Source organism: Microcebus murinus, chromosome 9, assembly GCF_040939455.1.
Source record: "Microcebus murinus isolate Inina chromosome 9, M.murinus_Inina_mat1.0, whole genome shotgun sequence".
NCBI lineage: Eukaryota > Metazoa > Chordata > Mammalia > Primates > Cheirogaleidae > Microcebus > Microcebus murinus.
The window spans coordinates 82,078,459-82,200,621 of record NC_134112.1 but is presented as its reverse complement, the minus strand read 5'-3'; the positions used below and the strand labels follow the sequence as shown (position 1 = coordinate 82,200,621).

Here is a 122,163-nt window from a genome sequence, read left to right as displayed (position 1 = left end):
GCCAACACCCACAGCCGCTGGGGATCCATGTGGCCGACCAGGAGGAGGGGGTCTAGGCATGGCCACTATGTCTTGCTTCCCTTTTTATATAGTTTCATCAAAATTTGTATGTCTTCCTTAAAAGTACATATGTATAATATATATTTTTTCAGTTATTTGGAACTTTTTAGAAAGGAAATCATACTAAATTTTGTTTTGACTGTCATAATTTAGTATGTAACTATACCATACTTTATTCGCCCATTCTCCCACCGATGGTCTTTTAAGTTGTTTTTAGGTTTTCATTATTTTTTAAGTGTTGTTATGAACAGTCTCCTATGTCTCCTGTGGTATAATTGCAAGAATTTCTTGGGTTTATGCGTGGGTGGAATAGCTGAATCATAAGGTATGAAATTTTAAAGATAATGTCAAATTGTTTTCCAAAGTGGTTTTACTGATTCACCTGCCCAGCAATAATGAATCAGAGACCTAGCCACCCACATCCTCTTCAACTTTTTGATTTTTGTAAACTGAATGAGTAAATTAGCATTTCATTGCAGTCTTGATTTGCATGTTCTCAATCACTAATCATTCTTTCATATGTTTATCAGACAATCCTGCTTCCTCTTCTAAGAAATGCTTGCTCATACCTTGGCCCAATTTTCTATCAGATTTTTTGTGCTTTCCTTATTGATTTGTGGAAGTTCTTCATATATCCTTTGTCTGTTGTGTGTATTATGAATTATGAATATTGTTAATATCTTCACCTAGCCTTTAATTTGTTTCTCACTTTCTATAAGGCATCTTTTTATGAATAAAAATTCTTAATTTTCTTTTTCTTTCTTTTTTTTTTTTTTTTGAGACAAAGTCTCACTCTGTTGCCCCGGCTACAGTGCCGTGGCGTCGGCCTAACTCACAGCAACCTCAAACTCCTGGGTTCAAGTGATCCTTCTGCCTCAGCCTCCCGAGTAGCTGGGACAACAGACATGCACCACCATGCCCAGCTAATTTTTTTTATTTTGAGACAGAGTCTCACTTTGTTGCCCAGGCTAGAGTGAGTGCCGTGGTATCAGCCTAGCTCACAGCAACCTCAGACTCCTGGGCTCAAGCAATCCTGCTGCCTCAGCCTCCCAAGTAGCTGGGACTACAGGCATGCGCCACCATGCCTGGCTAATTTTTTCTACATATATTAGTTGGCCAATTAATTTCTTTCTATTTATAGTAGAGATGGGGTCTCGCTCTTGCTCAGGCTGGTTTCGAACTCCTGACCTCGAGCAATCTGCCTGCCTTGGCCTCCCAGAGTGCTAGGATTACAGGTGTGAGCCACCGCGCCCGGGCCCAGCTAATTCTTTGTATGTATTTTTAGCTGTCCAATTAATTTCTTTCTATTTTTAGTAGAGAAGGGGTCTCTCTCTTGCCCAAGCTGGTCTTGAACTCCTGAGCTCAAATGATCCACCCACCTCAGCCTCTCAGAATGCTAGGATTATAAGCATGAGCCACCTTGCCCGGCCAAATTGTTAATTTTCTTATAGTCACAGGATCAGCCTTTTTTTTTTTTTATGGATTTTTATGTCCTGTTTAAGAAATCTTCCCCTTAAGGAATGGGAAGGGTAATCTCAATGCGAGGGACCAGGTGACAGGCGAGTCACAGAGGCACGCACCGTCGTGCCCTCCGATGCCTGCCCTCTCTGCGGAGCCCTGACTAGCTGGCACAATGACCAGCTGGCTGGCTGGCAGGTGTTTTCTGTTATAGAAGTGGATATATCTGCTATTAGAGCTGGGTGTTATTAAAAATTCTAATCATAGACTTTAATTAACTTTCCTTGCACTGACGCCTGCTTGCTAAGCAACCACCTGATTATAATTTGGCTTCCCATGTATCTTGCCTACAGGGAGAGAATGTGCTGTTCAGGCCGACGTGAGGATCCAATCTACTACACAGTTACGTGCCATGATGTAAATTAATAAATTCGTATTCTGATTTTCTAGCCTCATCTGAGCTCTGTAGGCGTGAGTCAGCATCCCCAAGTCTAATCAACACAGACACTGGGAATATCAAGCTTCTAAGCTGAAAAACGAAGAACTAGCCCCACGACGAGACTGAGATCACCAGGGGAACATTGCCCCGGAGGCCCCTCGGCGTGGTGAAGGGGGCCTGCCTACGTGCCCTGCAGTACGGACAGGGATTAAAATCGACTTCTGACTTTATAAAGAGCTGCTTATTCAAAACCATGGCTTGGTTCCATGCAGGTGAAGGGGAAGAATAGGAGATGATCGTGAGACTCATACTGAATATTTATTGGCTTCTGAGTACACAACAGATGCTGCCCAAATCCTAGGCAGAAGGTGAAGATTTACAGACATGTTTGAAAAGAAAAAGCAGAAAAACCAAAAACAAAACAAAAACAAAAAACAAAAAAGGACAGATGGTGCATACAGAAGAGAAATGGAACAAGAGGCATCTGACTGATGAATTCTTGCTCCACTTAGGTGCTCATGGTCCGGGATACACAATAGAAGAGGACAACTTTAAACACACACGTGCGTGCACATGCACGCACACGCACGCATCCGCGCGCGCACACACACACACACACACACACACACACACACACGCCGGGAGAAGCAAACACCAGAGCACAAACAGGAATGTGCCGAGGCAGTGAGATTATCCAGACCAGGGGAATGATTTAGGACCTGGAGGGTGAGGGCAAGATCTTTGAAGTGAGTTCAAAAGGCAAAGAGGAGGGGTGTCCCTCAGGACAGATGGGGCTAATTTAGCCATCCTGAGACTTCGGTCACCTCTTCGTCCAGCCTTCCTTGGAGAGCAGCGCCTAGAGGGACATAGATCCCCTCCTGCCATCCCAGTGACACTGAATAATGAAGGGACAAAAAGGATAAGAACTGTGGTATCTAGAAATTCCCAGCCCGGTGGCGGAGAGTGATCCTCTACTTTGTATTCAGACTAAAAAGAAAGGGGCCAGGAGGAGAGACCTATCCTGATGACCCCACAGGATTCATTGCTCAAAGAAAACCATATTCCGAAAGGAGTGGGAGAAATTAAAGTTCTGCATCATCTTTGAGATCCACCAAAGATAAGCATTGCCTCCCACTGTGCCTCCCGTGTAGTTTGGCTACAGAACCATCTCAGCTGGTTCTGTCCTAAAAATGAGGTAGAGGCTTGCTCCCCGGGAAGGGATGGCCCTCAGTGTGGCCGCCCAGCCAGCCATGTGGACGGAGAGGCGGACAAAGGCTCAGCAGCAGCACCAAAATCCAGCAGCGGGCACAGCACCTGGCACAGGGCCAGGGCCAGGGCCAGGGCGCACGACTCCAGGGCGCGGGCTGGAGAGGGGCAGGCCTGTGAACTCTGCAGGCCCAGAGGGCTCCGGCTCACTCGGGAAGGAATGAGCGGCTTTGACGGTGGCCTCGGTGTGCGCGCGTATGGGTACAAATAGATGTAGAGGAAGCGGGGTCCTCGCCTAGTAGAGGTGGTCCCGCACGTGCTCCATGATGCTCCTCAGTCCCAGCCAGGTCTCCTCCGCGGTGGGGATGATCTGGCTGGCCGGCAGGAGGAAGCCGTAGTGCCCGGTATCTCTCAACTCAAACGTGAAGGCATACTTGATGCCGTTGTCGTATGCCCAGTCGGGGCTGCTCCCACTGGCTGGATCTGTAAGTCAGAACAGAAAACACTCTTGAAGTCCCAGTTCCCTTCAGGGTTAGAAGGAAAGACACAGGACCTCTGCCTGCCTGGGGCTCCTTAAGGATCCAGAGTTCTTTCTGCAAGTCAGCAGGTGTAGGGCACAAAAACGTCATCTCAGGCCGTCCTGCACCGTGAGGGTCTGCGCTGCCTTCAACCAAGAGACCTGAAATTCTTGTTCCCACCCTGTCACTAACTCACTGTGTCCAGTCCTGTAGGTCACTCAAAACCAGTCTCTGCAGAGACAGACTGTGGCAGGCAGCCTCCAAGATAGCCCCAATGATCCTTGGGTCCTAGAAGTCGCGTCCTTGTGTGGTCCTCTCCTACATCAAATAGGGCTGACCTCAGCAGCATAACTAACAGTATGTTGCAGAAATAGAGCTGTTGTGACCTTCAAGGCCGGGTGGTAAAAGATATGGTGGCTTCCTTGCTGTCTCTTTGATGGCTCAGTCTGAGAAAGCCAGCTGTCATGCTGCAAGGACACTCCCTGCAGTGAGGGACTGAGGCCCCTGCCAGCAATCAGCACTGGCTCTCCAGGCATCCGGGTGGGCCGCCCTGGAGCAGCCCCCCCAGCCCAGGCAGGCCTCGGGCTGACTGCAGCCCTGGAAGACGTCCTGACTGCAACCTCGTGTGCGATCGCGAGCCAGAGCCGCCCAGCTGTGCTGCTTTTGAGTCCCTGCCCCACAGGAACCATGTAGGAAAATAAATGTTTGTTGTTTTAAGCTGCTAAGTTTTAGGATTTTTTTTCACATCGCAAGTGATAACAAATACACGGAGAGAAGGAATCACGGCCCTTGGGACGTCCCTTTGCCAGAAGGCTGAAGAAAGGCAAGAGGCCTACTTATTGGCTTTTTTCCAGTCCAACTGGACCAGAGCAAAAGCTGGCTGAGAGTGCAGAGCATTGCAGCTACCATTTACTGAGCGTCTGCCGTAAGCAGTCGTGACACTAGAAACTTTACATTTATGACCTCATAATCTTTAAGAACCCAGTGAGGTAGGTTTTATCGTCCATGTTTTACAGAGGAGGAAATCTAGGCTCAGAATGGGTGTTTTATCCTACCCAGGAAGCACAGGCAGAAAATAACAGAGCCGAGATTTGAACCCAGGTCCATCTGATGACAAAGCCCAGGCCCATTCGGTTATTAACATGCCTGTTAAATGGAAATATGGGTTCTTTTATTTTTCCATTGTTCCTGAGAGGGGAAGTTTGCCCTAGGCCCTTACACGCATCTTTAGCAACTATAAACAATGCTGTCATGAACATCCTTAATGCAGGTGATGCATCCATGGCTTAGATGAGCCCAAAGAACTTGTTTCTAAGCCCTTGGTAGAGCAGAACCAGTGAGGGATGGGGAAAAGGATGCTAGAGGCAGTTTGCCTAAAACCACACGAGCTACCACTGACAGTCTGACAGGAGAAAGGAGGCATAAAAACTTTGAAAAGCAGACACAAGAATTAAAGAAACAAAACAGGCTGGGACCATTTAGCAGAGGGATGGAACAGTCCAATATGGTGGAGTAGGCCTTCAGGAGGTAATAGCCGAAGTTCGCAAGACCATTCGATCATGAAGAAAGCAGCTTACATCTTTTCTACATGCTCTAAGAAGGCAGGAGAGTGCGAAATCCATTTTAGAATTATTTTCATCTAAAACGGTTAATTTAAGAAAAGGTTGAGCACTTGGAGGAACAAACGCCAACTGTTTATGCAGCACATGCCAAAACCCTGGGGGTTAGATAGAGCGCTATTAATATTATACAAAAATTGATTGCCTCTTTGGAAAGCAAGGAGGATAGGCAATTCTATAAAGAATATAGAAGATGGGCTCTCGAAAGAGGTAGGAAATAAATTTTATGTCTCCTGGACAACCCTCAGGAGAGCCTCCCTCCTCTTCTGTTGGAGGAATCGGATGAGTATCTCTTGGTTTGGGTGCAGCTCACGCTGGGAGAAGAACACATCTGATGTGGGAGGACATGACCATTATTTAAACTGCTGTTTGACCCAAGAGCCAGGACCTTGGTGACTCACAGAGATAGATCTCTGGGGAGGACCTCCTCAGAGGGCTCCTACCAAGTCTCTTTAAACGCTCTTTGGACTCTGACTCAGCTCTGACTAATTAAGCAGAAGGTGGAGAAGCTCTGCTGATGTGTTCTCTGAAGAGTTTTCATTTAACAACACTAATAACAATAAACCATGAATAATTAATGGATTGTTGCTGTAATTAGCAGCACAAACACCAACATCATGCTAACTGCTTTATGCAGCTCAGTGGCAGCTGAAACAGAGACGGGAGCTGTTGAGGCCACAGGCCAGAGGAGAGCTCGGGGAGGTCTGGAGGGAATCAGGCAGGATAGGGGCGTGAGTTACAGTATGAAGAGGAAAGAAATACCAACAAGTTTGCAGGGGTTCTGAGGGGGGCTCAACTGTTGGAACACTATTGATAGAAGAGGCACTAGAGGGAAAAACAAGGGAATTACCTTTAAAAGAATCACAATTGTGCTTCCTATATTTATGCCCTCATGTGTTGCTTAATGAGGGGGATGTGTTCTGAGAAATGCATCCTTAGATGACTTTATGGTTGAGTGAACATCATGGAGTGGACGTACAGACACCTAGACGTTATAGCTACTACACATCTAGGCTGTATGATACAGCCCATGTCCCTAGGCTACCTGTGCAGCATGTGACTGGGCTGAATACTGTGGGCAATTAGGCAATTGCAACACAGTGTTAAGTATTTGTGCATCTAAAGATAGGTAGAAAAGGTACAATAAAAAATATGATATTATAATCTTATGAGACCACCATTGTACGTGTGGTCTGTTGTTGACCAGAATGCCATTATATGGTACATGACTGTATTTATATTTCCCATTTACAACTGGAGTCTTGGAGTATGTTTTTTGGTTTTTTTTCCAACCAGAACATTTAAAGATGGACTCACAGAATAAGGAAAGTAGAAAGTTCTTAGCAACAACTGAGCAAATGTCTCAGATGGAACATTTCCATGAAAAACCAAAACAAAGGTATTTCCTCAAAATGAGGCTGTGGGTAGTGAGCCTGAAGCCCAGGTTCAGATCTGGGGCTTGGTAGATATTGTGGCTAGCTGCTAACCATTGTGGGAGGGACCCCCTAACCCAGCTGCCCCCTCGATATGCTCCAAGGGTAATTTATCTCCCCACCTCCACTCCCAGCACCATCCTTCTGCCAACCCAAAGGTGGATTTCCTCTGAAATTGGAATGATGGGCTTAAGCAATTTTTGATAAACTATGTCAGGATCTTTAATGCAAAATAGAGAACACAGACTCTGCTGACAAGACTTAACTCATCTTGGGCACATGATAAATAGCTTGATGGCGCTGGTGATATTTAGGAAGGCGACTGCCTGCAACAGCTATCAGCACAGAGGCTGATAGCCATAAGTTCAGTCCATTACTCACCACAAAAACAATCAGACAAAACAACACAGCAAGTCTAACGTGCAGTCCCCTCCTATCCCATTTCAAGGTTCCTCTCCAAGTGCTTTCTAAAGAACAAATAAATACAGAGAGTACTTACAGATGGTGGTGGCGGTGGGACCCACTTGGTACTCAGTGCCCGACAGGGAAGCCAGAGCCTTGGCCGCATGCCTGGCCACCACGTCCTGGGAAGGGAGAATCGGTGGAATGAGAAAGAATGGATCCGGGAGCCTGACGTTCCTCAGCTGCTCTGCACTGGGATGGTTTGGAAGGTTCTCGGCCACTCCCCTGATTTCCCCCTTGGTCTCTTCTTTCTCACCCGCCCAGAGCCAAGGCACGACTGGGAACTGAGGGAGGTGACAGGGTTCCTCCAACTCCTTCTCCCACCGCATCCCCAGTTTGGGAAAAAAGGTAAGAGGGAGTCGAGAAGCCTGTTGGTTCGCATGCAGACTGGAGGGCTGGCACCCAAGCTCTCTCAGGGCCTGGACAGCTGCTCACCAAGACCCTAGGTGTCTAGGAAAGGGGCCACTGTCTTCACTCATCCCAAGGAAGGGGATGTCACATACATGGCCATGAGAGAAAGCCAAGTATGTTCAAGAGACAGCCCTCGAAGGGCTGGGTGTTCTAGAGTGTATAGGAGCCGGGACCACCACGCATGCATGTGCCCTGCAGAGTGCCTGCCCTCAGGTTGGAGGCCAGAATCCAGCCCACACCCAGCCCCCAGCCCGGGAGCAGCTGCATCTGCCTGGAGGATTATGGGCTGGCTGTGGCCAGGGCAGTGGGGTGCATTCACGCAGATGAGCACAGAGGCAGCGGTCTGCAGTCACCCTGCAGATGTGGCCCGGCTCCTGCCAGGGTGCCCCTAAGTGCCACCAGACGTGACACGGAGCACCCGTGGGCTGTGGCCTACACCTTATGTAAACTCTTCCTTAATTAGAGCCAGGAGCACCTCCCTTGCACACAGCAGTGCCAACCGCTGTCCTCGGCAAGCAGTGGGTCCGCAACATGCTTCAGTCAGAAGGACAGAAGAGAAGAGACAGGGTCGGGTGTGGTCCTGGGAGCTCACGGTAGGCACAGAAACAAGAGGCACTGTCTTCTTCCTGTCCCCAGCGCAACCCAAAGGGCAGGGAGAGAAGACTGGGCCCTTAATGAAACCCACCAGATCCCCAGACTTTCCCTACAAAGCCACGGAACGACCACCGGGGCAGTGCCAAGGGTGCAGCAGGGCCAGGTGGGGCTGGCGGGGCGGCTGCCTGTCACTCACCAGCTCGTCAGCATCCGGGGCATTTTTGACTGTGTACCCGTACGGATACAGCAGCAGCTGCGAGTAGCTGTGCAGGTCGATGAAGCATTTGAAATTCCCATGCTTTTGGATGAAATCTACCACCGATTTCACCTCCACTTCCGAATTGGGGTGGGGTCCATGGTACACTTCGGAGCAAGGGTTGTCACTGGCTCCTTTTCCTGTTGGGGACAGGCCAAGAAAACAGAAATGTAGGACACTCGACCCCAAGGGGGTGCTGAAGGCATTGGCAAGGGGCGGGCCCCTGCCGGGGGCCCCTGGGGACCCGGTGTGTGGGGATAGCTGGGAGGGTGCGGGCGCGAGGCGGAGGTGTTGATCTGCCACAGCTGAGGAGGAAAGTCATTAGGACGCCTTTAAATGGACAACTGTATCATACCAGTGGCAGTTGTCATAAGTAATTAATGTCATACTTGAGAATGAGCTGTAATTAATAAGTGTTCTAGATAATTAATAGGAATACCAATAAATAATGAAAATGACTCCATTTATCCTGGTGTCAACTTATTCTCTCGGTTCAGATCGTAATGGCCAAGTGCTGCCAAAAATAATCTATTGTTGTGGCTAAAATCTCTCTATTATTTATTTGGCAGGTATTTAGAAATATTGCCTTCTGTATTACTTTGCAATATAACACCCTGAGGTGTCCGGGGTGCGTCACGAGTGTGTGTGTGTCAGTAAAACCACCCCAGTGTGACACTATCTAACTCAGCTTTGATGCTCTAAGTTCTCATATTGGTATCAGCTCCTTTCCCATATTCATTGTTTTTCCCTAATGGTTTTTGTGGTATTTCTATGCAAGTAAAAGGAGTGCATTAAAATCAAAACATCAGTACAGCTGTGGAATAGTGAAAGAACACCATCTGGATTTGGAATAGGAAGGTGAGTATAGATTTGAACTCTTAGCAGCTATATGATCTTTTTTTTTTTTTTTTTTTTTTTTTGAGACAGAGTCTTGCTTTGTTGCCCAGGCTAGAGTGAGTGCCGTGGCGTCAGCCTAGCTCACAGCAACCTCAAACTCCTTGGCTCAAGCAATCCTGCTGCCTCAGCCTCTCGAGTAGCTGGGACTACAGGCATGCGCCACCATGCCCGGCTAATTTTTTCTATTTATATTAGTTAGCCAATTAATTTCTTTCTATTTATAGTAGAGACGGTGTCTCGCTCTTGCTCAGGCTGGTTTCGAACTCCTGAGCTCGAGCAATCCGCCCGCCTTGGCCTCCCAGAGTGCTAGGATTACAAGCGTGAGCCACCGCGCCCGGCCGGCTATATGATCTTGAGATTGTCTCTGAGTTTCCATTCTCTCATTTCAGGCCATGAAATTCACCACAAGGTGAGAAGAATAAGTATGATATATATGAGAAAGTACTTGGCACATAGTTGGCACTTTTTTGAAGGATGGCTTTTTAATATCTGGAACTCAGAACCCAGGTCGCCCAATTCTCGTTCTCTTTCTGTGACAGCAAGCTGCTGAGGTTCATGTTACACATCTAAGAGTAAACTGCTGGAGTTTAATTTTCACAGCATGATCTTGCCTATTTGGGTAACAGTGCTAATTGCTCTCTTCTGAGCTGCCAGGAGAAGTCCTTCTACCTGCTCATAACTAGCCCAGGCAGAGCTGGTATGGCCAGAGATAAGGAGAGCCCTTGGATTTGTACATGTAAGACAAGGTTGGTTTTTAAAAATATTAGTGTATTCTTGCCACATAAACAGACGCGAAAAAAAGAAAAAAAAATATTAATGTCGATTTTAATCTCAATGTAAAGATGCTTTGTCCTATCATTCTCTCAGGAGGAGAGGAATTACTGAATCATTCCCTTTCAAAATTATAAAAATAAAATTTAGAAACCAAAATAGCCAGGCACAGTGGCTAACACCTGTAATCCTAGCACTCTTGGAGGCTGAGGTGGGAAGATCACTTAAGGTCAGGAGTTCGAGACCAGCCTGAGCAAGAGCGAGACCTCTTTGTCTCTACAAAAAATAGAAAAATTAGCTGCGCGTGGTGGCGATGCCTGTAGTCCCAGCTACTCGGGCGGCTGAGGCGGGAGGATCACTTCAGCCCAGGAGTTTAAGGTTGTGGTGAGCTATGATGATGCCACTGCACTCTAGCTAGGTTGACAGAGTGACAGTCTATCTCAAAAAAAAAAAAAAAAAAAAATAGAACATGGAGGCAGAGAGAGCATAAGGGATGCACCTCGGTCGCTCAGTGAATCAGCAATGGAAGCAGAGAGAGACTGGCCCCATCCTGGCCAGCGCAGAGCACTGGTAGACCAGGTTATACCAGGGGGAGCAGGCTTTGCAAAGCGTCTCCCCTACCTACCTGCAAAACTGGCGTTCCAGTTCCTATTCGCGTCGGTGCCAACGCAGGGGCTTCCAGGATTTAGGGACCGTGTCTTCCTCCAGAATCGGTTCTGAAAATGCCACCAAGGAAGGAACAAACATCCAGAAGCAGGTCAGGGCACAAGAGAGGCCTAAGACACCACAGGTGGGACTGCTTGGGGCTCTGCCTGAAGGGTCCTCTGGGCTCCAGTCCTCACTGACAGAGCAGTGACCTCTCCTCCCAAGGAGATAGGACAGTTTTCCCTTCTGGCTCTAAAAGGGGGGCTCCCTTAAAACACACTGATGAGGAATTTGTATGCTAGAACCAGCCTGATCCCACCTGAACCCATCAAATAAGTTTTGGCTTTGGCAGAAGTGGGACAAATGGACACTATGTGCCTCGGTGATCAATGATGCAATTGCAAATGTACACCCTCTGTTTCATTCTTACCTGAAAATTTCACCTAAATCCAATCAAGCTCTAGATCTGCCCATCGGGGAGTAGAAAATATGGGGCAATAAGGGAACAAACTAAGTGGCACAACAAAGAGGCCGTCAGGCAAATTCAGAATGTGAGACATTACACAGGACAGATTATTTGGTTTCTCCAACAAATGAATGACATTTTTTAAAGGCGGGGGGTGGGGTGGGCGCTGCTGTACACTAAAAGAGACACTGCAGCAGATGCAGTGTGCAGACCTCGTTGGATCCTAACTTGAACAAATTGACTCTTCAAAGACATTTTTTAAAACAATTGGGGGTGTTAGATGATATGAAAGAGCTTCTGCTAATTTTTTAAAGGAAATGGTAGTATCATGGGGTTTTTGCTGTTTTTTTCATCATCAGCTAGAGATACATGCCAAAGTGGTTTTGGGTGAAATAACATGATGTCTGGGATTTGCTTAAAATATGTCAGGAAAAAAATGTGTGGGAGAGAGAGCGATGAAAAAAATTGGTAAAATGTTGATAATTGTTAAGACCCATGATAAAGAGTTCATTCAATTATTCTCGCTAAGAAAAAAAATATTCCCTGGTGGTTCCTAGCTCTGAAGATGACTGGAAAATGAAATCCCAAGGGAGCTTATAACACGCACATTTGTGGAAGTTCTCTCCAAGCTTAGACAATTAGGTTCATAGCAAAGCAAGGCATCCAACAAAGTCTTAACTCCAAGTGCAGCCCATTTGGGATTACTCACTTTAGTTTGAGTGTACACATATCCATCAGGATTGGCCACAGGCAACAGGAAAATATCCATTCTCTCCAAGATGGAGGTGATAGCTGGATCCTTCTGGTAATCAGATACAATCTAAGCAGAGACAACGTGCTTGTCAGCGACCCCACCCCAGGCTAGTCTAGGGGGTCACTGGTCTAGGCCGTGTGTCTTCCTGAGAGGCCCAGCCAACCAGAACAGCACCCACCCTCAGGAGCCTCCCTGCCACTCTCACAGGCTCAGCCTCGGAGCCCTTCAAAACCTGGGGGCACGGCAGCAACTGCAGTGAGTCCTGGGGTGCCCCTTGATTCATTCTAGGAAGAGGGGGCCACATATCATAAGTTTTTAGGAATCTGAACCCCTAGTGAAGGGATAGGGAAGATGTATCCCCCACACGCACCAGCAGACTTTCTAGAAGGAGGTGGAGACAGCATGAGGTCCCCAGGGGCCCACGGGGCCTCGCCTGAGCTTTGCTCCGTGCGTAGACTGCAGGTGAAGGTCTCAGGCCCGCCTCTGCTGCTCACTAGCTTGCTCGCCACCAGGAGCATGTACTCTGTCCCTTAGCCACAGTGGGCTGGCCGAGGGGCTCTGACCGTTGGCTCCTGCAGCCCGAGAAGCACCCCGCCCCCAGCCTCTTGGGGCTGGGCAGAACACCTTTCCACCTCATGCCCTGGGCCCAGCCACACGACGCTACAGGGGCACCCCGGGCCCACCAGAATTCTTGACTAATACCAGGCGACATGACCTTCCTCGCCGTCCAGATCGCGGTGGCCTGGGAGATCCACTCTCGGGAATGAATGCCCGCGTTCAGCCAGATGGCCGGCCGCCGGCCTTCCCCGGTGCTGAACTGCAAGAGGGAGCAGAGGCCAAAAAGTGACCCTCCTGCCCGCATCCCCCTCACCTCTCCTCTCCCCAGCTCACTCCCATTCATTTAATTCATTTAAGATAATTCAGAGACCAAATGTTCCTGAGGGCACCATCCATTTATCGAGCTTATCTGTGACCAGGGAGCTTAATTGGTTGGCTGTGGGGCCAAGCTGCAGCCCTGGGCAGCCTGAACCTCTCCAGCACTCAGAGCAAATGGGAAGGGGAAACAATTGTTATTGTGGAGTATAATGCCAGAGCGATTAGAGATAATAAATACTATGTCTCTTTAAAGACCTCAAGTGGTATCCCAACAGAGAGAGACAGAAGGGTTCACGAACCAGTCTGTTCCAGTTGATGCAATAAATGAATTCGGTTTTAAATTAGGAAGAAGGGAGTTGCACTATAGCTCTTTGTAAATGGCAGTAATGAATTCTGGCTCCTGCCTTTGCCATAGTGTTGAGCCCCCTTGGGTCAGAGCTTGGTGCTTAATGAAGCCAGGGTCTCCATCAAGATTGGCAAATAATTTAAATGTAATTAATTTTAGAGCAACCAGCTCAGTGGCAGGTCTCCCCTCCTGCTGGTAATTTGCCCAGTACTATAAACCTGAGTTCTTTGGGGCTTATATGAAGCTAAAGGTTTGGCAAATTCTTAGCACCATCAGTTGTTCCGTGGTTTATTTGCCCAAATTCCTTTTTATTCATTCGGCTGATTTATGTAATTTATGTCATTGTCATAGTTCTCTGCCTCCTTTGCCAGTATACACCTGAATCTGTTAGAAATATCTGTATCTGGAAATGAGGCTTTGTGTAGCCAAGGATCAGAGGCCGGGCTTAAAATTACATCAACCCTAAAATTAGCTTCCTAGGTCGCTTTTCCAATAAAGTACCCCTAAAAGCGGAAGTCCGTGGGCCTATCCCAACTTGTCCTGCTATTTACAGAAGATGACAATGAGGGCAAAAGACCATCTGAGAACTTTCTGGAATACTAATTGCCTCCCCTCTCCAATCCCGTCTTTTAGTCAAAACTTGGAATGGGATGTGCTCCTTCCAGCTCCCCCGACATTAGGCAGAAGCAGGGGACTCTGTCAGACTAAGTTCCAGCCCAGGTACAATGTGTCCCGACTTCACTTCCTCCCTGAAGTCACGGAGTCCAAACAGCTGACCTGGGTCCCGGACATGAGTCCAGCCAGGACCCTTCCAAGTGCACGCGCCTCACCTTCAGGACATATAGCGGCCGGTTTTCAAATGAATGTCCAATCTTCACCCTGCTTGCCAAGGCAGGAAAGTCTGCGGCAATGCTGTCCATCTCGCGGTAAATCTGAAGCATGAAAAGGTGAACCCACGGGCATTGTTAGAATTTGTTCAGCATTGGCTGGGTCTCTGTGAACTTAACCTTGTTGGTCTTAATGATTTCTTCTGGGCCCCTAACCTCAGAGTTAACCATATTATTGGCATGGAACGCTTATTACGAGTAACTGCCCGAAGAGTCCTTTTCTAAAGTTTTCTAGAGAATAGCACATTTTATTTGTGCACAAAATTAAAGTCCACTAGAGCAGAGAGACTTTTGCCCCTTGTGCCATACTGGACTAGACAGTCAGCAAACGCCCCGGTTAGCCCAGGCTCTTAAAAGCAACTTTCTCTGAACCCCTGTGGTCACTTTTTATATCAACAACAATAAATTAAATTAGCGTAAATATATATATATATATGTGTGTGTGTATATATATATATATATATACACACATACTACCATATATATATTATGTACATTATTTCAAAAAGGTTGCATTAACAATAAACATAAATATGTGTCAAAATCTACAGAGAAGTTGTAATGGTTTCTTCCTCCATCCCAGTGGACCACCTTGCTTAGACCCTGAGATTCAGGTACCCCACGTTAGAGAAATCATCTCTAACGGCCTGGTGAGAACAAGTAAAGGACTCTAAACAGTGGCTATGAATATTCCCGTTTGCTTTCAGAAAAAAACACACAAAAAATTGATTTAACTAGAATGTATCCATCTCAGTTCCTCAAACCATTTGAGGGCCAACAGAAGAAAATAAACAAATTTATCTGTTTAGTCCTTAAGATTAGAAGAAGGAGCTAGACAGAGGAGGAAAGTGTGTAATCAATATAGAACAAAATCAGGCTTCAGGGTTTCTCAGACTTGCAATCAATACGGCAGATGGAACAGAGGCCAGAAACCGCCCCAAACACACAGGCAAACCAGATAAAATACAAGACAAATGATTCACAGCCAAGTTTAAAAGCCAGAAAAGGGGAAATTGTAGCTGCCAGAAATGAAGATGGAACTAACCACCGGGTGGAGGAGATGAAACCACAGGACCACACATCTGCCTTAGGTGCTGCATGTTTACCCAAACCCCGACAGAGGAGGAGCAGAGGGCGTGGGGCAAGGACCTGGAACTTTGAGAGCTAGGAATTGGCAATTTGGGACACAAAAAGGGGCCCGGAAACTCCACCCACTGATCCTAGAGAGTGGAGAAAAAGCAAGATGGCTACCCCGAGCCATGAGGACAAAGTGAGTCACCCAGGAAAAGTTAAATCACCAAGCTGTGTCCAGACATGGGGTGCAAATTCACACTGCCAGCCACCACCATGACAGGTACAAAGGATCTGGAACCAGAAACCCTGGCAGAGGCAAACATGAAATTCCCACTAGAGACCCAAAAAAGCCTACGTGGTTGTAGGATATGAGCTCTTAAAGGCTGTTTTTAGAAAGAACTGAAAATGATCAAGCTGGGAGAGAGATAGCTGCCCATCCACAGCATAGGGCCTCACGGAGAGCAAGAGACAGCTGCAAGCCAGACTGCAAAGGGCACCTACAGCCAGAGAAACCAAAGGTGAGTGGTCACCAGAAGTGAGGCTCCCACTACCCGCAGGTGAGGGGGTGGCCCCTCCAGGGTCGTGGGTAACATTTGCAACTGGTTAGCTCAGCTGGGGACAGCTCCATGTTAATGAGGCTGATGTCATGGGCTCAATCCCTGTCTGGGCCCTGAGCTCTGCTTTTGTCCCTGGCCTGAGACTGAACTCCTAACTTTATCCAGCTGTTTTGCAGATGTATGTCACTGGTCACAAGAAGGATCAAGGGGCAATTTGGTTGGAAGTGTACCTAGTAAACAAAGCTAGCGACAATCATGGGAAAGAAGTGGAAATAGTCAGTCAACCTTTGAAATAATCCCTCGTCAAGAAGAAAAACAACTCAAAATATATGCCTCATGAAAAGCATGCCAGGAACACTGCATTTGCATCTGAAGAACAACATGTATTAAGGTATACGAGGGCAAATACCAGTTTAGATTTGGGGGTGTGTTCCTGAGCTAGTAGAGTTTGCAGACTAATGAAGAAGGCACCGAGGGACATAAGAGAACTGTATTGTGCACGATGCAGGCCTTTCTCTAGTCCCTCTTGATTTCTTAGGTTCCGGTATCCTAGGCAATTATTCTGCTCCAAGTTTTTCCTCTGAAGGTCTGGCTTACCTTGAAAGTCAGTCATCTATATAAAGTGGTTTCTAACTAAACATAGCACCAAAATGCATTATGGAACAAATATGCATTATACATAATCATGATAAATGAGTGCAAATATTTGGTTAACCTTGGAAATAACCACTTGTCTACTTGCTTGGAATAACTAACATTTTATTCTGGGTGAATAAAATAGAGGGATTATGGTAGGGTACAAGAAGGTTGAATTACAAGGACTGGAAATGATTGCAATTATTTCATGGATTTCTGGAAGGGGGTGCTTACAGAAAGAAGGATGGATGTGGGAGAAAACGCCCAGTGTGTGTTTCACTATGCTGTCAGCTGCTGGTGGAAGTTAAACAACCCAAGATAGGAATTGAAGTGTATGCATTTTAGGCCCTCAGCAGAGTGGTAGTGTGGGGAAAACTGATTCCTCCTGGAAGGAGGGAAAGAGGTTACAAAATTCAGGAAGCAGAGAACTTTGATCTTAACCCACACCAAAACACTTACAGCTTCCAGAGAATGGTAAGCCCCATAGTTGAAGTTATTGCCACTCCGTTCTTGCCCTTCATTGTGTTGCATTTCTTCATCTTCATTATCTAAAAGGGCCTAAAACAGACAGAGCAATGATGTTGTGAAGTGATCCACTGGAGATGTAGGTTCGTGGGGTTTTTTCCACCGTGTTTGGTATATGGACCAGCCAAGATGGCAGCCCCCTCAGCATGACAAGCAGTGCAAACATCAAGGTTTAAAAGGGGGTCAGATTTCTTTATTTCTTCTTTTTTTTTGAGACAGAGTCCCACTCTGTTGCCTGGGCTAGAGTGCCGTGGCATCAGCCTACCTCACAGCAACCTCAAACTCCTGGGCTCAAGCAATCCTGCTGCCTCAGCCTCCCAAGTAGCTGGGACTACAGGCATGCGCCACCATGCCCGGCTAATTTTTGGGTTTTTTTTTGTTTGTTTGTTTTTGTAATTATTTTTTTTTATTTTGGCATATTATGGGGGTACAGATTTTAAGGTTTCAATAAATGCCCATTTCTCCCCCTCCCCCCAAAAGTCTGAGTCTCCATCATGACCATCCCCCAGATGGTGCCGGCTAATTTTTTCTATATATATTTTCAGTTGGCCAATTAATTTCTTTCTATTTTTAGTCTTTTTAGACTTAAAAGAGACGGGGTCTCTCTCTTGCTCAGGCTAGTTTCAAACTCCTGACCTTGAGCGATATGTCCACCTCGGCCTCCCAGAGTGCTAGGATTACAGGCATGAGCCACCGTGCCCGGCCTCAGATTTCTTTCATATCTTTTTATAAAATTTTACTTCTTGGTGCCCAATTTACATCACCCCATTGAAAACCCACTTACTCCCTGGAAGCAGCATCTGTGCTATTTGGCTATTCTAGAGTATGAATTCTCTAGACGGCAGCCTGCATCTGGTATCCAGTGCCTCTGAAACACACAGCTTGGGAAACCATACAGAAACAAAGAAATTCTTACAACCACTCATACTTTGAAGGTTCCTGGCAGATGTCTGTGACATGTGAGGATGATTAATAAGCTCACAGCTGCTCACGCCATCAGGAAACTCCCAGGCCAAATCACCAATTAGTCCATAACCCACCTCAGTGGAGGAGAGAGCACGAGCCAGACACTGTCCTGATGTTCGGGTCCAGGTCGTGAGGCTGGACAATGATGTCGCCTCTGCTGGGGGATATTGGTGACATTCCCCCTTTCTCAAAGGGTGTCTCTATGGCTGGTCTCCAACCCGCTCCCCCCAACTCTGCTCTTGCCCCCTGACTTAAAAGAAGAAAAGGGAGAGGGACTTATTACTTAATGGGACATCTATGATGTGCCAGGCACTGTGAGACACTTTACATATATATAATCACTGAATCTTCTCAATACATCCCATGACATAGGTGTCACTATTGCCATTCTACAGATGAAGAAACAGAGATGCAAGGGGTTAATAGCGTGTGGAGAGATACAGCACACAGAACTAGTAGTTAGAAAAATCAGGATTTGGATCCAGATCTGTGTGGTTCCTTGAGATCAATGTGTGCCCTTTCCCACTACATGTTATTTCTCTAACAAGTTCTGCACTTTACTTCCAGGTGCCTCAATTGCTCCATCTATGCAATGGAAAAGATAAGACCAGAACTTAAAAAGCTCTCCAGCCCACTCCAGACTGGCTGCTTGGTCCTATGCAACACCAGTGAGGGGCCATGGCCCACCCACCTGCAGGTCTTCAATTGTCACTGAGTATTCCAGGCCCTGGGACGCCAGGAAGGATTTGACCAGCTGCAGACTGACAGACGGGACCAGGACATCCACAGGCCGACCGAAGGTGGAGGGAGATTGCCAGACATGGAGCTGAAGGGAGCAGAAGTAAAACCAGGTTAAAGGACAGTTCAGGTAAAAGGCACAATGAGCTCATTCTTCTAGAACACTGCTAAAAGCTAGGGTGATCCCTGAGGGGTTGGGCTCTGCCCAAGGGTAAAATTTGCCTCTTTCACCAACTGTGTCTGGTCAGACCTGCCCGGCAAGCAGCATCTGGCAGAGTCCAGGCAGGAATAAGGCAAAGGCAGCTAGAAGGAGGGGGCCCACTGCTCACACGCCCACCTCCCAGGACAGCACTGCTGTGACCCGCAGCGCCGCTTCTCCCCTACCAACCTTCCCAATTGTGTAAACCGTAGTTTGACTAATACAGGATTATACCCAGAGAATCTTCGGGAATAAAAATAATAACGCATGTAGTGCAAGAGTCTTCTCCCACCAAAGTTAGAAAACATTCAAGAGGACTAAGAAAAACCAGGTACCTTAAAATTGTCCGAATTCACTAGCTGACTCAGTTTGCTGATCTCGTCTCCATTTCTGACATTAATCCTAAAAACTTGGTCCCTGGAGAAGAAGGCAAAAAAAGAAAAAAGAAAAAAAAATGGCAAAAGATCACGGTGAGCTTTCAGCTGGCATATAAACCCCAAGCCCACTCTCCCAGACGCAACTGGGCCGAAAGGGAGGAAATGGTCTAGTCTTTGGTTATAATGTATAGCCATTAAAAATAAGACTACGTGGCAAATATGAAAAAGTGCTTATGGTATAACTTTAAGGGAAATATTAAGTAAAAGAGCAGGACACAAAATTGTATGTATGCCATGATTACAAGGATGGAAAAAGCAGATGCATTGGAAGAAAAACAGACAACGGAAATATACCAAATGCTGACAGCCCTTATGTTCGGGTCGTGGGATTATGGATGACTTACTTTTTTTTCCCCCTTGTATCTGTTTTCTGTAATGCGGTCATATTACTTTATAATGAAAAACATATATATTTTACAAGAAGGAATGTTCCTGAGTTACATGCAAAGCTAACTCAAGACATAAAGAAGCACTTCTTCACTGTCAGGAGTAAGTCCCGAGACGCTGGCGGAACCTCCATGCTGGGAAGGCTGGAAAGGGGACCTGTATCTGTGTTCTAGGAGGGGTAGCTGTTGTCCTCGTAGGAAAGAGGGGAGAGGCCGGGCGCTCTCGGAACCCCTCCCGGCTCCACAACCCAGACAAGCACACATTACGGTGGAAACCGAACATGGCCCAGGGTGCCGAGGCTGAACTTGGGATCTAGTCCTCCCCACGGGCAGAGAGGGGCCCTCCCAGGCCCCCAAAGGGCCCACCAGTCCCAGTCCCCTTGTCGTTTGTCCTGCACTTGCTTCATGTACATTACTGGACTTCCGGCCAGGGGTGCTGGGTGCCCCCAAAGTCCTGTGTGTGGGTGGGAGAAAGCGGGCCTGAAAAGCTGCCTTTGTGCTCTCAGCTGGCTGAGGGAGCCAGGGGAGCCATTAGACCGTTGCTAGGTGACAGCCCGAATGAATCCGCACTCGACGCTGTCACATGCGTCATCCCTTTGACATCAGTGAATGTGGGGAGAGCTGCTGTGGGCTGAAGGACCTGTTGACAAAATGAATGCTCTGTCACAGGGAGCTAAACGTGCAGCCTCACGTGGCAGCTCCTCATCAGAAAACCAGTTCCATCCGGATGGACCGTCAGAGTTTCACCGGGTTCTGGAAAGTTCTGGGGGCTCTCCAGGGAGTCTAGGCCAGCCCCAAGGAGGCAAGGTCTTCTGCAGAGCTGCTCCTGCTACAGGGGACCTGTCTGGAGGAAGTGCCAGTGCTAAAGGCTCACTTTCTGCCAACCCACCTGGTCCCTGCAGGGTCCTGGAGGTGGGCAGGTAACTGCATCCCATGAGAGCTGATGAGGGCCTAGATGACAAGCCACAGGCTGGGCAGGTGGCCGTCTGAACCTGATATGTTTGCCAAGAGTTGGACTGCAGCCCTGGGAAAATGGGGAGTCAAACCACCATTTCCCTGACCCAGTCAAGCAACCTTGCCGAAAAGGGACAGGTTCCAAACAGAAGGGAAGCCCTTACTCCTGAGGACTAGGACCTGCCTGCTGAACCCATGCTGTGTCATAACCTAACTCCAACACTCCAGAAAAAGAGGCATCTTAAAAATGGGTTCTAGAAAGAGCCTGTATGTTGCCATCTCTTTTGGCAAGAGGTGGCATTTGTAAAACACAGCACTGGCTAGAGCAATCACAACGAAGGAGGGGAGGGAGAAGGAATAGGAAGAGAAAAAAAGAAGACCTATGGCCATACCACCCTGAATGTGCCCATCTCATCTGATCTGGGAAGCTAAGCAGGGTTGGTCCTGGTTAGTACTTGGAAGGGAGACTGCCTGGGAATACCAATTGCTGTAGGCTTATTTTTTTAAAAAATAAAAATTTTTAAAAGAAAAAAAGAGGGACATAAGAATAAGAAGCTCTTTAGAATACGAAAATCTCATTAAGCATTCATCTAGCACATACATTTTATTTTTTCCAAAGTGGTGACTTCTGCTCAGGAGTTTGAGACCAGCCTGAGCAAAAGTGAGACCCCGTCTCTATTAAAAATAGAAAAAATTAGCTGGGCATGGTGACGCACGCCTATAGTCCCAGCTACTTGGGGGCTGAGGCAGGAGGATCACTTGAGCCCAGGAGTTCAAGGTTGCTGTGAGCTAGGCTGACGCCACAGCACTCTAGCCCCTATGAAAGAGAGACTATCTCAAAAATAAAAAACAAAAAAAAAAAACAAACAAAGAGGTGACTTCACAATAGAACTTGTGCATACTCCTGGGCAAAGCACACAACAACGGAACACAGTGACTCAGACTGCTTTGACGATGAATAAATCCATAGTCCATTTCATCATGCTTTAATCAGCCAAGCTACAGAGGTTAAAGAAACATCTGTGGCGTGCAGAGCAGCAGGGAGGAAGGCCTGGTGCGAGTAGAGCCCGCCCCCATCTCTCTCCCCTTCACCTCTCCCCCTCCACGTCTCAGCCCCAGCCCCACAGACACCCCAGATTCACTGTGTACTTTTGCTCTTGTATGCCTTTGCACATGTTTCCTCTGCTTGCAGTCCCAGTCCTTTGCCCCCTCTGTCTGGCAATCTCCCACCAAGTCTTTAGGACCAACTCCTGTCACCTAAGAAGCTTTCCCTAATTAGAGGAGGCAAAGTTAGCTGCAGTCTTCAGAGACTGCTGAAAATCAGCAGTGGTGGTAGGGGCTAGCATCATCCTTACGAATATAAACCCCGCAACCCTGAAAGCAGGGAAGCATTCATGGGGTGCCATGCAAAGGGCCACCTTTTTCTTGCCCTTACTGTCCTTGTCTCTGTTTGGAAAATGCCCTCTCCAGGTCATGAGAGGTTAGGTGGTTGAGTACATCCTATCTCTGCTATCTGGAAACTCATTCAAAGACCTCTAGCTCTTTCTGAAGACGGAAGATTGGCCCGTGGGAAGACATGTTGGGATTTGCAGGTGGCTGTGTCTACCACACGGTGTTTCTGCACCTCCTCATAACTCTGGCCCTCTTCAGTTGCCAGGGCTGTCCAACTGCCACCACTGCAATCACTGATGACCCCTCTCCATCACCCTCACACTTGTCCTGTGTTCCGGACAGTCAATAATCATCTTAGTGACGGAGCTTTTACTCCTCCCCCGTTTTCCATGCCTACAGCCATGCGCCTTTTCTTGGTGCCTTTCTCACCTGCCTCCCCAGCCAGGCTTAGCAGCCACCATGAAGAGTATTAAGAGATGGTCTCACGAGACTCACAGATGCCCACCCACTTCTGCTGATGCTGCAGCCAGTTATGCAACTACTTCCTGTTCTCTGCCTGCCCAGCACCTCCAGCCATCTGGGCCATCATCTCCTCCTTAAGATGTCTGAAGACCAAGGCAGAAGACACCAGCAGAGCAGGGGAGACTGGGGAGGTGGGTGAGGCAGGTGGAAAAAAGGGAGACTGGGAGACAGGAAACCATTATCCTCATCTTCATTAGCCAGTCTGATGGCTTCCTGACCACTTGAATGCTCAGAGGCCAGCTTCCCTCGTTGTCAATATTCCCTGAGCTGGGTGCCTGGGACATTGTCTACAGACCCTGGGAAGAACTCCACCACCCTTACTGGGTTCCCTGTTATGGGATGAGAACAGATTTTGGGGTGAGGATGACACTATTGGCTAAAAGCATCTGCAGTCAGCTCAGGTACACAGCCCTTTCTGTGCAAACTTCCTGCCGTGGGCGCTCCAGGGCCCAGCCCAGCTGTCTCAGCCCAGGTGCCCACTCCATGATAACAGGGGTCTGTATCCTGAGAACTAGAGATTTTTCGGCCACACAAATAGCTGCAGTGAGAGCCTGACATTTCCGTGCATCGGCCCACACGGCAGCAAGTGTAGTTATTACAAACCTCCTGCCGAGCTGCCTGTGGAAAAACCTCCTTCCCTGGCCACCTGCTATGCCTAACCTCTCTGAGCTATTCAGCAGCAGAGACACAGGTGTGAACAGAAGTCATCACCATAAAAATTACTCAATCTCATATAAGTAATTACCCCAATAAACAACCCGAAAGTTCCTTTAGCCAGATAGTGCAATAAATAGAGAGTAAACTAATAGATAGAGATAAATTTGGGAGATAGAGGATTCTGTCTGGAGACCAACTTATGTCATAGCAAAAGGCTATCAGTTTTGCATTAAGAGTTCCGGCTCCCCTGCTTACCAGCTAAGTGGCCTTGGCATGTTCCTTAACCTTTCTAAGGCTGTTTTTTTTGCAGGTTTAAATTGAGCAAAATAACAGCCTTGCCTGGCAAAGTTGTTGTGTGATCCAAAAGATAATGCACATGAAAGCTCTTTGTAAATGGCAAAGCATTATTCAGTAATGAGCTATTATAATTCATTCTTCTAGCAGGGCACCGTGGCGTCCCTTTCATCTCTCCTGTTTCCCAAATGTCCTCTCCTTTGCAAGCTTCAAAGCATTCTGTGAGTAATGTGTGCGCATGTGCAAGCACACACACACACACACACACACACACACACACACACACACTGTACAAGTGTGTCCCTGCGTGTCAATTTTCATAGCTATGGCTAGGCAAGACCTATTTAATCTTCATGTCCCAGAAGCTACTGACAAAGTACCAGCTCTGCAAAGCCTTCACCGTTAACAGAGAGGTGAAACCAAAAAGGCTGAGACCCAAGTTTTCCCTTTAAGCATGACAGAAATTAGAAACAATTTCTGATAACTCTTAGTAATTAATTAACGTAGGAGTAAGAAAATAGGAGATGCCTGGGACTGATGTTACAAATAAGAACCAGGAAGAAAAAGAATTGGCAGGAGATTAAGATGCTGAGGAAATCCTAGCACTCTGAGAGGCCAAGGCGGGCGGATCACTCAAGGTAAGGAGTTCAAAACCAACCTGAGCAAGAGCGAGACCCCGTCTCTACTAAAAAAATAGAAATGAATTGGCCAACTAAAAATATATAGAAGATGAAACAGATGTTTGGTATGTAAAAAAACAAAAAAGAAAGAAAATAAAAATATGTAGAAGAAATTAGCTGGACATGGTGGCGCATGCCTATAGTCCCAGCTACTCGGGAGGCTGAGGCAGGAGGATGGCTTGAGTCCAAGAGTTGGAGGTCGCTGTGAACTAGGCTGACGCCACAGCACTCTAGCACAGGCAACAGAGTGAGACTCTGTCTCAGAAAAAAAAAAAAAAAGATGCTGAGGAAGGACTGTGGCGACCTTCAGTCCTGATTTCACAGGTGAAATTGGGTGTCCGGGATGACACAGGGGCAAAGCTGGGACAAGAGCCCAGGTCTTCTTCCACCACGACCATCCCACTTGAGCTATAATCAGCCACTCATTTTCAATTCCATTTGACTCTCATATTTCTGAAATAACCTAATAATAATGATAATAAAGTCTAAAAGTAACTTACCCCCAAAATTTTTCTCGGCCACAGAGGCTGGTCCCAATAAGGGCCCCAAAGAACAGGATCCACCTCATGTCCCAAGGGTGTCAGTCACATAGTGCCTGAGTCAAGCTGTATTTATAAGGTGTCTGAGCAGACTCATATCCTCAAAAATGATAATGTGGTTCCCAAGCACCCTTGCAACTCTGACAGGGTGACAGGCCAGTCCCTACCGATGCCTCTTCCATTCCTTTCAGGTGATAAAGGCTGAGCCTCTCCATTTACAAGGTCAGGAACTCGCTCTACAGGCTGGAAAAGTCTGTGCCAAAGGTACCGTATTGCTCACCACTTGGCATTTAAATAGTGTTTTTCGAGTGAATAAGAAAGTCCCACGGTGCTGGGTGGAATTTATACTGATAGTAGAGGCCAGATCGTAAACCTGGTGTGAAGTTACCTCTAGAGTAGTAAAACAGTGGAGACTATCAAAGCAACCCTAAGTCAGCTCCAAGACCACACACTTGATCAGCCCTGCCAGAGAATTTCACCACCCTAGGTCATAATGACCAGAGTTTGTGGCCTCTTTTATGTATCTGAGGCCTGATTCTTATGACTCCACTAAAAAAAATAGAAATATATCAGGTAAATGGTATAGAAGGGATGTGTTAGTCTGAATGAATTATCAGTGCTCCTTTGGGTCTGAACTACAGGGAAGTCTTAATGGTATTATTAACAGCAAGACTTTCTTACGTCTGCTAGACTCCGAGCCCAGTGGCTGTTCCGCCAAGTCACAGCTGAATAAATGGAAGAAATTCATGATCTCCAGGACTTCTCCAGGGGCTCTGGGGCTTTGAGTCTATCCTGGGAGCCCCAATTCCCACAATCCTTCCCTATACCACCTTCCCTACAGTCTACATGCTTTGCAAGAGGAGTGGACACAGCCAAGGGTCATTATTGGCAGTGTTAAATACAACTTAACTCTGACACTTATTAAAATGGTAAGGAAGATGTTAAATAGATGATTGTCATATAGGTCATAACCATTACAATAGGGGAGACTAATTGTGCTCCACTCTGAATACAGCAAGGACGGCTGAGCAAGGACACAGGTGGGATGGAAAATTACGAAGAGGAGACGTCAAGGTAGTGGGATTCTTGCTAAGCCAAGGCAAGCCATGGACTTATACGTCAAAGGTGGGGGATGAGGAACTTGATCAGATATCAAAATAGGGGGATGACTTCGTAGAACCTTTGTGCAGACTGGCTTAGCGCCAAGAACCAGCCTAGCCAATAGGAGGGCACAGAGATGCAAGTGTGGTCCAGGAGCGAGCTGTCAGGAGCTGAGGGCTCTCTGTCCTCCCAAATTTACACTGCATTCCTAACCCGCCCTGTCCACCACAAAGCCTGGGCTCTACCAGCTTTGAAGTTAGGAACGAGAGAAACTGAGACCTGAATCTCTAAGAGATGTGAAGCAAAATAATCAAGTCCCCAGAATAGCTAGGCAAGCTGGAATTTAGTCCTTACCTTTTCTCTCAGAGAAAACCATCAACACATGAAGAAAACCTAAATTCCTCATGGAAGTAAATGTCCAAAGAGAAATCACATGGAGAAATCACATGAGAACCAGACTCAATGGGGCAACCAGAAAGGAGTGTCGCTGGTGTGGACTCCACTAGTCTTTATATGGCAGCATACTGGAAATGGAAAAGCCAAAGGCAACAACGGGACCAGACACAATGCCTGGCACATTGTAGTTGCTTCCTTAGCATTTATTGAATAAACAAACTCAAAAGTCCACTGCTTGCTCTAAAATGCTACACTATTTAACATTTAGGTGAAGGGGCTGACATTTGCTACAACACAATGAGCCTTGGAAACATTACGCCAACTGAAAAAAGCCAGACACAAAAGGGCAAATACTGTATGATTCCACTTATACAAAGTAGCCAGCACAGGCACATTCATAGAGACAGAAAGTAGAATGATGGTTGCCACGGGCTGAGGAAAATAAGGAGCTATTGTCTAATGGGTACAGAGTTTCAGTTTGGGATAAAGAAAAAGTCTGCAGATGGATAGTGGTGACCGTGGCAAAACACCGTGAATGTACTTAATGCCACTGAATTGCACACTTAAAGATAATCAAAATGGTAAATGCCAGGTAATATATATAATTTTTTGAGTCAGATGTGGATTATATGTAATGTATAATTTATCACAATTTTTAAAAAATCTTTTAAAGGATGTTGGGAACATTCTGCTCAGGGTGGCTATTTTTTAAAAGGACATAGGGTGCAGTGCAGTAAATTGCTGCATTTTAGGGCAGCAGAAACTGAAGAACTGGTACTCCCAGATCAGGGTTAGAAAAAGGAATAATCACAACCCAACTTTGCTTCAAATCAAAGATATTTAATGGTGTTTGTTTCCTCCCTAGGACCCTAGTAGGGATGGTCTCGCACATGCTCCAGGATCGTCTTCAAGCCAAGCCAGGTCTCTTCGGCCGTGGGCAAGATCTGACTGGCCGGCAGGAGGAAGCCATAGCGCCCTGTGTCTCTCAGTTCAAAGGCAAAGGAGTATTTGATGCCGTAATCGTAGGCCCAGTCAATGCTTCCCCCACTGGCTTGGTCTGAAGGGCAAAAGAGAATAAAGTTTGGTTACACTCTTCCCACTGGTCTCTCACAGCAATATAAACCTCTCTACTAAATTCTACCATTATCAAAGATAAGTCAGACCCCTGCATGCATGAACTGTGAGAGGAAGGATAGTTCAGTAGAGGGTCATACTTATGAAAAAAACACATGATAATTCAGAAAGCAAATGGCATTATTCAAATGGACACTATACTTAGACTTCCTTTGGTGTTCTTAGGAATCTCTAGCTCTACCCAGCACCCACTTGGAATCCCACCTGTTGTCCTAACTGGCATCTTCTCCACCTTAGGGAAGCTACACCACTTCCTTCTTTAGAAGGCACAGATAGTTTTCTCTAGCAGGACAGGAGGGATTACAAATGGTGTAAGAGACTTGGTTCCTGCCTTCAAGGGACTTTCAGCATTAGGGGTGGAGCAGGTTCCGCTCTGCTATCAAACAGGCCGCCCGGCACCCCTGCCCGATGGGTTTAGCCAATACAGTAATGAGCACCTGAAATATGACGTGACAGATGATGAAGGAAGGTGGCATGAGCCTACGAGGCAACCGTGACTCAGAAGAGCTGAGCAATGAATGGCCCTGAGGGCCCTCCTGGGAAGGGCAGGTAGAGGTCACATGGAGGACATGGCTGGAACAGAGATGGCGGAAGCCACCTACTCCCTATGAACAGGGCTGGGAGGACCAGGGAGGATGTGTCAGGAAAGGGTAGGACTAGAGGTTAATACTGTGAATTAATGCTGTGAACCCCATGACTTGTGTCTTTGCCTTCACCCAGAGCAGCCATGCGAGCGCCTGGTAAATAACAAATCCTAAATGGTTGCTGACTTGAACTGAATCTTCCCCGGTACCAAAGTTACTAACGCATCCCTCTGGTGTGGCTAAACGGCACAGCCGATCACACCAGGAGTCCACAGAGGACCAAACACTGGCTTCAAATGGAATCCTGTCCATGCAAATAATTACCTGGGTGACACGAGGCAAGTCCCTTATCTCTCTGAGGCCCAGATGACTCACCTGCCGGATAGGATGATACTGCTGTGCATTTCACAGGGCAGTGAGACGCAATGGTTACGATTAGAACACTAGTTGAGCGCTTTCTAAATGTGTTCGGCACCATGTTAGATCGGTTCATTTAATCTGTAGGAGGTTGTAGCATTATCCCCATTTTCAGAAGAGGAAAGTGAGCTTCTGAGAGTTTAAGTGAAGGAGCTAGGATAATGTATGTAGAAAGGGCATTCAGTAAATATCAGTTATGATTACGACTATCATTATCAACAAATGCCCAGGATCCTGTCAAAAAAGTAAGACTACAGTACGGACCAGAAGTATGTGGAGGAGGGTTCACTGGGAAACTAACAATCAGCATTTATACAGTGCTTTAGAGTTGGTAACACTTGTATTCCATATACTAGCTTGTGAGTCTCTCAACAACCCATTTCACAGATGGAGACACCAAGGGAGGATGAGTAACCAGCCCATCTGTGGTGTCTCACAGATGGAGACACCAAGGGAGGATGAGTAACCAGCCCATCTGTGGTGTCTCACAGATGGAGACACCAAGGGAGGATGAGTAACCAGCCCAAGTTACTTTGTGGCTGTGCTGTAACTTAAACCCAGGCCTCTGTCACCAAGCTCTGTGTTTTTTTTTTCCAATACACCTCCCTGAGAAAGAACTCAAGGAAAAACCTCTCCTGGATCAATACCTATGGTAGTGTAGCTCCTCAAAGCCCTTTCCAGATGGAAAGCTGCCCAGGAAGTGTCTCACCCACCACAGGCACACAGCAACCTCTTGGGTGGAGTGAGCAGGTGTGCAGCCCAGAGCCGCATACCAAGCTGGGGCAGCAGGCAAAAAGGACTTAATTAGGACTGGTCCTTAGAGGCAGTGCTTGTCCAAGCTGGAATGAGGCCAGGATAACAGAGTCAGCTCTGGGCAATGATGCAACCAGAACTTGCTTGGCCATCAATGGTCACGTTTCGAAAGATCATACAGCAAGCACTACACTTGTCTGATATTTGCTCAATAGGAATATCTTCAATATCTGTGACGTCAACAAGGAAAACATACTCGACCTCAGCCTTCCAAGGTCTACCTTATTTGCAAATACCTCCAGATAAGGCAAGTGAAAAACCAGATTTCTCATAATAGAATCGCTGAGATCCACGTGGGGGTCTCAGGGGTATAGGATGCCATTCTGCTGACACTCTGAACTCCAGCCTCCACTCAGAGCTGCCAGCCAGATAAAGGCATGCATTCCTCGATCTTGAGTTGTTGTCACGGTCTCAAGCTAGGTCCACCCCTCTGCCACCATTCAGAGGGCCCTCCTCCCTGGAGGTTTCCCTGATGAAGGCGAGAACAATCCCATGTGGAACATGGTATAAAAAGGTCTCAGCAACTGTGAGCAGATCAGTCTTCCCAGAGAACAGCCTAAAAAATATGTAACAGGAGCTCCAAAGCTGTTCATTCCATTTCATTTGGTAATCTTGCCTTGGGAATATACTACAAAAAGAGCATCTAACAGAAAAAGGACTTTGTACAAACATGTTCAAAATAGTACTATTTAGCAAAAATGTTGAAACAATCCAAAGACTCAATAACTGGGTTATAGCAATACAATGGAATAACAAGTATCTAGAATATAAATACAGAAAACTATACAGAACTTTAAAAAGCTGAGCACAAAATATATGGTTACAACTACATAAATATATTTGTATTCACTGACAAAAATCATTAATGAACTTGAAAATGATAATAAGACATGATAATTGGATTTTTATAAAGTTTTTTAAATGTATCATAAACAGCAAAAAGAACAAAAAAAAACATAACCTGGGAAAAAAGAAACTTTGGGACATGTAATATAATTATCAGGTAAGTAGTATTTGCATTTCCATGAAGCGTTCTGGATATGGCGAGTAAAATATCACTCCCATTAAGACTCTCAGTAAGAAGACCATGACTAACAAGCGTGCATTCCTGCAAATTCCCACGACCGCCCCTCCTATGGCTGTAGCTATATCCATGCCCACAGCACACCCGAAGACACGCTCCTCGTGTCCCAGCCTGACTGGCCACCTCTGTCTGCCCGTGCTTGTCCCTTTCTTTCCTCTCTTTTCCCCTACTCTGGCACCATGCCCTGCACTGGTCATTTCTTCTCTCTCCTGTATCTTGCATGGCTCCCTCTCTAGTGGTTCTTTTCCCACAGTTAGTAAATGTATCTCTTCTCTCAAAAAAAAAAAAAAAAAGCTTTCCATTCCTCTCTCCTTCCTTTCTCATCCATTTTTCTGAAACTGCTCTGGTTAAGGTCACCAATAAACTTGGAGTAAAAATCCAATGGAAAATGTTCTGTCCTTACCTTAGTTGAAGGGAAGATTAATAAAAGAATATAACTTAGGACAAGGTCTTGAATAGAGAGGTCCATTTTTAGGCAAAGAGATTATACATAACAAGAGTAAGCTGTAAGAATCTGGACAAGCACAGAGGAGAGCAAAAAACTCACATATTTAGGAAGTTCTTTGTACGAGATATCACACAGCAAGTGTCTCTTGAAGGAGACGAGACTTACTGAGGGAGACTGGGTAAGGCTGGGTTCCATGCATGAAGGTCTATCCCTTTCACATCAAGGTATTTAAAAGCTTTGGCCCAAACTCACATGATGCCTGCCAACTTAGTGGCTCATTTGTAAAAACTTCCAGCACATTAGATACTTACAGATAACTGAGCAGATTGGTCCCACTGTGTACTTGGTACCATGCAAGCTTTGCACAGACTGGGCAGCCTTTTGGGCCACTTCATTCTGGAGTGAGAGAACCAAAGAAAGGTGGATAGATAACATTTGTCTCTTGGGAGATCAGTTGCCCAACAGCAGAATGTAGAATGGGAAAGTCTGGTTATAAAGACTGTCTGGTTAATTGAGCTGGAAGCACAATACCGTTTTGTTTTAACCATTTTCACTGGGAAGTAAGCACGAGTTCACTTCTGTTGGCTTTGAAAACACAACGTGAAGTCCCTCAGTGTTTATTTGACCATTGTGGTGTTTGCAGCACTCCAAGGTTCGTAATTTTGCCACCAGCTCTCCTTGTTCAGGAGTGAGGATAGACATGGAGTGGGTGTAAGGGGCCTAAAGAGATCATGTACTGACGCCAGGACATACCCGGGAAGTTGATTTTTTTTTTTTAAGCTAAATCCCTACATTGGCTTATTTCCCTGTGATTGTCTCTTTTTCCAAGAAGTACAGCTCAGAAAAATATTTTCTGTTATTTGACAGTTCCAATTTTGACTGATTGAGGCTTTACCGTCCTTGTTAGGGATAAACGTAAGGTCTTGAACTTGGGTCCAGGAAAACAACTATACAACTACCAGATGGGGGAACCTGGCTCAGTAGAATCCTTGGAGAGCCTGGGGGTTTCTGTTGTCAGTGAGCCCAACATAAATCAATGGCAAGGTGCCACTGCCAAAAAACTAACATGACCCTCAACTGCATTAGCAGAAGTGCACTGTCTGGATGAGCACGGCTATGATCACGCTCTGCTCTGTGCTGGTTAACCCACAGCACAAGTTTTACAGTCACTGCTGGGAGCCACCCTTGAAGAACACAGACAAACCAAAGTATGCTCAGTGAACAGCTACCAGAATGAGGAGGGAAACTGATCCCATAATCTGAGTGCTTGAAAAAACTGGAGTTATTTGGGAGAAATAAGACCTAGGAGAAGCAGGTTGTGGTCTTCAAGTAATTAATGGATTTGCCTCTCAAAGGGAAAGAAACTTGCTCAATAGAGCCAGATGGTAAACCAGGACCAATAGGTGACAGCCATGGGGAGGAGGTTTGGCTCTATAAAGAAGAGTTCTAACAATCAAACCTGCCCCAGCACAGACAGGCTCCCATGGAGGCAGGAAGCCATCCAATCATAGGCTAGATGACTACAGGTAGAGATTTGAGAGCTAGGTTTGGATAATTTAAGGTCATCTAGCTCTCTTAAAGTATATTTTAGGTTCTTTCCAACCATGATATTCATTTTCCTTGATTTGAAATTGAATAATAATACCATCAAAACCCTGAAAACTGCTTTACAGAGTTAAAATCCAACTGATGAGATGAAAAATACACCTGAATCAGAACAATCTATACCATTGCTGCCTGGGGCTACTGACAATAATATATGTGAAGGTACATTGATAAAAGGTCACAATGCAGGGCTTATCCCTAATATATGGGTTTCAAACCAAGCTTAAGAGCCAGATTAGAAATATCTGCACATTCTTTTCAGCTGAGGGTATCTCTTGCTCAATTAGGAACAGCCTTCTGAGATGTCACTGTCAGACCAAAGGCTGCCACCAGTTTGCTTATTCCTGAAACAGGAAGATGACAGAAAGTATTAAGTTAGGGAATTGAGTGTTTCACCCCCAACAGCACACACCAGTGTGTCATCGTGGCAGGTCACAGAGCCAAACACCCCAGGAAAGAATGAGGCAAATTCTTGCGAAGCAGCACTGATTAGTGCAGAGTATCTGACCACCCACCCAAGAGCTCAGATCCAAATCCAAGAGTTTTTTTCCCCTGTAAGCAAAGAAAAGCACATCCTGGGAATTTATGGTCAAATCCATCTCCTGCTCATCTAGATTAAGGTAACAATAATTTTGTGAATTTACTTCCCAAAGAAACTCAATTCAGAAAAGTTAGTAACCAGCCTTTCAAACTTTTGGCTGCATCACAATCTTCTCAGTGGTTGAACTTATGTCACATTCATCTTTGATTTTTTTTGTTTGTCTATTTTATTTTATTTTTTTGAGACAGAGTCTCACTTTGTTGCCCAGGCTAGAGTGAGTGCCGTGGCGTCAGCCTAGCTCACAGCAACCTCAATCTCCTGGGCTCAAGCAATCCTCCTGCCTCAGCCTCCCGAGTAGCTGGGACTACAGGCATGTGCCACCATGCCCGGCTAATTTTTGTTTCTATATATATTAGTTGGTCAATTAATTTATTTCTATTTTTAGTAGAGACGGGGTCTAGCTCTTGCTCAGACTGGTTTCAAACTCCTGACCTCAAGCAATCCGCCCGCCTCGGCCTCCCAGAGTGCTAGGATTACAGGCATGAGCCACCGCGCCCGGCCCTTTTTAATTGTTTAGAAATGGGATCTCACTATGTTGCCCAGGCTGGACTCAAACCCCTGGGCTCAAGCCCTCCTCCCGGCTCAGCCTCCTGATTAGCTATAGGAGCATGCCACTGTGCCCAGCTCATTCATCTTTGTTACCTATCACGAGTACACCTACACCTCAGTGCCTAACTTTATGACTGAAACTTCTTGTCTACACAATGGATGCTTGTTGCTGAGCTGAAATTAAGCTTCAGAAACTCACCAGCTCATCAAAGGTAGCTGACTTGGTACACGTATACCCATAGGGGAACATCAGCAGCTGGGAATAGCTGTGGAGGGTAATGAAGGCCTTGATTTTTCCATGGCTCTTGATGAAGTCCACTATGGATTTCACTTCAACCTCAGAGTTGGCACTGCTTCCATGGTAAGAATCAGAGCAAGGGTTGTTACTGGCTCCAGGTCCTGAGGAGATGCAGAAGAAGCCCAGTGAGGACAATTAGATTTAAGAAGACACTGTAGGGTGGAGGCTCCCATGAATCACTGTTTCTCCTCTGGAAATCAGAGCAAGATTGTCATTGTGGTAGATCAAGTCTCTTCATAAGGAAATAGAAAGCCTAACCAAAGTGATTCTGGATACATCTATCCTTTAAAAAATTGGTTCTTTCTGCCATGTAGAATGGCAGAAAGAGCCATCAAATTATATCATCTTCTCTCCATGGGAGTTGTTGGAAGAAAAGCTAGATTTACTATTACAGATGGGAATCCTGCATTGGGTGGGAGTTTAGCAAGTTCATATTCTGGTATCTCGTCCAATTCTTAGAGTCCGAGAGTAGAAGATTCTATGCATCTATACTCCCAAATAACAAAGCCACAAATGCAAGGAAACTCTGACACCCTTTCTACAGTGAAGTAATCACAACTACGTTTGACAAGAAGGCCACCTTTGGCCTCGATTCTCTCAGCAACTAGCGTGGCTCAAGACCACTGAAGTGGGTGTATGGCAGGCGTAGCCGGGCCTCTGAATGCTAGAGAACCTCTGAGGGGACGGGGAGGGCTAGAATTCCCCAAGCTATCTAAGTGATACAGTCAGAATGTCATCTTATTTTAAAATTATTTAATAAAAATAACATTTCAAGAAAAAAATATGACATTGCATTGCAGGGCATTGTTCAATATCTGAGATCTGGTGCTTTGATTTTTTTTTCCCCTAAGCAAAAAAAAAAAAAAAAGAAAAGAAATTGTAAAAGCAATGAATGATGTTGCCACTCATCCATAGCCTGTCACAATTCCCTAGGGTGTCCTGTCTCGGTTTCATAACTCTCGTTAATTCATTTGTTTTACAAATATTTACTGATTGCCTTTTATGTTGCAGCCTCTGTGCTAGGTGCTAGGAACGCAGCCGTGCAAAAGGCACAGCTCCCAACCTCACCCTTACTGTCACCTACTGAGGGGGGAAAAAATCAAAGAAATTTCCATTCTATGATTACTGAAACATAAGTGGTTTTAACCGGTGGCTGAAAACATAAAGGAGCCCCCTAACTAGCATGCCGCTTAACTCCAAATCATAACAGCTGCAAGTCAACAAAACCAGAGCAGCAAGCTAATATTTCACCTTTGAATCTGTTTTGAAAATCAATTTCTTAATCCTATTTGTACTGCGTTTTAGTTTTCTTTCTCGAAGCATCCATAGATGATGTAATGCTCCTCCTCGGAATAGATCCTAACCCCCTCTAGCGGTCGGTTCAGGGCTTCCTGAGGCCTCACGCCACTGCAAGCCCAACCGGCTTGTGGGAAAACCAAGATGTGAGACAGAACATATTAAACGCTGCTCAGAGCGCTGTGACAGCACTGTGCCCCTGTGAAGGGAATTTAGTTAAGTGTTTCTCAAATAGGTTTTTAAATGGCTTGAATCCGGAATGGGTAGAGCAGGCTGACGCACTATAGAGCCATGCAAACCAGCTAGTTAGCCAGACAACTAGGGGCAAGTCCCTGTCCTCACCTCCAAAACCTGCATCCCAGTTCCGGTTAGGATCCACACCTACACAGAAGCGTCCAGATACCTTGGACCGGGTCTTCCGCCACATACGATTCTTCAAAATCCCACACAAAATGAATGTGAAAAAAAGAAAGATGGTCATTCAGTCTGATAAGTCCCTTTAAAATTCCATTAATTTGGGGTAGGGGGAAGGGCATTATTCGAAACCTTAAAATTTGTACTCCCATAATATGCTGAAATAAAAAAAAATTCTGTTAATTTCCCTTGCTCCCTCCCGGGAAGGCCCCCTTGGAATTGCACTCATTTCCCTTGCCCCCAGAGGTGTGGACTAGTCCCTCCTCAAATGCAGGGCTGCCTGCCGTGCTCACAACAAAAAGCCGGCAGAGAGAGGGTTCTGTGATAGAATATTTTGGAAAATATAGGGCTAAGTTGGTAAACTTACTTCAGATCTTTGAAGGATTTTTTAATGCTTTAATGTTTTTACCAACCTCTAAGAAAGGGATATAGTGGGTGGTATTTCCTAGACTTGACTGCAGAACCCTTTATTCATTTGGTATCTCATGAGATACTGTAGTTAGCTCTCAAAAAATAAACTTGAAGCTCCAATTCATTTTCAATATACGTGGGGTCACGGTTGCCACAATAGTGTTTTGTAATGAGATTTTAAAGGGGAACAAACCTACATAACCCCTTTCAGTGATATTACAGGGGCTTTCTTCCACAGATTCTAAGCACAATGCCAGACGCATTGTACTCCTACCCAAATCCTACTGCAATCTAATTGTCAGCAGGTAACATCCGCCTCCTCTTTTCTATCAATCCTACCACAAAAAAAAAAAAAAAAAAAAACGCAGAGATAATTGGAACAAACCTCTTAGGTGACTCACAGCGAACACTGAGCTCTAATAGCCCAGCCTAACAGCTGAAATGGGCTCTGGCGGAGACAACATGCAAAGACATCATGTACCAGAATAAGAAATGATTATAAACACCTCTCTGTGCCTCATTTCCGGGCACTACTGAAAGATGAGGCATTCCATTTAGCAAAAATCAACAAAAGAAAGATTACTTTTATTTTGTTTTTGATGTTCCTACACTTCTCCTTAGGTCCTTGTTGAAGAATTGAAAAAGTACAGGCTTACTTGGGTTTGAGAGAACACGTATCCATCGGGGTTTGTGACCGGCAGCAGGAAGATGTCCAAAGTGTCCAGGATTGAAGTGATGGATGGATCGTTTCCATAATCAGAAGCAATCTGAGCAGGGACATTATACATGTCAACCTCATGCTCCCCTCTCACCGGGGAACACAGGACAAAACATTAACGCAGTGTGTTTTTTTCAAATGTGAATTAGGGATCACTGTTCGTCAGTGAGTCTTCCAGATACACTCCAGCCCAGCCTCCTGCAGCGTTAATGTGTTTAATATGCCAATGTCTATACTTTTATTTCTTGTCAGAATAATTTATTTATATTAACTAAAAATCAGATATCACATATCCATCTCTCTCAAGAGCAGTAGCATTCTTCCTATTCATTCTGGTGAGGCATTTTGCAACGGTGGGCAATAGTATATGTGGCTTATGTAGATCTATGAACCAAAGAAATTTTTTTAGCAATCCTTAATTCCTACACTGGGTTAGTTTTCCATAAGAACTCATGACCAACATCAGATTACTTAAATATGTGGAGACTTTGCTAAAGATATAGAGAACTGGTTAAATTCCATTTGGGGAATTACATTTTTACTTGCCATCAATAGCAGTAGAGTTGAAGTTTCTGCTGGATTAAAATTTATTCATTTCCTGTGCTCAGCCATCCTAACGCATTATTATTCAACTGTTAAATATCCATTTAATAATACCCTAAAGGTAACCGCATTTTAATTGAAGGGAAAAATGTATCAGTCGGTATGCACGTGGTTGCACATGCTTGAATGATCTGATGTGGATTGATTTCCTTTGCTCATGAATTAACATTCTGATTTATAGCATGTCATTTTTGAATTACTTAAGAAATACCAGACTAGGTCACACCCAGCCCCATGTCCTGACTCTAATGCCAACAAACGTGTGGAAAAGAAGTATTGCTACACCCTGACTTCAATATCAGATTTGGGACATTTTCAGAACAACCCAAAGCCCCTTAAATAATTCCACTTTGGATCTGTACGTCAAAGTAAACTCTTCTTGCACCTGTTCATATTTTCTCTCTCAGCCCCTTTAATGATTTTATAAATTTCTAGCACATCATGCCACAGCCCGTAGAATTCCAGGCAGCAAAGCAATTTTTCTCATCAGTTCTTAGGCTGAAATCTGACACCCACGGACCTTGCTTGCCACACTTTCGATCTCTTCTAGCTTGCTGCGTCGTGTAACAGAGCATGCAGCAGCCAGCCCGAGGGGAGAGGGCCAGGGTGCGGGATGGGGCGATGCCAAAAAGGCTGGATGGGTCTGTTTCCTGCCGCTGCGACAAGAGAAGGGCTTGGGCTGAGAGCACGGGCCGTCGGGACCACAGAGACTGTTGTGTGTTTAGGTGGGCTTGACTCCAGAAAGACAAAATAAGCAAGGCATTTTGGGCAAAAGACCTTATTTGCTGTCCACAGTGCAGTAGCTTGTGTAACCCACTCTCGAGCATGGATCCCGGCATCCAGCCAGACAGCCGGCTTGTCTCCTCCGGTGCTGAACTGCAAAACAAACGTGGCAATGTGAACCGCTCCACCGCGGTGGCATCTCCGCCCCTCCTTTCCCCCCACCTCGGGTCCTTCTCTGTCTCCCTTTCTGTTCCTGATGTGATTGAAAGAGGAGAGGCAGACAATGACGCTGTCAATTAACTATTCTCATTTAAGGTGGATTTTCTTTTGTCCCTTTTTTAAAATGTAAGCTTAAATGCAGGCTAACAAGCTGGACATGGGCTTTTTCTCCTTTGATGTTTATAAAAAATCGTTGCAGATAACATAATGACATGAAAATATGTTCATATGTTGTAAATTGGAAAAAAAACAGGTTACAGAAATGTATGCCATTTTTTAAAAAGACTGTTCATCAGATTTTGTTCTGGAGACCAAAAAAAAAAAAAGACTTCATATATTAATATATATACACACACATACATATGAGAAATAGGGAGAGGAGAAAGAAGAAAGGAAAAAGAGAGAAGTAGAAAAATACACAACATTGTTAATACCTGTTATCACATAGTTGTAGAATTAGAATTACTAGGATTTTTTTCCTTTTTTTTTTTTTTTGGTTTGTTTCTCTACTTTCCAAATTTATGCAATAATAATGTTATTTTTGTTATAAAAATGCTCATAACCTTTTGAGACCTTCATAAAAACAGGATGGTAGGCTCTAGAGGTGCTTTCCAGAGTTTAAGTTTTATGATCTAAGTGAGTTTTACTTGGAACAGTGGCTTTGCCAATTGGATCAGTAAATGGGGAGGAAAAGATTATTTTTGCACCATCAACTTCTATCTCCGTTCAGCATTCTAAACATAGCAGATAAGGTAAATGAGAAATGCAAATCCTTGCTAAAAATTACATTTTATGAGTTTTGAGAGTTTTAGTTGAATGTTGAATGTTTAGTTGAATGTTTTGTGCCTTTTCCTCTAAAGGGCTCAAATGTAAAAAGCAGGGAACTTTCAAAAACACTTAACATCCTCAACTACCAAACCACCCTGGAAAATGGAAGGCCAGGAGAATCTGGGGTTTCCTGATCTAGTTGGGGGGCAGGTGGAGAAAATAAAAAGAAAGAGTAGTAAACATTAGCAAATGTACCCCAGTGTTATAAAGTAAGCAAACCACTCCTTTCAGGCTTGCTTTGGGAAAAAAATGCTCTGGAGAAATCCATCTGTCCCAGTTAGTTGGTTCCCAGCCATAAGGTTTCCCAATTTAGCAAGGAGTTGTGACATTACCTCTTCTTTATTTATTTATTTTTCTTAACAAACTCTTTCTAGGAAATCTGGGGAAATAATTTTCACTCTTTTTCAGGGCAAAGCGCAAAAGCTTGAAATTATCAGTACTAAGACAGAGATTACAATTAGAGCTAAAGCCTAAACTAAAAAACTATCACCTAAAAGAAAAAAAGGCTTCGTTCAGGGCATTTGCCTTTGCGGTTTAGCTGTCAGTCATCCTTCTGCACGCTACGGGAACTCTTCTTTTTTTTAAACTGCAGCTCAGGCAATTACTCGGTGCCTTTTCTAACTGTTTTTTTTTTTTTTTAAAAAGAGTAAAGAAAAGAGAAGATGAAGGGGGGAAAGGGCAGAGAACTCCCACCTTGATTAATTACAGAAGACTCCCCCGCCCCCACTCCCCCTGCTCGGTTCCCATTGGCGCCCTCGCCCCGACCCCCGCGCGCGTCCGTCGGACGTGAGCACTAACTCACTCCTGCAGACCTGCGTCAGCCTGCGCAGGAAGAGGGGAAAAGGAAGGGGTGGGGGTGGATGCTCAGAACCAGCGAGGACCGGTTAGGAAGGGGATGGGGAAAAAAAAAAAAAAAGAAAGAAAAGAAAGAACCGCTCTGCAAGCTGAGACCAGCCTGGGGGAAGGGAGATTCTAGAAGCATCGGGAGGAAAAACCGCCGCTGCGGCCGTGTACCTTGAGCACGTTCATAGGCCGATTCTCAAAAGAAGAGCCAATATTCACTTTGCTCACTAGATCAGGGTGCTCAGCCACGAGGTTATCAATTTGTTGAGAAATCTAAAATGTTTCAAATGAATACGTAAGACATTTGCACGTGAACGACCTGATGGGGTGCATTCGTTAGTGATTTTACCCCTCGCCTCCATGCCCAGGGTCCTGGGGTGCGGTGAGGGGGGGGCGGTGCTGGAGGGTCGGGGACGTCCCAGCTAAGAGGTAAAGAGCCGGCCGGCATCTGCAGGGGCTGGAAAGGAGCAGCCGTTCTGCTGCGGCAGTGCCGGCTCTCTGCAGTTTTGCGCAGAGCAAAATGGCACTGCTCTGGCTTGCTTGTGGCTTCCTCGACCCTAGCCCTGCGGCCGGGCTTCTCCAGCTTTAAAGCTTCCCGGCTTCGCTAGCACAGGAACACAAACATTAGTGGCCCCCCCAAAGGACGGCTGTAGAGGAAGGCACTACAAAACGCAGCGGGGCCAAACTTGGGCCTGGGGACAATGAGGTGCCTGCGGGGAACGCACTAAAGCCACCAGCTACTCTGGCTCCCGTTTTCCAAGGCCGATTGAAATTCTGCGCTTCTGGGGCGCCCAAGCTGTGTCCACTGCTGGAACTGAAACATGTCTGGGCGAGTCTGGAGAGTTAATGGGGTGAAAACAGCCCCTCCAGCTGTTGCCAGCATTTGCACTCTGCGGGAGGACACCAGTTTGTGTGGCCGGCAAGGGGGAGAGAGAGAGGGCATCTTGTTTTCTCCACTCCCTTTCTTCTTTACTGTCTGTATTGCTCCACAGCCTCTTATCTGAAATCCTTGGGGCCATATATATTTCAAATTAAAAAATTCTTTTGAAGAGGGAGATTTAACAAAGGTAATAGGAAATATGTATTATATATTACACATGGGACATTGCTCCATATTCAAGCACATTAATATTTCTGGCAGTGAAACAAATGAGTAGCGAGTCAGTTCAGGTCAGATTTTGCTCCCAAATGAGTTTAGGTCAGATCAGGTTTTGCCACCAGATAAATTAAAGGGAAAAATGTTTCCGAGGTCTTTGCATTTTTAAATTGCCGATTTGGAGGCTTGGTGCCAGAAGCCTCCATTTTGGCTCTTCCCTACTCCCAGTCTCATGCCTGAAGCCCACAACAGCTCTCTTCTCCTGCCCCCTTCCACCCCCTACTCCTAAGTCATTTAGTACAGATGACCCCTGTGCACCCCAATAACAACTCTGTCACAAACACGCAATGCAGCACTGCCCGGGAGCCGCGTAGCAGCGTGGAGCACCGGCTGCAGGAAGGGGGGCATTCTTCACAGGAACCACATCGCCAAGGACAGCACAGACTACATGAAGCTTTGCTGCCATAAGGCCTTGGAGCCCTGGGCAGGTTGCAAGGCCCCCCGTCCCTGGCGGAAGGGCAGAGGCATCAAGGCAGCCCCTGATTCTGTCGTCAGTGGCAGCCAGGAAGCAGAGCTCTCCCACGGCTCTGCAGACGGCACAGGTCAAAGGCAGCAAGGGGGCTGAGAGGAAGCGCAGCAGAGGGCTGTTTCTAGGCTCACTTTAGACGCTTCCGGACACTTCCAAATAGCTGGGTGGCCGGTGGGCTTCAGGTCCTGCATTAAGCAGGAGGAGGTGTGGAGCCATAACACTGATCCTGGCTATGAAATCCTCGGGAAACTTGGAGAAGTTAGGAAATAGGAGAATCATTTCTAGGTCACTTAATCACCCTGTGTAAGTATAGGCCCTGTCATCAGAGGAGAGAATGGCCCATTTCTCTGATGTTCATTTGGAAACACCTACCTCTTCCAAGGTATGGTAGGCCCCAAAGTTGAAGTTCCCATTCCGTTCTCTTCTCTGATTAAATAGCATTTCTTCCCTCTCTTTGTCCAACAGAACCTAAGATGAACCAGTTATATCTATGATTAGTTTATAGCAATGCATTTCAGTCTACAATTGCGAAAGAAATGGTGACACTCAGGTCCCCAGTACCAAGCTTTCCTCTTCCTGATTGGTAGGCTTTGAGGTCATGGCTTTCCCTTGCTCTGGCAGTACTCCGAAAGGGGACGGGGCATTAATGGCACTTCCTGCCAGCCAGATCCTGCGGATGCCATGGTGGAATGAGAGACACAGTCTCATGGCTCATACCACCTTTCTGGGAACCCAGGGCCTGAGTTAACCTCTAATCAAAAACTAAATCAGGCCGGGCATGGTGGCTCATGCCTATAATCCTAGCACTCTGGGAGGCCGAGGCGGGCGGATCATTTTAGCTCAGGAGTTCAAGACCAGCCTGAGCAAGAGTGAGACCCTGTCTCTACTAAAACAATATAGAAAGAAATTAGCTGGACAACTAAAAATACATATAGAAAAAATTAGCTGGGCATGGTGGCTTATGCCTGTAGCCCCAGCTACACAGAAGGCTGAGGCAGGAGGATTGCTTGAACCCAGGAGTTTGAGGTTGTTGTGAGCTAGGCTGATGCCATGGCACTCTAGCCAGGCAACAGAGTGAGACTCTGCTTCAAAAAAAAAAAAAAAAAAAACTAAATCAATAACAGCTTGCTTTTCTCTATTTTGACTACATACCCTTCAGGTTTGCACTTTATATTTCGTGTTGTAGCCTCTGTTTTGCCCTTTCCCTTAAATTGTTTGTTACCATATTCTACTTGTGCCAAACGCAAAAGGAAGAGAGACACTGCCTCCCCACCCACTCTGCAGGGGTAGACCAGGCTGCTGCAAGTTCCTGGGGACACCCACAAGTACCTTCCTTGGCAGAGGGTACTTAAGGATAAAAGAGGATGGACACGAACTGAAGTCATGTGGACCAGCAAGCATCTGGAAGGCTGGTCTGTGGCATAATTACCTGCACATCTGCAATCATGGTGGAGTAAGAAATTCCCTGGGACTCCAAGAAAACTTTGACTGCCTGGAGGTTCACAAAGGGAACTCGGACATGAGCTGTCTCCCCTGGGGTGGTGGGAGATTTCCAAAAGTCAAGCTGAAAGGGATAAAAGGCCAAGCCAAGACAATGAGTGGATTTTTCTGGGGATATAAACAGTTCAGCATTGATAGATTTCAAGAAATCAACTTGTATATATTTTGTCTTGAACCCGCAAGCCCAGAATCGTTGTGGAGTCACTATGACATTGCAAGAAAGGTTTTTAAACATCTAAGCATCAGCAAATGTGTTATATTGCTCACTGCTTCCTCCCTCCTCCGCCATGGCTAGATATTAAAACTGGCAGAAGGGAAGGATTATTTAAAACTTTGACAGGTTTTTATTAAAAAAAAAAAAAGCTGGCGTTCAAGTGATCCAATTCATTTTATATTAGGATATAAATACTATAAATTATTTTAGAAGGAAAATATGAATTAAAGGTGTCCAACAATTTTTCAAAGTAACTTTCATATTCTATATCTCTTTGCATTCTTATAATAAACCTATGAGATACAAGAATGAGATATTTATTGCCATTATTCTGAATAGGGAAATGTGACACAGGGAAGGTAGGTGACTTGCCTGGTGTCCTGTAGTTAGGACTAGAGCCCAGTTTTTTGGAATCCCAGCTCCATGAGTTAGTTAGTGTTCCACACTACATCAGAGACATCATAATATCTAACTGCAGTATCCACTCTGGGAAACAGAAATACCACCCCAACCCCACAGGACAGATACCTGGAGATGTTCTTCAGTCTCCAATTCTAGCAAATTTTTAATTTGTTCTTCATTGCTTGGTACAATCTCAAGAACCTGGTCTCTAAAGAAAATGAATCACAGACATGACCTTAAAAGCAAAACCTGGGCACTTTCCTATTGCTTTCTGCTCCTGTTAGTTTCTGCATGTAACAAATTAACTCGACAGTCAATAATCTCTTTGACAATCCAGAAGCTAATAAGTAGCATACTGACCCACATCCCCAGAATGAGGAGGTGATAGAATGGCTTTATTTCCTCTAAGGAAATGTTATCTAAATAATAATTAAGAGGTGTACCTGCTCCTGGCAGGAAGCTTGCCATTAAAGCTACCTTTCCTTTAGCTAATGAGTACTTGTCAAATAACACCTGCTGCTCATAAAGTGCTAGCTTTTAAAACTTGTCTGTTCCTGTTTTTCAGAAATAAGTTTTTAAAAAGTGGAATAATTAACTTGGTGCTTATAAGGGGAATCAATTTCACATGTGAGTAGACATAGGGTTTTTTGGTTTGGGGTTTTTTTGTTTTCAGGGTTTTTTTTTGTTTTCTGTCAAATGAAAATGTATCAGGGTTCCATCTCCAAACCCCATTCATGTGGCCCAAACTTGGCACATAGCCAGGGACAATTGGGACCCAGACAGGTCATGATATACCTCTCTTCACACACACACACACACACACACACACACACACACACACACCCCACACACTTACAATGGGAATAAAGGATTGGCAGGAAAGAGAAATCTTAAAGCAAGCAAACACCTATCTTTCAAGAAGAGTTTCGGTCTGTCAGTAGTGCCATGGAAAAATTTAAAAAATATAAAAAAAAGAAGAGTTTCAGGCCGGCACGGTGGCTCACGCCTGTAATCCTAGCACTCTGGGAGGCCGAGGCGGGTGGATTGCTCAAGGTCAGGAGTTCGAAACCAGCCTGAGCAAGAGCGAGACCCCATCTCTACTATAAATAGAAAGAAATTAATTGGCCAACTAATACATATAGAAAAAATTAGCCAGGCATGGTGGCGCATGCCTATAGTCCCAGCTACTTGGGAGGCTGAGGCAGCAGGATCGCTTGAGCCCAGGAGTTTGAGGTTGCTGTGAGCTAGGCTGATGCCACGGCACTCACTCTAGCCTGGGCAACAAAGTGAGACTCTGTCTCAAAAAAAAAAAAAAAAAGAAGAGTTTCAGTGGAAGAGCTGGATTCCTTGGTGACAGAGTTCTGCCTGTATCCCTTTCTCCAAGCAGGCAGACTTCCCGAATCATTGCCCCACCCATTTGCACCGTGGGGAAGGAATCGGCACAGTGAGCATACATATATGGGGACCAGCACCCAGATCTTTGAAACCAAGCCCCATGCAATTTCCAGCGAACTCTAGTGGCAGGCATAAATGATAGAATGTGAGCTCTTCAAGGCTCTTCTGCCCCAAGTATCCATCTGCCACAAATAATCTGAAAATTCTTCCATTTGAGTCTTATTACTTTTGGTTAATGCATGGACTCCCTGGAATTCTCCTTTAAAATGGGAAGATGCTAGGGAAAGTAAATACATTAGGCTAATAGTTCCTGGTGTTTATTCTAAGGAATAGTAGCTCTCTGAGTTGCTCAACAAATAAAAGGGGGACAATTAGCAATTTTAAAAATTTGGGTACATACATGCTGCAACCTAGATCCCCTCTTATAGATTTATAATGCACACTAATTTAGTCAAAGTCCTTAGAAATCCTATAGTTTGTTTAAACCTTTCATTCCCAAATTTATTTGACCACTCACTTTTTTGGACCAAATTGATTTGACTGCTTCGTTAGTTCCCTGGAACACTCTCCAAAAAATGCTGCTGAAAGCCCCACATAAAAGTTTGGAGCCAAAGTACTTGGGAGCAAAAATGAGTCCTACAAAGCCATGAGAGCAAGAGTTCAGCTAGAGTCTCCAGCCTTGCCCCCGGATTCCATGCAGTTCCTCTGCCGACATGCTGAATATGAAGCTGGGCTAGACAGGGACTGAGGGGTAGGTGAACCCCAGAGAGGTGGGAAAGAGCTGGGAGCGTCACCTGGACGCCTCCTGCAATGACCTGAGACAAGTGGCCACGCAGCTTTATTTCGCCTGGTGTCTGTCATCCCACACTCTGATCACTGGGGGGGAAATGAGTAAGAAAATCGGGTTGTGTGTGTTCAGTTTTCACCTTCATTTTTTCCTTTAAATGCCATTCATCTCTTTTTTGATCACCCACTCCTATTTTTCCCACTACTGAACCACCCACAAATCTAAGAGAACTTCTTTGGAGACACTGAACACTTAACACCATTTACTCTGTAACTGTCAAGGGAGAGGCTCAGTAAAATCAGGTCAATAAAATTCAAGCAAGCACCAGAAAGTGTAACTTACCCCACAAATGTTTCCTGACAGTAGATGTGCCCCAGAAGGGCACCAAAAAGCAGGATCAACCTCATGGTTAGGAGTTTTGCCGGAGTCCAGAATTCAAGAGTCTTTCCTGAATTTTATTTATAGGGACTGTAGCTGAGGCTGATCCACTGACCTAAGAGCTCAAGTGAATTTCCCACATGGTAAAATTCCCACCTGCATGTGAAATTCTCAAGGTTATAGATACTCACCTGTGTGATATCACCAATCTGTCCATTTTCCATTCCTGTGATGAGATAACAAACTTCAGTGGAAAGAAAACAAAATTGCTAGAGCATATCAAGGGCAAATCATATATTTATAATTTAGAACATAAAATGTCACTAGCTCTGCCCAGTGATAGAAAACAGATTAATAGACCTAGAGGTTAAAGTCCTTTCTGGGTCTCTAACAAAAAAAAGGACAGAGCATTTATAGCAATTACTCAGGCATCCTGTCTATCACATTCCATTAGTTTGCTCATTTGTTTGTTTTTATAATGTTTACCCTGAACCACTGAAATTACCTAGTTCACATCTGCTGAATGTCCCTGTAGATGTGGCCCACTCCAGTCCTCACTCTATATTAAAACAAAACAGAAGGCCTTTTAATATTCAATTTCACACTGTCTCTAAAGTGATCCATCTGCATTTGCAACAAACATATCCCTGTTTCTGTGTTTTTTCCCAAAATGAAAATGTCTTTCTGATTATAACAATGAAGTTAACTGTTATGGAAAGTTTGGATTGAAATGAAGTATTTTATTTAATCACCAGTAATTCTTCCACCCAAAGAAAACCATTTAGTATACCTTCCAAATGTCTTTCTATGCTTTAGATTTTTTTCTTAAAGATTAGATCAGATAGCATATACTGTTTTTTAGACAAAGTTTTTTTTAACAAAGGTGATTTTTTCCTTTTTTATAAACATAGATCTACATTAATATGACTTTGTTCTTCATTGCATAAAAAGAAATCACACCTGTTTATTTTTAGGAATCATATTTTATTGCATTTTAGTCATTCATATACATTGTATTCAGCCTGGCAAGAATCAGTCACAAAAAGCTGCAAGACAGTTTTTATCTGTCCTCTCTATCTGTCAAATTCTTTGTCTACACACACTTTAAATTCTTGGGTTCATCAAGTACCTGCTAAAAGGAGAAAGGTATATCTATCTATACAGTGTTTCTGATTTAAGAAGTTTCTGGATTAACTTGGTTTTTAATTCTCTTGGGAGTCAGAGAGAAGAAAAAAACCAAGAGGCAGAGGCCAAATTCATCCTCATGTCCCCAACACCTATCAAACAAACAATAGTCCAATACATTGAAAGACATGAACTGGTTGAATGAATGAAATCTCCCTGGAAAAGAGAGAGCTTGAGCTGAGTCTTTAGGCAGATAGGATTTGCTGAGGCAAATGTGAAAAGAACCTGGATTTCTGGTGGTACTGTTAGTGAAAGTTTGGTGCCTGTCCCCGAGGCCAAATCAGAGAGAACAAAGAATAAGGACGAGCAGTTTGAGGAAAAGGAAAGAGAAGTTTATTACTTTGCCAACAAATGAGGAGGGTGGCAGACTAGCTTCTCAAAAGACCACCATCCTGCCTTTAGGGAGTTGAGCTTGGTGTTTGAACCTGGGCCTATGTGATCAGGGTCACATGTTGTGGCTTCAGGTTATTGTTCAACTATAGTTGGTGGTTTCAGTCGACCTTATTTCTGGTGAGGAGGATCTCATGACTTTTGTCCAGACAATTCTGTTGAGCCATCTCTTGTGCTTTAAGATGCTAGAAAACAAACAGCAAAGAACATTTTTCTGCCCCTTTAATTACTGGCCTTAGGCAGGAATGCAGGTTTTAATTCCCAAAAAGGGCTGGGAGGTTTTAAAGAGATAATTCGTAAAACATTTTGCCCTTTTTCAGAGCTTTCCTCTGTTACAGTAGGAAAACATGAAATGGCCAGAGACCTGGGAACACCCCCTGCACACAGCCGGGTTAAGGAAGAAACTGGCCCCGCTGGAGCAGAGACTTGACCCTGGGAGTAGTGGGAAAGGTAAAATATGAGAAGGTGGGGCTGGAGGTGGGGAGTGTCTCGCGATCCAAGCAGGGTTTACACCTGATGAAATGGAGAGCCTCAGAAGGCTTCTGAGCAGGTAAGCGGTTGATGAGGGCGGCACCGAGAAGGGTGAAGCTTGCACGATGCTTGCCCAGCAGAGCTCCTCTAAGCAGGGAGCCAAGTAGGAGCCTTCTGGAGAAACCTAGATTTAAGATGACACATCTGGACTCAGTGATGGCAGAGGGAATATATATGATTGCCTCCAAAAGGTATTTCAGCAGCAGAATTATGAGTTTGTGGAGAGTAACTGGTGCCTGAATGGGTATAGAAGAAGTTGGAAGGGTACTTTCCAGTGGGTGTTAAAGGAGGGGCAGACAGACACCTCCATGGCACCCCCCCCAACCAACATCTCCCCACCCAATTGTCACACTGTGTGAGGTCCCACTGGAAGAATTTTTTATCATCTCCACTACTGGATAGCCTTTCAAAGAGGAATTTTTGCTGAGAAGTACTACCAATGAATCGAACCCACTGTGTTACGAACATGGTGGCTCTCTCTCCCTCTTGGAAAGAATAGCGGGTCTGAGCTCAGAGCTGCACTAGGGGGTCCAAGAGAGGCCTTGTCCCCCACCTCACTCCTGCATCCAAAGGCAACAGAGGACTGGAGGATGATGCCTGAGTGAGAAAAATGAACATTCCCTGGATGAATTTGTTAAATAAAAATTACAGGAGGCTGTTGTTTTGGACTAAGCTTCTGTGCTTAGTCCTAACAGACTAGGCTAAAAATAAAAATGGAGTCACCCATACTAAAGTTCCACATCACCAAACACAAACTGAGTTCAGAAGTTCATCTGAACTTCTGAGAAATCAAGAGAAAGAGATAACAGCCAATTTCCCAAAGAGTGGAGTTAAACATCTTCAAAAGGCTTGATAATGAGGTTCCCTCTGTTTTAATCCTTACACAATAAGGTGACCTGCAGTAACCTGATGTTAACTAGTTAGTTATGTCTCTATTGTTCTGTCTGCCTGTCCCCATATCTTATAAGAAAAGCACCTTTGAAAAGAGTGACACACTGTCCTTTTCTTCTGCTTTCTTCAGCCCTTCTCTGTCTCTTTAGGCCAACCCCTGCTGCTGAGCACATCACAACACTATTTTGTGGAATGAAGTGCTGCCCCATTCTAGAATGACAAAGCCAGTTGAGGTCTTTAAACTACATTTGCTGCAATTTTGTTTTTTGACGATGAAAATAGTAATTTATAAAAATAAATACAAGAAAGTGGAGGAGGAGAAAGCACAAGCCTCAGTAGGAGGTTGTAGGGAAAACTCCAGAAAGCACTGTTGTTTCCCCGACACTATAAACTGATCCATATCAGGAGTAGAGCATCAGCCCTTCTACCTCCTGCTCGTTCTAGAAGCTGGGTAAAATCTATTTTTTAACAGTCATATTGAAGGATTATGACATATAATAAACTTCATGTATTTAAAATATGCAATTGTTGGCCGGGCACGATGGCTCACGCCTATAATCCTAGCACTCTGGGAGGCCGAGTCAGGAGGATCGCTCAAGGTCAGGAGTTCGAAACCAGCCTGAGCAAGAGTGAGACCCTGTCTCTACTAAAAATTGAAAGATATTAATTGGCCAACTAAAAATATATAGAAAAAATTAGCCGGGCATGGTGGTGCATGCTTATAGTCCCAGCTACTCGGGAGGCTGAGGCAGGAGGATCACTTGAGCCCAGGAGTTTGAGGTTGCTGTGAGCTCGGCTGATGCCACGGCACTCTAGCCCGGGCAACAGAGTGAGACTCTGTCTCAAAAATAAATAAGTAAATAAATAAATAAATAAATAAATAAATATAAAATATGCAATTGTTGCATGTATCTGAAATATGCAATTTGATAAGTTTTGACATAGGTATACACCCATGATGAAATCATCACCACAATCAATATCACATATCACATATTCATCATCTCCAATCAACTCTGTTTTTGAGAATGAATAAGAAAATCTCCAGCCGGAAAGAGATCATTGAAGCTCCCTTGCTTTGCAGATGAGGAAATGAGGCCCCAAGCAGGGAAGTGGCTTACACAAAGCCCCAGGGACGGTCTGGGGTACAGCAGGCACTAGGAGCTCCATGCTCAGACTCTGGTTCACTGATCTGACGCTGCACCTTCCAATTATCCGAGGTAATTCTACTCGGCTCTAGGAAAAGACCATTTTAGACCAAATGCTTCTTTATCAACCTATCCCTGGGGAAGAAGCTGTAATTCAGAAAGAGAAAGATGATAGTTCTCTTCAGAAAAATGCTCTAATGGCATGTTACTCCCTATAACTCCCTATAAGGATGATGTTAGGCACACTTCTCATTTTTGCCCTTTAACCCCAAAAGGTGACTAGCCTAGCAGCAGGGTGAGTAGGACATGGAGTCATTAAATCCTTCTGTAGCATTAGCAGCCTCCAAAGCACATCAAACTCAAAACTCCGAATGCCTTTGCATGTAGAAACATGCTTATTGTAGTCAAATGAGTTCGATAGCACTGTTAATAAACTGTTAATGGTATGTTTCAAAATATTATGGATTAAATAAATTTTAGTGCCCTGATTGGGAAACACACAAAGTCATACTGGGGTGGGAGGGGTGGGGGGGATTGGGGATGTGCTCCAAATTTCAGTCGACCAAACTAGAAACAAAATTTTTCATCACAGGAATATGAAGATTATATCAGAGTTTCTTGATTCTCTGGAGCACACGAACAGGTATCTTTAAAATCTTATGGGATATCGCCCAGGCGCGGCGGCTCACGCCTGTAATCCTAGCACTCTGGGAGGCCGAGGCAGGCAGATTGCTCGAGGTCAGGAGTTTGAAACCAGCCTGAGCAAGAGCAAGACCCTGTCTCTACTATAAATAGAAAGAAATTAATTGGCCAACTAATATATATAGAAAAAATTAGCCAGGCATAGTGGCGTATGCCTATAGGCCCAGCTACTCGGGAGGCTGAGGCAGGAGGATTGCTTGAGCCCAGGAGTTTGAGGTTGCTGTGAGCTAGGCTGACACCAAGGCACTCACTCTAGCCTGGGCAACAAAGTGAGACTCTGTCTCAAAAAAAAAAAAAAAATCTTATGGAATATCTTTGTTTTGACAGGTGTGCCATGGTTATGGAAAACGTTAGCATTCGGGGAAGCTGGTGTACAGGAACTCTCTGTACCGTCTTGGTAACTTTTCTGTAAACCTAAAATAATTCCAAAATAGAAAGTTTATTTGTAAAAACAAAACCTGAGAAACCACATACAAAAACAATGAAAAGGCAAACAAAGGAGAGGACATATTTGCAGCATATATTATAAAGGGTTATTATCCCTACTATGTAGAGAGTACTTACAAAAGGCTACAAGATTTGTTCACATGTAAGTAAAAAAAAAAAAAAAAAAACGCTACAAGAAAATACCTTGTAGAAAATGGACAATGACAAAAATAGGCAGGTCTTTTACACACACACATACACACAGATATGACCAAACATTTAAAAAGGAAAAAAGATCAACATCTCTCGTAATCAAAGAAATACTATTTTAAAAAGTGAGAGCATTTTTTTCACCAATCAGATTAACAAGGTTTTTAGCTTTGTTTCTGTGGTAGATTGCTGCAGGGTTTTTTTTTTAATTTTTTGTTTTTTGTTTTTTTGGTTTTTTTTTTTTAATATTACCCAAAGTTGGTGAGGGTTTCAGGAAATGAGCATGGAAGGTAGAGTGTACACTGTTACAGCTCTTCCTAGAGTGGGATTTGGCAATTCAAATCCCCAAACTTATAGATATGGACTTTTGTGCCTATCAAAAGTCATACATAGGTATACAACCATGATGAAATCATCACCACAATCAATATCACATATCCAACATCTCCAATCAACTCTTGTTTTTGAGAATCACTAAGAAAATCTCCAGATGGAAAGAGATCATTGAATTACTTGTAGGACTTTATTCTAAGGAAATCATCATGGATACATACAAAGATGTACCTAGCATTTATATTGTTTAAAATGATGCAGAAGTAGAAAAATCCTAGTGTTTTCTAATTGGCAGTTGGTTGAATCAAGCAGAGCAAATCCACACCAACCACAGATAAGGAGATCATTAAAGATGATGAGTGTAAGAGCAGGACATGGTTGCTCACGCCTGCAACCCCCCCCCCAGCTGAGGTGGGAGAATCCCTTGAGCTCAGGAGTACGAGCATAGCCTGGACAGCAAAGTGAGACCCCATCTCTAATTATATGTAATATATATATAATCTTATATATATTATATATATATAAATGTAGATAAAAGAATATTGGCTGGGTGCAGTGGCTCATGCCTGTAATCCTAGCACTCTAGCACTCAGGGAGGCCAAGGCAGGAGGATTGCTTGAGGTCAGGAGTTCAAAACCAGCCTGAGCAAGAGTGAGACCCTGTCTCTGCAAAAAATAGAAAAAACTAGCTGGGTGTGGTGGTGTGCACCTGTAGTCCCAACTACTCAGGAGGCTGAGGCTGGAGGATCACCTGAGCCCAGGAGTTTGAGGTTGCAGTGAGCTATGATGATGGCTCAAAAAAAAAAAAAAAAAAAAAGAAAAAATACTAAAAAATTTCAAAGACGTAGAAAGATGTTTGCGGAATATTAAGCTGGTTTTGTTTGTTTGTTTGTTTGTTTGTTTTTTAGAGACAGAGTCTGGCTCTGTTGCCTGGGCTAGAGTGCCATGGTGTCAGCCTAGCTCACAGCAACCTCAAACTCCTGGGCTCAAGCAATCCTCCTGCCTCAGCCTCCCGAGTAGCTGGGACTACAGGCATGTGCCACCACACCCGGCTAGCTTTTTCTATATATTTTTAGTTGGCCAATTAATTTGTTTCCATTTTGAGTAGAGATGGGGTCTTGCTCTTGTTCGGGCTGCTTTCAAACTCCTGACCTTGAGCCATCCTTCTGCCTCGGTCTCCTAGAGTGCTAGGATTATAGGCGTGAGCCACCACGCCCGGCCATTAAGCTGTTTTTTTAAAGCAGCTTATAAAACAAAATATGCACTTAAAATGACAGTTATATTGGAAGGAAAGACACCAAAAAGCTAATCTAATTTTCTCCATTTCTTTTGGAGAATGGTATTATAGTTAAAAAAAAAATTCTTCATTTTGCTTATAATTTAAGTAAAAAGGAGAAAAAGACCAAATCTCCTACTGACGTGACTGAGGAAAACCACAGATTCCCAGCACCTTTCCTTATACTTTGGTCCCATCCTGGTTTGGCTTCTCTCCTGAACTGTACTTTCTAGCCTGGGCTTCCTTTTGATCTATGAGTTCCGGATTGGAGTTCATCCTAATAATCCATTTTCCCGCCTACCCATCCTTTGGGGTTCCCCAGAGCTTACCACCCTGGAGGATCTCTGCTGCCCTCTCCTGCCACCACCAGACAACCACGGTGTCAGTCAGGCTGGTGCCACCTTACCCTGGGCTCCTCCCTTCTTCCAAAAAACAGGCTTTGTACTTGGTTGGGTCCAACGGTCTATTACACAGATTCTGTTTTGTATTGTTGGTTGGGAAGAACCAACAGACTCCACAAATCATCTGTTGTTTGCAACACCAAGCTGAAAAGACCTCAAAGTATTGAACAATAGCTCTTAATATCTGTCCTGCTCAGGAGCAGGTGGACAGGGCCACCCATCGCCATGTCATGAAGATCCTCTTCTCGCTCTTCACCAGTTTCCCATCTGTGATGACCCAGTTTGGGGACCATGAGTGGACTCCTCATTTATGGAGTTCCTACTGTGTGGCAGCACTGCTAGGCCACAGAGCTCCAAAGATGAATAAGAGATTTTATCTTCCTAGAGCTCGATGTCCAGGCCAGAGCTATCCCGTGGAATGTTCTATACCTGTACTGCATGGCTGTAGCTGCCACCCATGCATGCCTATTAAGCACTTGAAAAGTCATTAGTGTGACTAGGGAACTAAATGTCTTATTTTATTTAAATTAATTTTAACTTAAACTTAAAAACTGAAGCAATGTAAAATGTTTTTTCTTTAAACTTACTTTATTGTCTTGGTAGGACAACATTGTAAGTGTTCAAAATTTAGCATCAAGTTGAGGTATGCTATAAGTGTAAAACACGAACTAGATTTCAAAGACTTAGTATGAAAGTTAGAATGTAAAATAGCTCATTAATAATTTTTATATCCATTACATGCTACAATGACAATAATTTGGATATATTGGGTTAATAAAGTACATTATTAAAATTAAGTGCACCTGTTTCTTTTACTTCCTTTCTTTTTTTTTTTTGAAACAGAATCTCACTCTGTCACCCAGGCTAGAGTGTAGCGGAGTCACCATAGTTCACTGCAACCTCAGACTCCTGGGCTCAAGCAATCCTCCTGCCTCAGCCTCCCGAGTAATTGGGACTACAGGCCTGTGCCATCACACCCAGGTTATTTCTCTTATCTTTTAAAATGTAGTTACTAGGTGTTGGGCGCAGTGGCTCACATCTGTAATCCTAGCACTCTGGAAGGCCAAGGCAGGTGGATAGTTTGAGCTCAGGAGTTTGAAACCAGCCTGAGCAAGAACGAGACCCTGTCTCTACTAAAAATAGAAAGAAATTAGCTGGACAACTAAAAATATATATAGAAAAAATTAGCTGGGCGTGGTGGCGCATGCCTGTAATCCCAGCTATTCGGGAGGCTGAGGCAGAGGATTGCTTGAGCCCAGGGGTTTGGGTTGCTGTGAGCTAGGCTAACACCACAGCACTCTAGCCTGGGCAACAGAAGAGACTCTGTCTCAAAATATATATATATATAGTTACTAGAAAAATTAAAATTACATATTGTGACTTACAGTAAATTTCTATTGGATGGCAATGGTCTAGAGGGGAAAAAAATGATATCTAAATAGTCTCCTAGTATCATACATATTAGCTTCCTGGAAGCATGTCTGGTGCATAAAAATTAAACATAGACTTACTCTGATAGGGTAGTCAATCCTCAAGTGCTAAAAAAAATTATAAAATTCCTAATTTCAACTGACATTAAATAATGACATTAGATGGGCACAGCGGCTCAGGCCTGTAATCTAAGCACTTTGGGAGGCTGAGGCAGGAGGATCACTTGAGGCCAGGAGTTCAAGACCAGCCTGGGCAACATAGTGAGACCCTGTCTCAAAAAAAAAAAGCAAAAATCGGCCAGATGTGGTAGTGCACTTGTAGTCCCAGCTATTCCAGAGGCTGAGGCAGGAGAAGCGCTTGAGCTCAGGAGTTCAAGGCTGCAGTGAGCTATGATCATGCCACTGCACTCCAGCCTGGGTGACAGAGTGAGACCTTGTCTCTAATAATAATAATAACCTTTTATCTTGATTGCAAAAGTAATTCATGCTGCTTATTAATAATTACAATAATTATCTTCCTTAACTAACTACTTGACCTTTTTGAGTTGTTTCCCAGAAATGGTGGATTTTCTGAGAAATGAGGAACCTGAGATTCTGAAGGCCCCTGGGAAGACTTCCTGATGCCAAGACTCACTGTCTGCCACAGTCTGCCCCCAATATGCGTAGCCCCTAGTCAGTTCCACCACGACCTGCACCAAAGCACATGGCCCCTCCTTTAAAAGGATCTCTGTTAATTCGGAGAGACTGATTTGAGGCAGTTTCTCCCATTCTCTGACAAGACAAGACATCTGTTGTATTAAAAAACTCCTTTCTTCCTTGGAATCCACATTGTCTCAATAATTGGATATTTGTGTGATGAGCAACTAGACCTGGGCCAAAATCCCCTTGCAGTTTCGACAACAGGGAGAGTTGAATTGTATTCCACAATGTGGAGATACTATAATTTGTTTAACCAATCCCTTATTTATAGCATATAATATTTCACTATTTCAAAGTATATTACAAAGAACATTTGTGTACAAACTGTTGTTATAAAATTTGTGGGAGGCCATTGTTTTGGATTTAGCTCCTGGGCGAGCCTCCAACAGACCAGACAAGTCCAGAATGGAATCGCTCATGCTAGGTGCAGCGTAATCAAACTAAACTTAGAAATGGGCCAGTTTCCAAAAAAACAGGAGCTTCTCAGCATCCTATCCAAAGAAGACCAGTTAACCTGAGCCAGCATAAGAAGAAAGTCCCCTCTGATTTAATGTGATAAGGAAAGTAATTTTGAAACAACCAATCTACTTTTTATTCCTTGTTTTTGCTCTTTTTAGCCTTTTTCTGCCTAAGAAGGCAACCTTCTCTGCTCAGCTCATCAAACCACCTTTATATTTTGTAGAGGGGATGCTGCCCAATTCGTGAATCATTAATAAAAACCAATTAGGGAGGGCACAGTGGCTCACGCCTGTAATCCCAGCACTTTGGGAGCCTAAGGTGGAAGGATTGCTTGCCCAGTTTGAGACCAGCCTGGGCAGTATAGTGAGACCCTGTTTCTACAAAAGGAAAAAGCCAAGCATGGTGGGACACACCTGTGGTCCCAGCTGCTTGGAATGCTGAGGCAGGAGGATCACTTCAGCCAGGAGTTCGAGACCAGCCTGAACAACATAGCAAGACTCCATCTCTATAAAAAATAAGAAAAATTAACTGGGCATAGTGGTGCATACCTATAATCTCAGCAACTTGGGAGGCTGAAGCAGGAGGATCCCTTGAGCCCAGGAGTTGTAGGCTGTAGTGAGCTATGATGGTGCCACTGTACTCCAGCCTAGGGCAACAAAGTGAGACCCTGTCTCAAAAAGAAAGACAAAAGAACAACAACAAAACAAAACAAAAGTTAATTAGATCTTTAAACTCATTTCGTGTAAATATTGTTCTTTGACACTACCTTTATGTACTTTTTATACTCATTTTTTCTGCTTCCAAGATAATATTCTCATAGTAAAAACAGCCAAACATTAATGAAAATATAACACAAAAAATTACTATTGTCCCCTACCCTGTCCCAGTCTGTACCTCTGGTGATGGTTAACAGTTGGGTGTACATTCTACCAGATTTTTTTTTTTAATGTATTTATTAACCAGCTATTAACCAGATTTTTTTTCTTTTTTTCTTTCTTTTTTTTTTTTTTACAAACTTTTAGGTAGACTATACATACTGTCCAACTTACTTTTTAACTTAAAAATATTAGGTTACCGATAAATGCTCATCAATAAGAAATTAGTTAAATAAGTTATGATATAACTATATAATGGAATACTACACAGAAATTTAAAAATGAGCTAGATCTTCATGAACTAACATGGAATGATGTCTAAAATATATTTATAAAGAAAAAGGCAAGTAGTTGAATAGTGTATGTTACATTTTAACTTTTGTAAGAGAAAACAATATTTTCCCAATTACCCCTGACTCTTCAAATCTATTTATTTCTAAACTGAGATAGCAAGAGTTAAAGTTTTGGTAATGGATTCTGGTAGTGAAGGATATTAAGTTTTCCCAATGTATTCAGCTCATAAGTTTCAGAGAGCAAATAGCAAGAGTTTGGATGAGGAGAAATATTATATATCTCAAATATTTATCTGAATCTATTTGGTTCTAAAGTTTGGAAATTAAAAGTCCTGATTATGACATGTGTTTATGCACAAAAATGGTCTGGAAATAATATGCACTGAACTGTTAGTAGTAATTATCTTTGGGGGTGGTATTTTCTTTCTACTTTAATACAATTGCATTATTTGGATTTCTTATGCACATGGGTGCTTCTAATCAGAAAACAACACAATAAAAATGTCATTTTGAAAAGCAGATTCTGGGAACTTGAAAACCTAAGCACAGACAATATTTTAGTGAATACCCTTAGGTATGTATCTATATTGTTTTGTGCATCTGAAAGGATATTGTTGGACAAATTCTTTATAATGGAATTGCTGGGTCACAGAGCATGAATGTCTTTAGTATTCCCAGCGTGATGTCCAAAGAAATTATAACAACTTTCTTTCCTAGCAACCTTAGTATTGAAAGGGCCTGCATCCCACATCTTCTCAATACTGGTAGCATCAAAAATTGGATTCACACCAATCTAAAATAAGAAAAATATTTAATTGTTTTATTTATATTTATTTGTAAAGTTGAATGTCTTTTTATGCAATTTATTAGTCATTTGGAATTGCCCTTCTGTGAACTATATATATTCTGATCATTTTCCTACTAAGTTTTTGGCTTTATCTTATTTAAAAATTTTTAAAAAGCTTTTTATATATTAGGGAAATTATGGCTTGCCCTAATTTTGTGTTCCAAAATTTTTCCTAGTTTGTCTTTTTACTTTATTTGCTGAGTTGTTTTTTTTTCTCTCCCTATGGGAATTTAAGTATTTTTATGCAGTCCAAATATCAGTCTTTCCCTTGAAAGCTTCTGGATTTTATTTATATTATGCTTAGAGAAGTCTTCCATACTTTTGCGTAAGATTAGAAAACATTTTACGAGTGCTTTTTTTCTGTTCTTTTATGGTTTTTGTGTTTTATCTCTCAATTTTGTTCCATCTGGAATTAATGTTTATATGAGGAATTAGTTCACATCACCTTTCAGATACACTCTTTAGGAATATATTTTTTAGCATTTTATATGTATTCTTTAATTTTCATTTTTTTTCCACAAATGAATAGAGTCAACAGGCTTAAGTCCAAATATGTGACTGATGTTAAAACGCACCCCTTCCAGCATGTCTAATGATTTCCAGCTTTGTTTCAACCAAACTAAGTTTATAAGATTTACTCCTCTTATCACTAACATCAACACATTTATTTTTCTATATATAAATGTCAAGGACGAAATATTCAAGCAGACGTACAAACACCAATGCACACAGATATTGATGCTGCTGAAAGCAAGCAATGCAGTCATTTGAAATGTTCATTCATGAGTTTAAGAACAAAAATCTAAACCCTGGGAGTTTAGCAATGTCGACGTATAATGGCCAAAACCTCCAGAAATGTGACCAGTGCTACAATAGGGGCGGACTGTGGGAACCCAGCTATCCTGGGAGAGCCATAGAAAGTGTCAGAGGTTGCTCACAGAGCCCAGCCTTTCACATTGGCCTTCAATCTGAGGAGGGCTTTGAAGAATTCATTCGAAGACTTGGCAACTCGCTTTTCAGGCAGAGGAGCCAAGCGTGTGAAGGTGGCCGTGCTGGAAGTGGCTCCTTGAGGCCCGGAAACCATCTTCCTCTACCTGTCCCAACGTCCCCTTGCCACAGGGAAGGATCTGCTGCCAGCCACTGACTTTTGCTGGCTGATTATTTGTCCTCATTCATAATAAAGAAGGATTCCCAACCCCAACCCTGTATGTGTTCTATACACCTTAGCTTATCTCTGATTGTGTAATAATTTTCCCTCCTTAGAGGAACTTCAGATAAAGCAAAGCAGATCAGAAGATTTTACACGAGATGGCCAAGTGACCTAAGTTAGTCCTTTGCTGGTGTTGGCGTGGTGACCTGGGGTACCAAGGAGCCCAGAATGCTCCTCCTATTCCCAAGACATACAAAAGCATTATTATACCAAAAACTGGATTTTTTTCAGCATGATTTAAAGGCTTAATCCTACTTCCTCTACTCCCTGAGCCCGGATACTCTGCACATTTGAAACTAATTAAAAGATTTGTATACCAGAATTCCTAATTTAGCAGCCAGCAGCATATGTCCTTGAAACTCCTATATGACTGAGGAGTGTGTGTCAAAAGACAGAATTACAACACTGGTTTAAAGATCTCAGTTGGCTTTATTTGAGATTCTAGATAGCTAAAGAAAGCAGAAGCAAAGAACAAAGAGTGTATTAGTTACTTTTAGACAGAACAATAGAAAAATGACTGATTTGTTAACTTCAGTTTACTTTAGGCTACTTTTTTTGTGTAAAGATTAAAGCACAGAGAACTTCACGATCAAGGCTATTGAAGATTTTTCACTAGACTGTTTGGGAAATTGGCTGTTGTCTCTTTCTCTTGATTTCTCAGAAGCTCAGGGAACAACTTAGTTTGGGTTTGGTGACCTGGTTAGCATGAACAACTCCATTTTGATTTTTAGTCTGGTCCGTTGGGGCCTAGTGCAGAAACTTAGTCCAAAACGGTAGCCTCCTGTAAGTTTTATTTAACATGTGTTTTGTGTTGTATTCCTTAGGCAGTGGCGTGCCGTAGCCAACTCAGACAAGCTCACCAAAGCCAGTGTGCTCACCTCTTCCCAACTCCACGTGCAGTGATGCCACTTTGGTAGCTGGAGATAAGCCATAGTGGGAGAATTTCTAATGTGGAAATCAGCAAGTGCCACAAAATCAGGGCCATTAACAATCAGAGTTGATTGTTATACACTTACCAGCACACTATTGCTTTTGGTTTCCAGTAACAGAAACTCACTTGAGCTAGCATAAGCAAAAAGGGGAATTTATTGTAAGAATCTGCTGGTGAAGTGTCATGGCGCCTGTGAGTGGGCAAACAGACGGGCTTTAGTAATGAACTGGAATCAGGAACTGGAAAACCTTCAGAACTTTCCATCCCATCTCTCATCTCTCTGCCCATCTCTGATTCATTCATTCTTCTTTTTTTTTTTTAAGACAGGGTCTCCCTCTAGCCTCCCCTCAGGCTACAATGCAGTGGCCTCATCACAGCTCACAGCAACCTCAAACTTCAGGGCTCAAGTGATCCTCCTGGCCTCAGCCTCCCAAGTAGCTGGGACTACACATGTGGGCCACCACATCTGGCTAATTTTTCTATTTTTTGTAGAGATGGGGTCTCACTCTTGCTCAGGCTGGTCTCGAACTCCCAGCCTCAAGTGATCCTCCTGCCTCAACTCCCAAAGTGCTAGGAGTCACCATGCCCAGCCAGATTCATTCCCTTCTTTCAGGAACAACCTGTTTTCTCTATTTCCGAGTCTACACGGAGGGAATGTGAACCTTGAAAACCAGCTCTAGGTGCAGTCACCCAGAGACAGACTGATCCCTTTCCTGTCCCAATTCCAAATTTTCAGGCAGGGACTTGGATTGGAAGAGAGGCCAGCTGCAGTCAACGCCTGGTCAAGCAAGGTGAAGGAGGCAGGAGCAGGCAGAATCACACTGCACCAGACATTCCTGAGAATGGGGGGAAGAAGAGGTTCCTGGATAAGAAAAGGGGTGAGGCAGTCAACACAGAGAGGTCTGAAGTGTTTATAAAGGTGTATCCTCAGGTATTAATAGCTCCCCCCATCATCACCACCACACGCAAACCCACGGGCTCCCATCAAGGAAGTACCTATGTCAGGTCACAGTCTGAAATGTCAGCTTTTGGCACGCCACAGCTGAAGAATGACCAGATGCACCAAAGTAAGGCAAGCACAAAAATGAGGTTTATTGAAGAGAGAAAGATAGGATTATAGAGAAAGAGCAAGATATAGGTTTACAGAGCAATATACATATGCCACAGATGACAACCGGACCCAATATTGTTGCAAAAGAGGACAAAAAAAAAAAAAGAGAGAGAGAGAGAGAGCTTGGTTATGGTCTCAGTCTTGTTTTATAGTGACTGGATTGGGACCTCCCTCGTGGCTCAGATGTCACCATGAAACCACTTTGATTGGACAGTTGGGAGCTCTGTGACCTGAGTCTTACTATGCATGCAGATCTCCCATGAGTCTCTCTGAAAGCTGGCTGTTCTAGGTGAAGTTCCAGACTCCATCGGACCTATGCTGCTTGGTCCATGGGCTAGAGAGTCCTCTGCATTCTTTTGTAGTTGGCACACTAAGTTCTGATTGGCAGATTTTCAGGGTGCTCCCTCCTCCTCCAGGTATGGCGGTCACTGGGGACAGGAGTAAGGTGGGGGGACACCAGGATGGGGGCCCACTTGCATCCCTAGGAAACCTGGAATCCCTCGCTATCTACCTAACACCTACACGATTTCTTTAACAATTTAGGCATTACAGAGCACTTTCTAGGTAAAAGAAGCCGCTCTAGAGATAATAGAGCATAGGAAGATGACTAAGACCCTGTATCTGCGGCAAATAACAGAAAAACTATGGGGTATAGCTCAGCGGTAGAGCATTCGACTACAGAAACACCAACTTAGAATGCTTAGACAGTAAGAATTGTCTCGCCTAGCAAGAAATCCAAAAGTAATCCAAAATCCTGGTTCCAGGATTTGTTAATTAAGCAGCTCAAGACCTAGTCTCTTCTCTGTTTCCACTGTGTCACACTCGGAGAGACGCCCTCCTGGACACAGCCTGGCTGTCACAGTTCCAGTCATCGCATGCAAATTTGCTGACATTTACCAAAGGACAGGGACTGTTTCTTTTCTCCGCTTGTCTTTTTTAAGACTGAAGAAACTTCTCAGAATGCCCCCACCGGCAAAATCCCTCCCCAGAGTCCGGTTAGGATGCGCTTGCTTGAGCTGCTCACTGACCGGTGGAGGGTACGACCATATCAAGCTTAGACCAGATCTGATTGGGACCTAAGTCAGTCACAGAAGAGAAGAGAGGGGGAGCCTCGGAACAGAGTGGAAGAAAGGAAAGCCATCCGTAGAGGCTACTGCAGACCCTTTTTGTACCTGCAGGCATGCAAGCAAAGCAGAGACAAAAGTATGCCGGCCCTACGTGGCATTTCTCCAAGCCCTTTGGTCTCTTCCTCAACTCTCTGGCCTGCGGGTTGGTCTCCCTAACCCCAGCTGTAGACCGACCTTCCACGAGGACCTGGTTTTTATCTCCCCCATTTCCCCATTTTGATTTATACTAATGAGTAGCAGAGTTGGCTCCTGGCCTGGCCTTCTCACTGCTAAATCAAGATTTTGAGCACATGAAACTTCATGGTGACAGAGAGCCCTAATAAACACAGACAATTATACACAACAGGCCCCTGTAATCAGCCGCTGGAGCAGCCGCCTGCGAAGGAAGCCAAACTCAGGAGATTAAAGATAAGAACTAGAAAACAGTGTTGCTGAGGATTATAAACCTTTTTTTTTTCTTTCACTTCTATAGTTCCAGAAGCTGATATAAAATTTTCTTTTAACAAAAACATATTTCATGAATTTCCTTTTGGGCACCAAATGGAAATCTGCAATGAGAAAGAAATCATTCAAAAAAGGACAAGTATGATTTTAACGCCTAGTGTATCTTTCCCTCTCTAACTTCCCTAGGCCTCTTCAATCACTTCCAGTCTACGTACAAAAAAAGGTCAGTTTTCTGTTTTTGTCTGTAGTTTTGTTACATTTAGATATTAAGTGCAACTCTTCTTTACACCAAAAAGTGCCTATAATTTAATATTCAGCTGGTATGTAATAGAGACTTCAAGAGAAAAAAGCATGTTCTCCCTCTTATCTCCCTTCCCCCCTTGAGTGTCTGTGGCTGATTTGTGTTTCCTCTCCCCTCCCCGCCACCTTTTGACCACATGTTCCCGACAGATAGAGAATGTCCAGGTGGCCTGGTACTTGCAAACTTGTCAGATGTTATTCAAAGCAATAAAGAACACATCATGTGAGTCTTTGGCATATTGTTACGGGGAAACCCTGTTTAGAATTCACTAATTGGGAATTTGTGATAATTTGAGGAAGGGCCGGCTGAAGTTAACCTTTGTACTATCTATGAAAAAAAGAGTTCGCTGAGGTTCTGAATAGTAGTATAAACAAGATTGGAAGGAGAATAATTATCTACTTAAAAGAACTAGTTGTTTTGAAAAGCTTTAGAAGTATTCTTTTACATACAAACAGGGTAATTATGATTTAAACAAAGGCTGGGCTGTTTCTTAGGCTTCTTTGAAATGTCAATTATAAATTACTCTTGTCTATTCAGCCAAGCAAAACCCACCCCCTGTGTACCAGGCAACAGTTGGTTAGTTTGCTTCCATTTACTGTATTTGAAAATAATAAACCTGGAAGGTCTTTTAAAGTAGTATAATTTAATTCACGCTTTTCACTCATCTAGACAGTTGGTCCATCCTATAGTGTGGGTGAGATTTACTAATTACTAGGACACAACAATTGGGAATGCATGGAGTGACTATCACCTTCGCTAAGCTGGTGGCATAGCTGGAAAATAAGGGAAAACTCTGCAAAGAAAACTACTCTAGAGCAGTGACTTTTGTTTTCTATGTTAGCATAGTAAGAAATACATTTTGCGTTGCAACTCAATGCACGCACCCTTAAACAAAAACAATACTTACCCTTGTTGTGTGCAATACTTGTTATATTCGATTTATTTAATAAATGCTAGTCACAGCCCACTCTATTGATTTCACAGTCTACTAATGGTTCACCATTTTGAAAATACTCCTTGGCTGGGTGCGTTGGCTCACAGCTAGCCCTTTGGGAAGTTGAGGTGGAAGGACCACTTGAGCCCAAGAGATTGAAAGCAGCTTGGGCAACATGGCAAAACCCCCATCTCTATAAGAAATTTAAAATTAGCTGAGTGTGGTGGTGTGTGCCCGGAATCCTAGCTACTCAGGAGGCTGAGGCGGGAGGATCACTTGAGCCTGGTAGTTGGAGGCTGCAGTGAGCTATAATGGCACCACTGCACTCCAGCCTGGGCCACAGAGCGAATCCTGTCTCGCCAAGAAAAAAAAGAGAGAGAGAGAGAGAGAGAGAGAAAGAAAAGAAAAGAGCCCTAGAGAGTAAGTATGTCTGGAGATAGTACCCCTTTGTGAGAGAAAGGGGTGGCAGTGGGCAAGAGCTGTCGCTGCTATCTGGTGTTCTTGACGGTGTGCAGCTTGGTGCCTGCACACCGCCCTTCCTTCCCAGGGATGTGGTGGGCGGGTAGCCACTCACACGAGCCTGCTCCCCCTTCCTTTCCCTTTCTGGAACAGATTCCCTCCCCCTTCTCCTTCTTTCAAACCCTTGGCCGCCTGTGGACCTTACTGCTCTGGTCAAGTCTCCATTTCCCCCTTTTTTCTTGAGCCGGCCAGGCTCAGCCCCTGCCACGGAGGCAGGCTGGTGCTATAAGCCTCTCCCCGCTTGTGCACCCCTCTGGCTCTCTTCTCACTGCTCCCAGCGCTGCTCTGTTTCTCACTCTTGGCTCTGTTTTTCGTTAACAGTCCTTCTCTGGTCTCTCAAGATGCAGTTTGGTATTTGGTATTTGGTGTCCCAAGTTTTTATCTAGTTGCTCTCTGTTAAGAATGTGGATTATGTATTATCATGGAAAAAAATCTTCGTGGTCAGACGAGACGCAAGGCCCTGACATATACCAGCTATATAATCTTGGGCTTGTTATTTAATTTCCCCAAGCCTCAGTTGCATCTTCTATAAAACTGAGATAATACCTATCTTGCAGGCTTGTAAAGGATAATCTTTATAAAATATTTGTTTTGTGTCTGGCATGTAGCAAGCACTCTCTAAATGTCACCTATTTTCTTTCACGGCTCACTGTAGCCTCCAACTCCTGGGCTCAAGTGATCCTCCCATCTCAGCCTCCGAAGTAGCTGGGACTATAGGTGCATGCCACTATGCCCAGCTAATTTTTAAATTATTTGTAGAAACGGGGCTCTTGCTATGTTGCCCAGGCTGGCCTTGAACTCCTGGGCTCAAGTGATCCTCCCACCTCGGCCTTCTAACATGCTGGAATTATAGGCATGAGCCACTGTGCCAAGCCACTTATTTTCAATATTGCTGTTATTGTTGCTGTAATTATTGGTTAGATTTAACCTATTGGCTCATCTCTCCGTCCATCCAAACCACCTCACCCAATCCTAGAGGGCAGATACCAGGTCAGACTTTGAGACTGTCTACCCTGTAGTCCACAGTTCTCAGTTCCCCTGCTCCCCAACCCTTCTCCAAACACCTCCTATGTGTACGCTCATTCTTCCCCATATCCGTCTCAGCTGGACTCTTCCCTGCACCCCATAGTTCCCTGCATCTCAGTTCCTGATAAGAATTGTGATACTCTATGTATGTGGACATTGCCACAGAGGTCAGTCTGATGCTTGCTGCATGGATGGCCCACAGAGAGGAGGCAAGCCAGAGAATCCCACATCTCGCCTCAAGCAACCCACCCAAACAGATTATAGGCTTCAACAATAAAAATCAGAGGGGGGGCCAGGCAAGGTGGCTCACACCTGTAATCCCAGCACTTTGGGAGGCCAAGGCAAGAGGATCACTTGAGCCCAGGATTTCAAAACCAGCTTGGGCAACATAACAAGACCTTATCTCTTAAATTTTTTTTTTAAATTAGCCAGGCATGGTGGCATATGCCTGTAGTCCCAGCTACTTGGGAGGCTGAGGCAGGAGGTTACCTTGAGGCCAGGAATTCAGGGTTACAGTGAGCAATCTTGCCACTGCATTCTAGCCTGGGTGCTCTCAAGACCCTCTCTCTAAAAACAAAAAACAAAACAGAGAAGACCTGGTCTATCCCATCCAGCAAGGAGGGACTGAAGAACTGAGGGGATTGTTTTGCAATACAGGGGTCCCACCGTAAAAGCCCACACCAGACTCTGCACAAAAGCAACGTCCAGCGTGACTAGTGCCTGCAGACCTGGTTTCATGAGCCATCTGCCACCTCACCCATTGATCCAGTCCCAGTACACCTGGCCGTGCTTTGCTCCTCATCTTACCATGTCCTTGCCTTCTCCCCTTGATTTGGTGCAATTCTGCCCTTGGTTTTGAATATCTTCCCAGCTATATGCAGCCCTTGTTTCTGGTTTCATGTTCTCACAGATTATCTTGGTTAATCTCATATTTATAGGATTTATAATCCCCTCATACTCAACCCTGGTTTCTTCTTCCTATAGGCAGAGTTCTACCCCAAACTCTTGTCTCTTCAAGCTCCATGGTTGAGACCAGCAAAAGTAGCAGTCTTTGATATAAATGACTCTTTGGGTAATAGTGTCATTGGATTATATTCTAGATCTACAAGCAAAACATTTGGAGACTTACTCCGTCATCTGGAAAACAGCCATGGTCCTTTTCCAATAGACTCTGGTGAGTTTGTATCTGCTTGGACATCACTTATGCCTGTGTGGGAAGTGATGATTAACTTACCTTTTAGTTAGTAGCTTCTATCTGCAGAGAATAATTGTAACTGGCCGATAAACAAATTTCAATGACCCCTATGGTTTTTTTTATAATCATCTCCTTTAACTAACTACATCAACTTGTGAGTTATTTCCCAGAGATGGTGGATTTTCTACAGGAAAAAGGAACTGAGATCCTGAAGGCCCCTGGGTAGACTTCCTGATGCCAAGACTCACCATCCCCCACAACATGCTCCCAACCCATGTAGCCCCTTGTTAGTTACCACGCCCTGCCCCAGGGCACATCTCCACTCCTTTAAAAGCCCATGAACTCTGTTATTGGTAGAGATGGATTGCTGTTCTCCCTACAAGATGTCTGTTGTAGGCCGGGCGTGGTGGCTCACGCCTGTAATCCTAGCACTCTGGGAGGCCGAGGCGGATGGATTGCTCAAGGTCAGGAGTTCAAAACCAGCCTGAGCGAGACCCTGTCTCTACTATAAAAAAATAGAAAGAAATTAATTGGCCAACTAATATATATATATAAAATTAGCTGGGCATGGTGGCGCGTGCCTGTAGTCCCAGCTACTCGGGAGGCTGAGGCAGAAGGATTGCTTGAGCCCAGGAGTTTGAGGTTGCTGTGAGCTAGGCTGACGCCACGGCACTCACTCTAGCCTGGGCAACAAAGCGAGACTCTTGTCTCAAAAAAAAAAAAAAAAAAGATGTCTGTTGTATTAAAAAAATTCCTTCCTTCCTTGGCAATACTTGGATCTTTGTGTGACCAGCAACTGTCCCTAGACTGAAACCCCCTTGCAGTTTCAACAACAGAATGATTAAGATCATAGCAATTAAGAGCCCACACTCTGAAGCCAGATGAATTGGTTCTAAGTCCTGCCCCTGCAATTTACTACCATGTTTTGAATTTGGTTCTTTTGTTTTGTTTTGCGAGGGAGGGTACTACTTGGATAAACAGAATGATTTAAGCATCTTGATCCTATCAAGCTGGAAATATCAGAATTATTCACTAAGTTGTGGATAGCGGCCCCTGCCCTGATTCCTCTGCCTGTTTCCCCAGCTCTCTCCCACTTTTGCATTCACGAATCCCTTTGTGAGTGGATTCAGCTGCATTATTTATGTCATGTTGTCTGGCAATGTGCGAGGCTACAGAGACACAAAGATGACAGATCATAGGCTCTACCTTTAAGGGTGGATAAATATATACAGCGGACAGAGAATTGTAAACAAACACATTCATCACATTGTTATCGGTGCTGAGATAGAGAACTTTTCAGGGTACACTGCAGCACAAAGGAGGGAAGGTGAGTTCTGCCTGAGAAAACAAAGTGGAGGAGGTTGTCAGAGTAAGGAAAAGTCTTTGTGGAAAGTTGATGCCTGAGCTGAATCTTCAAGTGGTCCTGCTTTTCACCTGTGCTTTCAGACCTATTCTAACCCTGGGGCAATGGGAACAAGACAGAGTTTCCACAGACAGGCTCAGAAATGTTACCACATGTCCTAGACCCTACTGGATTTGTCCCAGTGGTTGGGGCTCCCACAGTGCCTCCCAGGTCTCTTAGTGGCAATCAGTTAAGGCATCTGCTCTTACCAGGAATGACCCTGGCCCAAAGTCACAAGCCTCTGGTCTCTGTTCCCATCCCCTTCCTGTCTCCCATGAAAGGCTCTGTCCTTAATATTAGGTTGTTGTCTTAACCACATATAGTACCCAAACCCTGACCCAAGACTTAAGCCCTTCTTTGAACTCTAGCTCTGTGACCATGATCCCTGCTGCTTATCTTGTCCTTGCCATCCCTTTCCTTTGGGATCTGGATTTTGTTTTATATCCCAGCTGTAACAGAGTAGTCACCCCTCCTCCCATAGATATGGAAGGGTAATATTGACAGTGGGAAACATGGCCAGAGGGGGAAAAATACAGCAAAAATATTTTCTGTCTCTTTAAAACATCTCCCACTCTTTACTGGGGACCAAAACCTGCATCCCTGTCTCAGGCCAGTGGTCAGCAGAGGAAGGGTAATGTCTTTTGTTCTTTGTGCTACAGGAGATGGCTCAACCCCACCCAGACTGGGCAGGCAGAAGTTCCAGGCCGGGCGCAGGTGGCTCATGCCTGTAATCTTAGCACTCTGGGGGCGGAGGCAGGAGGATCGCTCAAGGTCAGGAGTTCAAAACCAGCCTGGGCAAGAGCGAGACCCCATCTCTACTAAAAATAGAAAGAAATTAATTGGCCAACTAAAAATATATAGAGAAAAAATTAGCCGGGCATGGTGGCACATGCCTGTAGTCCCAGCTACTTGGGAGGCTGAGGCAGGAAGATTCCTTGAGCCCAGGAGTTTGAGGTTGCTGTGAGGCTGATGCCATGGCACTCTAACCCAGGCAACAGAGTGAGACTCTGTCTCAAAAAAAAAAAAAGAGGAAAAAAAAAATTTTAGAGGTCCAGCTGGGCCTCCCAGGTAGTTAGAGGTCACAGAGGTCTGGGGAGAGGAGGGTTAGGAGATTGTCTTCCCCAGAAATGGGATGGACTACACTTGAACAGCAATTGCCTGAAGCTAAGTGGCACCCCTTTAAAAGCTTTGTATTTCTGCTTATTAGTAGGACAAGGGCATTTTCCAGACAGAAGTCTCTATCCTCCTCATTTGCTGGCAAATTAATAAATTCCTCTTTCCTTCTCCTCAAACCACTTGTTCTCGTAGCCTCAAGGACAAGTGCCAAATTTTCGGTAACACTGCCATCCGACAAAAGAATGATCTCCAGAATGGCCAACCATCTATCTAGGTCTGCTTGAATTCCCCACATCTGGTGTTCCCACTTACCTGTAAGACCCAGCCCTAATTGTGCCTGGATTATGGCTAATGTGACAAAGCTAACTTGCTAATTTGACAAAGACTCTCTCTTTGACCAAACTTCAATCAGGCTCCCCCAAGCCCTCTTTTCAATTAGGCCTCTACCCTGGCCTTGTCCTTTCTTTGGCCCAGTTTTAGCAAGAATCCTACTTTTAGTAATTTTCCATCCTCAGATGCCTTCATCCTGCTCCCTGGCTATAAATTCCCACTTGCCCCCGTTGTATTTGGGGGTTGAGCTGGATTAATATTCCCTATTGCAGTAGAGTTGACCTCTATTACAATATCCTTGAATAAAGTCTTCCCTTATTGGGTTAACATGTGTCAGAATAATTTTGTCTTTAACATGTGCCATGCCCTTTGGACAACAACTATGGACAGCCCACAACCCAGGTGCCCTTCAGGGTCCTGTTGCCTCCCCTCCCTACTCTAGGAATGAGGTCTTATTCCAGGCTCTTGAGCTCCTCTTCCTCGCCAGCCCCTAGCTGACACATGTAGCAATACTGCTCTGGTAGAGTCACCTGAAAACAGAAACCTAGAGAGGATAGCATAATTCTATTCCAACCAGCTTCACCTGGTTCATTCAGTCAGATAATCAAAACATATGAATAAATTTAAATAGTTTTTCAACACAAATAATATATTTTCAAAGAGCCTTCTTATTTGTTTTACAGATATAAGCAAAATACATACACTCAAGGCATAAACTGTCTTGTGCTCTTTCGAATAAAAAAACAGTCACAGTAGATACAGATCTTCAGTGTTCCAGTGGTGCCATACACAAATTTGCTGGCCTTTTTTTGGACAAAGAATTGTCTGAAATTTTACCTCTTGGGTTCCAAGTATGTTTTTGTTGTTAGTAGAAAGACTTTATCATAAAAGTCTCCTCACCTAGAGCTCTGGTGATTTTTCGTGTTTTATTCATCTCTTTCATTTGGCTTCAAGTACAGTAAGGACTTGATAAAATTCAAAATTTACTGAATTTTGTGTTAATGTCAGGTATGGGATTTTCTTCTTGAGGCTCCCCCTTCATTGGGGGTGTTTGTAGGAAATGGCGGGTCAACCATTCATTGGTCCTCAGGGCTTTGCAGTGGAGGCAGGGCCTTTCTCTGATTTGGTAATTTCCAAGATTCCTTTGCCTCTGAGCTGTTTTTCTCCTCTTCATACAGTCTGGTGATGGGTGGTGTTCACTCTCACTCTCTTTCCACGAGGAAGCCCCCGAGTTAGAATCTTCACTGTCACACTCAGTAGTGTCACTGTCTTGTGGATTTTGATTGACCTGGTTTAACTGAGACTGGCGCCTGGCTCGTCTCTGTTCCAGATAGGCATTGACCAAGGCCACTTCTGAGTCAGTTACAGGGGTGAATTGGCTCTGCTTTGGTTTCTTCATCATTTGTGAACTGTCCCAGGCAGCATCTTTGCTTTGCCGTTTATGGGAAGTATTTTTGCTTGCTAACAACCAACAAAACAAATTGACAAGTTAGGTACAAGTTGTAGATTACTGGAACCTCATATTACTCCATGCATCCCATGTGTGCAGGCTCACTCTTAGTGGCCAGTCGTCCAGCCCCTACTTTTCTCCAGTCATTTGCAAGTGCTGGCAGCTGACTGCGTTTCCCAGCACCACACCCCATCTCCTACAGCCCAGAGAGCTTAGAGGCTTGACATATCACTTTTGAAGCTTTGTGGAACCCTGGATATAAGATCAAAGGAAAAGATCTCTAAAGTTTTCCAGAGAAGGATGTTTTTTCCTTTGAAGTCTTAAAGATTCAAGTGTGTATATGAATGTGATTTGGATAGCAGGAAGGCAAATCTTTTCTTAAGCTAGTGATGTGCTGGAGTTGGCTCACAAGAGCTAATACATTTTGAGAAATTTTGTGAGATGATTAAACATCGCTAGTATCAAAAATTAAATTATACAAACTTACAATAAAATCAATTTGCTAAATATAAAGATAATAAATACTCGAAACCCATCACTTCCTAATTATCTTGCTCCATTTTATTATGCTGTATGCCCTTGAAGTTTTTTCAGCCCATTGTATCTGGATGTTTGAAACACTATGTAGGAGTGTGCAGCTTCTCACCTCTTCCCAACTCCACGTCCAGTGATATAATGTTCCTGGCTTAAAACCAGCTTTAAGGCCGGGCGCGGTGGCTCACGCCTGTAATCCTAGCACTCTGGGAGGCCGAGGCGGGCGGATTGCTCAAGGTCAGGAGTTCAAAACCAGCCTGAGCGAGACCCCGTCTCTACCATAAAAATAGAAAGAAATTAATTGGCCAACTAATATATATATATAAAAATCAGCCGGGCATGGTGGCTTGTGCCTGTAATCCCAGCTACTCGGGAGGCTGAGGCAAGAGGATCGCTTGAGCCCAGGAGTTTGAGGTTGCTGTGAGCTAGGCTGACGCCATGGCACTCACTCTAGCCTAGGCAAGAAAGCGAGACTCTGTCTCAAAAAAAAAAAAAAAAAAAAAAACCAGCTTTAAGCCTGAGCAACATGGCAAGACCCTGTCTCTACAAAAAATAAAAAAATTAACTAGGCTTGGCGGCCTATGTCTGTAGTCCCAGCTACTCAGGAGGCTGAGACACGAGGATCACTTAAGTCCAGGAGTTTGAGGTTACAGTGAGCTATGATGACACCACTGCACTCTAGCCTGAGCAATTGAGTGAGACCCTGTCTCAAAAAAACAAAAAACCCCACAGCTTTAGTAAGGGTATTATATCATGAAAATTAGTAAACACTAAAGATCAGGGCTTGATGTATGGTTTTGTTGACTGCCTACCTAGGCTTAAGAAAATGATGGAGAACATGTTACTAATGCAGATTACATTTCAGTGCCATGCCTGTAGCCACTACCTTGTGACTACCTCAAAAATGAGGAAACATTCTTCCAGTATTCTAAAACTATTATGCATTTCAGGAAAGAAGTCACTCACATCATTGACAACCAAATTAAGTTCCACCATACATCTTCTGTTTCACTTTGATCCTACTCCTTAACTTAGAGGAAAATAACATTCATGCTGGAACCACACTTGTTCATTAAGTGCAACCATGGTTGGCTAAGGATGCAAGGGTCTGGCAAAAATCAAGGAGAGTATTTTGTGAGAATCAGTTTGCTATATGGAATTTGCCATAAAGAGTATTGTATATTTTATTATTTATAAATCATGTGATACATATCATTTATATCAGTAAAATTTTTAAGAAATATATGTAAACACATAATTTTGGAAAGCCAGTTGTTAAACATCTACCAGCACACCACTGCTGCAGGTTCTTGAAAAAGATGTTGTATAGAACCTATAAGCCTGTAAAAGCACTAATAATGAAAGTTGTTACATGAAAATGATTTTATGTAGAAAGTCAACCTTCCTTTGGGTCGAAAAGTGCCACACGTGGGTATTTGTAACTGCAATCTAAGATCTTTAACTCATTCTTTTCTTAATAGCTGATCTCAACAATGGTAGGCAAGTATCTCTAATGAGGTACCTCTTTGCTTTTTGGGTTATAGCAACCCTTCTCTGAAAACCTTGAGAGTGGAGTTCTCTTTCAAGATATCTCTTTTTAAAAAATGCATTGGGGGTGGAGGACCTAAATATTTTAAATTTAATGGAGGAAGGACAAGCCATGTGAAAGGAGAGTGCTGAGGAATGCAAGGAGAGCTTGAGCTCTACCTACCAGTAATTCATAGCTTCTAGGGCCTCTGCTAAGGCAGCTAAGGCATTCCTCTGCACTAGGGAGTCAAAAAGCAACCAGCTCACCGAACGGGCCTTCACTGGTGTGAAGAGACCTCACAACATTTATTTTTTTTCTTTCTTTCTTTTTTTTAAACATCCGTGCTGTAAAGAGCTTATGACACTCTTGACTGTTACTCTGTTGTTCATGTTCCACATTCAGCACATATTTCTCTCCTCCCAGTCCAATACTAAATATGCACTGGCTCTCACCTTTACTTACTGAAGTGCTTGTCCCACTGTCTTCATCCTTTTTATTCTCAGACATCTGTTTTGGAAATATAGATTAGTAAGAGTGATCTCAGTTGTTTTTCACTAATATCTATTTACTTGTTAAGAAATACTATTGCTTAGGCCCTTTGACAATGTTTAATTTTAAACATTGAGTTTAAATGAGTGCTTATTGAGTTAAATAATAAGTTGAATAAGTACTAATTGAGTTTCTGTTTATAGTGATTCTACTTCTGCTGCCCAATAAAACCATGCTTTGATAGCAGAATCTATCAAAATGTTTTGAACCAAGAAAAATGGAACAAAGACTAGAGAGAAAGTCATACTGATAAGGAGCTACAGGCTATAAAGTTTCCCTGTACCCATTTAAATTCCAGAGAAATAGCATTTAAAAACAGATTTATAGTACTCAGATTAGCTTAAAATTAATTTTTAAGGACATTTGATCAGGTCACATTATTGACAGTTCTTTAAGTAAGATGTCTACTATGTGACATATACATACACTAAGATCTTTAACTGAATTCATGGACTTAATATCTCCTTACTCCTTCAGAAAGTTTCCTTCAAAATGCAACCATAACATGTTATTTGTGAATATGGCATCCAGAAGAAATGAATTTCTTCAAATAGTTCCAATTTCAAATATGCTGCCCCATTACTCCATAAATATATTTGTCCCATTTTTCAGATTAGCATCCCACTTTCTGATGCTGAAATGGTTCTGCCAAAAGGTACATATATATAAGTCTTTCAGAATGTATCAAAAATTTTAGAAATTTTCATTAACACCTTTGACACATAATTCTTCCTTTGGGAATCTATTACAAGGAAGTAACCTCCAAAAGAGAGAAAGATTTGTGCACAGAAATATTCATTACAGTGTAATTAGGATGACATTCAAAATTCAAAATTCAAAACTAGACAATGATTAAGTAAATTATGGTACAATCATATGATACATAGCAGTAAAAATTATAATACAATTATGTCATGAGGAAATATGTGACACTGGATTAAACATCAAGATGCAGATTTTTATATACAGCATAATCACAAGTTAGCTAAAAATATGAAGAAAAAAACCCTTACAAAAATGTATAAAATTTTCTTTTTTTAAACATATAAAAGTAGCAACAGTTGGCTTTAAGGTATAAAACTGATTTTTTTCCTTCTAATTTTTTTAAATTGTCTACAATTAGAAAAAAATGATTTTATGTAGAAAGTCAAACTTCCTTTGGGTTGAAAAGTGTCATACTTGGGTATTTATAACTGCAATCTAAGATCCTTAACTCATTCTTAATATCTGATCTCAACAATGGTAGGCAAGTATCTCTAATAAGGTACCTCTTCACTTTTTGGTTATAATAAGCCTTCTCTGAAAACCTTGCAAGCAGAGTTTTCTTTTAAAATGTCTCTTTTGTAAAAATCATGGGGTGGGGCTTAAATATTTAAAATTTAATATGTAGAAGGAAGATTATTAAAAGATTGGATGTTTATAAACCTAAAAGTAGTTGATTATTTCTATATAATCTGGAGTGATTTTTATTTCATTTTGTATACTTTCCTATAATTTCCACATTTTCTATAATGTGTCTTTTGTAATGGAGGGGGGAAAGTGTTAAAAACACTTATTAGGCTTATATCATTTCCACAGAAAGCTTCCACAGTTGATGTCAAATCAAAACATAACCACAAAATCAAAAGAAAGATTTTGCATTAAGCTAAGTGGAGTCATATGAACTGTGGTTGCAAAAAGCATTTTATTAACTGACTTTGTGTGTGACTTGGTGAGTGAAAACAGGGCAGGGTAGAAAATGTGGGCTGTGGCTCTCTCTGCCACTAACCAGCTCTGTGGTTTTACCAAGCCACTTAACACCTCCTAAGCACAGTTTGCACATATGCAAAATAAGGAGTTTGGGCTAGGATTGTCCAGAAAAATACTGGCACTAGCAATCTGAATAAACACTAAACATATAAACTAAATATAGTATTTATAGTCTCTGAAAGCAAAAGAGTAAATGCATCTTAAAAAGTGGCAAATCCAGAGGAAATCAGCCAGCCGGCTTCATGTTGGAGGATAATTACCACCATATTTCCATCATGCTTTTACCATTACTTCAAGGTTTGTAAATAAAGGCTCATAGTTTAGCAGAGAAAATGAAGAAGTTCAAAGTGAAGGAAAAAATCCATCCTCCTTCACTAGCTCTCATATGGTTCTCAGATTTCAAATCTGGAGCCCTTCAGAAGAAGCAGGCCAGCCTATTGTAGCTGCCACCAGGGTATAAAGTGAAAGACGAAACCTCTACAATAATTGGGGTTTTAATCAGCACTGAATAGGTTTAGTTCAACACTATAAACTATACTTTGAAGCAAACAAATAATATGGCAGGAAATCTGGGTCTATTCCCCCTTTGTCACTAACCGCTTGTGTGACATTAGACAAGTCACTTAGTTTCCTTGGGCCTTATCAATAAAAAAAGGCGGTGGGGGGGGATAATGATATTTTACTTGCCTATAGACAGACAGGAGGCTGGACCCCATGCTCTCTTGAGGTTCTTGAAGCTGAGAGTTCTATGACTCCAAAGAGCTGATGCAAGCAAGGGAGCAGAGGAATAGCTTAGACCTTGTAAGTGGTCTTCATGATGAAATTGCCAGTGATCAATTTCAATTTTTTATTAATTTTCTAAAGTAGCTTTTCTTGCCAGGCCAGGCAAATTCAATATACTTAGCCAGGGAGTTTAAGACACATATAAGCTATCACAACTCTAAATCTCCTTTTGCCAAAGTATTTACCGTAAGAAGCATTTAGACTTTAGATGAAACTTCTTGGCCCAGGAAAAAAAAAAAGAAACTTCTTGGCCAGGAGGTGGTGGGGAGAAGTCTTTGATTGTTATAATGGAATCCAGCTGGCATGGACTTAACACACTTTCTCCTCTCCATCCTGAGCTGACCTAGCACCAAGTCTAACTGACCACTGCCAGCCCAGGGCTATAATGCTAATGATGGTAATTTGCTTAATCATCAGCCTGCAAGGATTGGCCAGCAAGGATTCCATGTCAGCGAATTATAAGAGCTTGGTTATTCATAATATGTTGGGGGCATTACAGTCCTGATAAAGTAGAATATCTCATTCTTAAGAAGATGGCATTTTCTTCCAGTGTCAAGAGTGGTGACTTCAGTTTTATTTTGTTTAGTTCTGCATCTTATTCTATGTAGAAAGTATATTGCCTCATACCAAAAACCCCCAAATCTTACATGTATTCTATCAAAAAAGAATTTGGAAGTCATTGACCAGTAGGGAAGTTTGTCCCAGCATTACATAACATATGGACAAACTACAAACAAACTAAATGTTTCAAAATTGCAGAATTTTTATGCTACAATCAAAAAACAGAAAATTATACAGTCATTAAAATTGCTACTGAATGAAAATAATTTGGAGAAGTATTAATATTATTAAGTTTTAAAAGCAGGATATGAAAATATATACAATATAATGCAAACCATGAAAGATCAAAGATAGAAAGCTGGAGAGAGAGAGATTGGGAAGAGAGAGGGAAAAAAGTAGAAGGACATACTCCAAAATGTTAACAGTGGTTTTTTCTGGGAACTAGGATAACAGTAGTTTTAAATTTTTTTCTTCATCTTTTTCATATTCTTGTACTCTCTAGAATGAGATTGCATTATTTTTTTTTATTTTTTTTTTTGAGACAGAGTCTCACTTTGTTGCCCAGGCTAGAGTGAGTGCCATGGCGTCAGCCTAGCTCACAGCAACCTCAAACTCCTGGGCTCAAGCGATCCTTCTGTCTCAGCCTCCCAAGTAGCTGGGACTACAGGCATGCGCCACCATGCCCGGCTAATTTTTTCTATATATATTAGTTGGCCAATTAGTTTCTTTCTATTTATAGTAGAGACAGGGTCTCGCTCTTGCTCAGGGTGGTTTCGAACTCCTGACCTTGAGCAATCCGCCCGCCTCGGCCTCCCAGAGAGCTAGGATTACAGGCGTGAGCCACCGCGCCCGGCCAAGAGATTGCATTATTTTTAAAACTAAGAAACAAACTTTTTTTGTTTTTTGAGACAGAGTCTCACTCTGTTGCCTGGGCTAGAGTGCCATGGCGTCAGTCTAGCTCACAGCAACCTCAAACTCCTGGGCTCAAGTGATCCTCCTGCCTCAGCCTCCTGAGTAGCTGGGACTACAAGCATGAGCCACCATGCCTGGCTAATTTTTTCTATATATTTTTAGTTGTTCATCTAATTTCTTTCTTTCTATTTTTAGTAGAGACAGGGGTCTCACTCTTGCTCAGGCTGGTCTTGAATTCTTGACCTCGAGTGATCCTTCCACCTCGGCCTCCCAGGGTGCTAGGATTACAGGCATGAGCCACCACACCGGCCTAAAAAACAAACTTTAAAAAAGTAGTTCCTTGGGAAAGCCTCTAACCAATGCTCACACATTTCTGAAAATAAAATAATTTCTAATAAAAAAAAGTAGTTCCAGCCAGGTGTGGTGGCTCACGCCTGTAATCCTAGCACTCTGGGAGGCCAAGGCGGGCGGATTGCTCGAGGTCAGGAGTTCGAAACCAGCCTGAGCAAGAACGAGACCCCGTCTCTACCATAAATAGAAAGAAATTAATTGTCCAACTAATATATATAGAAAAAATTAGCCAGGCATGGTGGCACATGCCTGTAGTCCCAGCTACTTGGGAGGCTGAGGCAGAAGGATTGCTTGAGCCCAGGAGTTTGAGGTTGCTGTGAGCTAGGCTGATGCCACGGCACTCACTCTAGCCTAGGCAACAAAGTGAGACTCTGTCTCAAAAAAAGAAAAAAAAAAACCAGCCTGAGCAAGAGCAAGACCCCGTCTCTACTAAAAATAGAAAGAAATTAAGTAGCCAACTAAAAATATAGAAAAAATTAGCCGGGCATGGTGGCACATGCCTGTAGTCCCAGCTACTTGGGAGGCTGAGGCAGAAAGATTGCTTGAGCCCAGGAGTTTGAGGTTGCTGTGAGCTAGGCTGACGCCATGGCACTCTAACCAGGGCAACAGAATGAGACTCTATCTCAACAACAACAACAAAAAGGTAATTCCATCAAAGTAAAGTGAATTTATTTTATGAAAAATTCCCTAGTATACAGTAAATATATTAGTTAAAATGAAAAAGGATATCCTACCCAAACAGAAGTCCGAGAGAAGAACATCAGGAACGATATAATGACAAAATACCAAAGCAGGAAGCTCCCTATTGTCCCACAAGAATCTTCCTTCCGACATTCATAATCCTGATTTGGAATAGCAAAACTTAAAGGTATAGGGGGAGGATCCACCTCCCAAAACAAGGAAAAAAGATCTCCCATGATGGTTTCTTGCTTAGAAAATAAAACATGCTCAAAGTGATGAAGATGTTGGGAACTACTTCACTCCATCATGTATGACAACTTCCTTGGCAACCTATTATGACATATACTAAAGCAACTGTTGCAGGAACTGACAAAGATTACTTGGATTTCTAAGGTTTTTGGAAGATTTATCCAAATTACTTCTATGAAAGTTTATGATATTTCCCCCCATACCTCAATATGGTGCATTCTGCCTTAATCTTTTTCTCTTAAAATTTATATATATTGGGCCAGGCACGGTGGCTCACGCCTGTAATCCTAGCATTTTGGGAGGCCAAGGCGGGAGGATTGCTTGAACTCAGGAGTTTGAGACCAGCCTCAGCAAGAGTGAGACCCTGTCTCTACTATAAATAGAAAGAAAAAGAAATTAGCCAAACAACTAAAACTAGAAAAAATTAGCCTAGCACAGTGGTGCGTGCCTGTAGTCCCAGCTACTCGGGAGGCTGAGGCAGGAGGATCGCTTGAGCCCAGGAGTTTGAGGTTGCTGTGGGCTAGGCTGATGCCACGACACTCTAGCCCAGGAAACAGAGTAAGACTCTATCTCAAAAAAAAAAAAATCATATACATTGTATTTTCATATCTTTACATCTAAGTCTCTAAGGTATTCACTCATTTTTATTCAGTCTCTTTTGTATGTATACCATTGTATTAATAAATTAAGATATACAGTTCTAATGTATTACAGACTAAATCGTGTTCCCCAAAATTCATACATTTGAAGCCCTTACCCCCAATTTGACTGTATTTGATATAGGGCCTTTATAAAGGTAATTAAAGTTAAATGAGGTCCTAAGGGTGGGTCCCTAATCCAATACAACTGGTATCCTTATAATAAGAGGAAGAAACACCCAAGATTCAAGAGCACAGAAAACAAGGCCATCCGAGGACACAGGAGAAGAAGATGGCCATCTGAAAGCCAAGGAGATTGGCCTCAGGAGAACCAATCCTGCTGACACCTTGATGTTGGATTTCCAGCCTCCAAAATTTTAAAAAAGTAAATTTTTGTTCTTCAAGCCACACTATCTGTGAGATCTTGTTATAGCAGCCCTAATATAAAATGCCAACTGTCTATCAAATTTGGTCAGTACTATTCTTTTTTAAGCTTTGAATAAATGCACAATAGCTTGTAGATTACATTAAGCAGGAATAACATACATGTGCCTATTATGAACTACATCAAATGTCTACAATTTCTTCTTAGGAAAGAGTCAGACATGGGGGAGGTGGGAACCTGGTATTCTAATTTTGACTATACATTGAACCTTTTCACTTTGAAAAATTTTCAAGTTAGCTCATCTCTAAATCTAAAACTAGAGCAAAATAACATTGCTGCTAAGGCAATCTAAAAATGATAAAAAGCTCACTTAAAAATCTGTTAGATCATCAAGAGCCCAGCAAACTTGCAGATTTTCATTACTATGCAATACCATGAGGAAACTTCATTTTCTTCTATTTGACCTCAGGATCATTTTAGGAAAAACTTTAGTCATTGGATATCCATGATGTAATAATCCACTAGCTTATTATGACATGGCTTAATGATTTTATTAGGAGGCACATTTCTCCATATGCAGAATGAGGCCCCGGGCCTTGCGTGTCCTCAGGTCCTGCGCTTCCTGGCCGTTGACCATCTACCTTGGGCGGGTGTCATCTCCTCCAGGAAGCTCTCTGGGAGCTTGGGCTGGGCTGGACTTGCCTCCTTGGGGCTCACCGTGTCCACCTCACCTGCCCACCTATGGCTTCTGCCGGCCTCCCTGGGGTTGAGCTCCTCCTGGCAGTGACCCGGGAACTCGTATTTTCTATATTCCCGCGGCTGGCCCAGTGGCACACTATAGGCATTTGTATTTGTTAAATAAAACCAAACTCAACTCCCTGATGAACCTTTTCATTAGGATTAGTCCTTCCAAAGAATATGCAGGAAAACGTGTTATTATTTTTTAACCTCAAAACCACTAGCAATTTCAATAAAACAAATTGTGGCTTTGCTTGTTACTGCAGCACCCTCATTACACGGATATTTAAAAATTTACGTTGAGTCAGAATTCTTGACAAATGTTTTAACACAGGTGAAAGAAATGTTTTGTCATTACTGATGATGTCTGGACACATTATCATGCATTCTGTATCCAACAATTAGCCACCCTGCTTAATCTGCTTACAAATATGAGTCCATAAATGCCCTAAGGAAGCTAAAATTATATTAATATATACAAAATTCAGTTTGTTATAGTTATTACTTTTTACTGTGGGTTCAGAACCTGGTCTGAATTTTGATGCTCAGCTTTCTCCCCGCAGCTCAGTGGGAGCCACAAATCCAAGAGCTGTTTCCCTGGTAACGCTCCTAGCCACCTGTCCCTCCGCCTCCCTCCTCTTCTCGCGAGAAGAGACTACCCAGTTCTTCCGGTAACTGTAGCCTCGCCCGCCGCTCGCCTCTTCCACAGCACTCGGCTTCGCGCATGTGCAGTAGAGAGTGGCGCGAGCCTGAGGCTTCCGGCAGGAGAGCATGGTGCGTTTTCGGGGTCATCTTTTGTGTTTCCTGGACTTGGAGTTCTCGCGGGCTGTGGAAATTCCGCGCCCGCTGATTTGTCCGGGGTCCAGCCCCCGGGCAGAAGCAATAGGGGTAGCTAAAGTTTGTGCTGAGGGAAGCTGTCCGGACTGGGAAGTTTGGATGTGGGGGCTGGGTGGCCGGAAGGGTAGAACTGCTAGAACAAGTTTTCCACTTGTCTACAAGAGTTGAGCCCAGCAAAACAAAGGAAGTATAAAACCCAACGTGGAGTAAAACTTAAGGCACACTTTCCCCCCTGTCTCTCAGTCCCTTCACACCTTGGGTGCCCGCCCTTGTAAAACTTAAATCCTTGTACTTTATTGGCACACAAAACGGAGATCCCTAGCATGCAGCGTTCCTGGTGTAGAGTTGTTTAAGGTTGTAAATAGTAATGATTGCTGCATAAAGATGTAAGAAGAGTCTTTATGATTTATAGTATATATGGAATATTTGCTCCCAAAACTTGATCTTTTGAGTTTCTGAAATTAGCCCTCTGCCTAGTCCTTGTGACAAACTCCAAAAACAAAATAGGGAGTATTTGCGATGTAATCGCAGCCCTTAAATAACAAAATAAGACATTTTTATTTATTGGAAGTACTAAATTGTTCTCTGGAATAACCAACCAGTTTTCTGTTGATTACACTATGATGCCAATGAAGGTATAATTCAGCATTCTGTTTTACTATGCTAATATTAAAACGAAGAAAGTTTTGGTAAGACATTTTAAAGATGAGACAAAGTGAGTGCAATTTTAGTTAACTTTATAACTGTAACCTTTATAAAGGACACAACATTTGATTTCTTAAATAGAGAAGTAATTTCTTTGGACTAATTCCTGTGTCTTTTGTTTTCAAATAGATGCAAGGGGAGCCAAACGCGAGTGCTTCCCTTATTGACAGGACCATCAAGATGAGAAAAGAAACCGAAGCTAGGAAAGTGGTTTTAGCCTGGGGGCTCCTAAATGTATCTATGGCTGGAATGATATACACTGAAATGTAAGTTGATCAGCCCCAAAAATGAAAATTTAAGAAGCCATCGACAGGTTTTTGTGTTTTGATTTTTGGTATTTTTAAGTTATTGAAAAGACTCTAATTTTTTCAGGACTGGAAAATTGATTAGTTCATATTATAATGTGACATACTGGCCCCTCTGGTATATTGGTAAGTAGTTAATTTTCGTTATAATTTCAGTTTACAACCAATGAAAAACTGCTTTTAGGTTTAATTCAACTTAGCATTCATTTTTTCATTCAACAAATATTTCAGTGCCTACTGTGTTCTAACAGCTGGGAATACAGAGGAAGGGAACAAAATAAAACCCTGTCCTTATGGAAGGAACATTCTAGTAGAGGAGACAATCAAATTAATAAACAATAGTTTCAGGTAATTATGAGTTCTGTGAAGAAACAATAAGTTTGGACATAGTGAGATTTTCTGTTTGTTACTCTCCTGAAATGCCCTCGCTCTCGTTTTTTCATCTTTCAAGACCAGCTCACATATCCAATCTGTTGATGCCTTCCTCTCTCCTGTCGTGCTTCCATAGTCCTGGGGTATAAAGAATCCTTATGGATGTTAAAATAAGTTCCATAGTTTATACATGTTAATCTAAAGTTTGTCATAGGGAGGTGGTATGGCAAGTCGAAGAGCAACGGTTTTGGAATCTGCAGACCTGAGTTAGAATCATGGCTTTAATAACTAGCTGTGTGCGATTATAAAAGTCAGTTGGCTTCTCATTGATTGTTGATTTACCTTTAAAATGAAGGTGAAAATATTTATTGTACAAGATTGTAAGGATTAGTGATATTTTGAAACTCACTAGTAAATGTCCTAGATATAATAGACATTCATTAAGTGGTAGCTATTAAGAGGTATAAGAAAGTAATGTTCAACTTTGTCGTTATTAATTTGCTAAAGTATGGAGGGTTTTTGTGTGCCCCCAATAAGTGGTCTCCCCGCACTCTTTTTTTTTTTTTTAAATTGTTTTCTTCCAGAGCTTGCCCTTGCATCTCTCTTCAGCCTTAATGCCTTATTCGATTTTTGGAGATATTTCAAATATACTGTGGCACCAACAAGTCTGGTTGTTAGCCCTGGACAGCAAACACTTTTAGGGTTGAAAACAGCTGGTAAGTGTTTTATATTACTTGCAAAGGTGGGGAAAAGGTTGGCAATAAATCTTCCTCAATTTAATTTTCCCTTTTCATAGACTCTGAGCTGGAAGGTACTTATAAGGCCATCTGGTTCAAGTATATTAAGCAGGTCTATGATAAGTTATCATAAGACTAATGATTATCATTCTTATTGTATATATTCAACAACCTCATGGAAGTTTGTTCCATTATTTAATTAAAATCAAAAATAAATAACTAACTCTTGCTGTTTTGAAGCTAATTTCTTATTTTGAACTCTGGGAAATGGTAAATAATTGATTTCTGCCCTTTGTTAATAATATTTTATGTAATTTAACAACCAAGTCACTCTGCTACTTTCTTTTTTCCTGAAGAAAAAGGCCTAGTTTCTTAAATATGTTTTCATAGAAATTTTATTTGTATATACATATATATATATATATGTTTCTTTTCTCCTTCTAGTTATACAGACTACTCCGCCACATGACCTGACAGCCACACAAATCCCTCCCTCTCCACCTTCCCCTTCAATTCAGGGTCAGAGTGTGTTGAGTTATAGCCCATCTCGTTCACCCAGTACCAGTCCCAAATTCACTACCAGCTGTATGACTGGATACAGCCCTCAGCTACAAGGTCTGTCCTCAGGTAGCAGTGGTTCTTACAGCCCTGGAGTCACCTACTCACCTGTCAGTGGTTATAATAAGGTAATGACTCTTCTCTCTCAGCTAGTCACGTTATTTTAAAATTGGGAGGTACATTAAAAATCATCTAGTGAGTCAAAACTTCTCATTTTATCAATGAGCAAAATGAGGAACAGAGGGTAATTGACTTGCTCTAATCACCCATTTAAGAGCCAAGAATTGGACACAGATTTCCTAATACCTAGTCAGAAGTTCTTTACATAACTTCTTAAAATAAAAGAAAAAAATTAGCATTTGCAAAGATGATGAACTGAGAGTTACTATCTAGGATCTTTCAGCAGTCTTTGAAACAATTTGAAACTGATGATTTGTTACATTAGTGTCCTTTACTTATGGTTTCCCTCCTTGCTGCTTTATGTGAAGCCTTTGTATTCCCTTGTAAAATTTTAATGCTTTTTTTTTATCATGTTAGAGTATCTTCTAAACTAAAAACTGGGATTGTCATGTAGTTTGATTCCTGAGTATGGACACTTTCCATGGCATGAGCTGAAACCTTAATTCTAACTCCCACAGTAATGTGGACTTTTGTTCTAATTTTTAGGCTTAATAAAAGCAGAATTGACGGATTGAAACTTTGATTCCTTTCTGAAGCATAAGATTATAAGGGGCATTAGAACGAGAGTGGTCACTTCTGATGCTCTTACTATTGTGTTGGATTAACATCTCTATAGCTACTCATTAAAAGAGGAATGTTGGAAATGAAACCAACACCCTGTCTGCCCTTATCCTCTTACAGAGTATTTCTTTGTAATGAAATTTCATACTACTGGTTACCTAATATTAAAAATAATTTTGTAATAGCATTTAGAAAATTTTGTACAAGTGAAATGGAAAAGTGTATATGTGATGATAATTTATAACTCATGGGTAAATATGATGTTGGGGGTGAGGGGTCGCTCTGTTGCCTGGGCTAGAGTGCAGTGGCATCAACATAGCTCACTGCAACCTCAAACTCCCAGGCTCAAGTGATCCTCCTGCTTCAGCCTCCCAAGCAGCTGGGGCTACAGGTATATGCCAGCATGCCCATCTGATTTTTCTATTTTTTTGTAGAGGGAAGGTTTTGCTATATTGCTCAGGCTAATCTTAGACTCCTGGCTTCAAGTGATCCTTTTGCCTCAGCCTCCCCAAAGTGCTGGGATTATGGGCATGAACCACTGTGCCTGGCCAACTATGGCTTTTTAAAATTTGTTTTTATAAGAAAAGTGCTATATGATCATTATAGAAAATTGGAAAAATAAAATAGAAAATTGCTCATAGTCCTACCACCCAAAAATGATCTCTGTTTAATGGCTACTTAATAATCTAGTGGATATACCATAGTTTACTCCTGAATATTTATTTTCATTTTTTAAAACCTGGATAATCTGTACTAAATAGCTCTATACCTTAAGAGCTCTGTACCTTAAAACCATTGTCACAGAAATGTATAAGAGTACTTATTTTATTAATACCATACTCTTAATCATCAGGTTTTTAAAAAATCTCTGCTAATAAGAAAATGAAAATTGTCTGTTGTAAATTTAACAGTTATTTCTTGCAAAGCCACTTAACTAAATCAAAAAGTTCTCATTCTCTACTTGTTTTTTGGGTCTATAATCCTCTATGATTTTTTTCCCTTGGGTTGCTATTTTAATTATGGGATTTAAAAAAATATACATAGAGCTGGATGTGGTGGTGCATACCTGTAGTCCCAGCTACATGGGAGGCTAAGGCAGGAGGATCACTTGAGCCCAGGAGTTGGAGGCTACAGTGAGCTGTGATCATGTCACTATACTCCACCTTGGGCAGCAGAGCTAGCTAATTAGCTAGCTAGATAGCTAGAGTGAACTAGCTAAATAAATAGATAGGTAAATAGATAAATAAAATGTGGGAAAGGATTATATTATCTCTGGGTGGCAAAATTATAGCTGTTACTTACACTTTCAATTTTTAAAAATATCCATGTGTTGCTTTTTTTTTTTTCATAGACTTTAGTTTTAGGTTCACAGCAAAATTGAGAGGAAGGTACAGAATTCTCACATATATCCCCTGCCCTGACACATTCATAGTCTCCCCCATTATCAACATACCTCTTCAGATTGGCACATTTGTTAAAATTGATGAACCTACATTGACACGTCATTATCACCCAGAGTCCACAGTTTACATTAGGGCTCACTCTGGGTGTTGTGCATTCTGTGGGTTTGGAGAATGTTTAATGACACATATTCACTATTATAGTATCATACAGAATAAAAATCTCTTGTACTTTATTTATTCATCCCTTTTCCCTTCCAAATTCCTAGCAATCACTGATCTTTTTACTGCCTTCATTGTTTCGCTTTTTCCAGAATGTCATGTACCTGGAATCATACATAGGTAGTCTTTCAGGTTGGCTTTTTTTTTTTTTTTTTTTTTTTTTTTTGAGACAGAGTTTCGCTTTGTTGCCTAGGCTAGAGTGAGTGCCATGGCGTCAGCCTAGCTCACAGCAACCTCAATCTCCTGGGCTCAAGGGATCCTTCTGTCTCAGCCTCCCAAGTAGCTGGGACTACAGGCATGAGCCACCATGCCCGGCTAATTTTTTCTATATATATATTAGTTGGCCAATTAGTTTCTTTCTATTTATAGTAGAGACAGGGTCTCGCTCTTGCTCAGGCTGGTTTTGAACTCCTGACCTCGAGCAATCCACCCGCCTCGGCCTCCCAGAGAGCTAGGATTACAGGCGTGAGCCACCGCGCCCGGCCTCAGGTTGGCTTTTTTCACTTAGCAATATGCCTTTAAGTTTCCTCTGTGTCTTTTCGTACCTTGGTAGCTCATTTCTTTTTAGCATTAAATAATACTCCATTGCCTGAATGTGCCAGTTTATTTACCCATTTACCTACTGAAGGACATCTTGGTTGCTTCTAAGTTTTTTTTTTTTTTTTTTTTTTTTGAGACAGAGTCTCGCTTTGTTGCCCAGGCTAGAGTGAGTGCCATGGCGTCAGCCTAGCTCACAGCAACCTCAAACTCCTGGGCTCGAGTGATCCTTCTGCCTCAGCCTCCCGAGTAGCTGGGACTACAGGCATGCGCCACCATGCCCGGCTAATTTTTTTTATATATATATCAGTTGGCCAATTAATTTCTTTCTATTTATAGTAGAGACGGGGTCTCACTCTTGCTCAGGCTGGTTTTGAACTCCTGACGTTGAGCAATCCGCCCGCCTCGGCCTCCCAAGAGCTAGGATTACAGGCGTGAGCCACAGCGCCCGGCCTGCTTCTAAGTTTTGATGATTAGGAATAAAGCTGCTACAAACATTATATGCAGGTTTTTGTGTGGACATGTTTTCAACTCCTTTGAGTAAATACCAAGGAACACAATTACTAGCATGTATGGTAAGAGAATGTTTAGTTTTATTAGAAACTGCCACACTGTCTTTCAAAGGGGCTACATCATTTTGCATTCCCACTAGCAGAGAATGAGAGATTTAGTTGTTCTACAACCTCACCAGCATTTGGTGTTGTCATTGTTCTTGATTTTGGCCATTCTGCTAGGGATGTTACTTTTAAAAGTCAAAACGCAAGACAAAATGAATTTCAATTAAATAAAAATAAAATAAAGTTCCTTTATTTTGTATAGTTGGCAAGCTTTAGTCCCTCTCCTCCATACCCTACCACTGTTGGACCAGTAGAGAGCAGTGGATTGAGATCTCGCTACCGTTCTTCTCCCACTGTCTATAACTCACCTACTGACAAAGAAGGCTACATGACAGACCTACGGACTTTGGACACTTTTCTTAGGTGTGAAGAAGAGAAACAGCATAGGGTTAAGTTGGGTATGTATATATTTTATTTATATCTACTGTATATATTTTTGTTGTTACTTTTTGTAATCCTTAACCTATTTTCATTATTTTGATACTTATACATAAAATTTTAAGTCTCTTTTACTAATATACCTTGTGTAACTTAGAAAACACATTTAGGAGTGAAAAAAATAAAAAAAAGAAAACATTTAGTTTTACTTTATATGTAATATACTTTTATGCAGTTAGAATTAAGTTCACTAAATTTAAGAAGTGAAATATATCTGAACTGAGGAATCTTGAATCTTTCATTACAATAAAATGGAAAACTTTTCACGTAATATAAGTTATAACTTGTTTAAAGTTGAGGCTACAAAATAATGTTTTTGAAGCATTACACAGTGAATTTATTCAAATAATGTTGTCTCTTTTCAAGTAGTCCTTTGCAAGGTTGGTGTCATAGAGCAGAATGAAGGAGAGAGCATAAATTTTAAAATGTTGCCATTTTTCAGAACATTTTTAAACTTGTCTTTTGGTCTTAAAGCCTATAGTTTACCTTGGGAAATAATGTTAGCAAATCTTAATATATTTGGGGTGGATTTGTTACAAAATCAATTATTTGAAACCGAATTAGGTTACTGAACTGGGTAATGATTTTTCCCCCTCAGGAACTTTCACAGAAGCACATTAGGTGCTAACTTGGCCATGGTGAGGAAGCCAGTTATTGGACCATGGCTCTTTGTGTCGCTTGAAATCTCTCCAGTGATTTTTAATTTAGTTTAGCCTGAAAGTGCCACAAATGTCAAAGAAACAAATCAATATTATCTTGTTATTTTTGGTAACATGCTTTTTTAAATTTTGAAGTATTTCAAGTCTATCGGAAATAATAGAGTATAATACAAAGAACAACCTATATATCCTCTATACATCTTTGTGATAGCCAGGTATTTTCTGATTTCATTTGTATTTCTTTGACCAATAGGAGTTATTTAGAAGTAATATTATTATTACTGTTTGGAAATGCTGTTGCTGTTGCTTTTAATTTCAAGCTTGAAGAGACTTGTTTTTTTTTTCTCCCCTAGGTTAATGGTACTGTGGTTAGAGATTCTCATCTGTACCTATTAATTTGTTGGTTTTGGGTTTTGTTTTTTTTTCCCCAGAGTTGCTTTTAGGTCTGCTATATGATCATTTTTTTGTAAATGGCTTTTGGTATATTGAAAAGAATGGATAGTCTTTAAATTTTGGGCTTCATGTTTGTTCACTGAATCAAGCTTCTAGATGGTGTTGTTAAATTATCTTACTAATTTTTATCTGTTTGATCTACCAATTATTAAGAAAGTGTCTCAAAACCCCCACTGATTGTTTCCCATTAAATGTTTCTTTGTAATTCTGTCAGATTGGCTAAATATAGATGAGATTATGCAAAGTGCATGTAAATTCAGAATTGTTAATATCATTCAGGTGAATTGTGTCTTTTATCTTTATCTCTTATTAGACTTTTTGCCTTAACACAGCTATACTAAATTCCTTTTAGTTAGTATTTGCCTGGTATATCAATGTTTATCCCTATACTTTTTTTTTTTTTTTTTTTTTTTTTTTTTGGAGACAGAGTCTCGCTTTCTTGCCTAGGTTAGAGTGAGTGCCATGGCGTCAGCCTAGCTCACAGCAACCTCAGACTCCTGGGCTTAAGCAATCCTACTGCCTCAGCCTCCCGAGTTGCTGGGACTACAGGCACGAGCCACCATGCCCGGCTAATTTATATATATATATATATTAGTTGGCCAATTAATTTCTTTCTATTTTTTATAGTAGAGACGGGGTCTCGCTCAGGCTGGTTTTGAACTCCTGACCTTGAGCAATCCGCCCGCCTCGGCCTCCCAGAGTGCTAGGATTACAAGCGTGAGCCACCGCGCCCGGCCTATCCCTATACTTTTAATCTGTGCCCTTAGGTTTTAGGTAATTAAGTACTTTGTACAAATTAATTCATAAAGAATAAGTATTTTGTGGACAGCTACTCTCAAGACTGTATAAATATTCTGTTCCTCATCAAACTTTGATTTACTAGTTTTAACATCTTTTTTTTTTTTTCTGAGACAGTGTCTTGCTCTGTCACCCAGAGCTAGAGTGCAGTGGCATCATCATAGCTCACTGCAAGCTCAAACTCCTGGGCTCAAGCAATCCTCCTGTCTTGGCCTCCCGAGTAGCTGGGGCTACAGGCGTATATCACCACGCCTGGCTCATTTTTCTTTCTTTCTTTTTTTTTAGTAGAGACAGTATCTTACTATGTTGCTTAGGCTGGTCTTGAACCCCTGGCCTCAAGCAATCTCCCAAAGTGCCAGGACTGCAGGCATGAGCCACCACACCTGGCCTCTTTTATATATATTTTTTTTATTGTGGCAAAATATACATAAGATTCACCATTTTAACCATTTTAATTGTATAATTCAGTGGTATTAAGTAGATTCATATTGTATATAACCCTCTTTTACATTTATTTGTTGGTATTCTACTATAAGATTAAACTTTTTCTTCCAATTATGTCATTTATTTTGATGGTTAGATTTTCCCAGATTTGGCTATTAGAATCCTCTTTAATCTGGCTTCTCTGTTCTTTTGACATGACACTATATTCTTTGAGGACTCTCCTTTCTCCCCCATCCCCTGCTTTCTATTAATAGCACCACAAAATATTTCAGGCTCATCTTGTACTTTCCCTGGCTAGCTCTGGAATCAGTCTGTTTCCCCAAGAGCCCCGATTCCTTTTAATAGAGAATGATATTTAGAAATTAGCCTAGACACAGTGGCTCACACCATAATGCTAGCACTCTGGGAGGCCGAGGTGGGAGGATTGCTTGGGCTCAAGAGTTTAAGACTAGGCCAGGCACGGTGGCTCACACCTGTAATCCTAGCACTCTGGGAGGGCGAAGCGGGTGGATTGTTTGAGCTCAGGAATTCAAGACCAGCCTAAGCAAGGGCAAGACCCCATCTCTAAATAAAAATAGAAAGAAATTAATTGGACAACTAAACATATATAGAAAAAATTAGCTGGGCATGATGGTGCATTCCTGTAGTCCCAGCTACTCAGGAGGCTGAGGCAGGAGGATCACTTGAGCCCAGGAGTTTGAGGTTGCTGTGAGCTATGGATGATGCCACAGCACTCTAGCCAGAGTGAAACTCTGTCTCCAAAAAAAAAAAAAAAAAAGAAAGAAATTAATATGTTGGTGCTGAGCATGCTATTGCTACTGAGGTATCATTACTCTAGGTCCTCTCAGCATACAGCTAAGAAGTTTATGTATAGACATACATAATCACACAGATTTAAGTGCACACACATCTGTATGCATTTCTCCATCTGTGTATATATTAAAAACTATGAGTTCATATTGATACCTTCAATTCCAATCCATTTACACAGGACAGAATAAGCAGAATAAGAATATTTGTAGCTCCATTCTCCAGTAGTGGCAAACCAAACTGTCATTCATTCTCTCTCTTTCTCACTCACGCATATACTTTTTTGCTGAACCATTTGAAAGGAAGTTGGAGATAGTGTGCCATTTCATTCCTAAATAATTTCACATGCTTCTCCTAAGAACAAGACAGTTTCCTTTATAATTATAGTATGATTGTCGTGCTTAAGATACTACAATTATTCCTACTCACATTTCCCCAGTTGACCCAATCACAACCCTTATAGCTCTTTTTCTTTCTTTTACTGATGCAGGATATAGTTAGGGATCATGTATTGCAATTAGTTGTCCTGCTTCTTTTGTCTTTAAACTAGAACATTTATTTGTTTTTTTGTCTTGTATAACGTTTACATTTTGAAAAGATCAGGTTGTTTTGCAAATTTGGATTTGTCTGATCATTTCCTGAGTATTGAATTCAGGTTAAATATTTTCTGGCGAGAATACTTAGGTGGTGGCATGTCCCTTTCAGTGTATTGTATGAAGAGATACATGATGCTGTTTTGTCCATTTGTTGGCATAGTAAAATTGGATCACTTGATCAAGGTGATGACAACCAGATTTCTTCATAATAGCTTTTCTCTTTTGTATCCTGTTCCCCTAACAGTTTTTCACCCAGTAATTTTAACATCTATTGATGATTCTTGCCTGAATGAGATAATACAGTAGTGGCTCAAAATGGAGACTTCCTAATATATTCATTTCTTCTACATTTAATAGTTTGCCCCTCTTTAAATAAGAGCATTCTGTTTTACTCCTCAACCCAATTTATTTGTTTCAGTCACTTCAATTCCATTTTCTATCTCAGTCACTTTAAACACACTTTTTTTTTTTTTTTTTTTTTTTTGAGACAGAGTCTCGCTTTCTTGCCTAGGCTAGTGTGAGTGCCGTGGCGTCAGCCTAGCTCACAGCAACCTCAAACTCCTGGGCTCAAGCAATCCTACTGCCTCAGCCTCCCGAGTTGCTGGGACTACAGGCACGAGCCACCATGCCCGGCTAATTTTTTTTATATATATATATTAGTTGGCCAATTGATTTCTTTCTATTTTTATAGTAGAGACGGGGTCTCGCTCAGGCTGGTTTTGAACTCCTGACCTTGAGCAATCCGCCCGCCTCGGCTTCCCAGAGTGCTAGGATTACAAGCGTGAGCCACCGGGCCCGGCCTAAACACACTTTTTAAAATAGTAAGTCTTTGTCCAGTAGTTCAATTATCTAACGTTCTTGCAGGTTAAATACTGACATTTTTGTCTTGTCGACCATTATGCTTGTGGTTTATGTAATTTTGTTTGTTGTGGTAAGCTTATCTTCAGTAGAGGTTTGTCAGTGTTTTGTCTGTCCTGGGCAAGTTGGATGGATGCCCTGTCTCTTCCTAGCCATCTTATATATGCCTCTGTCAGGTGCCTAAGAAGTATCGTTGCCCTTGAGCTAATTTAAGTGATTTCTAAGCTTGGACATTCCTGGACCTTATAGGTACTGTAAATAGACACTCTAAACCCAAGTGAAGATGAATCTGTGATTTTTAAATCGCAGGACTTTAAAAAAAAGTTCCCAACAGTCTAAGACAGATGTGCTTCCTTTATCTCATGGTGCCAGTGGACAGATTTTTTCTCTTATCTACTCAGAATGTAACCCTTTGAAATTCCTGGCACGATGCTGGGAGCAGGAAATGGGGTAGAGTAAAGGTCTTAATCCAACTCTTTACTCTCCCAGGCTCAAATCCTTATCTCCAGTTCCCACTTGGACACTAAAATCCAAGCTGATAGATTTCTCAAGGACTGCAAGCTTCTCTAGAGCAGCCACAACCCACAGGCTACTCTGATTTTCAGTTTGCTCTTCATTTTTAGCCACTGGCTATTTGTACCCTTACTTTTTTGCAAGCTCCATTATTCTTTTAAATAATCTGTTTTATTTAGTAATCATTTTTAGATATTTATATTGGGAAATATTTTAGATTATCTGGTTTGCTATGTTGCCAGGTATCTAAATCTCTCTGTGCTTTGATTCTTAGGTCTTTGAGGTTATCCATCTATAGTTTTGTGCTATTTTGGTGGAGGTGTTGGTGGTAGTGGTGATATTATTGATGTTCATCACAGAAAGGCCCTAATTTGTCACTGCTTGCTATATATATTTTTTATTTACTTTAATGCCCAAGAAGTATTAAAAATTCCTGTTTCTATCCATTATCTAAGGCCAGTCTTCAATGAAATTTTTCCCAGGTTCAAGTTTTTTCAAAGAAAGCTTACTATTACTAAAGTTAATAGTGAATATGATTAATCAAAATAGGAAAACTTTATCATTACCCTGTTTCTTATTGTTCCTTATTTATTAAATCATTTGTGTTTGTTTACAACTTCTTTTCTTGACATTAATTCATTCCTATGAGTCAATTTTGTCAGAAGTCCTACTTTGAAATTTAATGTCACACAAAGTGTGATATTTCTTGAGATAACTTTTTATTTTTATGTGATATGTTTAGCATGAAACATACTATATTCACCAAAGCTCCTAGCACAAGACTGGCTAACCTTCAAGATTTTGATGAATTAAAGGTTGCTACATATCCTTTTCATGATCTCTCATCCTTAGTGCATATAAACATCACAAGAAAATTAATTTTATTCTTCTATAGTCACTTCTTTTAGAAATTCTAAGATAAAGAACTGGTTTAGCCGGTCGGTGGCTCATGCCTGTAATCCTAGCACTCTGGGAGGCCAAGGTGGGGCGGATTGCTCGAGGTCAGGAGTTCAAAACCAGCCTGAGCAAGAGCGAGACCCCGTCTCTACTATAAATAGAAAGAAATTAATTGGCCAACTAATATATATATATATAAAATTAGCCGGGCATGGTGGCGCATGCCTGTAGTCCCAGCTACTCGGGAGGCTGAGGCAGAAGGATTACTTGAGCCCAGGAGTTTGAGGTTGCTGTGAGCTAGGCTGACGCCATGGCACTCACTATAGCCTGGGCAATAAGCAAGACTGTCTCAAAAAAAAAAGAACTGGTTTATGTTTGTGATTTTTTTTTTTTTTTTAGACAGAGCCTCATTCTGTTTCCCAGGCTAGAGTGCCGTGGCCGTCAACCTAGCTCACAGCAACCTCAAAGTCCTAGACTCAAGCAATCCTTCTGCCTCAGCCTCCTGAGTAGCTGGGACTATAGGCATGCACCACCATGCCCAGCTAATTTTTTTTAATATATATTTTTAGTTGTCCAATTAATTTCTTTATTCTTTTAGTAGAGATGGGGTCTTGCTCTTGCTCAGGCTGATTTCAAACTCCTGACCTTGAGCCATCCGATCCGCCCACCTTGGCCTCCCTGAGTGTTAGGATTAGAGGCATTAGCTACCTCACCTGGCCTATGTTTGTGATTTTTGTGTGAGAGCATAAAGTATCTTTTTTTCTTTCTTTCCCCTCCAAGACCATAAAGTATCAATTGATATTTTTTTTTTTTTTTTTTGAGACAGAGTCTCGCTTTGTTACCCAGGCTAGAGTGAGTGCCATGGCGTCAGCCTAGCTCACAGCAACCTCAATCTCCTGGCCTCAAGCAATCCTGCTGCCTCAGCCTCCCAAGTAGCTGGGACTACAGGCATGCGCCACCATGCCCGGCTAATTTTTTCTATATATATTAGTTGGCCAATTAATTTCTTTCTATTTATAGTAGAGACGGGGTCTCGCTCTTGCTCAGGGTGGTTTCGAACTCCTGACCTTGAGCAATCCGCCCGCCTCAGCCTCCCAGAGTGCTAGGATTACAGGCGTGAGCCACCACGCCCGGCTCAATTGATATTTTTGATATCACTTTAACTATGAAAAACTAATCCCTTCATAAATACCTTATATTTGTCATTGAAAACTTGCTTATTTATTCAGGTACTATGCTAGAGGCTAGGGGAGAAAAATACTCCCTACCCTCAAAGAGTTCAAATTCTATTTGGCAAAACAAACTATAACACTGAAGTATGATAAGTACTCTGCTATGGGCCTCTGTAGGAGTAGATTCCTCAATGTAACCTTTTTACATTTCCAAAAAGTAAATTTGGAAATTTATTTATTTTTATAGATACAGGGTCTTGCTCTGTTGCCTAGGCTAGAGTGCAGTGACCTGTTAATAGGTCACTACAGCATCACATTCTCAGGTTCAAGCAATCCTTTTGCCTCTGCCTCCTGAGTAGGTGGGACTACAGGCATGAGCCACCACACCTGGCTAATTTTTTTAATTTTTGTAGAAATGGCATCTCCCTGTGTTGCTCAGGCTGGTCTCTTAACTCCTAATCTCAAGAAATCCTCCTGCCTTGACCTCCGAAAGTGCTGAGATTATAGGCTGAGCTACTGCCCTCGGCAATTTTGTAAATTAAGGAGTGAGTCAGCAGATAGTCTTTTAATACCAGGCAGGAATTACTACAGGATATTAAATAAAACACAGTATAGTGCAGGGATGAGTAAATTTAGCCTATAGCTCAAGAGAGTAGTCTATAATAGGAGGCTGTGCTTATCCCATTCAGGAGAAGCTTCTAAAAATTCAAGCAAGGAACTTGCTTAGCCTATTTATTTCCTGAAGAAATTTGTCTTTTGTTTGTTTATAACTAAATGATTTAAATGTCTTAGAGAATGAAACAAGTTTAATAAAATAAAATACAATAAAAATAAACACTTTCAACTACTTATTGTTGTTATGGTTCCTAAATTGATACCGCTCAGAAAATGTTCCTTTTAATTTTTAATACAAGCAGTCGGTGTTCTTTAAAGAGAAAATTTATGTTGAGGAGGAGAGAGGAGAGAAGCTCCTTGGGGGTTTGCCTTCTGATTCCTTCATTGCCGTTGCCTAAGTACCTATTAATAGGTATGTGTTAACTAGTTGTAAAAATTACTACAACAGACTTATACAGTTTAAATTAATACTTGCAGGGAGCCCAGATTCTACCTCTCCTTCCAGCAGTCCTACTTTTTGGAACTACAGTCGTTCTGTGGGGGATTATGCACAAACTCTAAAGAAGTTTCAGTATCAGCTTGCCTGTAGGTCTCAGGCCCCATGTGCTAACAAAGATGAAGCCGATCTCAGTTCTAAACAAGCTGCAGAAGAGGTAAATGGAAAATAAAATGACTTAATATTTACGATTTATGGATTGTTAGAAAGTCTTCAACTTTGGAGACATTTTTTCTATAATCTTCACTTTTACTGTATAGAAATGTAAATCTGGCACACATTAAACACTGGAAGAGCTCCTCTCTTACTTTGTGTACCTAAAACTAAATTATGCTGTACATTTTACTTTGCGACACATGGTTGACATTAGTGCCTTGCCTGAAACATCTTTCTATATGCATTATCAAAAGACTCTCGGGTTTCTAATTGTACTTAACATATACAAGACTCTTGCTTGTAAAATACATTTGGATTAGAACATTTGTCAGTCTATAACTCCATCACTGTAATACCAAATATGGGATTTTAATTTTGTTCTTAGAAGCAATAAAAACATTCTTTAAGCATACTAATATAAGGAACTTTTAAGGATATATCTGTGCATGAATAGCAACTTTAAGTGGGTAATAAAATTTTGAATATTAACTAGATGAATATGGATATTTGTGAAGATTTTTTTCAAAGTTCATCATATTTTTTTAGGGTAAGGGGAGGAATGATGCTTTGGCAGGGTTTTTCCTCACTGATTATTCATTTTATACATGGTGTATTTTTAATAGGTTTGGGCAAGAGTGACTATGAATAGACAACTTCTTGATCATATGGATTCATGGACAGCTAAGTTTAGAAATGTAAGTCCTGACATTATTTTTTGGACAATTAGTGCCTCGGTATGCAAAACATGTTATTAGACTATCAGATTTGTTATTAAATAGGATATTAGCATTAATTATTATTAAAAGTACAGTGTGAATGGTACATTTATAGGGGTAAACATGACATTTACCTTTTGGCGTCCATTTTCATGGGATTTCCCACCCTCCATTTTTAGTAAATCAATGTATTTTGAAAAGATAAAGGAACAATATGTTAATAGTTAATAACAACTGCTTTTCTGTCAGTCAGATCACATACGTAGAATTGTGAAGGAAACAAAAATGGGGTCCTTGCCCTCAGAAAACTTAAAAGTTAGAGAAATAAGACAATATATGTTTGAAGCTACTTCAGAATATATACATAATTTCAGTTTTTCTAGAGAAGAACCCTCTCTAATCATTGACCTGGAGGTCAGCTTTTCCATTTACAAAGTTGGTTAGTTCCTTTGTTTCCAACTCTACCTCTTTACCCCAATCTCTGTAGTACCAATATGTCGCGTCCCCAGGTCTGTTGAGCTGATTGGCTCCCTCCTCCACTACAGGTAGCTCCACTTACGTTCTATAAACCCTGCTGCTTCTCCTATTTACATCCCTCAACACTTATCTAGCCACTCTGCATCTTCTAGAACTATGTTGACATCACTTGTGCTTGTTTTTATTCTTTTACCGTAATTTACATAGGGCATCAAGGGGGACAGGTAAAAATGGTAGCCTGCTTTCTTGAACCAGAAACCTAGACAGCACTTTAAAAATCAAAATTCCTGAGCCCAATCCTAAGCCTACTCAGTTAGAATTTCTGGGGGTAAGGCCTAGCTTTCTCTCCTGGACACCTTAAATAGTTTTGTTGCAGCCAAAAAGTGGCTGGCAAGTGGGATGCATGTAATAAATGTTGGAAGAATGAATGAGTGAAATGATGTCTTGTAATCTGTTGTAGTTTCAGTTATAGGCTAGTCTAAAAATGTTAATATATTTAAAATTTAAAAGCTTGTTCAGGAGTATGAGCCCTTTAGAAAAATACAAACATTATTCTTCATCTGAGTTCTTTAGGCTACCATGTTCTAAAATTTAGAGTTTTTTAGATTTTTTAAAAAAGCAGTATGTATATACCTGTACCACATATTTTGTAACACCACCAGCAGAGTCATTAGTTCCCAGCAATGGACTGCATTAATATTTTCATAACAAAGCATATGAACAGTCATACTAAGTGCAATAAAATCTATAGTAGCTTCTTGTCAACTCAGTTTGAGTCTTACCAGTATATCAAATTTTGCTTGCTAAATGGATTACAAAAAAACTTTATTTTCAGAAGTTTTAAATTCAACATTGTTTATAAGGAATTGTGGACTTGTTTTTCTTCTGAAACATTTTTTGAGCCTTTCATTTTGTGGTTAAACAAAAGCATGGAAATAGAAGTGGTGCCTGAAGTTGCTACAGACACACACACAAAACAGTAACACACAAACTAGATAAGGAGTTTGCTTAGACAGTCTTTTCACATCCCAGAATTAGTTTGATATTAGCCATGAAAAAGGAATTTGAAATTTCTAGTCCTGAAATAATATTGTGATATTTACAAACCAGTTTCAAATGTGATGAATCTCTGTGGTTAGGAAACTAGGTGAGCCTGCTGATAGTTAATAAGTTATATTAGTTTGAAAAGCTATCATCACAAACCAGTACAAATACTATGTTTATAAATGTGTGAGTAATTACCCTGGAAATATAAACTGAAGATTATCCCTTTAGCTAAGTATAATAATCATAGAAAAAAATTTGAATAAAAATTTAACATAAGGCTGGGTGCAGTGGCTCACGCCTGTAATCCTAGCACTCTGGGAGGCTGAGGCGGGCGGATTGCGATTGCTCAAGGTCAGGAGTTCGAAACCAGCCTGAGCAAGAGCAAGACCCCATCTCTACTATAAATAGAAAGAAATTAATTGGCCAACTAATATATATATATAGAAAAAATTAGCTGGGCATGGTGGCGCATGCCTGCAGTCCCAGCTACTTGGGAGGCTGAGGCAGGAGGATTGTTTGAGCCCAGGAGATTGAGGTTGCTGTGAGCTAGGCTGATGCCACAGCACTCACTCTAGCCTGGACAACAAAGTGAGACTCTGTCTAAAAAAAAAAAAATTAACATATAGCTAAGTTTTATATTTTCTTCAGAAAAAACAGACATGTCATTTAAGACTGTGACTTAATTAATTTACACTCCAATATCATATTTACTTGTAAACTCTTTTTTTTTTTTTTTTTTTTTTTTTTTTTTTTTTTTTTTTTTTTTTTTTTTTTTTTGAGACAGAGTCTCGCTTTGTTGCCCAGGCTAGAGTGAGTGCCGTGGCGTCAGCCTAGCTCACAGCAACCTCAAACTCCTGGGCTCGAGTGATCCTTCTGCCTCAGCCTCCCGAGTAGCTGGGACTACAGGCATGCGCCACCATGCCCGGCTAATTTTTTTTTATATATATATCAGTTGGCCAATTAATTTCTTTCTATTTATAGTAGAGACGGGGTCTCGCTCAGGCTGGTTTTGAACTCCTGACCTTGAGCAATCCGCCCGCCTCGGCCTCCCAAGAGCTAGGATTACAGGCGTGAGCCACAGCGCCCGGCCTACTTGTAAACTCTTGACTTCAGGTAGCTGCTACTTCCATTCTCTTTCACTGTACTTTATGACTCTTAATATTTAAGTAAAGGATAATAAAAAAAAAAAATTCTTAGGAGTTGCTTGTAAAAAAGAAAATAATTATTTGAGAAATACTTTGGAATTATATATGCAAAGTCTGTACCTCATTTCTTCCTAGTGGATCAATGAGACAATATTAGTGCCACTTGTTCAAGAGATTGAGTCTGTCAGCACACAGATGAGACGAATGGGCTGTCCAGAGCTACAAATAGGAGGTATGTGAAAATAGAACCCAACATTTGATTTATTGTCAATAAATCTACCAAGTGGAAAATTTCTTCTTGTAATGGGCTGTTTTACAACTTTTTTGGTTATCTTGAGGTAAAGATAAAAAACAGAATGTCTGTAATATAGTTTTTTCTTAAGTGTAACAGCTTTGAGATGTAATTTACCTAACATACAATTTATTCATTTAAGTGTATAATCCAAAGTTTTGGATAGTGCAACCATCACCACAATCAATTTCAGAACATTTCATCACCCCACCCAAAAAACCCATACCCTTTAGTAGTCACCCCCCCACACCCCATCTCATGTGTTTCCCCAGCCTTAGGCAAGTACCAGTCTATTTTGTAGTTCTGTGGATAGTCCTGTTCTGAGTATTTTATATAAATGGAATCACACAATATGTGGTCCTTTGTGCTACCTTCTTTCAGTTAACATAATGTTTTCAAAGTTCATCTGTGTTAAGCATTTAACAGTACTTCATTTTTTTTTTATTGCTGAATTATATTCAAAATAGATCTACCTACCACGGTTTGCTTATCATTTACCAGTTGATTAGCATTTGGGTTGTTTCCACTTTGGGGCTACTGTGAATAATGATGTGATGTTGTGAACAATCATATACAGCTGTTTATGTGGGTATATGTTTTCATTTCTCTTGGATATATACTTAGGAGTGGAATTCCTGAGCCATATGGTACCTCTGTGTTTAAAACCTTTTGAGGAATTGCCAGGCTCTTTTCTGAACCAGCTGCACCATTTTATAGTCTCACCAGTGGTGTATATGTCTTATGGTCATCCTAGTAGGTGGAAAATAGTATCTCATTGTGGTTTTAGTTTACATTTCCTTGACGGCTAGTGATGGTAAACATCTTTTCATGTGTTTATTGCCCCCCCCTTTTTTCTTTTTTGGAAACAGAGTCTTGCTCCACCACCCAGGCTGGAGTGGAATGCCATGATCCTAGTTCACTATAACCTCATTCTTCTGGGTTCAAGGGATCCTCCTGCCTCAGCCTCCCAAGTAGCTAGGACTTCAGGCATGTGCCACTACATCTGGCTGATTTTTTTAATTATTAATTTTTGTAGAGACGGGTCTTACTATGTTGCCCAGACTGGTCTCAAACTCTTGTATTGGCCATTTTTATATCTTCTTAAGAGAAATGTCTTTTCAGATCTTTTAACCCGTTTTTAAATTGGGTTATTTTCCTTTTTATTATTGAGTAATAGGTGTTCTTTATATGTTATAGATAAAAGACCAAGACCCTTGTCGAATATTAATTACAAAGTTGTATATAGCATAAAGAATGTATAATAGTAATTTTAAATCACCCGTTTTCAACTCTTATCTGCTAAAAATAAAAATGAAGGTACCATGTAATGTAATTTGCCTAAAATATATATATGCTACAACTTACTTGATGTCAAGTAATTAGTTTTGAAAATAGGGAATATTTTAGTTAACCAGCTCCTTGATGATGGATGAGGCTACTGAAATTAAGAGAAGGTAAGCAACTTGCCCAGTGTACAGGCCAGTGATGGGAGACCAGAATTCTCTGGCTTCAAAGCCAGAATGGGTACTTTCTCAGTGTAGGTAATGTTATTTAAACCTGTGCTTCTCCTTTCCGAGCTTTCTATTTGAAATATAAAACCATAGAATCTTCTGGATAGGTGTAGTGGCTCATGCCTGTAGTCCTAGCACTTTGGGAGGCCGAGGCAGGAGGATCACTTGAGGCCAGGAGTTTGAAACCATCCTGAGCAACATAGCAAGACACCTGTGTCTCTACAAAAAATTAAAAAAAAAAAAAAAATTAGGCATGAGGTCACATGTCTGTAGTTTCAGCTACTCGAGATTCGCTTGAGCCCAGGAATTTAAGGTTGCAGTAAGCTGACACCATTGCACTTGAGCCTGGGTAATAGAGCAAGACCTTGTCTCAAAAAAAAAAAAAAATACATACATATATATATATATATATTATATATATATATGTGTGTATTTTTTAGGCTGGGTGTGGTGGCTCATGCCTGCAATCCCAGCACTTTAGGAGGCCAAGGCAGGAAGACTGCTTAAGGCCAAGAGTTTGAGATCAGCCTGAGCAACATAGCAAGATCCTCATCTCTACAAAAAAAATTTAATTAAAAAAATTATATCTTTCAAGACATTTTATCACAGAAATGTGCTTTTAAAAAATAACAACATTGGCCGGGCGCGATGGCTCACGCCTGTAATCCTAGCTCTTGGGAGGCCGAGGCGGGCGGATTGCTCAAGGTCAGGAGTTCAAAACCAGCCTGAGCAAGAGCGAGACCCCGTCTCTACTATAAATAGAAAGAAATTAATTGGCCAACTGATATATATATATAAAAAATTAGCCGGGCATGGTGGCTCATGCCTGTAGTCCCAGCTACTCAGGAGGCTGAGGCAAAAGGATCTCTCGAGCCCAGGAGTTTGAGGTTGCTGTGAGCTAGGCTGACGCCATGGCACTCACTCTAGCCTGGACAACAAAGCGAGACTCTGTCTCAAAAAAAAAAAAAAAAAAAAAAAAAAATAACAACATTGCTTTGTTTTGTGACTACAAAAGTAATACACGTTCATTGTAGAAAATTTGGAAAGTTGTAAAAATTACTATTTTTGGAGCAAATGCTGTAACATTAACTATATATAGTGATGTGCTGCATAATGATGTTTTGGTCAACGACAGACCAGGTATATGATGGTCCCATACGATTATAATGGAGCAGAAAAATTACTATCTCCTAGTGACAACATATTACTCATGTGTTTATGGCGATACTGTTGTAAACAAACCTACTGCTTCGCCAGTCATATAAAAGTATGACCCGTACCGTATATACAGGGCACAATGCTTGATAATTAACAACTGTGTTACTGGTTTATGTATTTACTATTTATTATTATTTTAGAGTGTAGTCATTATTTTTTAAAAAGTTAACTGTAATGCAGCCTCATGCAGGGCCTTCGGAAGGTGTTCCCAAAGAGAGCATTGTTACCACAGGAGATGACAGCTCCATATGTGTTATTGCCCCTGAAGACTTTTCTAGTGGGACATGTGGAAGAGGAAGACAGTGATATTGATGATCCTGACCCTGTATAGACCTGGGCTAATAATTTGTGTGTTTGTCTTAATTTTTGACAAAAAAAGGTTTAAAAAAATTAATAAAAAATGTTTAAAATAGAAAAACTTAATGAGGATATAAACAAAGGAAATATTTTTGTACAGCTGTACAATGTGTTTTAAGCTAACTTATTACAAAGGAGTCAAAAAGTTAAAAAAATTAAGTTTATAAAGTAAAAAAGTTACAGTAAGCTAAGGTTAATTTATTATTGAAAAAGAAAAGTGTTTTAAATAAATTTAGTGTCGCCTAAGTGTACAGTGTTTATAAAGTCTACAGCAGTGGAAATGTTATAAAGTCTTGTAGGCCTTCACATTCACTGCCCACTCACTCACGTAGAGCAAATTCCAGTCCAACTTCATTCATGGTAAGTGCCCTATATAGCTGTACCATTTTTTTATCTTTCGTGTCATATTTTTATAGTACCTTTCCCATATTTAGATATGTTTAGATACACAAATATTTACCTTTGTGTTACAGTTGCCTACAGTATTCAGTACAGTAACCTGCTATACAGGTTTGTAGCCTAGGAGCAATAAGCTACACCATAAAGCCTAGGTGTGTAGCAGGCTATACTATCTAGGTTTATGTAAGTTTACTCTATGATGTTCACACAATGACAAGATCCCCCAACCACACATTTCTTAGAACAAACATATCCCTATTATTAAGTGATGCATGACTGTGTATCCATTATAAGTTATACCATAACTTAAGAAATGTGAAAAGTGTGTATTTAGGAATTGAGGAAATATGGATATATATGTATATACTTTTAATTAAATTGAAATCATATTATTTTGTTGCCTGCTTCCCTTCCCCCACCTTTTCCATTTTGTTAAATATTCTCTAGCATTATTTTTATGGGTAGATTGTATTTTTTTATATATGTATTATAGCATATGTAACCAATCTTTATTATCTAGAATTTAGGTGGGTTTTTTTTTACTATTATTAATAATGTTATAGTGAATATCCTTTTATCCAAATTTTTGTCTATATTTATAATTATTTCATTAGGGTAATTTCTTAGAAATAGAGTTTTTATTTCAATAGGTGTGAATATTTTTAAGGCTTTTGATGCATATTCCCTTCAAAAAGTTTATACCAGTTTATACTCTAGCAACCCTGTCACATGTAAGAATGCCTTTTCCTAAACATTGGATATTACTGGTAAGGTTAGACATTTTGAAATTTTTAAAAAATTCCTTTGTATAGTTAACTTTCATGATATGATAAGAAAAATCACTATCATAAAAAGTTTCTGCTTGTCCTGGCATAATGGGCAACTTCTAATTCACCCTGTTTTGAAAGCTATCATGTATCTTTTTATATATATCCTATAAAAATTTCTATACATTAGTTTATAGATTTGCCAAAATGGATTTGGCTGCTTTTTTAGGGGTATGTGGGGGAGTGAGGTGTAAATCTGGCTACCTTGCCTGGAGGGATAAGTGTTAGATAAAGCAGATAATGCAAATTAAGATAAACTATTGTTACTTTCATTTATTCCTTCAACATCTTTTGAGTACCTACTCTGTGCTAGGTACTGTTGTAGGCGTTAGGGATACAGCAGTGAGCAAAATAACCAAATTCCTTCTAGTGGATGAGACAGACAATAAACAAAATAGAGGAAGTACGTTGGATAGGGGTTAGTGCTAAGGAGAAAAAAAATCACAGGAAGATATTGTTATTGTTCAGGGACTTAGAGATAGGGTAGTCAGGGAAAACATCACTAACTTGTGTAAATGCCATGAGAAGCAAGCTATATGAACACAAGAAGAAGAGCATTTTTCATTCTTTTAGAGACCCACATTAAGGATAATCTGTGTTCTCTGTGTTTTATTTTTAACAGAGGCTAGTATTACTAGCTTGAAACAAGCTGCCCTGGTCAAAGCCCCTCTCATTCCGACTCTGAATACAATCGTGCAGTATCTAGACCTCACACCAAATCAGGAATACTTATTTGAAAGGATCAAAGGTAATTATTGGTTTGAAGAGAAAAAAACAAGAGCTTTTTCACTTCCTTGGGATTTTATAACTAAACGTTGAGAAAAAAAATTTTTTCAATTAAAATCATAACTATGACCTTATATTTTATAAACATATATCTAATTATCACTTAATTAAGTCTTATACTTGAACAGCTTTTGGGTGTTATATTTTATATGCTAAGAATTATCAAGTAACATTAGCCAAGAGTACATTAATTAATTTAATTATGTATAGGGAGCTTAAATATGAGCCAAATGGGCTCAAGTGAATATTTCACTCATTTTCTACTCTTAGAGTGCCAAGAATGGATGCCACTGTGACAGTCTTTATAATTTCAACATGCTGATCCTTATTTCTCTTAATTTTTATAATTCCTGTTTCATATGTTGCTTTCTTGTATGTGTTATATATTCTTTATTTGGAGGGAGATATGATCTGAAGAGGCTGACCTGAGAATCGGGAAAGTTATCCTTCCTGACATTCCTACACATTCTCTTCGTGCTACCTTACTTGGGGAGCAGTTCATGAAGTTAGAATTTTTTCAAATTTGGATAAATTTTGTAAAATGTTCTCATCACTAAAATAAGTTTTAGATGTAGTATTCAAATTTATTATAAATCTTAATTTGAAAATATGCTGTGCTTCCCCTTTTCCCTCAGTTTGGGTTGGGAATCAGAAGTAAGCATTTTCTATGACTTTTAAAAGACTTTTTATATAAGGAGAGTTTCAAACATATACAAAACTAGACAAAATAGTATATACACAACTTTCTTCCCCCCCCCCCCCCCCCAGACTAGAGTGAGTGCTATGGCATCAGCCTAGCTCACAGCAACCTCAAACTCCTGGGCTCAAGCAAATCCTTCTGCCTCACCCTCCCAAGTGGCTGGGACTACAGGCATGTGCCACCACGCCCAGCTAATTTTTTCTATATATATTAGTTGGCCAATTAATTTCTTTCTATTTATAGTAGAGACAGGGGCCTCGCTCTTGCTCAGGGTGGTTTCGAACTCCTGACATCAAGCAATCCGCCCGCCTTGGCCTCCCAGAGTGCTAGGATTATAGGCGTGAGCCACCGCACCCGGCCTACACAACTTTCTTATACATCACCCCGCTCCAGCACCCATTAGTCCCTGGACAACCCCTGCCCTGTCCATACCCTATCTACTTCCTTCCTGTATTATTTGAAGCAAATCCTATACATTGTTATCATTTCATCTGTAAATATTTCCTTGTGTATCTCTAAAAGATGAGAACCTTTAAAAAACTCTAATACAACCATATGTAACCACAATATAATTATACCTAATATTCTTTACATTATGAATTATCCAGCCTATGTTCAAATTACCCGCTATCTCATAAAATATGTAATTACATTTTTTAGTATTTGTTTGAATCAGAATCCACCTATTCTCACACGTTGCAATTGGTTAAGTTTCTTTTAGGCTATTGGCTTCCCGTCCATCCCATTTTTTTCCTTTGCCACTTATTTGTTATAAGAACTGGATTGTTTGTCTATGGAATTTTATACGGTGTGGGTTTTGGTGAATCCATCTCCATAGTGTAGTTTTACATGACCTATATGTTCTCTGTATTTCCTGTAAATTCAACTTTTGAGTTTTTTGTCAAGGTGCCCCATAAATAACAGGGTATCTGTACATCTAAAAATAATGTATGTATGTGTCTCTCTCTCTGTATGTATACATATACACAAATAATATATGAAGTAGTATATCAAATATACAAAAAAGTTTAAAAGAATACAATGGACCCTGTATTGTGTTTTAGATTGAATAGCAACATTTTGCCATCTTTTATTCTCTCTCTCTCTCTCTGCATATACACACACAGACACTTTTTTTCTGTACTATTTGAAAGTATTAATACATTGCAGACATCATTACTTTCAGCATGCATTTTCCTAAAAATAAGAACATTCTACTACATAACCACACTGTAATTATCACACCTTAAACATTAATAATAATAATTCTATAATACCATCAAATATACTGTCCATATTCAGATTTCTTAATTGTCCAGTGACTGTTTTTAAGAACCCAGAAAGGTAGTTTTATCATCCCACATTTTGGTTTTATCTCATTTCTTTCTTCATGCTATTTAACTTGAACTTTTATATCTTGTATTTCTTTAGGTTTAGGTGTTTTGATCAGGTTTTTAAGATGTGCTTCCCTTACTATAATCACATGGTCTTTTTTCTTTTTTACATATTCTTAGCTTTTTAAAATGTCACCTTTATTGCCACAGAACTTTCTCAGGGAGGTTGTATGAGCTCATTTCGATGGAACAGAGGTGGAGACTTCAGAGGACGAAAGTGGGACACAGACCTGCCCACTGATTCTGCTGTAAGTGCCTAGATTTATTTATTTTTTGTTTTTTTAGTTTAACGTTTTTGTTATTGGATTTATGTGTTGTTTATTCATTATAAAAATGAGTATTAAGGCCAGGCACTGTAGGGGGGCCTGGTGGCTCACCTAGCACTCTGGGAGGTTGAGATGGGAGGATCACTTGAGATTAGGGAGTCAAGACCAGCCTGAGCAAGAGCAAGACTCCATCTCCACCAAAAATAGAAAAAATTAGCTGGGCATGGTGGTGTACACTTGTAGTCCCAGCTAGTCAGGCGGCTGAGGCAGGAGGATCGCTTAAGGCCAGGAGTTTAAGGTTACAGTAAACTCTGATGACGCCTCTGCACTCTACCTGGGGCAACAGAGAAAGACTCTGCCTCAAAAAAAAAAAAAAAGGCATTAAAAATAATTTAGAAAATAAGATAGAAATAAATTATAATAGTAACAGCATTTTAACCAATCACTGTTAACATCTTTGTGTATTTGTTTGTTTGTTTGTTTCTTTAGGTGGTGATGTTTTTCTTTTTTTCTTTTTTTTAGCAGTTTAAGATGTATATGGTGCTATTTTTCAATGTTTTTATCATAGTTATAATTATTCTATATGTAAAATTATATATTCTGCTTTTTTTTCACTTTTGTAATGTTTAAGTATTTTTTTCATTATTATACACTGTCATTGAACTATTCTCCTATATTGGACCGAAAAGTTGGAGAAACTTGTGACAGGGAAGGGATTTTTATTTGTTTTCCTATCATAAATGATGTGGCAAGCAAGGTCATGATGCATTTTGCTTTCTTATTTGGGATTATCACTTTAAGAAAGATTCCTAGAATTTTTAGATTCCTAGAATTAGATTAGATCAAAGAGTTTAAAGGTTTTTGCATGCTTAAGAGTTTTTCAAAATCATGTTCTTTGTTTTCTTTTATAGTGACTGTTATGGGAGAAATTAAGTTTTAAATGTTGATATTCAGACTGAGAATTGAATGTATGTGTGTTTTATCTTGGTTTTGCTGTTGAATTAATTGTATGGATGTGAATAATCCATATAACATAAAGCTAGGAATGTCCTTTTTTAGTATTGTTATGAAAATCTAGAAATGAAGATCAAATGTTTTGGGAATAGTAGTCTAATGTTTAAGCCTCCCCCCCAACCCCCCCACACATAGATGATGGTAACTTTGTAGGCTGCAGTATTTAAATTTTTTCTTTTTCAGTTTGCAGAGGAAATCTTCCCATCAAAATATAGACTGATTTGATGGCAAATATATTTTTCTGTTGTAAATTTTGAGTAGATTATTTGAATAAAGCCTAGACTCATATCTTAAACACACTGAATTCATTTATGATTTAAGAGAGGAAAAGATCCTATTGGTGAATTCCTTATGTTTATAGGAAAGAAATTTTGGATTAAATAGGCATGTTACCTGAATTATGTGTTTTTATATTTTCATTCTATAGATTTTATCTTAGAACCATTTGAAAGCATTTTGGCTAATTCTTTAGAGAAAATTTTTTAAAGTGGGATAATTATAAATACAGATGTTTTTAAAGGTCTGTATCCATGCTAGATTTTCATGCTGACTTTGAAAAATTATTTCGTCATCTTCAGATCATCATGCATGTATTTTGCACATACCTTGATTCCAGATTACCTCCACATCCTAAGTACCCTGACGGAAAAACATTTACTTCTCAGCACTTTGTTCAGACACCAAATAAACCAGGTATAAACCTCTCCTAAAAGAATGTGTTAAGATTTTCATATGAAATATCTCTGGTGGTTTGATTTTCTAATATAACATATTTCCTTTACAGATGTTACGAATGAGAATGTTTTTTGCATTTATCAGAGTGCTATCAACCCTCCCCATTATGAGTTGATATACCAACGTCATGTCTACAATCTTCCAAAGGTATTTTTGTATATAGAAGTTAGAGAATGTCATAGATGACTTGCTTAGATAATGTTTTTAAAATTAGAATCTCCTATTTATGGAATAGGTAGGAAACCTTTTAAGTTAGGGGAAATGTGTTTCTTATATATATATTTTTTTAACTATAAAAGTAGTATGTACTTAATTTGGGAAAGTATAAGTATAGGGGGAAAAATCACTCATTTTGGCATGTTGCCTTTTGATAAATTTAATTTTGGTCTTTCTGTGTATTTTTTATGAGCTACAATTGTATTATTTATGTAGTTTTATATCTTGCATTTAAAAATTAACTTTATACATAATTTTCCATACTATTAATAATCTTCATAAAAATATTTTTTAGTGGCTATAAAAAACTTCCTTATAAGATTATAACATAGCTGGGCATAGAGGTGGGCACCAATAATTCCAGCTACTTGAAAGGTTGGGGCAGGAGGATCTCTTGAGCCCAGGAGTTCAAGGCTGCAGTGTGCCATGATCACACCACTGCATCCCAGCCTGGACCAGAGTGAGACTCTGTCTCTTAAAAAAAAGAGAGATTATAACAAAATTTATTCAACTCTTCTCCTAGTATTGAACATGTTGGATATTCATGCATACAGCTATCTGCATTTTGGATCATTTCTTTAGAATTCCAGAAGTAGAATTCTAGGTCACAGAATATTTTTAAGGCTTTTAAATATATATAATAGCGGCCAGGCGCGGTGGCTCACACCTGTAATCCTAGCACTCTGGGAGGCCGAGGTGGGAGGATTGCTTGAACTCAAGAGTTCGAGACCAGCCTGAGCAAGAGTGAGACCCCATCTCTACTAAAAATAGAAAGAAATTAGTTGGACAACTAAAAATATAAAAAAAAATTAGGCAGGCATGGTGGTGCATGCCTGTAGTCCCAGCTACTTGGGAGGCTAAGGCAGGAGGATCACTTGAGCCCAGGAGTTTGAGGTTGCTGTGAGCTAGGCTGACACCATGGCACTCTAGCCCTGGCAACAAAGTGAGACTGTGTCTCAAAAAAAAAAAAAAATATGTAATAGCAGTTACTTTATTTAAAAGGTTGTTATACCAGTTTACACTTCCATCCAGGTATTTTACTCTTGATTACAAACATCAGTTCTGTGAATGACCTTTGCAGTTATTTTTGTTATTAGTATTGTTACTGAGAAATTGTACATTTGCTGTAATTATAATTGTGTTCTCTATCAGATATTTGAGAGAAGATATTAATTTTATTTCTTTCAAATTTAATATTTATCTTTTTAAGTATATAAATATTTTTGGCTGTTGAAGTTCTGTTAGTATTCATGCCAGCCCTTTTTTTTTTTTTTTTTTTTTTAAAGAAACACTTTTAAAAACACATTCTCAGATTTTGTTTGCTTGTTTATTTTTGGAGACAGGGTCTCACTCTGTTGCCCAGGCTAGAGTGCAGTGGTGTCATCATAGCTCACTAGCTCATTGCAACCTCAAACTCCTGGGCTCAAGCAATCCTCCTGCCTCAGCCTCCTGAGTAGCTGGGACTACAGGCACATGCCACTGCATTGGCTAGTTTTTTCTGTTTATTCTCAGATTTTGAATGAAAACATACTAAGTCAGAGTAAACAGGTAAAAGTCAATCAGTAAATTGAAAATACAAACTAGGAGTTGTTTTTACAGACCAACAATTATATATTAGTTTGATTTTAGAGTTAGCGAAACACTGCCTAGTAGTCCCTTATAGATAAAATAAATTTATGTCTAACGTTACTTATATAATAAGGTGTACTATAATGTTATTTTGAAGTATGGCTAAAAGCTTTTTTAATCCCAACACTCTTGTGTATGCTTTCAGTTTTAGAGATAGAGCATTTTTTATGTGTAGTGTACAGGGATACCAACCTCAGAATAGCTCTCTTCTGGACTAATCTTTCAGGTCTCAACTTATAAATCTTTCCATCAGGGAGATGTCTCCTGCCTCACCAGTCTGCTAGGTTAGATGCTGTACCTTCATAGGTTCCAGTGGCATCCACTTCTCATCTTGCAGTATTCTTCAGACTTTGTTTTAATTCTTAGTTTACTGTCTGCCTTTGTTACTAGCCTTTAAGCTCCTTGATTACATGTATCCTTTCTGTTTTATTCACCATAGTATTCCTACTTCCTGGCACAAAGTATTGACAATAGGCACTTGTTGAGTGAATAAATGAATGTTTGAATTACATGGAATTATGATTTAGTAGAATATTAATTAATAGGATCTGCACTTACTATACGTACCAGATTGAGTCTTTTTGGTTTGGTTTAAATCTTATCTTTTTGGTCTTTGTTCCAGGGCAGAAATAATATGTTTCATACATTGTTAATGTTTCTCTATATCATAAAGACCAAAGAGTCAGGAATGCTTGGGTAAGTATTTATGCTTTAAAAACAAAGTACTTAATTTATTAACTGATATTATGTTAAGATTCTGCAGAAGGCGGCAGCATGTAACTGAAAAGATTTATGACTGAACAACAATAGATACGGCTTCTGGTATTAAAATAGCTTGGCTCTGTCGCTACTAGCTTTGCTCTCTTGGGCAAGTCCATCAATTCCTCAGAACCTCCATTTCCCTATTGGTAAAAGGTAAATAAACCACATCATTGGGTTTTTTCAAGCCATTCCATTTCAGACACAAAGCATTCTGCAAAATGTTTATACTTGAGAGAGATGGAGTCAGTACTCATTCTATAATGTTGTTAACTAGGATGGAAAAATAATCAGTTGAAATGGTTTGCATACTTAGTAATGAAGCTCACATATTCCAACAAATTCAAAATTGTGTGTAGACATTTGATTAAATTTTAGTGTATCAAATAACGTTTGAAATAAGTAGGCTCCAAATGAAGCTAGGGAAATCTGGTAATGCCAGGTCTAGGAGTCTGCAGACTTGGCTTCTGGGTTCCACTCTGCCATACTAAGTAACCTAAGCCTAACAAAATGTAGAGGGAAGGGCTTGGAGGAGAAGGGACCTGTGGTCAATTCCTCTTCTGATATGCATGCCTCTTTCAAGGTTTGTTTAGGTATCTTCTGTGTAATTTGGAAGTTATATGTGTTCTACAGTTGTGCTGTCCAGCACAGTAGCCACCAGCTACATGTGGCATTGAGCATATGAAACATGACTAGTCCAAATTGAGATGGACTAAAGAGTAAAATACCTACCAGATTTCAAAGATGTCATATACAAAATGTAAAATATCTCCTTAATAATTTTGCATATTGATTACATACCAAAATACTATTTTTGTTTTGTTTTGTTTTTTGAGACAGAGTCTCGCTTTGTCACCCAGGCTAGAGTGAGTGCCATGGCATCAGCCTAGCTCACAGCAACCTCAAACTCCTGGGCTCAAACATTCTGCTGCCTCAGCCTCCCAAGTAGCTGGGACTACAGGCATGCGCCACCATGCCTGGCCAATTTTTTCTATATATATATTAATTGGCCAATTAATTTCTTTCTATTTATAGTAGAGACGGGGTCTTGCTCTTGCTCAGGCTGGTTTCGAACTCTTGACCTCGAGCAGTCCACCCGCCTCAGCCTCCCAGAGTGCTAGGATTACAGGCATGAAGCCACCGTGCCTGGCCCAAAATACTATTTGGGATGTTTTAGGTTAAATGAAATATATTCTTAAAATTAATTTTGCCTATTTTTGCTTTTTTTGGTGTCTGTTAGAAAATTTAAATTATGTATGTGACTTGCATTTGTGATTCTATTGTATTTCTATTGGACAGCACTGCTCTAGAGAAAGCAAAGCTTCTGTCCTTAAATATATTACATGCAAAGATTAAAACAAACATGAACAAAAAGTTGTAAACAAACACAAATATTTATCAGCTTCTTTTATCATATAGTTTTTAATGTAAGAAAGATTTAAGAGGAAACTCACTTTTGTGAGGTACTAATGTACTTTTTCCTTTATTTTTAAATTATGAAAATAATGCATGCTCAGTAGAGAAATATTTAAATGACACAGCAATATGTAATCTAGAACATGAAAGTTTCTCTCTGATCAGCCTCTCTCAATCCCAACTCCCTCAGGACACCCAGTGTTAACAGTTTCAGGTTTATGTCTCCAGACTGCTTGCTGGAAATAAGTTGATTTTGATTTGGTTTAAAAATTTATAGTACCAAACATACTACTCTAGGTAGTGAGATTTTTTTAATCTCATGGTATATTTTGCACATTTTTCCATGTCAGTATATACAGATTTTTTTTCCCTAAAATTTCTAGAAATACTTAGTTATAAATGTGTTGCTATATATATTAGATGGAATATGGAATTTGCTATAAATATATTGTTAATACAGGTTGAATATCACTTACCTGGAATGCTTGGGACCAGAAATATTTTGGATTTCTGATTTTTTTGGATTTTGGAAAATTTGCAATACTTACTGGTTGAGCACCCCTAATCTGGAAATCTAAAATGCCCTAATGAGCATTTCCTTTGAGTTTGAGTATCATGTTGGCACTTAAAATGTTTTGGATTTGGAACATTTTGGGTTACAGATGCTCAACTTGTATAATATAAATAAACAATGAATTTTTGGTTTTAATTGAAAATTTATCTTTTCCTCTATAAATCCAAATTGATATTTTGATGTATAAAATGATTTGTTATGATAGCATGAAGTTTGTGTTGAGTGCCATTTACAATTTGTCATGTGCATAAAAATGAAAAAACTTCAAAAGTGCTTAGTCGGGCATAATTTTACTCAGACGCCAAGGATGGATATAATTTTTGAAGTGCTTATCTCTTCTTAATGAGCAACTTATATATGAAAAATTAAGCATTTTAGACTAAAACTAATGAGTTTTTTTTTATTGGATTTTTTTTTAAACCAAGGAGGAAAAACTTTGAAATTATTAACCTTTGTAATATGACTGGTGAATCTTTTTAATATATCTAATAGTTAAAAACTATCCCATAACTTAAAGGAAATAAGAGAGTGGCTCAGGTATAGTCCATTTGGAATCATGACCATAAAATTGCAGATTGATCCAAATATATTATCAGTACATTACCAATTGCCAGGTATTTATGCAGTTACTAGAATTAGATGCAAGTGTAACTTCCAAAAGGGAAAAAAAAATATGGGCAGAATTGACTGCATGGTGATCTAAATGTTCTGTTTAGCAAAAGACACCATAAAATTTAAATTTAAATGATAAACTGAGACAAAGCATTATACTGCAACATATTGCAGACCTAGCTAATATTAGTCATATACAAAGAAGTCATAAATTAATTAGAAAAGAAAAATATAGAAAAGTGGGCAAAGATGTGAAAGACTTTTTCACAGAAAAGTATACAAACAGCTAATAAACAGAAAAATGCTTATCCTCATAAACAATCCAAAATTAAAACAGCATTTTTTTTCTAGCAAACTGAGATTTATCATTTTGCAGTGTTGGTTAGGGTATGAGGAAATGGAAAATACTGTTGATAGAAATTACCTGTTTCGAAGGGCATTTTTGGTAATTGTTTTTAATTTCTTATCAAGGTTAATACATTATAATAATTTTAAAAGTTATATAGAGCTAATAGTTTATGACAGAAATAAGCAGTTCCCTGTACACATCCCAAAAGCTGCCACTTGAAACTTTTTTAGCTCTTTCTTTTGATGTTAGTCTTATAGTTCCAAATAATGAGATACGCAGCTGTTCCTTGATTCTTCAGTTTTGGACATTGTCAATTTCTCATTTTGCTAGATGGGTAACTACTCTCTCTTATAGCCCTCTTCTCTTTCCCTTAGATTTTTTTTTTTTTTTTTTTTTGAGACAGAGTCTCACTTTGTTACCCAGGCTAGAGTGAGTGCCGTGGCGTCAGCCTAGCTCACAGCAACCTCAAACTCCTGGGCTCAAGCGATTCTGCTGCCTCAGCCTCCCGAGTAGCTGGGACTACAGGCATGCACCACCATGCCCGGCTAATTTTTTCTATATATATTAGTTGGCCAATTAATTTCTTTCTGTTTATAGTAGAGACGGGGTCTCACTCTTGCTCAGGCTGGTTTCGAACTCCTGACCTTGAGCAATCCGCCCGCCTCGGCCTCCCAGAGAGCTAGGATTACAGGCGTGAGCCACGGCGCCCGGCCTCCCTTAGATTTTAAGTATAGTTTATTTTGAATACAAAATATTAGTCTCTGGAGGAGAAATAGAATTTTTTTGTTGCTATATACAATATGGTTTAGTTTAAGATGTATTAATATATGCAAACTCATTAAAGCATCCCTAATAGTTTGTAAGTGCCTAATTCAAATCAAGTAGGTGTAGTTCTCTAAGAGGCCTAGCATCTCTGTATCTTTCATTTTTTAAATTTAATTGACTCTTTGAATCTTACTTGCTAAAACTATTTCATTAGCTCTCTCTATTACCTAGTGTAGTAGTTTTTGAAGTTTACTGGAAAATTAATTTTCAACACTTCATAAATCTATTTATTCTAAATTTGGGTTTTAAGCATAGTTAAGAAAGTAATTACTGTTACTAGAGTGACCTGTTAAACTGTGTATAACTTAATTCATTACAGAATCACATTAAATGTCATCAGTTAAACATGTATTACTTTTATAAAGATTCTTGTTTCAGTTATTGGAAAAAGACTTAAAATGCTTGGAAAGCAATTCTACTAAAACTTTTTTTTCCTCCCTTCTTTATAGGAGAGTTAATCTTGGTCTATCCGGTGTGAATATTTTGTGGATTTTTGGCGAGTAGGGGATCATTTAATTCCAAACATTTGGACTTCTATTTCACTGAACCAGAAGTTGTTGAATCTAACCATCTCTGAGTCACTGCCTCTTCTTATTTCTATGAAATAAGATACGCATGTGTATATGCTACAAACCCTTTAGATTTAACAAAAAATTAACTATTATGAAACGTCCTTGTGAAAATGTCCTGTATCTTCTACACCAAGAGATATTATCTTCAGTTTTACATCACATTTTAGAAATTTCAGTTGACTTCAGGTTTTTATTGGCCCAAATCAGTGCCATTCCTCCTTAATTAAATGTGAGTCCTTTTTCATTGTAACCCTCAAAGAAGAGTCACCCACCTGACTCTTCCACCACCAAAAAGTGTTTTTTCAGTCATGTTATTTAGTATTGTAAGTACTTAGAAACAAAGAAAATCACTAATTTAGTTTTTTTAAATCTATTTCCCCAGTGTTCTGCAAGTCAGCCCAAAGTCCAAAGAAATTTTATTAACTCCTAAGTAATGTTTTAAGTTCATGTATGTTTTAAAATGTTACTAAAAGAAGTTTGACAGTGTTGGCATTTAAGAAGTCAACTCTTGGAGTAAATTTAGCTGTGAGAATTAATCTGTTTGGGTTTTAGTTAAGAGTCTGAGGATGTCAAGAGAACAGTTTACTGTTTCAGCTTTAGCAACTCAGTTTCCACTATTCCATAATATTGTGTTATTTTTAAAGTTCGCTATAAGATCATAGTGATATCCTGTGTTTAAATTTTTTAGATATGCTCAAAATATCTGCATAGTGTGAAGTTAACAAATTTGTAAGTTTTGCTTGACTCTCCGTATTTATTTTCTGTACATATGTGTAGTAGCCAACCATTGCATGTTTTCTTGGTCGACATACTAGAGACTGCTTTTGTCACCTCACACAAACCTGGGAACAGCTAAAACCAGTGTCTTGAAAAATTGCATGTCAGTGTTATATATGCATCCAATTTTGTATGATTTATAAATTCACCTTTCAAAAAGTTGTTCCTGTTTTTAAAAGTTGATCTCCAAAGGAAAGGAATTTCTTATCTTTTAACTGCTTTTGGTATATGCTCAATATATTTGCTATGATATTTTGGGAAGAAAATATCAAACATGTTAAACATAAGAACATGTCAAAATTTAAGTCTGTTATTTCAAAAGTTATTGAAGATGTCATGGAATAATAATTGCTATACTGTTATACTGTACAATTGCATATACTTTATTAAAAGCATTATGGAGAAAAATTTTAACAATACATAAGATAAAAGGTCTTTTTTTCTTTATAGGACTTAAGACAGCATTTAGTCTAAAAATTCAAAGCTATGACATTTTTAAGGTTACTATCAAAAAATACAATATACAGTAAATATATATATGTAAAAAGACTAGAGGTACCTACTGAAAAAGAAAAGATATTTTGTTTGCATGCTAGTGTCTAGTATTGATTACTGTACTCTGGGTTGCTTTCCTATATTAGCTTTTCTTCCTGAATGTTTGAGCCAGTTTCTATTTAAATGTAGCTTTTATTAAAAAATACTTTGGTGAATTAGTTTGAATTCACCCTTCAGGAGAACAGTGCACTGCAAATAAGGCAAATTTTTTGGTCCTTGTGTTAAAATGAGTAAATATCTCTAATCAAATGTTATTTATAGGATATATGTCACAAGTTTTTCTTCTCATTGCTTGACTTCTTATGGGATCAGATCCACCAGTCTTCTAGATTACATTCACTGTCTCATTTATCCTTTTCTTCCTTTGTAAATATCAGCCTTTACTTAAGCCACATTTCTTTTAAAGGCCTACTTAAGTGTTTATAATTTAGTTCCCACTGAGTCATAAAAATGCTGTGTTGTTTGGCTTTCTCAAACTAATAAATACTTTAAGCTGATATTTTAACAGGAAAGACATGCAGCATGTAGAGTGGTGTTTTCTAGACTTAGCTTTGCAATATAAATACTTTAAATATGGACATTCCTCAAAGGTCAGTCTTTAGTCCTCTATTTCACTGTATTTGCCTTTCCTTAGAGATCTCATTCATTCCACAACTTTGTTTGTCACCTCTCTGCCTTTGATTCCCAAATTCATCACCAAACATAATGTCTCTCTCGAGCTGTAGTGTTACATTTCCAATTACCTGTCAGACATTTCCACTTGGATATCCTGCAGACTCTGTATCTGGAACTGAATTCACATTTACTAAAGTCTGCTCCCTCTTCTTACATCCTTTTTTCTGTTCATTGTACTAGCAGTTGCCCACACTCAAAACTCTGGTGTCATCTTTGATTCCTGGAGCTCCCTGGGTCCCCAATCCAATCAGGCAGCAAACCTCATCCATTCTTTCTTAACAATGTCTCTTGCAGCTGTCCCTTTCCATTTCTGCCACCACTATGCTCATTTACACCCTTATCAACTCACACAGGACTACTGCAACAGCCTAATTAATCTCACAGCCTCCTAATTGTTGCCATGCTTCCAGATTTTCCAATTCATTCTGTACATTCTCTTCAAATTCATCTTCCTAAAACACCTGTTTGATCATTTCATCCCCCTGATAAATTCCTTAGCCTGACATTTAAAGCCCTATACAATCTGGCCCCAACCTGGCCTTATGCATCTAAATCCTTGGCTCCAGCCGGTGCAGGCTGCTCACTGCTTGCTGGGTTCTCTGCTTGCCACCTCCTGCTCATCCTGATCACTCTCCGGGGATGCCCTCCCACTCCCATTCTACCATCTACCCCTGCCTTGAGACTTCACTCTAATTAAACCTGCTATTTGGAGTTGGTCCTGACCACGCCAGATGGCCATCATTTCTCCCCTAGAGTGATTAGATCTGTGCCCCTCCTTTGGCACTCAGCAGCCATATGAATGGATTCAAAAGTGACTTTTAGTCTAACAGTAGTACTTCTTGTCTCATCCTCACACAATAACTGAGTTTTTTACTAGTCTGAGTTATGCTGCTATTCAAGAATAATTGTCAATGGCCAAAGCCACCTTTTGGGAAAGGGCTTGCATTCTCTTCTCAAAAAGACACTTTTTGAGTCAGCCAGGAGCACTAGGTTTCCTTTTGTGGTCAGGCTAAGCCTAAGGAGGGAGAAACATTCCCAGGCCTGGACGGCTTCAGCCTGGAACTGCTTAAAAAGTAAAGATGTTAGGAAAATGATGCAACTGACTCCATGTACTCATTGGGGTCTTCCATAGTGACCTGGGGGTGAGTGAGGCCTCTTCACCTGTGAGCATAGCACATTGACCCAGATGCTACAGGGATCACTGAGGAATCAGGAGAGGCTGGCTGGCCTAGCCATCTCTCTGGGTGACTTCAGTCACAGCTGCACCTGGACTGTGGTTTGGGGCAAAAGTCTTCAAGGATCCACAGAGGTCTGGGCTCCTCTGGGAAAGATCTGTGCAGGGCCTGGTCTGCCCACTTAGGATGAAAAGGGTCTGCACCATCAGCACTTGTGTTTCTTGGGCCCTAGTTACATCCTGCGTCTCACCGGGCATGCCAGTGGCTTTCTGCTGGGTCTGTAGGGTTGTCAGACTCTGAGCCACGTCTCTAATTTGATCCCTGGATAGTCATCAAGAAATCCATTTTCACACTGAAAGAACTGTGCCGACCTGAGATGGGACAGGTTATGGATTCTGCAGAAGGTGACACCTCGGGGTTAGAAGAGTCCAGCACAGCAGGGTGGGTATGGAGGAAACAGCGCCACAACCCTGGTGTGCCACAGAGGACAGCAGTGACCCTGAAGATGCAAACAGTCTCAGGCACTACTGAGGATGAAGTTTAAAGATAGAAGGAAATCTTTTCCTGCCCCTAGTCCAAAGCGAATGTTCCAAAGTCAGTCTGGGTAGAAGAGCGGCTGGTCTGAGTGGGCTGAGACACGAAGGACGAAGGTCAGCCACTACTTAGGGCAGGGCAGTTAATATTTCACTCTGTGATTTCTGATTATAAGATAAAGATACTCTTCATACCTCAGAGGTAACTGAGAAGCTAAAAGTGAAAATAATAAACAACAGGGTTTTTAGGTGAAGAAAAATGGCTTTAAAAAGCTCCAAAAGAACAAATTAGTATAAAAGCAGGAAATGGCCCCTTTGCCACTCTAAAGCAGCTGTCTCATCCTTGAATCGCTGAGCTACAGATTCTCATGGCCTTGACACACACACACACTCTCTCTCTCTTTCTCTCACAACTGTGCTAGCCCAGCTGTGTCTGTCTCCTGCTCCCTCTGGCCCTCTGTCCTTCTCTCCCCCCAGACCTGGCCATTCCTCAGTCATAGACAGTACACCCTTGTATCCTGAAGGCTGGGATTTCTGGTATACCAAGAAAACACTGTCTCCTTCCTTTCCCATTTCTAAACTAGAAGGAAAAAATAACAACCCTGAATGAGACTCTGCTTTCATGAACTGCATCCCATAGGAGGAAAGTCAGAAGGTGGTGATCTGCTCTGTAGGGGGCAAACCTTGTTTTTTCAGGAGCCGCAGCCAGGCATGATTCTTCCTCAAACACATGGCGTGTAGACCGGACTCAGGCAGCTCTGTGATGGTTTTGGCCCAGAATACAGGCACCAGCTTACTGAGCTCCGACTCCAAAGAAAGGCCTGTTGTGTTCCTAGTGGGGAGGAGTATCACCCACTGGGCAGCCCGAGGAGCCCAGCTAACTCATGAAAGAGAGACTTGGCAGAGGGAGTCTGAACTAAAGCCAGCAGCCCCAAAACCTGGTGGTTTGAGAAGGTGTTATATGGCTTCTATCTCAAAAATAAACTCAGTACAATGCTCTGCTTCCAGTTGAATGTTCTGCATGAGCTCTTTAAACTTTTTTTTTCTTATGCCATCTTGAAAATTCCTGGAATTAACTACCTTAAAGTAGTGGTTAGACTCCACTTAAGCCAAGTGCCTTAGATTGGCGGCCCCCAACCTCCAGGCCATGGACTGGCCTGTCAGAAATCCAGCCACACAGCGGGGTGTTGGGGGGGGAGGCAGGGGGAGGTGAGTGTGTTTAGCTTCGTCTTATTTACAGGCGCTCCCCATCACTCGCATCACCGCCTGCGCTCCGCCTCCTGTCAAATTAGCGGTGGCATTAGATTCTGCATTATGGTGAGTTGCATAGTTATTTCATTATATATTGCAATGTAATAATAATAGATATAAAGTGCACAATAAATGCAATATGCTTGAGTCATCCTGAAATTATCCCCCACCACCACCACCACACCATCCATGGAAAAATTGTCTTCCATGAAACTGGCCCCTGGTGCCAAAAAGGTTGGGGACTGCTGCCTTAGATCAAACTTGGAGGCAAATCCATATCCTAGAATATAGTGTCTCTCAAATAAGGCACTAGACACTAGATATTTTCTATGTAAGCCAGGGAAGTTATCTTTAAACTGCTTACTGTGTCTCTCTGAATAAGTTGCTACTTTTTGCTGGGCACAGTGGCTTACGCCTATAATCCTAGCACTTTAGGAGCCAAGGCGGGAGGATCGCTTAAGGCCAGTTCCAGATCACCCTGAGCAACACAGCAAGACCCTGCCTCAACAAAACAATAGAAAATCTAGCCAGATGTG

The 122,163-nt window shown here is 41.3% G+C and overlaps 4 protein-coding genes and 1 pseudogene across 5 annotated transcripts; 2 read left to right on the top strand and 3 right to left on the bottom strand.

Moving 5' to 3' along the window:
* Window positions 1-2,311: 2,311 nt before the first annotated feature.
* Window positions 2,312-24,855, bottom strand: CPA4 (carboxypeptidase A4). Of its 2 annotated transcripts, XM_012789220.2 has the most exons (11): window positions 24,616-24,855; window positions 19,129-19,210; window positions 18,548-18,682; window positions 16,825-16,923; window positions 14,042-14,143; window positions 12,705-12,806; window positions 11,945-12,055; window positions 10,750-10,840; window positions 8,397-8,596; window positions 7,233-7,317; window positions 2,312-3,646 (listed from the first exon to the last, which is right to left on the bottom strand). In XM_012789220.2, exons 1-11 carry the CDS (start codon window positions 24,681-24,683, stop codon window positions 3,459-3,461), a joined length of 1,263 nt encoding a protein of 420 aa, XP_012644674.1. In that variant the 5' UTR covers window positions 24,684-24,855; the 3' UTR covers window positions 2,312-3,458. The 2 variants fall into 2 exon arrangements, with proteins under 2 accessions (XP_012644674.1, XP_012644675.1); XM_012789221.2 differs by lacking the exon at window positions 16,825-16,923.
* LOC142873076 (uncharacterized) lies at window positions 20,949-21,066 on the top strand (annotated as a pseudogene).
* A 2,115-nt stretch (window positions 24,856-26,970) lies between the features above and the next one.
* On the bottom strand, window positions 26,971-46,119 carry CPA2 (carboxypeptidase A2). Its single transcript, XM_012789084.2, has 11 exons — window positions 46,005-46,119; window positions 43,607-43,688; window positions 42,794-42,928; window positions 41,737-41,832; window positions 39,911-40,012; window positions 37,904-38,002; window positions 36,462-36,572; window positions 35,323-35,413; window positions 33,586-33,785; window positions 30,943-31,027; window positions 26,971-27,208 (listed from the first exon to the last, which is right to left on the bottom strand). Exons 1-11 carry the CDS (start codon window positions 46,067-46,069, stop codon window positions 27,021-27,023), a joined length of 1,254 nt encoding a protein of 417 aa, XP_012644538.1. The 5' UTR covers window positions 46,070-46,119; the 3' UTR covers window positions 26,971-27,020.
* A 24,301-nt stretch (window positions 46,120-70,420) lies between these two features.
* On the bottom strand, window positions 70,421-79,195 carry SSMEM1 (serine rich single-pass membrane protein 1). The gene is made up of 3 exons (XM_012789219.3): window positions 78,933-79,195; window positions 73,746-73,800; window positions 70,421-71,242 (listed from the first exon to the last, which is right to left on the bottom strand). Exons 1-3 carry the CDS (start codon window positions 79,113-79,115, stop codon window positions 70,758-70,760), a joined length of 723 nt encoding a protein of 240 aa, XP_012644673.1. The 5' UTR covers window positions 79,116-79,195; the 3' UTR covers window positions 70,421-70,757.
* A 2,361-nt stretch (window positions 79,196-81,556) lies between these two features.
* On the top strand, window positions 81,557-117,403 carry TMEM209 (transmembrane protein 209). The gene is made up of 15 exons (XM_012789212.3): window positions 81,557-81,663; window positions 82,561-82,697; window positions 82,804-82,862; window positions 83,693-83,824; window positions 84,290-84,531; window positions 88,123-88,318; window positions 96,651-96,826; window positions 97,449-97,520; window positions 100,346-100,442; window positions 105,437-105,562; window positions 107,845-107,942; window positions 109,553-109,667; window positions 109,759-109,856; window positions 112,177-112,250; window positions 116,539-117,403. Exons 1-15 carry the CDS (start codon window positions 81,661-81,663, stop codon window positions 116,591-116,593), a joined length of 1,680 nt encoding a protein of 559 aa, XP_012644666.1. The 5' UTR covers window positions 81,557-81,660; the 3' UTR covers window positions 116,594-117,403.
* Window positions 117,404-122,163: the final 4,760 nt, after the last annotated feature.

What these genes read in the sequence shown, in the direction of transcription:
- TMEM209 (XM_012789212.3), top strand. An exon ending in CTTATTTGAAAGGATCAAAG is followed by an intron (nt 105,563 to 107,844) that starts GTAATTATTGGT and finishes TTATTGCCACAG; the next exon opens with AACTTTCTCAGGGAGGTTGT. An exon ending in AAAGAGTCAGGAATGCTTGG is followed by an intron (nt 112,251 to 116,538) that starts GTAAGTATTTAT and finishes CCTTCTTTATAG; the next exon opens with GAGAGTTAATCTTGGTCTAT.
- CPA4 (XM_012789220.2), bottom strand. Translation starts at nt 24,683, where the DNA reads ATGAGGTGGATCCTGTTCTTTGGGGCCCTTATTGGGACCAGCCTCTGT. An exon ending in CTGGAACGCCAGTTTTGCAG is followed by an intron (nt 8,597 to 10,749) that starts GTAGGTAGGGGA and finishes TGTCCCCAACAG; the next exon opens with GAAAAGGAGCCAGTGACAAC. An exon ending in TCCCACCGCCACCACCATCT is followed by an intron (nt 3,647 to 7,232) that starts GTAAGTACTCTC and finishes TCTGACTTACAG; the next exon opens with ATCCAGCCAGTGGGAGCAGC.
- CPA2 (XM_012789084.2), bottom strand. Translation starts at nt 46,069, where the DNA reads ATGAGGTTGATCCTGCTTTTTGGTGCCCTTCTGGGGCACATCTACTGT. An exon ending in CCTACCATACCTTGGAAGAG is followed by an intron (nt 40,013 to 41,736) that starts GTAGGTGTTTCC and finishes GAAACATTTTAG; the next exon opens with ATTTCTCAACAAATTGATAA. An exon ending in ACCAATCTGCTCAGTTATCT is followed by an intron (nt 27,209 to 30,942) that starts GTAAGTATCTAA and finishes TTTGCCCTTCAG; the next exon opens with ACCAAGCCAGTGGGGGAAGC.
- SSMEM1 (XM_012789219.3), bottom strand. Translation starts at nt 79,115, where the DNA reads ATGGGAGATCTTTTTTCCTTGTTTTGGGAGGTGGATCCTCCCCCTATA. An exon ending in TCTCTCGGACTTCTGTTTGG is followed by an intron (nt 73,801 to 78,932) that starts GTAGGATATCCT and finishes TTTCCAAAACAG; the next exon opens with ATGTCTGAGAATAAAAAGGA. An exon ending in AAGCACTTCAGTAAGTAAAG is followed by an intron (nt 71,243 to 73,745) that starts GTGAGAGCCAGT and finishes GTTGGTTGTTAG; the next exon opens with CAAGCAAAAATACTTCCCAT.